The following is a 144,179-nucleotide window of genomic DNA, read 5'->3' as shown; positions in this document are numbered from 1 at the left end:
GTACCCCTGAGGGCAAGACAAAAATCGATCAGTGGGATTTTGTCAAATATGTCTTTGAGTGCCCGATCACATGATAGTTCAATTACTGACACAATATCTAAATCCGGAAGTAATGTCCCTACGTTTATTGTAAATGGATTCCTTATACATGCTTTCTTACTGTGAACGGAGAGAAAATATTTCTTCAGTGATTTGCCTCCAGTCCTAGCAGGTATTCCTGGAAAGCCGCTAAAATCTCATTCGGCAATGAATTCACGTTATACTCTTTTTGTATTTCTGTTAGCTTTGTAAAAGTTTTGCAGCTTCCACCTTTTCTTGTACTTTAAGTACAGTTACATTGCTACCTGTTGTTAAGTGTCATATTACATCATGTCATATTTAAATTGTTCAAGAAGTCAAAAATATCATAACGATAGGCTACCTTGATTAAACAATTCACATAATGAAAACTGTCTTTAAATCAAAACATTGCATCCCTAGCCGTTGTTGTGAGAATATTGAAATTTCTGCTTTCAATTTAATAGGTCTTTTTAAAACATTCGTTTTAATAGCTAACACACTTAGCAGTAAGTGCGTTGGGTATAAAAAAGAGCGCAGTGTAAAGGAAGATGTTGATGTTTCCTTGCCATTTTTTTGCACAAAGCCGAGAGTACTTTTGAGTTTAGTGGGAGAGATTTTATGAAGTTTATAAATTTTACACACTCTTGTAAAAATTCGGTTAAAAGCAGTGGCATTTTTTTGACAGCTAAACACTCTCGTGTTTGCTACAATGCACATAAACACATTTTCGTGCTACAGCTTCAATCCTTAGAAAAAGTCCAGTACGAGCGTCTGCCATTGGCCGTGCTCAATGTCTACTTAGTCCTACACATTTATTCCATTCAATTCCATTGTCAGGAATTCTTCATGAATAGTATTTTCAAAATCGTATCTTACAAAACACGTTACATTAGTATTATCTGATATACCTGTACTTTCATTAACTTGCAAAAAAAAACACTTACAAGTGACCTATAATAGTTTCTTCAATATTATCTGCTATCTCCACAATCCTTCGCTTCACTGTGTTATTTGATAGAGCCAGCGAATTCACTGGCTATACATTTCTCTACTCACAGCATTTTCATTGCTGGAACTATTAATTTCTCGGCAATTATGTGAGGATAACCGGTTTCAGCAATTAATTTTGATATTTCATAAAAAGCCAGTACAAGGTTTTCAGATTAAGCGTTCTAAGAAAAATTCAAAGACTTAGTCTATTTGTTAGCTATTAATTCTTTCTTTTTATTTATAAAAAAATTATTGGCTTCTGTATTCCTGGTGTTTCAATTCCAAGTGCCGCTTCAATTTTGAAGATTTCATGGACTCATTTGAAAGTGCAGCATAACAAATACCAAATAATGGTTTGTCATCAGTACCCTTTATAAAACTGAACTGCAGTCGGGTCCCGGACTACTTCTTCTTTTTTGTGACAGTTGTAGACAGCGCATCGAGTGGCCGTTTGTAATTACCACTTGTACCTGCCCCTGGATAGGCATTACTCGACTGTCTACTATTTTTGTCGCTCTTAGAACTTGTACCCGACTGCAAATTACTCGACGGGCTGTTTGTGCAAGTCTTAAAACTTGTACTTTGTTTTATATTAAATTTATCCATCGTCATATTCAACGTAATCAATACTCATGAAAAATACGGGCGTTCTGGCTTGTAACTAAGCTTAAACTGAATGGAATAAAAGAAGCAGCGGTGCCGAAGACGAAAATTTGTAATTTTGTGGATGTGGTAGTGGGAGGTTAAAATAAAAGCAGTGGCCTTAGTAAGAGCGCGGCTTTAAAAAGCAAGATGTGAAAGGACGAGGCGAGGCGGCCTAGCATTTTGTTTTCGTGGCCCGGTACCGGGTAGCGTTCATTTGGGAAACTCTGGTGTATAAGAATGAACCACGAAACAAATATAATATTTAGAAGATCGACTATCATAAAAGAAATACAAAGTAAACGTCTGAGTTAAATACAAAAACAGTACTCAGAAAAGAATTAAACGGGAAGAGACCGAATGGTAGTCCCAGAAAGAGATGTATTGATGTTATTAACCAGGATTTAAAGGAGCTTGGAATACGAGAATGGGAAAAACAAGCAAAGAAAAGAAAAACACAAAAAAAGGTTAACAATAGTCAAGAAAGCAAAATATACATGACACTGAAATGATCTCTTAAAGAAAACGAACTAGGAAGCAGCGATTTTAGATATAAAAACACATACATACGTAGAATAAGGGAAAAGCATAGAAAAATATCATTCTTAAATGTAAAATATACAATAAATAGCAATAGACAAGAAAGATTTAATGTAGCATTAAAAAAGTTGTTTATCGATTTCCGAGTGACGTACGAAACAATAAACAGAAATACATTTTTAAGACACTAGAATATTTCAAAATTTCCTCCAAGAAACAATAAAATTAACTAGATAGATAAATTAACACAAATCCTTAAGGATTTAACGTACTTTCACCTTTAATTGTGGCTTATTCCCATTTAAATAGTAATTTCCTTAGGACGTATGGCTTGATTGTTTTTAAACATCATAAAAAGTAAAATAATCATTATTTCTCTAAACGAGGTTTGTCATTTAGTTTTGCATATAGCTGCTTAGAGGGCGCAACCAATAAAACCTTCTGACACAAATGTAACCTCAATCTTTTATTGACATAAATCGAGGGTTTCATTGCGATACAGTAAGTCGTGTAGATATAGTGAATTTTGGAAATTAGTAAGTCGGTCGAAAAATTGATCATAGCCGAGAACATTTTGCAATAATTTTTTACAATTTTCAAAGAGAATTATCCTAACACGAATGTCTCGCTGAAATGGTTTCTGTTTGGAAATAAAGCATCACACCAGTCAACTATTTCCCGCTGATATTACGAATTTCAACGTGGTCGCTTAAGTCTCAGCGACGAATCGTCCAGATTCAGTCCAGATCCACCCAAAACAGCAGTCACACAGCAAAATATTAATGCGGTCACTGCTCCTTTTAGGCTCCTGGCAGAAGTTTCTTATATTTTTATTAATATAACGTTCTTCAATCTCTTGGAACTTTTTAGTCATATGTTCCCTTTTCTTCCTCCTACATAATTTTTTTGCATGTCTTCTCTCTGCTTCGTATTTATTTCTATTTTCGTCACTTGGTTTCTCCATATATTTTAGTCTTGCCTCGTTTAATTTGTTAAGGCTTTTCTTGCTATCGGTATTAAACCATTCTTTATTAATTATTACAAAAACAAATTGTTAAAAAAAACAAAGAAAAATCAGCTGTAGGTATGTCATCAAAGATTTGTCATCAGCTATCCCTTATATACCTTTGAGAACCTTCAAAAACCTGCATTTTTTAATTTTTAAGCTATTTTTTTCTTTACTGCTCATACATTGAAACGGGGATAAAACCGATTATATCCCAAAAAATATAAGACAGCAAACCCTGCACATTATTATATTGGGACAGACAAATATAGAACGCTTCTCATAATATACATATCTAAAATTCTTGATAAATAAAAAAATGCAAGAAAAGTAATATACTTCTTCTTAACGTTTGCCGATAATTGTTTCCTGTCATCTAAAAATTCCTATCTACAAATTTGTTAGTTAATTTTTCTATTTGTTACATGAAATAGTTATATATTGGTAATTTTTTATTTGTATTACATTTTTATTAAACATATTAACACTACTCATCGAATAATTTTTTCCAGTGTATTATCTCTGAGTCTCGGATTGGTTTATTTCAATTTTTCAAGATCCAGTTTCCATGTTTGGGAAACTGCTAACGGTTTTTACCAAGAAAGCTCTCAGCAAGGAAAAAACCAATTTATATTATTTATGGAAATTGAGACTTTCTTTAAATATACGGCTCATATATTATACAGCAAAGAGAAAAAAACGGATGAGAGTATTGAGAGATAGGGAATCTATCTTGCATATTTGTGATGCGAGATAAAATACAAAAACAGCACAACTTGTGATGTGAGGATTTTATATTTATAATATAAAATGTAGTTGTATTTACATAAATGAATTCATTAAATATTTATTATTGCCTGCAGGAGTAAATGACACCAATTTATTGACATGTCTTTATTTTAGAAATTTTTCTACTACGGCTATTTCATTGCTAAATATGTGTTTTAAAAACGGGAGACTTTTATTATATGTGTTTTATTTTTTCTTCACAATCTTCATTGCAATAATTCCAAATTTATTTTTATTAATAGAATTGCGAACCAGGAGATTTAAAGGTAAACTAAAAACAAGAAACGAAACATTTGGATGAAAACACAATATACACAACATACATTTCAAGACGTTGAGGTCCCAAACCAATTCTCCACAGGCATTGATGACTTGGTCGAGAAAATAATAAAATTACTAGAATATAAAGCAGCAAATACAACTACTATCAAATGATAATTGGTTGCACATTTTAAATAGGTTTCTAGAAAGTCTTTATTAATGATAATATTCTTACTCACAATTTATTTTATTAACTTAGTACTATCGGTTTTGACCACTACAGTATACTAGTCATCTTTAGGTCTCGCGGTCAAGTTATATTAAAATAATACTGGTACTAAATCGGCTTTTAACTATGTTTAGAAATAAAGGGTACGTTTTCGGAGATAGAGTTAATGCCGTTTCATCACAGTCATCATATCCTATTGCCATTAGTATCATTTTCTGGAGAACACCACACCGCATGATGGGCATTGAAGTCACCTCCCAGTATCGTATCTCCTTTAAGTAGGGAACACCAACTAAAAAGCCATTGTCATTCCCGGGTGTTTACCCTATTATTCAACGAAATTATAAAGGGTGTTTTAAAAGGGTATGTCAATTGTTTATATTTATGTATTTATTGATTTAATTTATGACATACCTTTTTGAAACACTCTGTATTAATTATTAAACTACCAAAAATTAATTTTTACACCACACACTTTTAATGTTCCAACATTTATAAAAGATATATAAGATATAAAATATATATTTATAAAGATATTTTATAATTATTCATCCTTAGGTCTAAAAATATAGCTACATTTCCAAACGTGCGACCTTGAAGATCTGTTAATAATTTGCCCTATAAACAATGTTGTGGTTTATGTAATAATATGTTTCAGATAGAATTGCAATGTCAATAGCATTAGAATATAGAAATTGTTTAAAAGAGTACAACATTTGAAAGCGAAAAACATCGATTTTGTGGACCAACCTGCATATAGCCCTGACTTGACACTGTGTGATTTTTTTGCGTTTCTGAAAATTAAAAACAGACTACGTTTTAACCTTTAAGATGCTAGATGAGACGATCAAAGCACACAAAAATCTCATTCTTGAGATACGTATTTCAGAGTGGTACAAATCCTTCTACGATTGGTTTGTTTGAATATAAAAGCTTATTATTGTTAAAGGCGAAAACAATAAAGCTTATTTTACCAAAAATATGTTTTCCCTTAATTATTTGTGCACAACTTTTTGTGTACGCCTCGTATAAAACACTTTAATTGGAAAAATAAATATAAATGAGTGTTTTTTAAATTAATTCGTGAACCAAAATGATTAGTTTAAAAAAAAGATAAATTAAAAACAAAAAAACTCGTCATTTTATTCGGTCAAGCTTTTTATCATAATTTTATTCTGCGCATACGTTCCACCTTTCATATTTTTTCGTAGAAACATTCACCCTTTGATACAACAATCTGTTCGATGTGTAGCACTCGTTGGAAATACTTGCGGCCATTATTTTAAATTCTCGACGTAATTACGCTCGCGTAAAATGACGGAATTTATGTCGCACCGACCGTTTCGGACAGTTTTCGGTCTCTGATATGTAGTTTTTGCTTGTATACGGCCGCCCGCCGCCCGTCGGCGTTTTTTGCCGCCCTCGTTCCAAGACCCTTTGTTCGCCGACGTGATTGACGCATCATACAATCGGACCGATAACGAAAAGTCGGACTGGCACATAAATCTGGTGACATCTAAACATTTTTCCGTGTTTCAACGATGATATATAAAGGTAATATGCATTGGTGTCGGTGGATTTATGAAGACAGTTATAATTGGACCGGAATTTTGATGTGGAGGTGCACTGTTTGAACTTTTGCATTACAATTACCCGAAAGGGATGTTATTGGTTGACTTCACAGCTCGTACAAAAACGAATTAAACGGGCTGTGTGGTCCACTCTGCGTTATTCTCTTTTGGATCACTAAAACAAAACACAATGGTTGAGACCAATTTAAAATAAAATGTTTGGTTTAGAAAGGACAATCTTGTTATATTGAAAATAAAATATTAAAATATTTTTGAAGATTTTAGTTATTTTTTATATATAGTCAAATATACAGTGATGAGTGTCTTACCACCCGGCTTTTTAACGTAAGAGATAGAAAACACAGTTACCTTGTGAAATAAAAAGAGATGAAACTCGTAGAGGTGAAAAATAATCGATAGAAACCTATAATTTACATTACTATACATTACCACTATCGATAGTCTCACACTTTTAGACGTTAGTTTCGAGCTAAATCACCTCGGTCATAATTATTATGTGTAACGTCGTATGTGTGACGTATTTAAATTTTTTAATTTCGCATAAAGTAAAAACTGATTGACCACAATAAAGCAAAAATGTGTAGTGATTATTTAATCTAAAGTTTTAAATTATTAACCAAGAATAATTTCTACTATGATTTGAGGAGTTTCATACACTCTTGTCACGGAATAATTATAAATCCTTCATGGATTAGTGGTAAGAATTCGACATTCCGACACAGACATCGCAGACGATTAGAGTTCAAAACCCACATGTGGTTTTCTTTTTTTTTTAATAATTTGAAATTATGCAAAGATCGTTTTGCTTTGAATCGCTAAACATTTATGTCAGTCGTTGCTAGTATTAGAAGTGTTTTAAGTTAAAACAAAAATATCTTATTTAAAAAACAGTATCGTCGTACTTTCGAAAATAAAGTAAAAATTCTTCAAAATAAAAGAACGTTTAAAGAATGTTTAAATTAGTAAAAATTCTACAAAAATAAAAAAATATTATAAATAAATGTATTTACAATAAGTTCAAATAAGCCTTCATTAGCAGCAGAACAACAACCCAAACTGTCACTAAAGAATTATAAAAGTTTGATGGATCAGAGTTCAAGGCACGATATTCTCATCGTTATATCTCTCATATAGTTTGGACTTGATATATCCCCACATAAAAAATCACAAGGTGCAAGATCAGGTGATCTTGCAGGCCAAAAAATATCTCCGTGGCCCCTAATCAATCGATTAGGAAAAGTCGCACTGAGATATTCACTGACGATGCGAGAATTACGTGCAGGACAACCATCGTGTTGAAACCATATATGGAATCGAAAGGTATTGGGAAATTACGAAGGGCTGGGACAATTTGATTTTGCAGAAGTTCCAAGTATTTCCGCCCAGTCAACATACCGTCTATAAAAAATGGACCAATGACATGATTCCCTATTATGCCTCCCCAAACATTTACTTTTCGAAGACGCTGGGCGACATAAATCTGACGAGGATTTCCTCGCGACCAATACCGAGCATTCATTGAATTGTGACGGCCATACAATGAAAACGTACATTCATCGGTGAACAAAACGTTCTCTAAAAAATGTTCATCTTGATGTGACATTTCCATTGCAGTTTGACAAACGTCTAAACGTCTATAGTGATCCCCAGGGAATTGTACGTTAAATTTATGAACTTTATAGGGACGGTCTCGATGTCTTTTCAAAATTTCACCTACTCTAAATCTTGAAATTCCATATTGTTCTCCGAGACGAGATGTTGATTGGGTAGGATTTTGCTCAATACTTGCACAAATCAAAGTGTCCCTTAGTTCCAAATCTGGATTTACCTCCCTTCGTCTACGAACTCCTCTTGGAGCGAACACGGATCCATAAGTAAAAAAATTACGTATAATAGACTGAATTGTTGATCGTGCTGGAGCCGGCCTATTTGAGAACATATTTACAAATTGTTGTCTAATCATGTTGTTTGATAATCCATTCACATACCAGACAACAATTTGCACTTTTTCCTCGACCGTTAAAATCCTTTTCACGAATTGTTTTTTCAATAAAAAGTTTCTGTTTACCATGCAAAAACACTTCTCGATGTGTTATTATTTGATAACTTGAAGGCTTGATGAATTGGTTAGCTGTAAAGCAGGCAGATGTTCGCGCGCATCCATTCCAATGTCGTCAATTGTTTTGAAAATCATTACCTGTACAGAGGAATTGATATTAACACTGAGAATTTAGTGATGGATTTGACATTAAACAGTCTTCAATGGATTATTTTGCATTCACAACTGAAGACTGTAAAACTTTAATTGAATTTTGTATTTCTATTTTATAACATTGGAATAAGAATAAATTGTAAATAATGAGTTTTTCGAAAACTTGTTACCTAATATGAATCATATTTTCTATTATTTTTTGATTGAATAAAACAAAAATTTTACCCTTGGTCTGAATTGAACCCCAATCTTCTTGTCAATAGACAACGTCTCTGACTATTACACCAATTCCACATACAATAATTGTTTTCGGACAGAACAAACCTAACTTTAGTTTAGTCAAATATTTCAGTTGAGTTATTTTTATTATTAAATAAACTTAAAGATTTATAATTTAAAATCGCTACTAATTAATGTTTTTTACTATAATATATCTTAATTTATTCAATCATTTATTCTAACATCAGAAATTATTAAAATAAAATATTTTCCAGGTCATCCGTATAATTATGACTGAAGTCAAATAGACACGTCTAAGAACTAGCTTTATCTCGTACTATCTCACAACTTAATCTGTCTTCTATCCTTCCCGCTATTTTGCCGGATGGTAAGACACTCATCACTGTATAGAAATAATAATAAATATAAAACATAAAACTAAGTGTATTAACAAAGTTAATAGACAGGTAACAATCATAACAAATTAAAATTGGAACAGAAACATTCCATAAATGAAAAAGAGGCATTAACTATAAGGTACTTCCTAATTTGTGTTTTGGTTTGATAAAAGTTAAGAGCTTTTATTCTAGATGGCACTATTTTATAAAAACTAATGGTTAAATATCTTACAATATTTCTAAGCTCTTGAATTTTCCAAATCCTGCCCATGCCAGTCTTGCTCTTGTAGTGATTTCCGCATTTTGGTTTTCTTTTTTTTTCTTTCTTTTCTCTGGCAACCTTGGAGGTTTTGATAAAAGTTTATGGTTTCAACAGGATGGTGCGCCTCCGCATTATGCTTTAGATGTTCGAAGTTACCTTAACGAAATTTTTCCGAACAGGTGGATTGGAAGACGTGGACATATTGAATGGCCAGAGAAGTTGCCAGACCTCAATCCTTTTAATTATTTTATGTCGGGTCATTTAAAGAATGTTGATTATAAAACGAAACCTGCAAATATTGGAGACTTAAAAACAAGAATTCGTAAAGAAATAAACAAAAGCATAAACAAGGTTCTACAAGAATTTGTACAACGTTTGGGTTACTGTTAAATACAACAAGGGCTACAATTCAAACATTTAAGATGAAGTCATCTATTAATTACTGGATTACTTTCAAGTTATTTATTATAATTTATTTATAATTTATTAATATTATAAATTAATAAAAATTCATTTTCTAAGCGCATATCTTTCAAATCATATCCGTTAGATCCCCAGTATTATACTTTTTTGGAACCAGCTCATTTTTATCTATCTAAAAATGTTCTAAAATACAGGGTTTTACGTTTAGAAAAAGAGCCGATGACATCATCACTATAATCTGTACCACCTTGTATAACGAAATTTTATTGTAAAATGTAGAACATTAAATTTAAAAATCGACGTGTGTGAAAATGACTATCCGAGATTCTATGAATTATATGAATTTGTGATTTTCTTTTTTTGTCGATTAAGAAACCTACTAGGAAAAGCGAGATCGGCGTTCATAATGATGAAGTCTCTTTTTTACCACTTGCTACCAAAATCTCTCTCATTAGATGCTATGTATTTTCTACGTTATTATACGGAGTAGAGGCCTGGGCACTTTCCGAAGCTTCTTTAAGAAAACTCGAAGCATTCGAGATGTGGTGTTACAGACGTATTTTAAGAATTTCATGGGTAGATCGTGTGACTAATGTTGAGGTCCTACGTAGAATAGGCAAGAAATGCGAGATTATTAACACCATCAAAGAGCGCAAACTAGAATATCTTGGCCATGTTATGAGGAATGAACAGAGATACGGCTTGTTGCAACTCATTCTTCAGGGCAAGGTGTTTGGAAAGAGAGGACCAGGGAGAAGAATATCTTGGCTTCAAAACCTAAGAAAGTGGTTTAATACATCAACAACCGGACTATTCAGAATAGCAGCAAGCAAAGTTAGGATAGCCATGTTGATCGCCAACATCCGGAACGGATAGGCATCGTAAGGAGAAAAAGAAGAAACCTATTCCACCGTATGTACAATCTTCTTTGCCTTTGTAGTTATAGTTAAAGGTCGATATGCAGTATCTTCCCAATATGACTAGTTTATCCTAGATTTGACCAAAGCCTTAGGGCAAACCCTGAAATACATTCCATGTTTGGCCTTTGACCGAAATGTTTTTAGTCAAACCTTCTTCTTCTTAACATGCCATACACCAAAGTACGTAGGCGACTATCTCATTACTAGAATTCTGTTCTTGGCGGCGTGACACAGCTCGCCTGTATTGTGTATTCCTGTCTATTCTTTAATATTCCTTAACCAGGATAATTGTTTGCGGCCGGCTCCTCTCCTACCTTCGATCTTCCCTTGTAGGATTAACTGTGGTATTTCATATTTTGCTCCTCTCAATATGTGCCCAAGGTAACCAATCTTGCGTTTTTTAATTAATTCAAAGGGTTCTCTTTCCACGCCGCCTCTCTTAAGGACGTTATCGTTTCGAACTCTATCCACCCAAGGTATGCGCATCATTCTTCTCAATGACCACATTTCAAATGCTTCAAGTTTGTTGATAGATGTTTTTTCCAAAGTCCACGTTTTCATGCCATAAAGCAAGATGGACCATATGTAGCACTTGACCGTTCTGTAGCGTATTTCGAAATTTAGGTTTTGATTACATAGGAGCGGTCTGAATTTCACAAAAGCTTGTCTTGCCATTTGTATTCGGGTTTTTATCTCTTGTTGTGGATCCGATTGGTCATTGATTGTAGTGCTAAGGTATTTAAAAGTTTTCACGCGTTTTATGCGATCGTCACCTATGCATATTATCGGGTTTTCTGGAGGATTTCTGCTAATGACCATATATTTCGTTTTCAAAATCTCCGTTTTGAAAATTTCGTTTTCGCCTTCAAAATTTCAATCAAATGTCGAACGGAAAATAAGCTGTTTTGGGGTTTGCCTAGACGATCCTAGAAGCGACTGACAGACTCGGTCAAACGTCGATCTGTCGATCTAACAAAGCCCCTGGATCGCCTATAAGAAAAGAAGAAAATTCTTCGACATTGAGAGACTTGAGATTATTTCTTTAAATGTAATTTGTTGCATCTGCCAAATAAGATAGCTCAGGCGCACATACGTGCATAATTTGCAATCATATGTACATGTTGTGAGCGCTGACAGCACACCTGGTGCATACTATGAAGGTTTTTGAAATAAAGTTACACACTGTTGTGCGCTGACAAAAAATATAAAAATAAATAAAGAAAAGGCGATTCAAGATCTTCATGCTCTTGCTAATGTTATGAAACAATTAACTGAACAAAAATTTCCGCCAATTAGGATTGAAAAAACTGTAACCAAACTTATTCCCAACTTTGATAGAACCAAAGGAAATGCTCGAAATATTTTAAGTATCATACAGATAAAACAGTTGACGGTTTTTACAGAGTAGCGTCAACATACAGAACAATAAATACTTTTCTTTCGAGATATCAAATACAAGAATGCAAAGAGCATTTTCTTCTTTTGAAAGAGCGTTTAGTTGTCTCTTAGAGAAATCAGTGCAACAGGTTCTAAATTTGGGAATGAGGTAATATAAAATGCTACTGTAATATAAAAAATGCTCTTCAAAATTATGTAAATGTAAAAGATGTAACGTATTTGTGTAAATTCTAAATGTCATAATGCCTCACCATATCAGAGTAAAGACTAATTTTTTACTTTAATACAATTAATTTAATAACAATATAAAAACAATAAACATTTAAATAAAAATGTGACATTTTATTAAACATCATCATCATAAATGGCTCGACAATCCGTTGTGGATCTTGGCCTGCTCACAAAGAAGTCGCCACTACTGTCAATTCCTGGCAACTTTCCTCCATCTTCTGACCCTTAGGATCTGTAGGTCTTCTTCCACATCATTAATCCATCTCCTTTGTGGTCGTTCTCTACTTCTTGTGCCCTCTATTTTTAAAAATGTAAATCTCTTCGTGTATACGTGATCTAACATCCTAGCAATATATCCAGCCCATAAGTCTCTGCAATCTAAAGAATATCACAATTTCTGGATCGGTGTATAACTGATCAAAAATCTTTCTTATAATTTTTATCTCTAAAATACCAAGAAGTCTTTCATCATTTTAAGGTAAGGTTCACGGTTCAGCCCCATATATTAAAACCGATCTTATTAAGGATATATTAAGCTTTACTGCACGTTTTAAATTTTTATTTTTTAAATGTTTCTGGAGACCGTGAACAGTTCTGTTTGCTGTTGCTATGCGTCTTTTTATTTTGTCGCTTGTCGTCTTTATTGCGTTTACTGGCGATCCAAGATATGTGAATTCTTTGATTTGCTCAAAGGTAAGGTTATTAACTTGAATTCTCTGTTGGATATTTCGAAGGTTTTTAGAAACCAACATATATTTGGTTTTTCCTCGTTTACCACAAGTCTTAATTCACTTCCTGTGTCTACAAGCCTAATAAAATACTGCACCATGTCTGTTATACTTCTGGCCACTATAACTATATCGTCAGCGAATACGAGAATTTGCGTCGATCTATTAAAAATAGTTCCATTCATTCTAATATTTAATTGTCTGATTGCCTTCTCCAATGCAATATTAAAGAGGAGATACGCCAGCGCATCTCCCTGCCTTAGACCAATATTAATGTCAAAGAACGTAGAGTTTTCTCCTTTAATTCTATATACCATGAGCTTGCGTTTTGCATTGTTAGTTGGGTCAACTTAACTAACTTAGGTGGAATCTCAAAGTCTATCATTGCATTATATAATGCAGTTCTTTCCACACTGTCATAGGCTGCTTTGAAGTCGACGAAGAGATGGTGTGTATCTATGTTATATTCTAGTGACTTTTCTCAAATCTGCCTGTGTGCTTAAATTTGATGTGTAGTTGACTTTCCAGCAGTAAATCCTCATTGTTATTGACCAACAATATCCTTTGTAAAATGTTTAAGTCTTTCAAACAATACATTGCCGAAGAGTTTATACGCAGATGCTAACAGTAATGCCTGTATAGTTCTTACACTCTAGTTGATCACCCTTTTTATGCAACGGACATATTATTCCATTTAGCCACTCTTCTGGTACCAATTAATTCTCCCATATAAGTACTATTAATTTATGGATTGCTGTAAAAAGTTGACCACCACCAAAAGTTTTAATAGACTTGTTAAAACGTTCTTTTCGAAATTTTCATTTGTCCCAGTTTTCTGGGTAGTCCTTCAAAGAAGTAAAGTGAAACTATTTCCCTAAGGATAAAACTTGTTTCCCAAGGGAAAAAACCAGCGACCTATGACTGGTGCGCGAAACAAATGCATCAGGACAAGGTGTAAGCACAAACACACCTGCATCTTCGCTCAGTAGTATCTAATTTTAAAAATTAAATAAATGCAATTATAATACAATATGCAAATACTCATTAGAGATATTAGAGCTATGAGAGGAGCAGTATGCGGATCAGATCACCACATGGTCAGGGCAAAAATTGTTTTCCCATATACATTAAAGGACAGTGTCCCATCAAGCCAAGACGAACAACTTTTAGAAAGAATTGATCTTCCTCAATACAATCTGTCCAGTTTAATTCATGAGAGCACCCGCACACTATATAAGACTCGAATGGACTCCAAACTTGACGAAACACTAACAAATACCAAATGCATGTATGAGAACATAATATCAAGTATTCATCAAACAGCACAGGAGGTCTTAGGAATCAAACAAAATAAAATTAGTAACAAGCTTTGGTGGAATGAAGACGTCGAAAATGCGGTAACAGAAAAGAAAAGATTATACCATAAGTGGTTGAATACAAAAGATGACGCAGACAAAGACCGATACAATGAAATGAAGAAAAAAACTAGAAAGATAATTATGACCTCCAAAAATGAGATATGGGATAGAAGGTGCAGAGAGATAGAATCTTATATTGGAGGACGACAATGCACTGAGGCGTGGAAGTTTATAAACTCTGTTAAGAAGCCGACTAACGAGAAAGTGATTCTAAATCCCATAAATCCCGAGGATTGGACACATTATTACAAACATCTATTAAATGAGAACAGAGACGAATTTAAAGAAGATATGAATTCATCAAGAATCAAAATTCTGGGAGAGCATATTACCATAGATATCAACATAGTTCAAAAAGCTATAGCAGGGATGAAGAATGGAAAAGCAAGTGGACCAGAGGGAGTAACTACGGAATTAATAAAGAATGGCTCAGAGAAATTACACAGAATGATCACGGTGATATTTAACGAATATATTAATGGACATCCAACACCAGATGAATGGAAAACAGCATATATGACCCCAATATATAAAAAAGGTGACAGGAGAAATTGTAAAAACTATAGAGGGATATCGGTCACAAGCTCAATGAGTCGACTATACGGTCGAATACTATGGGACCTGATAGAGGAAGATTATCAATCGTCTGACGACGAAGAACAAGGAGGATTTAGAGCAGGTCGTTCATGTACAGATAACATCTTCTGTCTTAAACAAATTATAGAAAAAAAAATTGTGACAAATAGAGAGTTACATATGACTTTTGTAGATCTTGAGAAGGCATATGACACAGTCCCGCTAAATAAACTATGGGAAGTCCTGGGCACATCAAACATTGGTTAGTGCTCTCAAAGATCTATATTATGGTTGAAACTCCCAAATAAAATTCGGAAACCTCTTAGCTGAAAAAGTTGCAGTTACTAAGGGTCTCAGACAAGGATGTTGTATCTCTCCGACTCTATTTAAGATTTATATCTCTGCAGCTCTGAAACAATGGAAAAGGAAAGTCAAAGGAATGGGTATACAATTGAACGATCAGGATTACATATATACTTTACAGTTTGCAGATGATCAGGTGGTGATCTCAAATGACAAAGATGACATGGAATACATGCTTAGAAAACTAATTGAAGAATACCAGAAATGGGGATTAAATATCAATTCAGAAAAGACAAAATACCTCTCAATTGGAGCTGAAGCAGAACAACTCGATATCGATGACAATCAAAAAATAAATCCATGTAACGAATGTAAATACCTGGGCGTCATCTTTGACCGTAGTGGAAAAGACGAACGAGAAATAGAACATCGAATTGTACAAGCACGAAAAGCTATAGCATGTTTGAACGGAGTTCTATGGAGTAAAGAAATATCAAAGAAAAGGAAATGGAACATCTATGAGACAATGGTTAAAACTAGCCTACTTTATGGAGCTGAGACATGGAGAATAGTCGAAAAATATAAGAAAAAGGTCGAAGCCATGGAAATGGATGCCATCAGAAGATCGATGAGAATATCAAGAGCCGACAGAATACGGAATGAAGTGATAAAACAACAAATGGGTATAGAGGGCACTATAGTTGAGGATATTAAGAGAAAACAGCTCATATGGTATGGGCATGTGAGCCGAATGGGGGACGAAATATTGCCTAAAAAACGATGATGTGGCAACCTACAGAGAAGAGGAAACGAGGAAGACCACCACAGAGCTGGAACCTGGGAGTTAGGAAAGCGATTAGCGCTCGAAATCTGGACGAAGACCTAACTCAAGACAGAATACAGTGGCGTTTGGGAGTCGGATAACGATAAAAAACCGAATATATATATATATATATATATATATATATATATATATATATATATATATATATATATATATATATATATATATATATATATATATATATATATAAATAAATGCAATTTTTTTCAAATCTAACACTTTCGCGGTTTGTGTTTCGAAATAAAAATTTCTAGAACGAGTCGCACTTTTTGGTTCCGCAGCGTATATTCAATGATTCTTGTTTTGAGTTCCAATTCTTCTATTTATCCGTAAATCACTTAAAAATCCAATTTCCCCAGAATCTCAAAAAAATCAATGCGAGCGTTTATATTTTCTCAAAATAATTTATCGACGTTTCGGCTCGGCTGTGAGTTGACAAATTCATTTGATATATTGCACATCACGTGTCACGACAAAAAATTGATGTACGAAGTATATATCAAAATGTAAAAGCTAACAGATCTAATAGATTATCTCTAACGTAGCGGAAGAAAATTGACTCACAAAAAATGGGCCAGCGGCCAGCAAGTATAAAAAATAACAATAAAAACTTATCAGATGGTTGCAACAGCGATGTGTTAGATGATTGATAAATGGCTTGTTGAAAAACGGGCCAGATGGAAATTTTATCGGAAAGGGTACGGTTTGGCCTAATGAAATATTGTCCACGGATTTTATATCTCGTTTTTAATATTGCTGACCATAATTGCCTACTACATTGTGATTTTTTATGTACAATTTTTTATTATGTATATAATAATAATAATTATACAATAAAAAACAATATTACAATACGATAGTTTAATACAATAGAACTACCATCTAATTTGGAGTTCAATATTTCCCACAAACAAGCAGTTGTTATCAAATAAACAAAACAAAAGTCACCTGAAGAAAAGAGGTTATATACCAATAGTAATGACATCGTTTATACTATCATCATCATCATCATCATCCAGCCCCGTTTTCACATCCATTGTTGGATATAGGCCTCCTCCAAACGTCTCCAGTTCTCTCTATCTCTAGCTGCTGCAATCCAGTTTGTTTCTATTCTCCTTAGGTCGTCGGTCCATCGGGTGGGTGGTCTGCCTCGACTTCGCTTGTCGGCTCTTGGTCTCCACTCCAATAATCTCTTCGTCCATCTTCCGTCTTCCATTCTAGCAACATGTCCAGCCCACCTCCACTTTTGTTTATTGATTCGCAGTATAATATCGTCAACGCCAGTTCGTCGGCGTATCTCCTCATTTCTCACGCGATCTTTCAAGGTCAGACCCAGCATTGATCTCTCCATTCGCCTTTGTGTTACCCTCAGTTTTTCGGCAGTAGCTTTCGTTAAAGTTAGGTTCTCTGCTCCGTAGGTCAAGACTGGTAGGATGCATTGGTTAAATGCCTTCCTTTTCAGGTGAATTGGAGTATTTGTTTTAAAAATGTCTCTCATCCTTCCATATGCCGCTCATCCCAACGTGATTCGTCTATTTAGCTCGCAGGTTTGGTTGTCTCTGGTTATTCTGATTTCATGACCCAAGTATGTGTATTTATCGATTAATTCTACCTTGTTGTTATTGATCTGTATCTCTTCGCTGGGAACCATATTGGTCATCATTTTGGTTTTCTCGAAATTTATCTCCAGCCCAGTTTCTTGTAGTATGTAATTCAGTTCTTGGAGCATGTCTTTGATCTCTCCCAGATTATCTGACAGAAGCACGATATCGTCCGCAAAACGTAGATGGTTTAATCTTTCTCCATCGATGGATATTCCTTTCTGTTGCCATGTTAGTCTTTTAAATGCATACTCAAGAACGGTAATGAACAGCTTTGGTGACATGGTATCACCTTGCCTGACTCCCCTTTTTATCTTTATCTTATTAGTTGCTGAATGTAGACTTATGGTTGTTGTGGCATTTTCATATATATTTTTAACTATATTACAATATCTGTGGTCGACCCTGCAATCTTGTAGTGCTCTTAAGATGGACGGTAATTCCACTGTATCAAACGCCTTTTTAAAGTCTACAAGTATCAATGCCAAGGGACGGTTATATTCGTTAGTTTTTTCTATCAGGGTTTTTAGGCACTGCAGGTGATCACAAACGATCGTTTATACTATACAAGTACAAATATACTACTAAGAAATTAAGTGCAAAAATTCGAAAAATTTCCAGGCTTTGATCTTCTAACAAGGAAAATTATCAAATACTTATCCAGCAAATAAATTGTGCACTTGACCCAATTATATAATACTGCCTTAAGAACTGTTGCAAAATTTATTCTTAAATCCCAATATTGTCAAAAATCTTGAGAAACTGATACTGTCAAGAATAGAACCACTCCTATTATATCGTGAACTAATCCCTGCTCACCAGTTTTGATTAGAAAGGAGGAAGCGCTATCATAATTAAAGATAAAATCTTGCATCATGAGGAATTAAAATATGCAACTGAGCGCATACAAGCTATAGCAGTATGTGTGAAGATAAAAAAACATACCGTAAATATAAGTTCAATATGTTGTCCTCCTAGACACTCTATTAAAAGTGAATAATATAAAGAGTTTATAAACGCTTTAGGAAAAAGATACATCGTCGGTGGCGACTTTAATGCAAAGAATACCCACTGGGGCTCTAGGCTAACTACAACTAAAGGAAAAGAACTATTGTCAGCTGTTAAAGAACAAAAGGGTTAAGTAATATCTACTGGTGGACCAACATACTAGCCAACCGATAGGAACAAAATTCCAAACCTGATACATTTCTTTATTTACAATAATATCTCAGTTAACTATCTGGATATCAATGACGGCTGGAACATGAACTCTGATCACTCACCCATAATTTTAACTATAAATGATAAAGGAGATACGGAATATAAAAATTTCAATAAATGATTCCTTTTTAACCCTTAAATGCCCAATCGGGGTCACTATGGGACCCCAGACATACATTTTTGGCTATAATATCTTTATTTGAAACATTTGGCAACCGCGCAATCAGGTATTTGTGTGGACGTGTCTCCTACGTTTTCTGTTAGTATACCACGAACATTCGTGAGGTGCAGTGGTCTGTAAGAGAGATTTAGATAAGTGGGGTCTCGCTGTGACCCCGATTGGGCATTTAGAGGCACCAGAATATTTTTATTATTTTTAACATTTTTCGTCAGTTTACATTGAAAAATGGACCGTAAGAGAATGAAAATGACAATAAGCGACCAAGAACATGAAAAAATTATCCGAAATATAGAAGAAGGGATATCAGACTCCGATTTCGACTATGAGATTACCGACGAATCAGATAGCGAAGAGCAAGATGTTTTTGAGGAAAATGTTTCGGAAACTAAGGAAAATTTAGAAGTCAACAGTGACGAGGAATCAGATGCAGAACCTACCGAAGTGGACGATAATATTAGTGAGGTTAGTGGTCCAACATATACATCCAAATCTGGAATGCAGTGGAATAGCCTACCTTTCGTGAGATCCAAGAGGCAACAAAAAAATATTATAAATGTACATCCAGGCTTAACAAACTATAGTAAAAATTCCAACACGTTTTTAGACTATTTCAATTTATTTTTGACCGAAGAGATGAAGAATGTCATATGCCTTCATACTAATGAAGAAGCTGTTAGGCGTTATCAAGAGTGGAACGAAAAACATCCGAATAACAAAAAAGAGTGGACGGTACTTACCAACAATAAACTGGATAGCTTTTTAGGAGCACTTATCAAAGCTGGTGCTTTAAGGTGTGGGAAAGAATCGACACGAGAGATATGGTCTACAGACACCTCAATACGCCGGTCATTTTTTACAGCCGCATTCGCTAGGAACCGATTTGAAGAATTATCGAGTTTTTTGAGGTTTGATGACAAAGTGACCAGGGTGGAGCGGAAGGAACAGGATAAGTTAGCGGCGATACGAGTAATTTGGGACATGTTCGTCTCTAACTGTGACAAAGCCTTTGAACCATATGAACATATAACCGTTGACGAACAGTTAGTGAGTTTTAGAGGAAAGTGTCCTTTTAGACAATATATAAAATCAAAACCTTGCCGCTATGGGATAAAAATTTGGGCTGCCGCGGATGTTAAAACATCTTATTTATCAAAACTTCAGATGTACCTTGGAAAACTACCAGGTAGTAGAATAGAGAAAAATCAGGGATTTCGTGTTGTGAAAGATCTGGTGGAACCATATCATGGCAGTTGGAGAGGAATTACAACTGACAACTTTTTTACCAGTGTTCCTCTTGCTCAATATCTTTTATCTAAAAACCTTACTTTACTTGGGACCGTCCGCAAAAATAAACCTGATACACCACCACAACTAAGTTTGACAAAAAGACCTGCGGAGTCGTCAATATTTGCTTTTACTAAAGAATTAGCTATGGTTTCGTACATACCTAAAATACACAGGATGGTACATCTTTTTTCAAGTCAACACGATAGTGATATAATTTGTCAAGACTCTCAAAACAAACCCTTGATGATTTTAGACTATAATAATACCAAGGGTGGTGTTGATAATGCCGACAAACTGATTAGGGAATATTCCTGTAAAAGAAGAACTGCTCGTTGGCCATTCAGGCTCTTTATGAATATTATAGACATATGTGCACTAAATGCCTATATTTTATACATTGAAAAAAATCCTGATTGGAAGAAAAATAATTTTTCACGAAGACGTATTTTCCTGTTACAATTAGGGGCTGAGCTTGCTCGAAACAACATGGAAAAAAGAGCGAAATATATAAAACATAAAGTTGCAACTCAATCCGTCCATTCAGCTAAGAAACGTGCTCGTTATTACCAGTGTCCGCGAAACTGTGACAGAAAAGTGAATACCGTTTGTTCTTTTTGCAAAAAATTTATATGCCAGGTGCACAGAAAAGAAGAAAAAACTATTGTATGTAAAAATTGCAACTAAAAGTTATATGCTTATATTATTATTTAATTTTAATTTTGTTCGAATTGAAAATAATTTGTTTCTAGAAAAGCCGTTAATTTTGTATGAAAAATAAATAAAAATTATTCAAATATGCTTAAAATTATTTTTAACCGTGTTTTCCTTTTAGTCAGTGCTAAATGACGTTACTAAATTGAAAATTTTAGTGGGGTCCCTAGGAGACCCCACATGGGCATTTATGGTTATTTTCATATCACGGGCATTTAAGGGTTAAGTAATTTAACAGCTGACCAGAACACAGATAATTCGTTATTATGGAAGGCAACAGAAAGAATGAAGAGACTAATTATTCATTCTCCTCCTATCAAGTTGGAAAACGGCAACTGAGCTAGAAGTAATGAACAGAAAGCAGAACTATTTGCAGATCATTTAGAAAGCACGTGCAAACCCAACAATAATGATGGAGAATAACTGAGATGAAAAGAACCATTTCTAACCGAAGACAGAATAACGTTGATGTCATTTAGAGAGATATCAATAGATATTAAAGAGCATATAAATTCTAAGAAAGCTGCAAGACATGATCTCATAACAGAACAACTATTAAAGAATCTACCAAGAAAAGCCGTAGTTAAGCTGACACACCTAATAAATGCTGCTTTTAGATTGAGATACGTTCCCAGACTCTGGAAAGTAGTCGAAGTCATTATGATCGTCAAATCAGGTAAACCTCTTAAAGAAGTGACATCCTATCGATCAATATCACTCCTTCCGGTGATGTCAAAACTATTTGAAAAACTTCTATTGAAAAGATTAAAACCAATAATAGAAAGAAAAAATCTTATACCAAATCATCAATTTGATTTCAGAAATAAACATTCCACTATAATCAAGTTTACAGAATAACGAATATAATAGAAAAACATTAAAATGAAAGAAAATCTGCTTTACAATCTTCTTTTACGTAGCACAGGCGTTTGATAAAGTCTGGCATGAGGGTTTAAACTATAAACTAAGAACGTTCATGCCTAAACAGTATTGAGAAATCTTAGAATCATACATTGCGAATAGATATTTCAGAGTTAAACAAAAAGTGTATACCGATTTAAGGGAGATCAAAGCTGGCGTGCCACAAGGGAGTGTATTAGGTCCGGTCCTGTACCTTTTGTAAACGTGTGACATTCTAAAGCTAGAACAAACCACTATTGCCACTTTCGCGGATGGTACAGCCATACTAGCGATAAGAGACAATATTGAAGAAGCGACTGATAAGTTGCAACTATACATACATACATACCTGGATCAGAAATGAGACTAAATCTGCGCATATTAACTTTACAAATAAAAAATCGAAAGTTTCCCAATTAGAATAAATGATGTTCCTTATGCAACATCAGCAAAATACTTGGGCATCACTTGGACGCGAAGCTGCGCTGGAAAGTGCATTTCTTCTTCTTCTTCAGCCTTGAGTAATCCAACTTTGGACATAGGCCTCCCCCAAATCAATCCAGTGTCTTCTATTTTGCGCCACTTGCTTCCAGTTGTGAAAGTCCATGTCAAAAAGAAAAGAGGAGAGCTTGATATTAGATATAAGAAATTGTATTGGCTGATTGGAAAAATTCGATATTATCCAATCATACTAAATTATCTAGTTAGAAGCAAGTACTGAGACCAGTATAGGTATACAGGTGCCAACTCTGGAGCTGTACCAAAGCTAGTAATCTACATAATATCCAGAGATTTCAAAACAAAGCATTAAGGAACATTGGTATATCTGTAACAGCAACCTACACCATGACCTGGTTATGGTTGTTGGCGTCTTTCATTTTGATGATTTTTTGAACTCCCACTGCGGCTCTTAGACATTTTAAGCCTCTGTTGTTTTCAATGACTCGCTCTATTAAGTTTTCGTTCCATTTTTGTATGTCGCGTTTTAGTTCTTTTCTAATTGTTTTGTTAAGTTCTCTGTATTATGAGTATAGCGTTTGTTTTGCGCTAGTAGTTGTCTTCTTTTCGTCATTAGCTGTTTAGTTTCATTGCTTATTTTGTCTTCTTTAGTCCTTGTTTTCTTTGCGACCTGTAGTCCTGCTGCGAGAAGGTTACAGAACAATTACTTTAGCAATTCACAATATAGATTCAGAAGTGCTCATTCTACTACGAACGCGGTACTTAATGTTGTGAGCGAGGTGATTGAGGGGCTTGAACGCGGCAATTGCATAGAAATTTCTGTATGCGACTTGATGAAGGCTTTTGACTGCGTTTCACACGACATTTTGCTCTACAAATTAAATTACTATGGAATCAGAGGTATCCCTCTTAAGTTTATAACTTCTTATCTATGTGGCAGACACTAGGCGGTATTGTCTAAGGGTTACATCTCTGATTTTCTATCGTTAAAACATGAAGTCCCAGAAGGTTCGGTCTTACGACCTCTTTTATTTATTATTTATGTTAACGATTTGACTAAATTCATATCTCCGTACAAATTTATACAATTCGCAGATGATACGACATACGTTATATCAGGAACAAATAATGATGATTTAAAAATGTCTCATGAGGAAGTTTCTACTAAATCTAGCACATGGTTTGCTGCAAACAAACTAAAACTTAACTTTCTTCTTCTTCAAGTGCCATCTTCGTTCCGAAGGTTGGCGATCATCAGGGCTATACGTATTTTCGAAACTGCTGACCGAAACAATTCGTTGCTGCTACAGCTATACCATTCCCGTAGATTCTTTAGCCAGGAGTTTCGTCTTCTTCCTATGGACCTTTTTCCTGCTATTTTCCCTTGCATAATTATTCGAAGCAGTTCATATCTTTCGCCTCTTGTAATGTGTCCCAAGTATTGCAGTTTTCGTTTTTTGATCGTAAATATGACTTCCTTTTCTTTATTCATTCTTCTCAAGACCTCGACATTTGTGACTCTCTCGGTCCATGATATTCTCAGGATTCTGCGATACACCCACAGTTCAAATGCCTCTAATTTTTTGGTATCAATCTTTTTCAACGTCCATGACTCCATTCCGTAGAACAGCACAGAAAGTACGTAACATCTCATCAGGCGAAGTTTCATTTCAAGGCTTAAATCTCTTCCGCAGAACACTCTCTTCATTTTAGTGAATATGGATCTGGCTTTTTCTATTCTTATTTTTATTTCTGCTGAGCTATCGTTGTCTTCATTTATAAAAGTGCCTAAATATTTGTATTTGCTAACTCGATCGATAATTTCATTGTGTAAATATAAATTTTGGACATTTTGTGTTGATTTCGATATTACCATAAATTTAGTTTTCTTTATGTTCAAAGATAGTCCATATTCTTCGCTGCAGTCTGCTATCTTATTCACCAATGTCTGTAGCTCTTCAAGTGTTTCTGCGATCAGAACGGTGTCGTCGGAAAATCTCAGATTGTTTAATCTAACACCATTTATTTTAATACCTACACCCTTGTCTCACACCTCGCTTTATTTCAATTTCTTCAGTGATATTATTCTCTACTCTCACTACTGCTTTCTGATTGTAGTACATATTTGCTATTAGTCGGATGTCTCGTTTATCTAAATTCTTTTCTGTCAGGAGTGTGATTAGGTGATCATGCCGCACTTTATCAAAGGCCTTGTTGTAATCTATGAAACACATAAATACATCTTGATTTATGTCAAGACATCTTTGAGACATAACGTTCAGTGCAAACAACGCCTCTCTTGTTCCAAGTCCATTTCGGAATCCAAACTGGGTATTATTGATGTCCATTTCCAGTTTTCTGTGTACTCTAGAGTGTATAATTTTCAGAAATATTTTCAGTACGTGGCTCATCAGACTGATTGTACGGTAATCACTGCATTGTTTGGCATTTATCTTTTTTGGTATAGTAACAAAGGTGGATAAAAGCCATTCTTGTGGTATTTTTCCTGATGTATAAATGCTATTGAAAAGTTTAACTAAAATGTGAATCGAGTCTTTTTCTATAAAAAAAAAAACGCAAACTTAACTTTGATGAAACGCAAAATTTGGTTATATCTGCAATTAATTTACATAATGATCCAGATAACAACGAAACTGTTAAACTATTGGGAAGAACCATAGATAATCGAATGAAATGGTTGGCTTATATTTCACAACTTACGAAAAAGCTATCAAGTTCATTATTTGTTATTCGCCAACTGACAAGGGTTGTCAACTTTGAAACATTAAAAATGACATATTTTTCTTTACTCCATTCTCACCTAAACTATAGTGTAATCATATGGGGAAATTCAACAAATGCAATTCAAATTTTTTGAATGCAAAAGAAAGCTATCAGGATTTCAGCAGGGGTTAGTTATCTAGAACACTGCCGACTTTTATGTATTAAATGCAAAATTATACCGCTACCTACTCTGTCGATATTTCAAGTTCTCACTAAAATTTACAGAAAACCTGTCCATTTAATAAAGCAGTCTAATGCCCACGTTCACAATACGCAAAACTATCACTACCTACGAACAAATCGCTGTAGATTACGTCTTTTAGATAAAAATTGCCTTAATTATAACTATTACAATATTTGACGAAAAAGTCTTGAACAGCTAAGCTGTAATAGTTTCAAAAAAGTTATAAAAAAATATCTTTTAAAATATTGTTTTTACTGCTCAGAAGAATATATGACTCATTGCAGAACATCCACTGAACTGCTTGCCGTAACTTTGCCATAAATCTTTTTCTATTTAATATGTATCTTGTTTGTGATACATACTCTCTTCGAAAAGGGGGATGAATCAATATATTAAATACAGCACCAATATTAACAATCAAAGTTATAACAAATAAACTGAATGACATTAAAACATTAGTAAAAGAATACCAAGGTTTTAGGTCGGAAAGATCATGCACCTACGCTATATTTATAATGAGGCAAGTGCAAGAGAAATCATTAGAATACAATAAACCGGCATTTCTGTGTTTCGTTAACCTTAAGATGGCATTTGACCGAGTCAAATTAAAGAAGGTTATCTTCTTTATTGTACACAATAGAGATATCTTAAGGAATAATTAAAACAATCAAAAATATCCACCAAAACAACACAATAAGAATTAAAAAAATATTTTCTACCTACTTTAATTCATTCATCATTATCTTATATACTAAAACGCTAAGCCCTTTTCTTGTCCACCACTTTACTCAAAAAGCATATTAGCTAATTAAAATATTTTTTCGGAATATTATTAGTATTACGTATGAGATTGTCAAAATATACTTTTGGTACAAAAATTCACTTCCGGTTTTGAGATGACCGGAAGTTAAAATTTACTTTAAGTTTTAGACCCCACAATGTATATATGGATCGAAAGGTCTCGTCGAGACGAATCTAAATATGTACTTCCGGTTGCGATCCGACACCGGAAGTGACCCGAAACGCGCATAAAACGTCAAGATAGAGCAAATCTGACACCGGATTCGTGATCAGCATGCAAAATTAACTGCTAAATGATATCCATGTCGACATTTGATGAACTAAAATTATATACTAAAACGCTTTTTAAAAAATAAAAATTTCATTTAAAAAACTCGATGTCGAGTTGGTCCGCTAGTTATATTTATTATTATTTGTTATTAATTTTTAGTTTTCCGATTTAAACGACCCTGTTGCCATATCTAAAATATTCCGTTGCTTTTTGACTTCATTCGTTCTAGATTTTCCATAACGTCGGAAACTACTTAACACAAAACACATTCCATGTGTATGAACAGAGTTTCAAATTGACCAAAACAGTAGAAGCAAAGAGCATGCAACCCCTAAATCAAACCTTTTCATCCCTAATATCTCCAAGTTTCATTTAGTGGGGTAGCGAAATTGCCAACGTTTCCCGGGGATGGAAGTTTTTGGAAAGGTAATTAATATGTAGATACAGTGTAACTATAATCATTTCCAGGAAACAAATAAACGGTAATAGAAACCTGGAGTAAAGTTAGATGTGTCCTGGGGCGAATACTATTTACATGTACAAAGCCATCGCGTAAACAAGCCGAAACAACTACCCTTATAACTGAATAATAATTGGATTGAAATGACACATAAATATAAGATTTTAGATAAATCATTCGGTTGATATTTTTCAAACAATATTATTTATACTTGGAAAATATAGCAACATACAGAGGGTCCAAAAAATTTAGATGCAGGGCTAAAGTCTTTGAAATTTGGTAAAATATCTGTTATATCAGGGTTTTTGTTGATATTTAATTCATTTATTAGTTGAAAAAATATAGATACAATCGTTATAGGTATATTTTATTCCTATCGTATTTTGAATTTTAATTTCATTACTCAGGCCGACAAAATTTGACCAATATTTAGAATCAGAGATAAAAATATATTTTTCAGTTTTTTTGTGCGCTGAATTCGAAGCTGAGCTCCAAATTACCAAATTGGGTCTGGTTTCTGAGATATCCTAATCTAAAAGTGCGAAAGTAGCGAATTTTGGCCATTTTGGAGGTTATGTAGCATCGTATGACATTTTTATTCAAAAATTATTATAACTCTCTTAACCCCTTACTGCATGATTTTTTTATTTTTTATAAAAAATCTATCATTGCAAACTTGACTTCAAGATTACGGTAAAAATATAAAAAAATCCTACTTGGTATCATCTTCATAGCCTGTCTCTGGGGCTAATATAATAGGGGAAATATCATTATCTGATAGCCCTTTCAAAAACAAGAGTTTCACCAAAAAACTTTTTTGGATCTATTATCTAAAATAAAAAAAAAGGTAGGTACATAACATCAATAACTCCATTATAGAATGTCAAAGTCAGAATACATATTATAGTTAGAACTCTTTCAACAATACTCAATATTAATTAATATTAAAGTATTTTTCACAGTTTCATTTAGTACAACTGGTTAAAAACTAAGTAGTGTGTGAACTTCGGCAGTAAAAAGGTAGTAAACTTATTGAAGAAGATCTTTATAGTGCTACCTTCAAGTCAACCGAGTAAACGTTACGTGAGTACCAAAAATCACTTCATAGTATTTATATTAATATTAATATAACCTATAAAGTTCCGAAGAAATAGAAACAAATCCAGTTTTGGGTCAAAATCGTATCGTCAGAAACGTATCCTTCGCTTCCAGAATTGCCAACAATAGAATATGCCTATATCTATCATCTAAAAATGCAGTCGATTCACTACTACACACAAATTCCCACAAATATGTTAATATAAAAGAAACTCAAGTAGAAATAAGAAGACTTATCTCTCCAGCTCAAAGACTAGTCATATCAAATGCTTGTCCTACTGTTCCAAACTCGTTAATTGAACAATAACTACATCAGATGAGTATAAACTCCGTCTTAAAAATGACTTTTCTAAGAGTAGGTATGCCTGAAAGCGAATACAATCATGTCTTGAGTTTTAGAAGGCAAATATTTATTACACCTTTAGACAATATGTCTATTCCTGATTCTTTCATTATCTCTTATGATAATACCAATTATCGTTTATACGTTTCTATAGAAGGATTTAACTGTACAAAATGCAAGACTATTGGTCATCAGGAAGCTGAATGTTCTAACCAAGCAAACCCCACTACTACAAATCCTCTAATAACCAAACAGAACAAATTATAGAAACTGACAATAACTTGACAGGATCCATAAGTAATAGAAGTGAAACATCTTCCTTAAAAACTCCAACATCATTAACCTCAAACAACATCAGAAATTCTACTCCAGTAAAAATAACACCAAATCCAATTAATACAAACGTCCCTAATCAACTAAAAAGGTTCATCTCATCTTCTCCAGACACTAACGAAAATACCCCACAGATCGATTCACAGATATTTACTTCTCCTGTAGTAAGCAAACCAAAAAAAAAGTCAAAAAAGTCAAAAGAAATTCCCGCGAAGAACTTTTACTTTCATTAGAGTCAATTAAAAACAAAATAGAAAACAGATCACCACCGTTTATCCTAAATTATAATGAAATATGTGAAACTAGATTAAAAAAGAAACTAAAGCCCAATAATATCTCTTCCACAGAAGAAACAGATGAACAATTATCTCAGGCAGAATTCTAACATGCTCAATTCCTTTATTTTACACTGGAATCTTAATGGGTTTTATACCCATTTGGAATAGTTAAAACTAATAATAAATGAACTATGCCCAAAGATCTTATGTCTTCAAGAAACTCATTTTAAACAAGTTAATATAAGTCTTCGAAATTATCAATGTTTTCCAAAAAACAGAGTAGCACAACAGGCCAGTGATGGAGTAGCTATCTTCATGCTCTAACCCACTGACTGTGAAACACATCCTGCTTGATTGTGCTTAATTCAAGGAAAAAAGAAGATCCCACGGATTCACAGATGATGATCTCGAGACAGTTCTCACCAAAAAATTTCGACAGTGTTAAGCTATTTAAAAGACATCAAGTTATTCAATTTTATTTAATGTAATATTTCATGTATTTGTTATATCCACTAATAACCCTGCGCGGTTGATGTTGTTTTGTGTTTAAATAAAAAAAACTCCAGTATAGCTGATATATTTAGTTTTGTTCCAGTTGTTCAAGTGTTTGATGCTTTCGTAAAAAAAATGTTTGTGCAGAGAGAAATTTCGAAAAAAAAAAGCAACTATTTTCGATATAGAGAGGTGGTTGTACATTTAAACGCGATGATCAGTTCTGATAAGTTTCTTTTTGACGAATCTAATAATAAAAATGTTTTCTATGTAGTTTCTAAGAAAACTTTCTTTCTATAACTTCAGAGATATAGTGTATATCTGTAGCGTTAAACATTTAATCGTAAAAAATATGAAAGGTAAGTGCTAACCTGTACAGGAAAACGGGCACGTGTTGGCTGAGTCATGAACCACGTGACGATACTGTCACTAGGAAAGAGGAATGATTTATTGATATCCGAAGTAATTACCAAGTTCGCAAAAGCCTACATCTTATTAGAGCAGATTAGATCTCGGATTACTTATATAAATTACGGGGTATCCATCAATATAAAGGTAATTTAGGGGAATCCGAGCGTGAGATGCCCAAAAAACAGATTTAAAAGCGCTCAAATGCTAATCGGAAATTTTACACAAAGAATTATTCAAGTTTTGCTTAATGGTTTGTGTATTTTGGAGATTATATATTACATATAACCAGAAAAGAAGTAGACGAGGTACGGACTTAAATTTTAAATCAGTTTTTGTTACAGGAAACATACAAAGAAATATTTCAAAAAAAAAACAAAATTTTAGAAGAATAACGAAAAAGTACAACATAGACTTTATGGAAGACGAGAGTACTAGAAAAGTACAAAGACAATATAATAAAAAAAATAAATAAATAAAAACGTATTAGAATAAATAAATAAATACGTCTTTTAGCATGTTCTTCGTATCCTCTTCTACCGAAGGTTTACAAAAATCTCAGGGAAATAATGCCTATCTTGTGTAGCTCTGTAACGGTTGTATTTTGCCTGTCACATTGAGTATCATTTATAAGAGGTTGAAAATGGGGACAGCAATTACTGGGCTGGAGATAGAGCAAGCAAACAAACCGAAACAGTTGCGAACGGCCACTCTTGATTTGGTTGGAGAGCTGGGTCGTAAGTAAGCGGATAAAAGAGGGACTAGAAGAGGTAACTACAAAAAAATGAATCAAAAAAATACTTACATAGATTTTCTGGGCAATACACACAAGAAAGTTCTTAAACTATTTGAAAAGGACGCCGTTTAAAAGAATCTTGAATACTTGTAGGAATTAAAATTATTAAAAATAAAAATATTTAAATTTTTCAACGGAGCTGACATGGAGGTTAATCTTCAAACAAAACAATTCAAATTTATGGTTATGTATTAAATGTCCAAAAGAGATAATACTAACTGTCATATGTCAAAATAAAATATAAAAACTTTTTGAAAACAATTTTTTTTTCATTAATTTAAATAAAAAAAATATATAACCGTTAACTTTATTCAAAGAAAACTAATATGACAATTAGCTAATCCATAAAACTTATAATTTATTACAATTTTTTAGTTTGTCATGAAAGAAAATTTTTTTATTAATGAAAAATTGTTTATTTCTAATAAGCTGCAAATTGATCGGAAGTGACCAGGGAACACAAATAGACAATTCTTTGGAAGTTGGACACTGGATTCGGTCTTCGGATTAGCCTGGATAACAAAAAACTGCAATCTTCTAAACTCGGCCTCTAAAACGCTCCTGCTTAAAACCATGTGGACCTCTTAAATTGTGGTAACGCTGCTTTACAAATCTTCCACATAGGCACAACACAACAAATCGGTGATTACCTCAACAAAAACTGCCACATTGCCTTTGAGCTTAATTCGCCTCCCCACAAAAAAATTTGCCGGCTTTTGAAGACTACACACGCCAAAGTCTTTCTTCTTCAAAATCTTAATCCAAACTTGACTTCCACTAAGACTCCACACTGCTACTCTACACATTTTCCCATAGATCATCAACTCCTGGTATGGAACGTTCGACTTCGTTTTAGAGTCTCCAAAAGAAGACCCCTAAGAAAAGTCGTGTCTCTAAATCCATCAAAAATCAATGACTTCCAACAAAACCTAGAAGTAGCTCTTTCTTTAGACCAAGTAGATAATGATCGTGAGATCACTTGAATATATCTCAAAGATAAGTTAATCGAGGCTGCAAAAGACTGTGAGGCAGCGGTTTTCACGGCTGTAAGCCGTATATATCCGATAATAAATGGACTTTGATTTAACGCAGAAAAGAACGTACTAGATACGGAACAAACGATGAATACAGAGCGTTATCGAAAGAAATCAGAAAAGAGTGCAGCAAAGACAAAGCTAATTACATCTCTCAAATAAACAGAGAGATAGAGGAACATGGCTGTCGAAATGATCCGAGAGATTTATTTCAGAGGACCAAACCTCTTACCAGAGAATTTAAATCACAAACGTGGCCTGCAATAGATAAGGAAGATAATCTAAAGACCAATACTGACGAAATATTGGAAACATGGCGAAACTACTATGGTGAGCTATATAAAACTTACCTTAGAGAACCTACTCTCTTACTCGCTGAAGTCAAAGATGCAATTAAATCGCTAGAGAAATAAATCTCCAGGCAATGATTCAATATCAGGTAAAATACTACAGTTACTAGGTAACAAAGGATTACATATCATCCATTCTGTCTATGTCGCTGTTTAGAATTCAGGAAAATGGCCATCTGATTGGTGAACCTCAATTTATATTCCACTACACAAAAAAGGAACTACTACCAGATGTGAAAACCACCGCACACTGTCGCTAATAACACATACTAGTAAAATCTTGTTGAATATTATCAAAAACCGATTAAAAACCTATCTATACTACCAAATATCTCAGGAACAAGTAGGGTTTGTAAAGGGTAAAGGTACACGGGAACAAATCCTGAACCTGAGACAACTTATTGAAAAGTATAGAGAATTTTAAGTACCAATGATTACAGGCTTCGTTGACTACCAAAAGGCATGTGATTGTGTAAGCTGGATAAATCTTTGGTCCATTTTAATAGGAACGAGCACACCAATGCACTTTGTCACATTTATTAAAAATCTGTACCAATACAGTCCAATATAGCAACAGTATGACTAGATCAGAAGTTCTCAAACCAATTCAAGACCAAGAGAGGTGTTAGACCTGACTTAGACGTTGTCACTTGACTTATTCAACATTTATGGCGAACATGTCATGAGGATGGCTTTAGATGGATGGGCCGTTGGAGTAACAGTGGCTGGTAGGAAAATCTCCAATTTAAGATTTGCCAATGACACTACGCTTACAGTAGCAAATGAGCAAGAAATGTTTAATCTCCTGCGAAGAGTTGAGTACGAAAGCAATAAAGTTGGTCTGAAAATCAATGAAGCTAAGATAAAAATAATGGTGGTCGACAGATTCCATACCATTCAACTGACTAACATGTTACAGGAATACTAGATAGTGGATAGTTGTGTTTATCTTGGGTCTGGTATAACTAACGATGGTTACTGTGAAGCAGAAGTTTAAATTTAAATTTTAAATTTAAATTTAAACGTATTGGTATGGCAAAAGTGATGAGTAGCCCAACTAATGTTTGGAAAGACAGATCTATCTCTCAAAATATCAAGATGAGACTAGTTAATGCCCTTGTCTTCTTAATATTTGTATATGGAAAGAATCTTGGACTCTTTGCGGACGCGAAAGCCAAAAAATTGATGCCTTTGAGATGAGATGCTGAGAATAAAAAAAGGTTACCCACAATATGTCTGCAACATATTTTGCAATTTTTCGGTCACGTGATTCGCAGAGTAGACGATGATTTCGAGAGATTAATTGTTTCTGGAAACCTTCCGGGGAGAAGATCAAGAGGACGATCACCAAGTAGATGGTCTGACCAAATTAAGAATTCAGCAGCTGAAAACTCATTCTGCGAAGCTCTCAGAGCAGCTGAAGATAGAGACGAATGGAGAAAAATTGTTAGGAATATTGGAAGAAATCACGATCCTCAGTAATGGGAAAAAGACAAGAGAGAGAAAGAGATCTCCAAAAATCTCAGAATTATTCCTAATAATGTTTTAAAAAATTATCTGCCACTACACAAACTCAGAGGAATAATTCAACACGTACACCCACTCCTACAGTACGTTGCTCAAGCCATAATGGCAACAACCATTCTCTAGCCCAAATGAAAAGTCTCTTATTTCAACCAAATCAAAAAATCACTCCACATTCTAAATCTAATCAATTAAATTTATACAAATCAGCATCATATCAGTTATCACCTATAAGTATATTCACATGGTAAACAGGCTTTATTAGAGCTCAATTTTGAGGAAACTTCTACTTTTAACAGACAGCTAGACTCAGGTTTACCGTAGAAGTACCACTACGAAGATATATACAACGACACATACCAAGATTGCAATTACTACAAACAAAAAAGCCAAGCATTTGAAGAAAAAGATGTAAATTTTCAAGAATTTCAAGAAGAAAAAAAAAGGAAAATGCAATAGAATTGCCTTTCTGTGTTGACAAAAAAAGAGAGCCCATACATTAAAATTTAAAATCTTTCCCTTTAACTTCTAATTGATATAGGAACCACTAAATATTTTCTTAATACCGATATAACAAATGGATTTTACAAAACTAATAGTAAATATGAACAATTTATAGTAACTTCAATATTTCAAAATCACACACAAGATTATTGTATAGAAATTCCAATTTTTCTCGAATTTAACGACGAACTTAAAATTTTGTCTTTTCCCCGAATCTTAATTTTCTCCAAGCTACACTTACAACAAAGCATTATATTCCTCATATCAACTACTATGTAATAAACCAAGTGCAATTATATACATCACCATCATCATCATCATCAATGGCGCTACAACTCTTCTTGAATCTTTGCCGCGTTTACTATTGCCTTCCATGTTTGTCGGTCCTGTCCCAGTAATTTCCATTGTCGCACTCCCATTTTCTCTAGATCTTCTTTGACTGCATCTTTCCACCTTTTTCTAGGGCGCTCTACAGAACTTCTTCCCTCTGGCCTTTCCCAGAACACATTGTTTATATGGCGATTGTCGTTACTGCGTATCACATGCCCTGCCCATCTGAGTCTATTAGCCTTTATATATCTGACTAGATTTTCTTTTCCGAGTAGAGACTCTAGCTCGTTATTGTATCTGCCCCTCCATTCGTTTGTCACGCTGTCTCTGCAAGGGCCATATATCATTCGAAGAATTTTACGTTCCCACACCAGCAATTTATTTATTTCTCTTTTTGTTAGCGTCCATGTTTCGCTGTATAATAACAATTATATACAGTCCAGCTAAAACTCCCAATAATTACATAAGTCAGATTGCCAGTAAAATATAGATAAGGAATAATCATCATCTCAAGACAAGAAAACTAAGGTACCATCCTAAGAGAATGATCCTATCAAAAGCTAACCAATATACCTTTAAGAATATGTACACTTTAGATATTCTCCACAAGAATTTAAGAGATGTTGATCCATTACATAGAACTGATCAACTAAATACAAAAGAAGAATTTCATATAATCTGAAGAAAGTTTGCAGAGATATTTCATCATTCAGACGATGCATTAACATTCACTAACCAAATAAAGCACCACATACGAACCAGAGATTAAGTTCCAGTTTCCATGAAGTCATATTGTTATCCACACATTCAAAAGAAAGAATTACGTAAGCAGATAACTTCAATGTTCAATCAAGGAATCATCAGAGTAAGTTAATCGTTCTGGTCATCTCCAATCAGGGAATAGTTGTTTACTACAAAAAGGTAAATGACAAAACCATTGATAAAGGATATCCTATTCAAAACATAATAGAGATTCTAGACAAACGAGGACACTCTCAATAATTTTTCACCCTCTATCTAGCTAGCTGATTCCATTAAATTTGAAATCGCTAAAGGAGATATCCAGAAGACAGCATTTAATATTGAAAATAGCATCTGTATACCTGAAAAGTCCATTCAGACTCAAAAATGCATCCTCAATTTTTAAAGAGTAATGGATAGAGTAAAAGAGTAAAGCTAGTTATTTTGTACTAAAATTACTAGAAATATGCCAACCTTACATGGACGATATGGTATTCTCAATTTCTCTTTTAGAGCTTGTGGTAAGTCCTCAGAACATATTTGAAAGACTACGAGGAATAAGATTTAAAACACAAGTGGACAAATGTGAATTTTTAAAGAAAAAAGTTCGATTTTTTATGCAATGTTATAATTGTCGTAGGAATCAAAGCAAACCCAAATAAAACTAGAGCCATTATAAGCTTCTTCTTCTTCTTCTTTGAGTGCCTCTCCTATCGGAGATTGGATATCATTAGGGCGGTTCTAATTTTATTTACTGGTGTTTTGAATATTTCGTTAGTGGTACAGCCAAACCACTCTCTTAAATTTCTCATCCAGGACATTCTTCTACGGCCTGGATTTCTGCGTCTTTGGATTTTTCCTTGCATTATATTTTGTAGGAATGTGTACTTTTGTCCTCTCACCAGGTGGCCTAAGTATTCAAGTTTTCTCTTTTTTATATTCAGTATAACTTCTGGATCGTTATTTATTCCGCATAATACCAAAACAGCAAAAAAATTCAAAGATTTTTAAGATTACTTTTGTCAAAAAATCATAAAACCATATATTAATAATCAAAAACCATGTAGAATATATTCTCTGTAGTTTCATTTCATTTTACAATTTGACATCTGCGTTAAATCTGCGGTAACACCGTATTTAAAAATAAAAAAAAGTGTTAAAAATCCTCGTGCGATGTTATAAGGATAAAATGATTTACATTTTACTTGCACGAGAATAAGTGTAGGTTACTAATTTTAAGTGACATATCACGCTTGACATTGCTAAATTGACCAAATTAAATCCTGAAGTATGGGCCACATTAAATGATAAAATCCCAGCTCAAAATAGGGTAAGCCGACTTGAATCGCTGCTTGATGTCCCCATTCATAATATATGGAATTACTGGCTAAATGTCCCGGACGAACAAGGCCAGCCAGCTGATAGTCCGGAGGGGATGTATGTCTCGTTAGGAATAAAATTGAGATAAATCTTTTTGCGAAAAATGTTGTAGTTCCTGAGATTTGAACTTTTTACACAGTGATAAAACCGGATTTGAGGTAAAAAGTTTTGCGGGGATATTATAACAACTTAGTTTTAAATAATAATGCCTACAAGTAAAGGGAAGGTAGACGGAGACACATGCAATCAAGTTAAAGAGAGGAGAATGAAATAAATGAAGAAGTAGATTGTAGAGGATTTTCTGACAGAAATACTTCGATCAAATTTGATCTTCTTCATCTTAGGTTTTTATGAAAGGAGAAGAACTAATTACTAATTCATAAACAAACGAAAAAAATATGGAACTCAGAAAATATGCCTATGGAGTGGGGGAAGAGTCACGTAATGGCAATATACAGATAACGACATTGCTTTGTTGACTATAGGAATTAAGATTTATTGCAATCCCATCTCTAGAGTATATTTATTATAATGCTCTAAAACTATTGTTTTGGTTATTTTTTAGCTTTAATAGCAATACAAAAAAATAAGTAAGTAAATAAGTAATATGTTTTATTATCACTGAAAATTGTATAAATTTTATGGACAAAGCTTATAACAATAAGACAAGTAAGAAGAAAAAAAAATCATAATAAGAATCGTTTGTACTTTTAAATAAAAACAAAAACAATAAAATTCTTCCAAACCCAAACATAAAAAATACTACCTAATTAAGAACATATAAACCTCGTAAAATGTACCTAACAAAAAATAAAAATTAGGAATGCAGATTAATGAACTAAGGGCTCAAATATTCCACCTCCTTGTGCTAAACAGTAACCAAATCTGTCATACAGATTTCTCCTCATATTCTAGAGTAGGGCTGATGTAATGCTTGCAAAGAAATGAAGTATCTTTGCCGTTAATTCGACTAGGTTTGTGGCCTTTTCAAATTGATGCCTATAAATGTTTTCTTTGAGAAAACCCCAAAAAAAGATATCGTTAGGTGCTAAGTTACAGGATCTAGCGGGCCATTTAATTTTACCAAGTGTACTTATCAGTCGATAAGGAAACGTTTGATTAAGGAAATCAATAGTTGCTCTAAAGTTATGAGCCGAACATCCATCCTGTTGGAAATAAACCTCCTAAAAATTAACGGAAAGTCGTCGAACTGCCGGAATGATCTCATTCTGTAAAAGTTGTAAATATTTGAGCCCGTTTAGGTTTCCATCGATAAAAAATGGACCGACAATATGGTCGCCTAACATCCCAGTCCAAACATTTAACTTTTGCCGATGCTGCGATTATTGCTAGGTCCACAGAATCTCAGATCCAAGCATTTCGATCACTAAGGGCATCTGCACTAAGAATGAGATTAAAAATAAACGCACAGAAAACCAAGTATATGTATTGTACTAGATCAGGCAATCAGATACCTAGACTATTAATTGATGATCTGAAACTGGAAGATGTGGACACCTTCGTATACCTGGGCTCACTGCTGACCAAAGACAACAATGTCAGCGAAGAAAATAAAAAAAGAATAGCGCTTGCCAATAAGTGCTATTAGGGCTTGAGGAAACAGATGGCCCCAAAACTACCCAGAAAAATTAAAGTTACCATATATAAAACACTAGTAAGGCCAGTTTTAACATACGGGTCAGAAACGTGGTCACTTACACAGAACGACCAAGAATTGCTTAAACGTTTCGAGAGAAAAATTCTAAGGAAAATATATTGAGGAATCCAAGAACAGGGTTTGTGGCGTAGGCGCTACAACTTTGAGTTATACAGAAGTTTTGGGGCACCTGACGTTGTAAAATATAATAAATTAGCAGGCCTTCGATGGATAGGACATATAATTAGACAAGATGAAGATGCAATGGTCAGAAAAATTTTCGACCGAACAGGACCAGTGGGAAGACGAGCCAGAGGAAGATCAAAACTTAGGTATCAGGATGACATAGAGGATGATTTAAAATTCATCGGATTTAAAGCATGGAGAAGAATTGCCAGAGACAGGGACGAATGGAAGATTGTTCTGAAGAAGGCTTTGGCTCATAACGAGTTGTAATGCCACTAATGATGATGATGATGCTGCGTTCGCACTGCAACACTGAGGTGCTTATTTTTCCGAGAATAATGCTTTGCAACGGATGGATTGTGTTTTTTATGTAATGAAAATGAAGATTCGTCAGAAAATAAAATATTTTTTAAAAAGTGTACATTTTTATTCTGTTTATCTAACATGAATTCACAAAACTCCATTCGCTTAAAGTTATATTCCGGAAACAGTTCTTATTTTGGTTGTATCCTAAAACAGTGATACCCATTCCTTTTGAGAACTCGCTAAACAGTTCGAGCATTTACGTTAACTTCCCTAGCAATTTGTACACTATTGCAGGGTTTACTAGTTTCCACAAAAGCACAAATATCAATATATCCAAATATCAATATATACAAAATTTACAATTTGGTGATCAGTATTTAGAAGAAAAAATACAACCAGCTGCTGTTAGCTATGAAGATTTTCAAAACATTCAAAATGTGGGGAAGTTAACAGAAAAGTTTTTCCATTAAAATGCCAAATGTTAGACAATGGATGGAAAAATTTGTAAAAGAATGTTTAGATTGGTATGGTAGTATGTTAATTAAATATACAGTGAAATCATATTGGAAAACAAACTTTTGTGATACTTATGAAAAAAAAAGGTTGGTCCCAAATGAAATATGCCACAAAAAGACAGATTATTATTAGAAATTAATAAGTTAATTGACAATAACACACTAATAAACCTGATTGTGTTAGGTTTACCAGAAAAAGTCATGAACAGACTTGATAAAGATTCACTGACTTCAACTTATCACCTGAACAAGAATGAACACTTAGCAAATAAAGAAAGTGACAAAGTATTCTTACACTATAAAAGAAATGTTGAAGAAAACCAAATTAGAAACAAAGACTGGACAGAGACCAAAAGCATAAATGTACCATCTGTGAAAAACTTAAAAAAGGAACACGCTACCACCTTGAATCAACTTGTTGGTTTAAACCAAAGGATAATGAAACTAATAAGGATGATCAAATTAAACTTATCAATAATTCAGAATTAGAATGTGCTAATTCAAAAAACTATTAATACTGTCATTAATAAAAATAAAATTAGTGTTGAATAAAAATATTGAGCTTTTTGAAGTATATGACTCAGGTTCAAACGTTTCATTAATAAATTCAAAGTTATTAATAATAAATAACAATAATTCAATTGATACTAACAATACTAATTTAAAAACTATTAATGGCATTAAAAAACTAGTGGTATGGTAAAATTACATGTAAAAATTTTTGATATAGAAAAAGAAACAGAAGTCTTTGTGATTAAAAAAGATAATTTTGATTACGATTTTTTAATTTGTTTAGACTGTATAAAAAAATTCTATTTGTGTCAAAATGAAAACTTGCAAATAAGTCAAAAAGTGCCTATTCAAAATGATGTTAGTACGGAAATTAAAACAATTTCAAAAACTTGTGACATTTATAAGAAAGTAAGAGATAATAATCAACATATAAAATTTGATTCTAAGGAAACAAATGAAATTAATAGTTTAAATGAAATAAAAAATAAATACATATTTAATAAATTTCAATGAACACTTTGATGAGACAAATTTTAAGATTCATGTAGACCATTTAGATTGTTATCAACCATAAATAATAAATGAGTTAATATGTGAAAACAAATCTGTCTTTGCAAAAGACAAATATGATGTAGGGACAGTGAAGGAATATGAAGCGCACATTGATTTATTAGAAGAGAAATATTGCAGCAAAAGGCCATATCGAACCACAGTTGATGATAAAAAGGAGATTGAGAAACAAACTGCATTGCTACTAGACAAGAATCTAATAGAAGAATCTTACAGTCCTTTTGCAGCCCCAGTTACATTAGCTTATAAAAGAGATGAAAATACAAAGTCAAGATTGTGCACTGATTTCAGAGACTTGAATAAAATTGTAGTGCCCCAATCACAACCCTTTTTACTTATAGAGGATTTAATGGTAAATACAAAAAATTGCAAATTTTTCTCAACATTGGACATAAACTCTGCTTTTTGGTTAATCCCTATGCGCATTACAGATAGGCACAAAACTGGATTTGTTACACAAGAAGGACACTTTTAATGGACTTGTTTACATTGTGAGCTACATAGATGACATACTTATTTTTTCAAAATCGTTCCAGGAACATATCAGACATCTAGCACAACTATTTAAAGCAATCAAAAGTGAAGGATTCAGATTAAAATTTGTAAAATGCATGTTTGCAGCTGAATCAGTAAAATACTTGGACTAAAGAATGCCAAAAAACATTTGAAGCTTTAAAAAATGTATTGTTAACTCAACCTGTACTAACTATTTTTGATCCAACTCTACCCATACACATATATACTGATGCTAGCTTACTAGAAATAACAGGGGTGCTAAAACAACCACAGGAAAACAATGAAGAAAAATCAGTGGCCTATTTTTTAAAGAAACTAAATGAAGTACAGAAGAGAAAAAAAGCTATATACCTGGAGTGCCTGGCAATTAAAGAATGTGTTAAATATTGGCAACATAACAATAGGTAATAGGTAAGATATTTACTGTTTTTTCTGACCACAAGCCATTGAGATGAAGAACTAGGTGATTTAACATATTATTTATCGCAATATGATTTTGTAGTGAAATATTGCCTAGGAAAATATAACTTAGAAGCTGACTGCCTTAGCAGAAATCCTGTCTTAGAACCCAATGAAAATATGGAGGAGCAGTTGAAAGTTACAAATTTGGTAACTCTTGAAGATTTATTGAAAGACCAAAAAAGAATAAAGATATAAAACATAATAATAAACTAGTAACTAAAAATAATGTTTATTACAAAAAAGTAAGAGGAATCGAAAAAATCATTCTAACCGAAGATTATAGCATACAATTTTTAAAAGATGTACGTAGAAACTTGTGTCATATAGGAATAAAACAAATGCATATGATGATAGGACCATACTATACGGCTAAAAATTTAAATAAAAATATAAAGGAAATATGTCAAAGCTGTGCAATATGTACTAGAAACAAATCAAGAGGACTAGGAAAATTTGGATTAATGTCACATTTAGGTCCAGCCACAAAACCTTTCGAAATTATTTCCATAGACACAATCGGAGGTTTTGGGGGTTCTCCATCTACTAAAAAATATTTGCATAGTCTAGTAGACCACTTTACACGATATGTATATATCCTAACATCGAAAACTCAATCTGCAAATGATTTTATTAAACTTGTGAAAAGCATATCAGAGACAGATCAGATTGGTATGATTCTAACAGACCAATACCGAGGAATAAATTTAAAAAAAAATTTAAAAATTTTTTAGATGAAAAATTTATACCAATAATCTTCACCGCCACAAATTCACCATTTTCTAACGGCTTAAATGAAAGATTAAATCAGACCCTAATTAATAAAATCAGATGTAAAATTAACGAAAAAGAACAAAAAACTGCTTGGACAACAATAGCACAAGAATGTGTGCGCAAATACAATGAAACAGAACATACTGTCACTAGTTTCGCATCATCATACTTAATGTATGGCAAAAATGTTGCAATGTTGCCAAATGAACTAAAAAAATGAACTTCTGAGAAAGATTGGATTCGTAATAGAAATATTGCTCTAGATAGAACGATCCAATCTCAACACCTGAAGATGAAGAAGACGTAAACGATTACTAAACTTTGAAGGCATGAATAGTTTCTCCTCTGGGAAGGGGGATGTAATGAAATTATAATTTCATCATTCAAATATTGCCGCGATCTACCGAGCACATTATCTGGAATATTAGACACAACCACTTCTGTCATCTTTATATTTAAAAACTTGTCACCTTGTCAGATTTTATTTTGTGGTTAAGAATGTTAAACATCCAGAGTTAGTGACATTAAATGTCGTTTTTTTAATTTCAGGTAAAATTTTGTGTAAATAATGTAAATAGAACATGTCTTAATAAATGTTTAATTTCAGAATCTCAGTACTAATTATCATAAGGAACCTTATATATATATATATATATATATATATATATATATATATATATATATAAGGTTAAATACATTATATATATATATATATAATGTATTTAAAATACTACTGTAACGATAATAACGTAAAAGAGAAGGAAAACTTTATTCGTATGGGCGAAAAATACAAATGACATTCATTCAGCAAAATTCAATTTTCCGTTGCTGAAAGGTCATGTGGGAAGAACATTTTCCACGCCGAGGCAATTTACGCCGATAGAAAAAATGCATATTCCGGAATTGTAAGAAAGAACTAACTTGGCCAAAACCAATAAATATTCAATCAGACGCAACATTTCCGGTTTTATTCACGACGAATATACAAGAAACGAACAACAAGCGTTTCTGAAAGATATCTTTCGAGATTACACAAGTATTTTTGGAATGGTTGTTCAGGAGTGTATTGGAGGAAATTGCGAGTAGGAACCTACCCTCAAAATTTATTTAGTATAAAAGTGTTTCATCAAACAAGCGGAATGATTTTTGGGAAGTTAAAATTGTATCAGAATCGAAGAGAGCAACACTGCCCTAAACCAGCCGATGCATATTTGCTTTGGCAAGTCTTTAATGTTCAGAACTTTCGAAAAAAGTCCTAAAATGCTATGTGTGGTCTATTCTAGTATATGGTTATGGGACATGGACATTAAAAACCACCGTGGTTAACAAATTATAAGTATTCTAATTTTGGTGCTATCAACGGATCCTGTAAATATCATGGGTTTCGCATATTTCCAATGAAGGCGTTCTTACCAGGTTAAGTGCCATGAGAGAACAACACGGATTCTCACATCAAAGTTATATACATGCCGCATAAATAGATCCAATTTACAAGTTTGTATCCGTTCTCAGAGACTCATCAAACTTACGCCTGGTACAAAAGAAAACGTACGCACTGTTGAAACTGAAATTGATTGCCTGAAGTTATTAAAGTAATAACTGCCTCGACAAATATTTTTATTCAAAAGATACGGAGCAATTACCAAAGAAATCAAGATTGTAGACAAACTAATGAAACTAAAATTCGTGCCTGTATTGCGATATCGTTCTTGATTGGTATTCTTAGAAGTTCCAGAAAAACTTTACATGAAATATGGGAAAATTCTCAAGGATCCGGAGTTGAGTCATGCTACCTGGCAATGAGCGAGAAAGGTTTCGATTTCTCATAAGATGTCTACGGTTCGATGGTGTGGAGACAAGAACAGAGCGAAGAGAAATTGATAAACTTGCACCCATTAGAGAACTTCTGGAAATATTTTTGGCGAATTTCCAAAATAACTTCATTCCTACCAGGTATTTTACAGTAGATGAACAACTATTAGCATTTAGAGAACGTTGTGTCTTTAAGCAGTACATCCCAACTAAGCCAGCCAAATATGGCATTAAAACATTTGCTCTGGTAGACGCAAAATCGTTTTACACATTTAATTTGGAAACTTACGTGGGAACTCATTCAGGAGGTCCATACAAATTTGTAAATACCAGTAACGAAATAACTCTTCGGTTGGTAGAGCCCATTGCAGATACCAGTCGTAATATTCCGGCAGACAACTAATTTAGCAGTTTATCATTGGTCAACAGTTTACCGAAGAAAAAACTTACATATTTGGGTACTGTAAGAAAAAATAGGTTCCTCAAGAACTTCTGCCCTAGAAAAATCGAGAAGTTAAGTGGTCCCTTTTTGGTTTCCAAGCTGATTGTACTATGGTGTCATATGAAACAAAGAAAAATAAGTCGGTGGTATTGATATCCTCCATGCACAATGATGATGCTGTAGATGAAGATACTGGAGATAATAGGAAGCCAGTAATAATCATTGATTATAACAACACCAAAATCGGCGTGGATGTGTCAGAATTATAAAGTCGCAAGAAATACACGCCGTTAGCCAATGATTGTGTTTTACAATTTATTGAATATTTCTGGCATAAACGCCCTCTGCGTGTATAAGGCTAATCATATCAAACAGAAAATAAAACGCAGTGACTTTCTTGAAAAGTGTGCTTGGGAATTAAGCCGACCACAAATTGAAGTTAGATCAACAAATCCTCGGTTGCCAAGAGAAATGAGCAAACGAACTCAATCTCTGCTGGGCACAGAAAATAATCCCCCTTAATCCCCTGTGCGACCGCAGAATTATGTCGGGCATTGCCATGTTTGTCCTCGGAATTTGAACAAATCTTCTAGAAAGTCTTGTGTGAAGTGCAGAGCGTTTGCATACAAAAAACACATGAAATAAATCTGCAATGATTGTTTTACTGACTAAAAATGTGATGTGTTCTGTAGTGTCTAAGTCATATAATTTTTTAACAGTACTTTCATTTACGTGATTTTGGGTGATTTTGTTCTAAGTATTGTTAGGTACAACAATTATTCTTTTGTTAAATTTACACTAAAGTTCTTATTAAAGCAAACTAATTTTAATGATTGATAACAATTTTAAAATGTATGGAGTAAAGAAATAAGTAAACCTTTTGTTATAAAAACTGGTCAGTATCATTAACAATAATTCAACAAATATACCTAATGCAGTATTATTATTGAAACTATGAAATTTTTATGTTAAATAATATAAATAAAATGGTCTACGATCGTAGTCTGCGTGACCAACCGTGTCTCAGTTTACCACGTACCTAACGGAGGGTTAATAAGTTTCTCTTCCCTGTATAGAATAAGTTCTAGGTTTATTACATTTTCTTCAAAACGTATGCTATTTTTTAAGAGTTTATTTGATTTTTTACTCACAAAAATTTATTACAATCTTTAAATACTTAATACAAAAACAGCTGTCAAATTTTAATAATTAACCTAATGGACACTTTCATCAAAAATTTGTAGTTCTAAATACTATATTACGTTCCTAGAACAATCCCGAGTGTTATCCCTCGTGTTGTGTCTGCAACCGGCACTGAGAAGTAGTTCAGAAGCGTCCCTCTGATCGGGAATCAATAACCCGCAGTGTCTATAAATCCAAGTTTGAGTCGCAACTGCCGTATATCTGCGAAAGTTTTTTAATAGTGGATGCCAGACTTTCTATCTCCTATTACTGGAAAACTTTTTAATGCAAGAATAAAAATACGGTACGTACCTCGGTGATTTATTCTTACCATTTATCGGTGCTTCGTTGTCGCTCTCAGAGACGTTGCGGAGTTTTTAGAACGATTGGTCATACATGACATTTTTGTACTAAAATTTAAGTGAATACTATGGGTAGCTTCATAGTTATTATTAGAGTTTGGATTTAAAAGCATAAAAGAAATGCTTAAAAAGCATAATGATTTTATTAAAAATAGTGTATTATACAAAAAAAAGAGTTAAAACTAAAATACAATAAACAAATAAATAGATAAGTGAAACCAAATTCCTTTAATTTAATTTTTCTCGACACAATTTAGATAAAGAAAAATATTGTTGTGTTTCATTTTATCAATCAAAGATAGAATAAAAATTTTATTTTGTTATAGAACGCGGACACATAAAGTTTTAAGCAGTAGGCTTATCCATAATGACTTTTACCCTGAAGGACTGAAAAACATTACTAAATACTTAAATGTGAATAGACAATTGTTTCCCGGTATTTGTAGATGTTATATTATAAAAGCCTTTGGTTTTGTTTCGCTGGAAAGGCCAAAGCCACCAGGTAGTTATTGTATTTAGAAAGTATAAAATAAAACCATTATCATTTTCAAAGAAAGTTGTTTAGAAGCGATGCTTGGGTTTTTCTGATGTAAAATAAGAAGAGGGATATAGGAATTTTCTGATTAGTTAGCGAGTTTGGAATGGGGATAAAAGCGAGTGAATATTTTGAAAGTTTGGAGTAGAAAAGATTATTATGTGAAGGTCATCCGAAAGAAGTAGTTGAAGTTTTGTGTAGTTAGTTAAGAAGCAAGTGCCAGTGGTGTTAATAGTTAGAAGTGGGTGGTTGAAAGGTGGAACGAGAGATAGATCAAAGTTGAGAAGTCGAATACCTCCTTGATTCTATAAAGTCCAAGTGAGTAAGTCACAAGAACTATAACTATTAAAAATATTTGCGAAACCAAGTAAAAAAAATACTTGGGTCTCAGGAGATTGTTAGTATATGAAAGAGAGGAGAGAATTTTGGAGTTTGTTGAACGAGTACTGGTAAAAGAGGTCTGCTCGTGTTTTAGAGAAAGAGTTGCTGGTATGCTGATAGGTTGATACTTAGAACGGAGAAGGGGGGGCTTTTTTGGTCGAAAGACATCGTCGTGTGTGAATTAAAAGGTCAGTCAATAATTTTTTGTGATTTCACATTGCAAATATCCTAAAGTTTTTTTAAAGCCAAAGGATAATTATTAATATTGTTTAAGAAATGTAAAAAGTTTCTTTTTATAATATTCAGAATTTTATTTTTTTTGAGTACAAAAACATATCAACAAAGATTCCAATATTTCAAAATTTTCATAGGAAGTGTAATTATTTTACGAATATCCAAATTTCTTGTTTATGTTGTTTTATCAATGTTATAAAAAACAAACCGATAAATATTTGGTAAATTAAAATTATTTTATGTGGTACAATTTTCATTGGGACAGTTAAGCCCATAGAATTTATTGGATAAGTTTTCATATTATTTCTTTTGATAATAAAAGATATTTGTATTTGTTATTTATGTTATTTCTATTTATTTCTTTTTCCTATTTTATCTCGATAAGGAACAACTAGGAGATACTGGAAGCCACGAGAAAAGATAAGTATAACCTAAGCTGATTTATTTTTTTTTGTATAATAAAATGGCACCCTGAGATTGCTTTTTTATGTATGATTTGCGACACTTAGATTATTAATTAAATAATTAATTAAAGTAATTAAATAAATAAAAAGTTAATATAAAAGTAAGAAAAACCAGATCATGGTAATATATTATTTTTCTTTAAAGCGTAAAATAACTAAACAGTTATTTAAATGTCTCCATGTCAAATTACCTCTCACTCAAAATATTTTTATAAATCGAAAAGCTCCTTTCAACGTCCACACTGGTTATTGTTACTTATTTATACTTTGCTACTACTACCGAATCGATATTTATATCTTCAACATGTTCTCAATTTAAAATCACCAGAGAGAAAACAAAAACCTCAGAGAGAAAAATAAAGAAACCAACAGAGGATAGTTCGTAGCTCTAATTAGTCAACAAACACTGTAAATCGCCGCACTGTGTGGGTCTTAAGGGACAAGGACCAACAAAACCACAACAGGACCTTTTATATAGACATCCTACAAAAAAAACTAAGAAAAAACATAAAAAACGGCATAGGCCAACAAAAAAAAATAAAAAAAAAACAAAATACCCAGGCCCAAAAACTTTAGCACCAAGTCTCCTAACCAGATATTTTCTGCTTCTGTTCTTCAGCCTTAAGTAACCCAACTTTGGACATAGGCCTTCCCCAAATCAATCCAGTGTCCTCCGATGTTCTTAATGTCATCAGCCCATCGCATTTGTGGTTTTTCTCTGCTTTTCTTTCCTAACCATGGTCTCGCCCTTTATGTTTTTACTATTTTATCCATATTAGGCTTGGTGAGTGTCCACGTATGTGAACCATACGTGAGTATAGGAAGAATACACTGATCGTAAATTCTGGTTTTCAAATATTGTTCCATTTTAGTGCTTTTCAAGATCCAACTCAGTTTTCCAAATACTGCCCACGCTAACCTTATTCTTCCAGTAATTTCGGCAGTTTGATTTTTTTTGTTAACTTTCATTATCTGTCCCAGGTAGATGTATTCGCTTACTCTTTCTAAATTCATGTCGTTCAACGTTATTTATCTAATGTTCGGTGTATTTGTCATTATTTTTATTTTTTCCAAGTTCAGCTTAAGACCTACTTTTTCTGCAGCTTGAAATACTTGCGTCATGATCGTCTGTAGTTCTTCAAAACTTGTAGCGAATATTACAATGTCATCAGCGAATCTCAAATGACTCAGTTTTCTTCCATTAACATTTATTCCTTTATCTACCCAGTTAATGTCTTTGAACATGTCTTCCAGTCCAAGTGTGAATAGCTTTGGTGAGAAAATATTTTCCTTTCGAACTCCTATGTTGATTGGTATAGCTTTGGTTTTCGCATCTATTTGTATTTTCATTGTAGCTTTCTTGTAAATATTATGTATGAGCATTCTGTATCGGGAGTCTATCCTGCAGTTGTTCATAGCTCTCTCTATTGCCCAAAGTTCTATGAAGTCGAATGCCTTTTCATAATCAACGAAGCCAATATATAAGATCAAGTGATATTCATTGGCTTTCTCTATTAGCGTTCTGACTATAAGAAGATGATCCGCTGGACTGTAATCCTTTCGGAATCCTGCCTGCTTTAATCCTGTTGATAGGTATCGAGCTTCGACGTTAACCTGTTAGTTGTTATTCGCATAAACAGTTTGTACATGTGAGATAGCAGCCACATTGGCCTATAGTTCTTCAGATCGCCTCTGTCTCCTTTTTTGAAGAGAAGTATTGCCAAACTTTCATTCCAATCATCTGGGACTTCTCCTCTGTGAAGACATTCGTTGAAAATTTGCTGGGTTTAATTAAATTGCTTGCTTGCTTTTTCATTTAAAATTAAAAATATTTTCTTTATCGTTTAAATCGTTTTTATGCTTCGGTTTTTGTTAATACATCTTTGAGTTTTGTTAATATTATCTGACCAATTTTTCCAGGAATCCTTTCCATCTTTTTTTCAAAACTGTTAATTTTTTGGATTGACTCACCTAACGGTATTTGCTGTTTTTCCAAATAGTTTATTGTTTCACTCACAAAACAATAATTGCTTTTGATAAAAGCAAGATTGTTTTATAATTCTGTTTCACGTAAAACATCCTGAAAATCTTTGATAGATCTGATAGCAGTATTTTAAAGTTCCAATACGAAGCTTTTAAAATTTTCGATATATTCGGCGCAGTATAAAGCTGCATCTAATGATGTACCATACGGAGATAACATTGGTTTAAGTGGTAATCGAATATTAGGCAATCTTTCTCTAAAAGTGGCACCCTTAAGGGAGCTTTAATGAAAATTTTTTTCCCATTTTTTATCAACTCATTCTTCTTCTGCTAGTGCCTATCCTCTATGGATGTTGGCTACCACAATGGCCCATCGTATTTTATTAGCAGCTGTTCAAAATAGGTCTGTGGTGGTCATACCTGTCCTCTGTCTCAAATTCTTAAGCCAGGATATTCGACGGCGTCCTGGACCTCTATTTCCTTCTATTTTCCGTTCTAATATCAATAGTAGGATTCTGTATTTATTTTCATTTCTCACTATATGTCTGAAGTATGCTAACTTTCTTTCTTTAATGGATTTCAAGACTTCCGGTTCTTTTTGTAAACGTTGCATTACTGCGTCGTTAGTTATATGATGTACATATGATATTCTGAGCATGCGACGATAGCACCACATCTCCAAAGACTGCAACCGTCTGCAAGACGCATCAGTGAGTGTCCATGCCTCTACTCTATACATAAGAACAGAAAACACATAACAATTAAGGATTTTGAGTTGGAGATGTAAGTTCAAGGTTAAATTGAAGAGAACTTTCTTCATCTGTTGGAAGGCACTCCTTGCTTTTTCGATCCTACATTTAATCTCGTATGAGTGATCCCAGCTGTCTATGATGTTGCACCCTAGGTATGTTATTTTTTCTGTTCTATCCAATACTTCATTGTCTGCCATAAACATTGTATCTGTATCTTGGTTTTTGCTTATGATCATAATTTTCGTCTTCTTATTATTAACTTTCATTCCATATTTTCTACCGATGTTAATCAACTCATTAACAAGTGAAAATTGCAGCCATATAGTCTCAGTAAAGCGATTCAGGCCGTGTGATAGACATGTAGAGTTATTTGAGTTTGAATAAAATATTTTAAGATTTGGTGCTGTTTTGGTCATATATGGTATAATATTAATACTATTTTATTGGTGAGTACAGCCTCGGAAAGGTAAAAATTTGTTTAAACTTCATTTATGAATCTTGAACCTGAATTGTTATCTGTTGCTTCCAGTTCTTTTGAGCACACTAAATAGCCCTTGGTTAGTACCAAACCTGATTTTAAAACTTGGCATAAAGCAACAAAAACCATTTTTTCGAAGCTGTAATTATTCATACTTCTTTCAACAAATATCTTTCTTTCATGATCTTTAAAATAATGCCAAACGGTATTTTTAATAATATAAAAACGCATATTTTCTCATTGTTTAACAGTGAGCTTGTTTTTTATTTGATATTCACTTATACTTACACCATAGAGTGTAACATCATCGCTCACGTTGCGGCTGGATCATCAATCTATATCGAATGTCAGCAGGTGCATCGTATCTCTTTTTAATTAGCCACAGGCAAATCAGACATTAACGCCTCATCGTACGTCGTTATAATCCGTCGACAAATTCCCGGAATTTGCCTAATAACGCAACGACTACAAATTCTACTCCGCATTCTCTCAATTGACCACATAATCAAATGCATCATCATTAGAGATCAGACGGGAGAGGTTGGAGTAATATTTCCTTGTGCTACGAGGTGCATGCCAATTGTAGTTTAATATAATATGTTTCCTACAATCATTTTGATATACAGTGGGTGGAAAACGGATATAGTAACCTACCAAAAAGAAAGCTTTTGTTTAAAATGGCAAAATAAAGCCACTACCCACACTAACATAAGCGAATAGTAAGAACTATAATTATAATTATAGATATTAGAATTATAATTATAGATTAAAATATAATTAGACAAAGTATTTAACGATTTTCCCGTGACACTCGTTTTAACAGGTATCTACAATAACTACTGTTTTTAATAAATGTGGTGATAACAATATGTAATTAACAAAATATGGAAAATATTTTTTGAAAACAACATTTTTTTCGTATAAACAATTTAAGATTGCTTTTTAACGTTAAATACTAAAGATAAAGACTAGTAAATTATATGGGTTACATGCCACATGCCACATTTCGAAGACATACACCAAGGTTATTTACAACAGAATTCTCTTGGGACAAGAGAAGCACTTTTTAGTCTACAGGTACTCATCCAGCGCTGCAGAGATATGAACAAAGACGTGTACATATGCTTTACAGACTACGCAAAAGCATTCGATAACGTAAAGCACGAAAAGATAATTGAAGTTCTCCATAAGATCGGAGTCGACTACGGAGACATTCGAACAATAGCGAGTCTCTATTGGGGCCAAACAGCTAAAGTGAAAGTAGGATCTACATTGACCAATAAAATTGAGATCAAGAGAGGGGTACGACAGGGCTGTATCTTGTCTCCTATTGTCTTTAATATATACTCAGAAGAAGTATTTAAGACAGCGCTGGAGGAAAGCACAGAAGGCATAAAGATAAATGGAGAAATAATTAATAACATAAGGTATGCTGATGACACTGTGATTCTAGCAAGTAGCATGGAGGAACTGAGTTGCCTAATGAGTAAGATACAAAAAACAAGTGCACAATACGGACTCAGACTAAATATCACAAAAACCAAATGGATGTTAGTAAGCAAAACCCAACAACCACCACAGCAACTGATATTAGACAATGAAAGAATTGAACACGTGGATTCGTACATCTACTTGGGAACAACAGTTAACTCAAATTGGGATCAAGCGAAGGAAATACGTATAAGAGTAGAAAAGGCAAGAGCATCGTTCACTAGCATGAAGCAAATTTTCACCTCTAAAAGCCTCACCCTACCTCTCAAAATTCGACTTCTGAAATGTTATGTATTCCCGGTTTTGTTATATGGAATGGAGGCGTGGACAATGACCGCAACATTGATGAATAAAGTAGAGGCCTTCGAAATGTGGGCTTACCGACGTATATTACGTATATCCTGGACTGAGCACGTGACCAACGAAGAGGTACTACGCCGGATAGGTAAAGAGAGAGAGGTAGGAATAAGTATAAAGAAAAGAAAGTTGGAATACTTGGGTCACGTTATGAGACATAATAAATATAGAGTACTACAACTGATCGTTCAAGGGAAAATAGACAGCAGAAGGGGTCCAGGGAGGAGAAGACACTCGTGGCTCCAAAACTTGCGGCAATGGTTATGATTGTCATCTGCTGAACTATTCAGATCTGCCGTAAACAAAGTCAGAATAGCCATGTTGATTGCTAACGTTCGGAACGGACAAGGCACATGAAGAAGAAGAAATTATATGGAAACGTGACATTTTACTGAAAAAGCCCAGAAAATAGTTAAAAATGAGAATTTGAAAAGCTATTTTTGTTAATTTGTTGCTTAATTACTTCAAAAATAAGGACAAAATAAGGACAGATTAAAATTTCAAAAAAATACTCCTCAAATAAAAAAAGGCATTCATCATAAGGTATCTCTTAATGTTTGCTTTGATCTAATAAAAGGTTCTTCTTCTTACGGTGCCTATCCGTTACGGATGTTGGACACTAACATGGCTATTCTGACTTTGTTGACTGCTGCCCTGAAAAGTCCAGTAGTGGTTAAGTTAAACCATTTTCGCAGGTTATGCAGCCAGCATATTCTTCTTCGTCCTGGACCTCTTTTCCCATGCACTTTACCTTGAAGTATGGTCCAAAGTAGGTTGTATCGTTGTTCATTGCGTATTATATGGCCCAGGTATTCTAGTTAGCGACGTTTTATGGTTATGACTAGTTCGCGCTCTTTACCCATTTAATGTAGTACTTCTTCGTTGGTAACTCTGTCTATCCAAGAAATCCTCAACATGCGTCTATAGCACCACATCTCAAATGCTTCGAGTCTCTTTAGTGATGCTTCAGTTAAGGTCCATGACTTCACGCCTTTTATTATTTTATCACATAATAAAAGGTAAGAGCTTTTATTCTAGCTAACTTATAGCTATGTTACAAAACTTAATGGCCAAATACCTTGAACGATTTCTGGATCTCCCAAGGCGACCAAATTCTGGTACAAGGTTACTATTGTTTCTAGTGTGATAATTGTGAAAATCTACATGCGCATTGCAGTGACTAAGATTTTGTTTAATTTGCAACAGACACTACATAATATATACACAAGGTAAAGTTAAATTTTTATAAGCTCTAAAGGAGTTTCTACAGTTTGCTCTACAACCATCATCTTGGTGCTACAGCCCTTAGAGGGCCTCGCCCTTCTTAAGTTTTCTACGCCATTCCGTTCTGTTCCTTGCTTGCATTTGCCAGTTGCCGACTCCGATCTTCTCGGCATCTTGTGTTACCCCGTCCATCCACCTCAGCTTTGGTCTACCCCGTCTTCTCATTCCCACGGGTGGCGCTGTTAGAATCTTTTTTATCATGTTCGATTCAGGGGCCCGAACTATATGTCCTGCCCACTGCAGGCGGTTTCGCTTAATTATAGTGGTAATATCTTTACCACCAAACGTATGCTTGTAGATATTCTGCAGTTCAAAGTTAGATCTACGCCTCCATATTCCGTTCTCACAGACCGCTCCAAATATCTTACGTAGCACCTTTCTTTCAAAAATCAATAGAGCTGATTCATCTGTTTTAGTTAGCGTCCATGCCTCTGATCCATATGTGAGAACGGGGACTATCAGTGTTCTATACAGCCTTATACGAGTTTTTTGAGACATACCTTTGTTAGCTAAAATCAACAAAAATATGATACATATGATACTATGTAAAACTCTTGAACTTTTTCGAGGATCTGTCGAAATGTAAAGATCTAGTTAATGGTTGAACGTCCACGCCTGAATCCTGCCTGATATTCTCCTAGAAACGTTTCGGTATAAGGCTTCAATCTCTTGTGCAAAATGTTGGACAATATCTTGTATGCTGTATTTAGGAGAGTTATATATATATATAATTTCGGTTTACAACGTTCTTCGACGTCTTCCGATTTCCAATCTCCATCTCATTCTATCGTTCCATAGATCGTCTTCCAGTTCTCTTTCTCTGATTTCTTTATCAACTCCTTCTCTCCAACTTCTTCTAGGCCTTCCTGGTCTTCGCCTACCTCTTGGTTGCCATTCAAGAATTTGTCTTGGTATTCTATTCTCCGGCATTCTCCTTACGTGTCCGTACCATCTGAGTTGTGTCGTTTTGATGTCATCAACAATATTATGTGTAACCCCCATGATTTCTCGGACTCTCTCGTTTGTTATTCTGTCGCGTCTGGAGATTCCCGCCGAGCGGCGCCAGAAGTCCATTTCTGTTGCTCTAAGCATTTTCTCTGATCTGTCTTTTAGGGGCCACACTTCGCATCCATATGTTGTGATACTTTTTATTATGGTGTTGTATATTCTTCTTTTGTTGTCTTTGGAGATGTTTTTATCCCACAGTACGCTGTTTAGTAAGGCTATGCCTTTCCTTCCCTGTGTATTTCGTTCCTTAATGGCTGCATCTAATTTTCCGTCTTGAGTGATTTTTACTCCTAGGTATTTGTAGTTATCACATATTTTGATCTCTTGATTTTCCTCTACGAGAAGGTTATGTTGATCTCCTCCGATACTCATGTACTCAGTTTTTTCCATATTCACTTCCAAACCCCACTCTGTAAACTCTTCTAATAGTTTTCGCATCATGTAACTAAGGTCTTCAGAGTCCTGTGCGATGATGACCTGGTCATCTGCAAAGCACAGAGTGTACAAAGTTAAGTCTATTAGTGGTATGCCCATATTCGTACATTTTTTCTTCCATTTGTTGAGTGCTGCTTCGAGGTATATTTTGAATAATGTTGGGGATATACAGCATCCTTGTCTTAGTCCTTTAGTCACTTTGAATCCCGGTGTTCTCAGATTTCCTGTTTTAATTCTTGTTGTTTGTTGGTAGTACAACGTTTTTACTGCTTCAATCAATTCTATATTTATATTTGTTTTCCCCAGTGCCTCCCATAATTTATCAAGCGGGATACTGTCATATGCTTTCCTAAGGTCTACGAACGTCAGATGGACTTCTTGGCCACGAGCAACTTTCTTTTCAATTATCTGAGTAATAGAGAAGACATGGTCTATTGTAGATCGACCTGCACGAAAACCAGCCTGTTCTTCGGCTTCCATATCTTGGTATTCTTCTTCTATTCGATTTTTTATTATTTTCCCATATATTCTGCTAATACTACTAGTAACTGCAATTCCTCTATAGTTTTCAGGTTTCGATTTATCTCCCTTTTTATGGATGGTGCTCATATGCGATTCTTTCCATTCCTCAGGTATTTCATGTTTATTTATGCATTCCTGGAAAAGTTGTCGTAGTCGTTGAATTAGTATTTTGGGTCCATGTTTAATTAATAATTAGGAATGTTCTGGTAATTTTTAGGAGAGTTATTCCGTGGTAATTATTGCATTCCAGTTGTTTTTCCTTTTAGTGTAACAGGCAAATTAAGCCTAAGCTCCATTCTTCAGGCATTTGCTCCTCAGACCAAATTTTACAAACAATTTCTCGCATCATCTTGGTGAGCTGCTCTCCACCGTGTTTAAATAACTCTGCTGGGATGCCATCGCTGCCTGGGGATTTGTGGTTCCTTAGTTTTTCTATAGATATTTTCACTTCATCTACCGAGGGGGGTTCCATGAGTTCATTTCGGTACTACAGCTCTATATTGTTAGTAGGTTCCCCTTCCAGCAACTCTCGAAAGTGCTCTACCCATCGTAACAGGATATCCTCTTTGTTGGTAAGTAAGTTACCTTCCTTATCATTACAATAGTTGATTCTCGGTTTGAATTCTTTTCTAATAATATTTCTTTATTTGCTCTATAACCAAGCCCAGAGATAATATACACTTTCTCGGTTATCCAAACACTTTATTAATATGACAAGAGTGATCCCAGGAGAGAACAATATAAGTCAGATGAGAATGAAAGTTGCTATAATAATTTGTTAAAATAGTTTCCCTTGAACTCACTTATTCAATATTCTTAAAAAGAAAAAGTTGTTGGGAAAGCTTCTTCTATAAAATAACTACATGTTGTTCCCAGGTTAATCTTGCGTCCAAGTGTACATTAGTTGCACCATTTTGGTGAAGCAGTGTGTCCAATATCAGTGTTATTTCTTAAAGTAAAATTAGCACTTTGTGATTTAGAGTTGTTTAAAGAGAGAAGTGTAGTTAAAAACCGATTGAGTAGATTTTTTTTAGAAGTTTGATAATCAATAGTGTCAAATTCAGGAGGGTGATAGCTTACATAGAAAGTACTGTCATCACAAAATAAAACAGTGTTAACTGCGTCATCTTGAAAGTATACTAGGTCATAAATACAAATAAGAAATAATATCGGACTCAAAACCAAGCCTCGAGAGACACCATACATCAGCTATTGTTTTTGAGAGTCACACTGGTTGAAATGAGTCATACTGATCATGATTTGAACCATACGAATCAATTAGTTAAATAGCAGAATTATAAAAATTATAATAAAGTAGTTTTCTTTCAATAATTATAATAAAGTAGTTTTCTTAAATTTGTTTATAGCAGCAAGCTCAAAAAAAAATAAAAAAATAGCCATTGTGATTGCCAACCTCCGTAGGGAGACGGCACTCTAAGAAGTTTTCTTAGCAGAATACTGTATATCACAGAATCAAAAGCCTTATTGAGATGTTAAAAACATGCAACAGTGTCAAGATATATTTCAAACCTTTAAAAAAAATTATGTTTATGGCAAATAGTTTATTAAATTTAAAATGTAGATTAATTTGATTTTTTAAAATTCGTTCATGAACTTTTGATAAGATGGGCAACAAAGATATCGGTCGAATCATAGTATTATGGTTGTAATTACTCAGGATCTTTTCTGTTATCATTTTTTATTTCTGAAATAGCTTAATCAACATCACTAAAGTTCATTGGCTGAAAACTGAAACACTGGATATTTTTCTGACTATCTGAAATTTGGTATACATTTCAAATAGTCATTAAGAGTTAGCAGAGAAACCTCAAGTTCATCCATTACTCTCAGAGCAGTCAAGCAGAAGTAGTTATTAAAACCATCTGCCCTAAAGTATAGAATTGTCAGTGAAATTGTTTTTATGTCTGGTTTAAAAATGGCGTGTACAATGTGTAATTTTTATTTGATGGGGTGTGCATGATTTTCGGTGGAAGAGGTACAGCAATTTATGTACAATCACGGCGTGATGAAGCAAAAAACTGTGTGCCGGTGTAGAGCAGAACTTAAAGTGAATATGCGAGGAACCTTTAGGTGCCACAAAACAGCAAGAATAAACAAACGGAGAAAAGATATTCCTTTTCTCTATCGCTAAGAAATGGGACATTTTTCGAAGATACTCGATTACCGATAGAAAAGATATTTCTTTTTGTAGGTATGAATATCAATATGGTTCCTCCTAGTCAAGACATCATTCGGCGTGAGTTTAAAAATTTCATCCAAAAGTTTATCCTGGTCTGTGGTTGACTAGTATTTCTTCTGCCAAGAAGTTTTTCTAGATTTTTTTCTCTTTAGTTTCATATCATATTTACACGTGCCGAACCTATGGAATAACTGCTAGTAAAAGGAAAACCAGAGGAAAGACGTAGTTAATAAAGATTAGCAATCCCATGGACCCACACAATTAAAAATAATTAAACACAAACTTCATCGTTTACAACAACAACAATTTACCATATTTACTATATGCTTTTCAATGTGTAGACATATCATACTCTAAACACTCCATAAAAATAATATTCTAACATAGTTGAAAATATACAAAACGTTGTTTACAAAAAGCCCGTATTTTTCACATCGCCACATCTTTAGCACAAGAACTGCTGCTTGTTTAGAAGTAACTCCAACTATAAAAATACACAAGTTTTTTAAAATTTGAATGCTCGCTATCTCGCAGCGTTTCACGAACAATCCTCCAAGGAAATAAATTTACACCAAGACAATCATTCCATTTTATCGCGAGAATTGTAACTACCTTCTCCATAAAAGCTACAATCCGCAAAGCAGTTTCGAGTTCCTGTGATAAAAATTTTTAGGGCAGTTTCACAAAGACACTGAAATACATTTTTGTGAAAATTATTTGTCATCTGTTCTATGAGAGTTTTACAACCGACAGGGCAGTACAAAAGAGGGAGTTGTAGATATATAAATATGTATTATTGAAGTTATACTTCTATACGCACGGTCGGCGTTGGAAATTTGCACGGGAGTGAATCTGTGAAACCATTACATATGTAAGATAATGAGTAAGAGAGAGACATAAGATATATTTTCTCTCTCTTCCTCTCTCGAGAATAAAAATGTTGCTTTTGTATATATATTTAATATTCTAAATATATTATATATAATATTATATACTTATATAATATAATATATATTAATATTATTATTTATGTGATATGTTTTGTATTATTTATTAAATGTTCATAATTATTTTAGGCTTTTTTATTTCAAAATAATCACTGTATGACAGACAACTGTCAATTTTGAAATGCGTTAGTATCATGTCTAATTGGCAAATCTTTTACGTGTTTGGTTCATACGCTGGTGTACGTCAGTTCGAATCCCAATATGAATTTCCTTTTTTATTTTTGAAATATTTAAAAACCTCACGTTAATGTTATTAAATATATGTAACATACGCAAAAATGCTAAATTTTAAAATAAAATGAAAATTTACAACATAATCCGAGTTGTTGGTTTTTTATTTTTATCTTCGTAAAGCAAGTTATGTATATTGGCAGTTTTAAATACTTATGAATATTGGCTTTTAATTTGTATTGTATTATTATATTGAATTATGTTGCAGTGTATTGTATTGTAATTTTTATATTAATAACAAAATAAACAATGAATTTTACTGCAGAGTATGTGTAAAAAATTTTTTTTGCATTCAACTCCTTTTATACATATATGAAAATAAAAATATATATTTTCATTAAAATATTGATACAATCCTTCATTTACTATACTCCTATTACAGGTCAAATGTTTATATACAGCAAATGATGCACCATATACCTATATACCTAATTCTTTTTCTCTTTCTGCTCTCTTTTACCTATAGCATTAAATATGTAATGATCGTGCAGGTTGACTCCCATATAAATTTGTAACGGCGAACGCGTGTATAGAAGTATAACTTCTACCGGCAGTCCCACTGGACTGCCACACCCGTTTTTTTTATATATTATTATGATATGCTTTGTTTTAATTTTTGTTAATTCTAATTGAATTAAACTAGACCAAATAATATTTAATTTCTCAGAGTTCTTTAGTACACAATAAAATTTTGTTTACTTTCAATTCGTAGCTTCTAGTATTTCCTGGGTCCTGGCTTTCTTTAGAATAGACAAAGGGAATAAATATTAGAACAAAATTTATAAAATAACCTTTTAAAACAATCACCATTTATTTCAATACCATATATAACTAACAACATAAAAATTGTATACACTGAATTATCTTTTCCTCAGAGCAAAAGAAAACTTAATTCTGTTATTTTCCTTTCAAAACCAATTTATTTAGTTTACTGCAAAATTGTTCTCATTAACTTTGTCAAAAACAAACAAATTTTATTATATGCAAATTTTCTGACTTATGAATTAATTCTTTTTAATCAGTTGCTTTATGATATGAGTTTAAATAAAATATATGGTGTACATACAACGCTTATTTCACAAACAAATAAACTGACCTTTTTTTATCTTTTGAATAAAATCCTTTATAAAAAGGTATATAAAAAACCCAGTTGGGCTATGTTGCATTGACAAAACGTTTTCGGAATAAATATTCCATCATCAGTGTCAAGTTAATACATGGATGTAGCCACTAAATATGTGGGTAAAAACCCTTTAAAAATTATTAAATAAGATTTGATCTACATTATGTCTAATTTACAGTTAAGATGTTAAAGTTACCGTTGGATTGGTAACAGGGCGACATATGACTCTACATTAGTTGCGAGTCCTGAGACGGTATGTCTACGAGGACTTTGTCAAAGCAACTGGTTTGCAACTCAGAGTTGCAAACCACAACTTTCAATTGTGGCTTATTCTCATTAAAATTTTATTTAATCACATATGTAAGTTATATTTAAGTTTCTACCTCACTTTGTTTGGTAGTGGGAAGGTCACGTGGACAATAAACGCCGCTGATTAGAAACTTTTTACCAAATTTATATAAGCTCTTTATGAGAATAATTACTAAAATACTGGAACCTAAGCTGGATTTTCACCAACCATTAGAGCAGGCCGGATTTAGGAGTGGCTTTTGGAACGAATGACCACCTACAAGTAATAAACTCCTTAATAGAGAAAGTCACAGAATACAACAAGCCATTGATATTAATATTTGTAGACTTTGAGAAAGCGCTTGACTCAGTCCAGCATAGCTCCATGTTAAGAGCTCTTACAGAGTGTAGTATTGATCATGAAGAAGATCTCAGCTTTATGCTCAGAAAACTAGAAGAAGAATATAAAAACAACGGAATGGAAATAAACTTAGAGAAAACCGAATACCTAACAGAAAACAAGGATATGAGAAACCTAGAGATAGACGAGGGAAGACAAATAAATGGAACAGATAAATTCAAGTATTTAGGAACCATAATATCGAACCAGGGAACAACAGAAGAAGATATAAACAACAGACTGAGACAAACAAGAAACTGTATAAGACAACTAAACTCAGTGTTGTGAGATAAGAACATTACGATAAAGACAAAAAAGAGAATATATAATACCCTGACAAGAAGTATCCTGACATATGGGTCCGAAAACTGGACAATAAACAAGAGAAATAGAGGTAGAATAAGAGCAGTAGAAATGGAGTTCCCGAGGAGAAGCTGTAGACTTACAAAAAGAGACAGAATTGAAAACGCAGAGATTAAGCTGAAAATGGGAGTGCAATCAGACATAATCGACTATATAGAGGAGAAGAGACTATCCTGGTACGGCCACGTCAGAAGAGCGGACAGAGGACGCTGGATAAACAAAATCACAGAATGGAGCCCGATTGGAAGAAGAAAGAGAGGAAGACCCCGAAGGTTATTCAGAGATGAAATCGACGAGGCTATGGAGAAAAGAAGCCTGCGAGATGGAGACTGGAATGACAGGGAAAATTGGAGAAAACGGTTGAGTGAAGGAAGACAGTGAAAACTGTGGAAATCCTTAGTAGTAGTAGTAGTAGTATTGATCATAGATACAAAACTCTTCTTTGAAATATATATTATAATAGCGCAACAGTTGCAGTTAGCATGTATTATGGCACCACAAATACATTTCCCTTCGAGAGGGGTATTAGGCAAGGAGATACCATCTCTCCTAAGCTATTCACAGCTTTGTTGGAGAGTGCTATTAGAAACAATAATTGGTAGAATATTGGAGTCAACATAAATGAAGAATTTCTGAACAGCTTGAGATTTGCAGACGACATAGTTCTTATTGCAGACCGGGTCGATCATGCCTGCCAGCTTCTTCAAGACCTTCAGAGCTTTTGTACACGAGTTGGACTTAAAATTGATTTCTCCAAAACACAATATATGACCAACCTAGTACTGGCGACGCACCCTAGTACAACTAACCGCACGCAAATTGAAGAGTTGTATAGCTATAAATATTATATAAATTAGGAAAATATAATAACAACGGAGCTAAACAGGAGAATAGGACTGGCATGCGTGGCTTACGGAAAACTAAGAGAAGTCTTTAGATCAGATATTCCCATGTGCTTGAAAAGGAAGGTCTTTGATCAATGTGTACTCCCAGTTCTAACGTATGGAGCAGAAACATTGACCCTTACCAGAAAAGTAATCAATAAAATACAAGTGGCACAGAGAGCGATGGAGAGGTCAATGCTGAATATATCCCTCAGAGACAGAGTATCAAATACAATAATTAGGGGAAAAAACTGGTGTTACTGACGCAGTTCAAAGGATTACACCATTGAAATGGAACTGGGCGGGACATGTTGCCAGATTAAAAATGGAAGGTGGACGATGGAATGGAGACCTAGACACGATGCTTATCGTAATCGAAGACGTCCTCCAACAAGGTGGTCAGATGATATCAAGCGCATCAAGCGCAACTGGATTCAGGGTGCTCAAGATAGAATGCATTGGAATTATTTACGGGAAGTCTATGTCCAGCACTGGAATCAAAACGGCTAATGATGATGTATCTGAGAATCATTTTTGCATTTCTTCACACCATTTTCCTTTCAACTGAATGGAGTTTGTCTAGAAATTGTTGGGATTTTCTTTGATTATGGCTTTCAGTTTTGTCAGTATATCGTTATACGAAGCCATGTTAGAGTTGCTTCCTAAGACAGAAAAGATTTATTTTCACGTTCAGAGCGACTGCGAAAGTCGTTCTGATGAGGCCTATTAGGCCGAAATACGTATAAGCGGATGCGCAGGCGTCCTGTACGTGAAATCAAATCTTAGCTGTCTTTTTCTTTTTATATCGTTATAATTTACTTTTATATTCATATTCATTATCCTTAATGCTGCTATGTCCAGGGATCAAAGTTAGTTTGAATGTATTGCCATTTTTGCTGGCTTCCTTCAGTTACAGTTTTTATCAAGATAGTGATATTGTTAGCTGTTTCAATTAAATTGATCAGAAAGAAGTGAAACGAAATAATTAATTTTACAATATACACTTGCTTCACCACCACTACAGATTAAATCAAACAGTGCTTGGAAAAATTGTTTTCAAAATACAATATTTGTTTGTTAAAAACTTGCAGTTCAAGAAAAAATTCAACTCCATTTATCCTGTATCTAATTTACAGAATCACATTGTTACCCTTTTACATAGTACAACATAGTAGTAAAAGAAAAGAAAATATGTCAACAACGCCTCCATTTCCTAAATTGGGTTATGTTAGTTCACACTTTTTTGTGCAAAAAGAAAGAGAAAATATGAAGCTTGTGATATTTTTCTTATTGCTGCTTATTTGAAGCTTTTGTTGTTTGTCTTCGGGATTAAGATAAATCCATATTACGGCTCCAACTTTTATATTATTTTGCTTGGAGTTTAGAGATATAATTTGAATAAGGAAAGTTTTATCCTGGTAAGTTTATAGCACGGCGGAGGCTACATGTTTTGTGATATAAAAACGTGGGAGGTTTATATTTTGAATATACATAGTTTTCTAAAAGTCTTATAATTTGTTAAAACTGTTAGACGGAGGATTAATTTTTTACCTTTAAAATGCTTGTCATTATCAGTAGCCTATACTTTGGAACATAGGCTTCCCTCATTCGTCTCCAGTGCTATTAGTAATGTGTCGTTTAAATCTAGTTTGTTGTACCCCTCTTTATATACGTTGCCAACACCAATGGCGCAGCCAGAATTTGCTTGGGGGGTGGTGAAATTATTTTATGCGACCTCAATTTTGGGTCCCTAAAATTTGGGTTTTAGTTTAATTTAAAGTACTAAAGATAGCAGTGCCAAAGATTCAGGTATCTATTATCCTGCCTACCAACTTAAACCACCCTCTCTTGCTTGTGCGCAGTTGACTGTCGCACATACCGTACTTCGAAAGTGAGGTGACCGCTGTAAGGATGACGACATTTTTGAAACACTCCCTTTCTTATCTAGATCTTATCTATTGTTCTGAAGCTATTTTGTTGTAGCGTTTGGGAATTCTTATGGGAATAAGCGACAGTTGAAGGTTAAAATAAGTTTATTGACGTTTGGCATTATTGTTTGTAAGGTAAGTGAGCCAAATATTGCCACCTTACCATTTGGTTCTAAGTAAATCGTACACTTTTATTAATAAATGAAAACAAATTTAAGTTATAGTAAATAAATGTATTTTCTTTCACAATATATTTTAATTATATCAAAAAAACTAAATAAAGAATACTTTTTTATTGACGTTGAAAATATCAATATTAGGATTATAGATCTCCTATTATTGCCACCCATGTCAATATTAGGCAATAATATAAACGTAAAAAACATTTTGAAAAATATAACTTAAGAACACTGAGGGCAAGTAAACTTTTCTTTGTCATCTAAAGTCGGTCCTACACAGGCCTCGTGAATATAACGATAACACACTATGTATACTGTATCCAGAAATTTAGTGTCTCATTATAAAAGTTATTTTAATAACAGCTGTAAAACTGAATAATCCCTTGTAAATACTCTATTATTGTATAAATATCACAGCTACCAAAGCTGCCAGGACCGGCATAATAGCCAAGCATAGCACAACTGTATATAGGTACATAATAATCAGATCAAATATTATCATTCAAGCATAATGTCAAAAAACTCTTTTTATAAACATACAAATTTCCCATAATTATTGTTATTAATCATTATTTTAAGTCTCAACGAAGAAAATGTTTTGTGTGTGTTTTGTGTTTTATTGACACTGGTTTTCACACTTCTTCTTCTTCTTTCAGTGCCTATTCGTTTCGAATATTGGCAATCATTCTGGCTATAATTATTTTATTGACTGATGCTTTAAATAGATTCGTTGTTGTTGTGGAGAACCATTTCCTCAGGTTCTTCAACCATGATATTCTCCTTCTCCCAATTCCTCGCTTTCCGAATACTTTACCCTGTAGGATTACCTTCAGTAATCTGTATTTAGTGCTGTTTCTCATTATATGTCCGAGATATTCCAACTTTCTCCTTTTAATGGTATACATCACCTCTCTTTCTTTGCCCACTCTTCGGTTTTCACACTGGCCAGCCAATTTTATAATGATTTTTTTAGACTATAACTTATCACTAACTCAGGGGAGTAAGGTGTAGTGTCTGTGTTGAGTAAATGTCTTGTTACTTTAGTAAAATCGACTTCATTGTCTTTACAAAGAGACGCTAATTGTATCTGAACGTCTGAGTTCCCTTCGGTTAGTACCGATTTACTCGTTTTAAAAGGTTCATATTTATTCATGTTGACTTGTTATGTTTAAGTTTTCCGTTTCATGTCTGAAAAAGTTGGCAAAAAATGGGAAATTTCTTTATTAATAATTTCACGAAAAAAAATTATTCTTCATTAAAGGTTATGCATCACATAGAAATCATTAATCGATAATCTTATAAAATATTAAGTGGTAGATAGGGAAAATCAAAATTATTAATTAATACTGAAGAGGAAAGTGATTTTAAATTTAGATATGCAAGAAAATGAAATTTTAAAATGTTTGTAGGTATTAAAAATGATGTCCAAGTTTAGATTTATGGCCTTCTAATAATTAAATAATACATTTAAAGTAAAAAGTAAATAAAAAAATACTTTTGCATTTGTTGTTTTTGTATAGGTATTGAATAAGTTAAGAGTTACTGATACATCATTCAAAGGCCATGAATCTAAATTTAAAAATAATTTTTAATTTCTACAACCAAATTAAAATAACATTTTATGCTGCACCTAAATTTAAAAGCACTTCACTTTTCATAAATCAATATTTTTGATTTTCGGTGTATACCACTTAAAATTTTATAAATTTGATTATTGATTATTGATTTCTATGCAATGCTTACTAACAATTGAAAAACTTCTTCCCTTACATGAAGTATAAAATATAATCATATTAAGCTATATGTATATACCTACATTAATTCATTTTAATTTTCACTTCACCATTTTATTATTTCACTTTCAATTTGTTTAACAAAACAACAATTGTTTTTTACTTTTAAAATTTGGATATATTTAATAAAGAATCGACACAGAAAATATAATAATTAATTAATTCTAATATTCCATCAGTTTATGTATTTTTTCCCCTAATTATCTAGATATTTATTTAAATTAAATATGTAATGAATATGACAAATAAAATATAAAATTCGTTAAGCCGGCCCTTTTTACTATTTACCTAAAGAGGCAAATCCCTTTATGGCTTCGACTTTATCAGCGAGATACTTTTAAATTCTGCATAAGTCAGTTCTTATAATTGTGAATGAAGTTTACAAGCGCATATTTTCTTTACTGCAGATGTTACAAAGAAAACAATACCAATTACTTGATTATTTGTGTCGTACTGTTCGTTGCTTTTTTCACAACTTTGATTGAATTATTCAATTTTGGTATTGGTGATAACAAATCTTTGGTAACTTGATTGGATTTATTGTTTAAAGCTGGCTTTCTCTTTACGGCGGATAATTTCATTTCCGGTGTAATCGGCAGTCCTGTATCTTTAAAAGAACTGTTTAAGCATTTGGAGTAAGAAGTTTTTACTTAATTAGATCCCAGATTACATTTTGTTGTTTCTTTTGTAACCGTATTGCCTCTCTGGTTATATTTTATTTCAATTAGTGAACTGTCATCTTCAGAGCTGCTGCTCCTCTTAGTTCTCTTCATAAGTACATCTTAACTAAAGACATCGTCAAGTGAGTCATCGTAAAGACTTAAATCTGATAATAATTCGCTACTTGAGACAGTAATTAAATTAGTGTTGCCCAAAATCGGTCTTGGTCTTGCAGTCTTGGTCTTGTTCTTGCGTTTTCGCAAGACCAAGTCCAAAACCGCCTAATTTTAGCAAGACCAAGACCAAGACTGACCGTGCAAGATTTACGCAAGAACAAGACTAAGCCTGCGAGACTCTTGCGTCTTGCAGTTAGGACGGAGTGTCGTTTTAGCGAGTATTGTAGTTCGGGTATATGTTTAAATACTCTATGAGACGCAAAAAAATATGTAATAAAAAAATTTAAAAAACTGGACTTATGCGCATTACGAACAATACCATAAACATACATCAAAATCATCAATCAAAATATTCATTAAAAACAACACATTTGACACGTGCTCAGAGATCAAAATTACAATGTAAAAATACAATATTTTGTACATTCTTTTCCAGCATACGACTTTTTCGCTCTGAAAATTATTGTCCAGATTTATAGCCGCCCTCTAATCATAAAATAATCTTGCATTAATACGTCGACAGTAATATCGTATTGAGATTTTTTAAAAATATGTCACCTTAGCTATAAAAAATATAACACTTATTATTACGGACATCCCTTCCCACTTAATAATTCAATTTTTTTCCCATTATAATTTAGTTAGGAGGAATCTAAATAAACAAATCTTATCGGCCTAAGACTATAATTCTGCTGAGTGTGCGATGAGATCATTCGGTTAAACCAAATTTGCTGAAAGAGCGCGATAATATTCAAAAGTTTATTAATAACAGATAATGTAGCTTACCGTGTAAACAAAATACCGAAATATTTAGAATAACGAAGTAACGATATACAATTCTCGGTTTGTTATTAGATACTTAGGGTATTGAATAGTAACGGACATTTATAGTAGTAGGTACTTTTTCGACATCACTAAACTTCATTTGACAAGTTTACAATTTGACATGGGGGACAAAGATGCAATTAGTTTTAAAATAGTCGGAGTAGTGAGCGTTGGAGTTATAGATATAAAAGACCTAAAAGCAAATTTGATGAGTTTTTCGAAATAATTTATGCATCCCAAATTGCTTTGTTTGAATTGTGCCTACATAGAAAGGTTAAAATGAAAATGAAAAACAGAAACACTTCAGGTTTAAGGAAGCATCTAATATCTTTTCACAAAAAAGAATTATAAATATTTCATCCTGAAAAACCAAAATTCTGGTTCCTAAAAAAATATGCCTACTACTTTATTTTGGTAAATTAATGTATTTATTAAGTAGATATCTCCTTAATTTGAAAATAACGTCTTTTGATTATCATTACTTTCTTACCTATTCTTTATTTTGTCAAGTTAGTTTTTTTATATAAAAGTAGAGCTAATATTGTTAATAACATTTATGTTGCTTTAATAAGTGGATTATAGTTTGTTATCTTATCACCTAAATAATATGTGCCCTTGATACCTGTATGTGGATTTTTGCCACTTACCAATCTTTTTTAAGATTTCCATTTTATATATGGTGGAGGTCCATCAATGAAAATATTCTTTAAAATACAGTCAAGTTTATGTCATTAATTTGGTTTTTTTGTGTTTTAATCATGTTTGATTGACTTTCATGGGGCATGGTAGATAGCTGGGTTAGTTAGAGCATAGGCACGGATCGCTTAGATCGTGGCTTCAAACTCCCCTAGTAACGTTTAATAAATAGCAATAGGCTAATGGGTAACTGCAAGACTTGCAAGACTCTTGCTGCAAGACCAAGACCAAGACCAAGACCGGGAGTGCAATACCAAGACCAAGACCAAGACCAGGTGTATTGGCGCAAGACCAAGACCAAGACTGTCTAAGTCTCGTCTTGTTCTTGCATTTGGGCAACACTAAATTAAATGCTTCTTTTTTTTTTGTTAATAGTTTTCTTTGGCACTTGGTTGTGCTAACTAGTTTTTAGCTAAAATAAAGTAAAACATTTCTCCAAACCTCATTTTGGTAATCGCCTTGCCAGGGTTTGTTGTTAAAAATTGTAGAACTTCTTGGTCCCAAAATTTCTTAAAGCTTTTAGACACTGATTTGTCCATAGGTTGCAACTCGTGTGACGTGTTGTTAGGAAAACAAAATAAAGTTTTATCCATGCGCTTATCTGCCTCATCTATGAAAATATCTAGGTGACTTTAAGCTCCATCAAATATTAGTAGGGTAGGACCAGGGTTTCTGAATGAAAAGAAATGGTCAAGCCACAAAACCAATGCTTCGCATGTCGTACTACCTTTATTTGTGACAATAGCTTTTGAGCCAGGGGCCAAGTGATCAGACCATTTAGGTTTAAACCTTTAGCTTTTAAATAGCACAAAGGCGGTACAGGTTGACCAAGCGTATTTCCGCAACCTACAATTGACATGTTTTCTCCGTGCTCGATGTACCCGTTTTGCTCCCCATTAAAAAAAAACAATTTGTTGCTTATGGATTGTCAATCTGAATCCTTTTTTCTTCCGTAATATATATGCTATCAGGTTTGTCAAATCGGTTTAGTTTTTCTATGGTATCTCTCAGTTGATGGAAGAAGTCATCAACGGATATTATATTCATTTTTTGATCTACGTCTTTCCGCCCAGCTGCGTCTGTATGGCTGCACAAAAATTACTTAAGCCATATTCTACCAGCTTTATTTGACTCCTTAGAAAACGGATTTTTTATATGATTTGTAGTAGGGTAAGAAAACACACTTTTCATTAGAATCTTGCTTGTAATAGGCATACCTACTTTAACTAATGTGTAAATTTCTTCGACAAGATCATTTTCTTGTGCTGCAGACAACACCAATGATCTTCCAAGCTTTCTTACGGGATTATGTGTTCTTTGATAAAGACCTAGTGTTAAGCGAGGAATGTTATAATGCTTGGCAGCCCCTTTGATTGACATTCCGTTCGCTATGATTTGCAACGCCGAGCGTAGATCTTCTTCTGATCACTCAGCTCGTTTTCTTGGCATGCTCCAAAAGAGTTTAATATTTAGTCCCTAATATTGTCATTGGTAATATTAGGAATTATTAGTAATGTCAATATTAGAAAGAAATGAAACCTAAATTGAATAACAAAAATCCAAAAAATTTTAATATAGCTTGCGTAGGGTCAACGGGAAAATCAGGTTTATTTAAAACGAGGTCACGAAAAACAAATAGCGAGCTTCTATATCTGATGGATACCATAAACTAAAACCGCAGGATAGAAAACACGCTGCTGATAGACAAAGACACTTTTCACTGTTGCCACCTTAGTTGCAGCGTCGATACTATCTGTAATACGGGGATGGCACTATTAAGAACAGTGGCAATATTTAGCGCACGTACCTTATTTTGAGCACGAATTCCGAAGTGGAGATTCAAACGTCAATAAACTTATTTTAACCTTTAATTGTGGCTTATTCTCATTAAAATAGTAATTAGATTTTATCTCTGTCATTGGTCTTGTTGTTGTTTTTTTTCTTCTTTTTTCTTTTTAATGACTGCTCGTATGTTTCTCTCTACTGTACATCTATTACACTCCAGGATTATGTGAGTAACAATGTCGGAATATTCGCAGTATAGGCATTTATCTAACCGAGATACAGGCCCACCGATTCTAATCTCAGATATTCAGAAGGCTGTCGACCAAGCGAAACGAAGGAAGGCTTCTGGTCCTGACGAAATACTTGTAGAATTGTTAAAACTATTAGATAATGAGAGTGTTGCGATTATCACATCCTTCTTTAATAAGATATACAGCAGCGGCAAATTACCAGACAACTGGTTAGAATCGATATTTATAACTATTCCCAAGAAAAAGAATGCCAGACAGTGTAGCGACTATCGACTTATCAGTTGAATGAGTCACACGCTCAAAATTTTTACGAAAATATTGCATTATCGCATATATAAACTTTGTGAAGGGATAACTGATGATGAGCAGTTTAGTTTCCGAAACGGTATGGGTACTCGAAAAGCTCTTTTTTGCATGCGAATACTCTTACAAAAGAGCATTGAGTTTAGGAAAAATATTTACGTATGTTTTATAGATTTCGAAAAAGCCTTTGATAGAGTACCACATACATTATTATTTCAATGCTTAGACTCAGTTGGTCAGGACACGTATGACATTAGATTGCTTAAAAATCTTTACTACAATCAGACCGCTGGTGTTAAGGTGGACCAAGAGGTTTCAGCTAAAGTTTCTATTAAGCGTGGTGTCAGACAGGGGTGTGTTATGTCACCGATGTTGTTTAATGCCTACACTGAACCAGTTTTTGAAATAGCGTTAAATAATCGCCGCGAAGGTGTTAAGATCGGTGGTGAAATTATTAACAACATCGGATACGTCGATGATACCGCAATAATGGTAGAGAGTCTAGAAGATCTTCAAACCCTGTTGAATGCTGTAAATAACGAATGCACTGAAAAGGGCTTAACAATCAACGCAAAAAAAACAAAATGGATGGTGGTCGGAAAAATTAATATCGAAGACTCAGTACTAAGATTAGATAACAAAATCCTGGAAAGGGTGGAACACTTTGGATATCTGGGTAGCTGGATTGACTACAGGGTTGAAAGTGATGAGGAAATTTCGACCAGAATAGAACTCGCACGGAAAAACTTTATTAACTGGCGTTCTGTATTATGCAGTAGAAGTCTGTCGTTTACCACACGTCTAAGAGTATTAAAGTGCTACGTCTGGTCCACTTTGTTCTATGGATGTGAAATCTGGACAACAAAAATAAAAAATCTCAACAAATTAGAAGCGTTTGAGTTATGGTGTTACCGTCGCATGCTCAGAATCCCGAGGACAGCACACATATCTAACGAACGCGTGCTAGAGACCGTGCACAAAGAGCGAGAATTGATCAACATCATCAAAATGAGAAAGGTCCAATACTTCGGTCATATAATGAGAGGACCTAAATATCGCTTACTATAATGAATCATTCAGGGCAAAATCGAAGGAAAACGTTGGGTCGGAAGAAAACAACTGTCCTGGCTGCGTAACATTAGACAATGGACAGGTCGAACGGTCGAGGAACTGTTTCATCTAGCTGCCGACCGAAAATTATTTCATTAGCTTGTCAATATGACGATAGCCAAAGCTTGAATACAAGCACGGCACACAAAGAAGAAGAAGGCATTTATCTGTATCTGTCTTTCTGAACCTATGAAGATACACCCTAAAACAGACAATCTACCCAGTCCCTTGGTCCATTGGGCAACATCTTCCTTGTTATTCCACTCTTCTTGCCATCTTTCCATTGATCTTTCCGCTTCTTCTTTTTTTATAGCTGTTTTCAAATGCTCTTTTTTCTCATAGGGATGTCTCTTTTCTACTGCTAACACATGCAGAGAAACACAACCCGTGATAGCCCACAAGGCCGCCGCAGACACAATCCTGTCGGCACATGCTACTCGCAACAGACTCGTTCCGTCTACTTTTGTCATGAGCCTAATATTAGGTATCTATATCTTAATATAATAAAAAATATTATTAATTATTATGTATTTATACAACAATTATTGTATTCTACATATTTAAAGTGGTATTTTAATTATTGAATTAGCGTTTCAGCTAGACGAGAGTACAAACATATCACAGCGTTCTCAGTTTATTGTTTATGTTTGGTATATTAAAAACGAAATAATGAAAGACTAACTACTTTTTTCTACAGAGTTGAAGACCACGACAAAAGCTATGCTTTCTTTTACCTGTTTAAAACGTTGCTTTTATTAACGTTGTTTTCCTAAATTTATCTTTTAGCCTTTTATCTTACAACTCTTTAAAAAGTTTTTCATTTCAATTTCTGGATTGCTCAAAAAGATGCTGGTATATATGATTAAATTTAATGTATGGTGTTTATCTAATCTGACAAATGAACACCTTCATTGAAAGAAGAGCGAGAACTGACCGGAACATGTAAAACGACGCCGTTGAAAATTTTAAGCTTGTTACGAAGCTGAAATTTCAGACAAGGCCCTTCTCAGAATTGTTTTCAGAGGGCATTATCGGGCAGAGGTTGAAGTCCCTCTTAAGAGCTACTTCAAAACATCAAACAAAACAATGCGGATCGTAATTTCGTGAAGCCTGAAAGGTGCAAATTCGTTTCCCGACATTTATTCTTGTAAATACACGGAACAGAATTGTGAAACTTTAACCATTTACTCGGAACCCCTGAAAATAATGAAAATGGGATTTTCTCCGAGTTTTCCGAGTAAACAACGACACTATTGTATGAATGGAATGTTTGTATTACGAGGGACCTATATTTGCGACATGTCAAAAGCAAAAACTATGTTCTAATTTGAACGAACGAGGCGTACTGTATGTACATTGCTGATCATTTATAAAATTATACTTACATTTGAGTAAACGTATTGTCTTTTGTTGTGAATTTTCTTTATTTACACATACCCGCATCAACCACTAAAGTTATTAGCGGGGGGACATTAGTAAGATACATTTTATGATTATTATTTTATTATTTTTATTATTATACAATGATAGTTCAGCTCAACAGGCCTCAAAGGCCCAAGGCTTCAACGGTTTTCTTCCATTTCTTTCTATCTTGTGCTGAGTTTTTCCAATCTTGTGCTTTTGCCGACTCCAGCCATTTTCTTCGGGGGCCGCCTCTTTTTCTTTTTTTACCAGCCTCCGTGTTTATTAATTCATTGGGAACTCTTCCTTCCTTCATTCTTGCTATATGTCCGAGCCATCTTAATCTTTGAATTTTAGCGAGTCTTGTTATTTTTGGTTGCCCATATATTTGCATTATTTCTTCATTCGTTCTTCTTCGCCAGATGTTCCCCTCTTTTACACCTCCGTATATCCTTCTAAGAATTTTTCGTTCCCATCTATCTAATTTTACTTCCATATTTTATTTAGTGTCCAGGTCTCGCTAGCATAGAGTACTGTAGGTCGGATAACTGTTGTATATATTCGTTTTTTTGCTGTTCTGGATATTATCTTCGACCTCAGTATCTTAGTCAGGCTCCCAGCACTCTTACTACCTTTGGCCATTCTTTTTATGATTTCTTGGCTCTCTTTGTTCCTATTTGTTAGTGTCACTCCGAAGTAATCGAATTGGCTAAAACTTCAAAGTTATATTTTTTACTTGGGCTTTGTATCTTAAAGGACTATTCTAGATGATTTTCGTTTCCCTTCATCACCATATAATTTGTTTTTTCTTCGTTTATTTCTAAACCATATTCCCTGGCTATTCTCTCTATTCTAGTAAAGATTTCTCTTAATTCTGCAGGTTTTCTTGTTATTAAGGTAACATCATCTGCATATGCTACGCATTGATGCCTGTGATGATATATTGTGCCTCTAGTGTAGATGTTACATTCTCGTAAAATCTTCTCTAAGATCAAATTGAAAAAATCTGTTGATAACGGGTCACCTTGTCGCAGACCTCTATTGGTGATAAAGCTATCCAAAACCCGTCTTTCTAACATGATTTTACTTTTAGTATCATTGAGTATGCATCTAATCAGTCTTACTATTTTTGGTGGAAATTTAAAATATTCTAGTGCTTCATATACTTTATTTCTTTTTAAAGTATCATATGCCTGTCTAAAATCAATAAACAGCATGTGTAATGTTAGGTTGAATTCATATGAGCTAGCTAAAATTTGTTTCATTGTAAAAATTTGGTCTATTACCAATCTGTTTGATCTAAAACCTGCTTGATATTCACCTAGACAATTTTCAACTTTTGTTTTAATTTTATTTCTAATTGATATGGCCAGAATCTTATACACTGTATCTTGTAGAGGTATTCCCCTGTAATTTTTACATTCTGTAACGTCTCCTTTTTTATGCACTGGACATAAGATTGCTTCTTTTCACTGATTGGTTATTTTTTCCTTGATCCACACTTCGCGTATTAACTCAGCGATTATACAATGATATCGAGACTAATTAGAGCTTATGTATCATGTACAAAGCATGTGCTAGATTTAGTGGAAACTTCCTCATAAGACATTCGTCATAAGATAACTAGAGCGCGGAATATAGGCAACATTTTTTTGAATAAATATGCGCATATATATGCATCTTTTTGCATGAAAATATGCACAAATATTGACTTTTGTTACAAAATATGCAATCCAATATGTAATAAAATTAAATGATGTAATAGAACAAAATACAAAATAAGGTGCAAAAAGTAGTATGTTCAACAATTGGTTTTTATTTGGAAAAATGCACATTTACTATTTGAAGTTTTCCAGTAAAAATGATTGTCTTCTATCAGTAAAAATGTATTTAGACATAGAAAAAAAAGGTTCTTTCAACGTCTACTGACGTAATTGGACCATATTGAAGTTTTGGCAGTATACTATAAGGCCATGGGACATGTTCGTCACAAGACTTATTTTCGTAGATATTTTTGACTATTTTTAAAAATTTAATCCCTTTATTCTTTGTTAAAGTCACTTCCATCCATCCATCCAATGGCACTACAGCCCAAATTGGGCCTTGGCCTCCTTCAACAGGCTTCTCCAATCATCTCGATTTACCGCTGTTCTTTTCCATGAACGCGTTCCCAGGCAGTTTCTGGCATTCTCATCGACTTCGTCTTCCCATCTCTTTTTAGGTCTTCCAACAGGTCTTTTTCTCTGCATTCTTGCATTGAGTAATTTTCTGGCGATTCTATTCTCATGCATGCGGACCACGTGCCCTGCCCACCGTAATCTCTGCAGTTTAGTTTATTGTGCTAGAGTTGGTTCGCTATATTGCTCGTATATTTCTCTATTATACCTAATTCGCCAGTTGTTGTTTTCACTTATTGGGCCCAGGATTCTACGTAATATTTTTCTTTTAAACACATCTAATGCATTGGCAGATTTCTGTGTCACCACCCATGTTTCACAACCGTAACTTACTATGGGCCTGATTATTGTTTTATAGACCCGGAGTTTTGTTTTCCGGTGTACGTCTCGCGATTTGAATATGTGGCCCATCGCGAAATAGGCTTTATTTGCCAGCATAAGCCTTCTATTTATTTCCGGTTCTTCTTCATTGCTTGCGACCAGATCCATTCCTAGGAACGTGAATCTATTTACATGTTCTATATCGTCAATAAAGTGTTGTTGCACCGGTCTATTTGATCTGGTTTGTATGAGTAGTTTTTTTTTATTTGTATTTATTGCTAGCCCTACTGCTTCTGCACTCTGTTTCAACTCAACGTAGGCTTCTTCCGCTGCATTCACTGTTCTGCTCATTAAGTTTATATCATCTGCGTATGCTGCTAATTGGGTAAACTTCTTTGTATGTTATTTCCGCTCACCGTCAACCGTCTAATTACATATTCAAGAACAAGATTAAAGAGCGTTGGAGCTAGTCCGTCGTCTTGTTTCAGTCCTTGCGTTATCGTGAACGCATCAGTAATCTGTCCCTGAATACATACGTGTGCTTCTGTTTCTGTCATTGTCATTTACACTAGTCGTATTAATTTTGATGGTATGCCAAATTCTTCCAATATATTAGGTAGAATTGTTGTATCTATTGAATCATAGGCTTGTTTAAAATCTACAAAGAGATTGTAAACGTCCATGTCATATTCCCATGTTTTGGCTAGTATTTGTTTAACTGTAAATAGTTGGTCACTTTAAGTCACTTAAAGTCACTTTCGCTTTGCGCCTCATTTGAACTTCAACTTCACTCAGAATGTTTCCACACTTAGCCATAAAAGTTTCAATAGTACTAATGGACTTAATTATCCACTCTCTAACGATGTGATCATATCTGATATAAAGCCAAAATTACCTTTATTAAAAAGTAAATCTCTAGCTACACTTGAACTTTGTAGCAAGTCCGTACTTTGAACTACACTCTGAGCGTCGTCCTCCATGTTAAAATTAAGTCTTTAACGGCATCAAAATGTTCAGCGTAGAATATAGCCACGTTAATCTACGTTCCCCATCATCAGGTAATTACAGGTTCTGATGGTAAACAAAAGTCTGTTTTAGGCTATAACATAAAATGATATAAGAAAATTGTATACCAAGTTTTGTCATAATGTAAAGCAGAAAACAAAATCTGTAACAAAAAATGTTATAGAAATTAGAACATGTCCTATTTTGATACCAATTATAAGTACACACGCATGCGCAGGCGTTTTTTCTTGATTGTCTGAATTAAAAGAAATGTTGCAATTAAAGCAGCAGATAATAGGAGAATTTTCTTATCCATCATAAATATATATGGCATTGTTAAAGCAAAGGTAAAACGTGGGTAAAACTAACTAGGTATTTACGTGGGTAAAAACTAGGTTAAATGTTGGAGAAAATGAAAAATGTTACAATAACAAAAAGAAGAAATAAAACATTGAGGTTAACAATACATGTACACCAACATAATACTTTTAAAAAAGGACTTTTTTAGCATGTAATGCGCAGAATCACACAACATATTTTGATACCAAAATGTGACAATGTAATACACAAAACTTCTTGTATTATTATTGTACACAATTATTTCATGTAAATTTTCGTTATACCATTTTCTTAGATCATTTTATGTTATAGTCTAAAACAGACTTAACTCCAGACAGTCTCCCCCTATAAATCTGCACTCTTAGAGGGGCTTTGATGAATACTTTTTTAACATTTGAAATTACCTTATTTATTAACGGAAATTCTGTTCTGATGATTTCTGCTACACGGTTTATTTCGTGCAGAAGACATGTAACATGCACCAAATTCGGATAAAATACTTTAAGGTTCTATCCTACTTTTACCATATAGCATAAAGAATCAGATATAAACACCAACAACTTTTCTTCTGGCACTGGGTTTGGAAAAAAGAAGCTTGATAGAGACTGCTGTATGAATCTGGATACCGTCAAATTATTGGTTTTGTCCAACTGCATCGAAGCTATTAAGTATGTGTTTGTAGAATTATTTTCTTGAAGTGCTCCAATCAACAGATGTGCGATATATCTGAAACAAGCATCGGTACTTTCATCCACAACGATGTAGAAGTTTTTCTAGCCAATTCAAGATTTTATTTCCTAAAGAACTGTCTCGTAAACCGAATGAACACTTTTCTTTCTGATGGTAGACTCATCAGGAACGGTTTGGTTGCAATTCCTTTGTAAAATACTTCTAAATTGGGGATACTGACGTTTTCTTAGTGGTATATTAGCTACCATCATAGTCTTCTTGAAAAAGTTCGTTATACGACTTTGCACCTACATTTTGAAATGCGTTTTTAACATTTTGTTGAACAGGCACACATTTCATTTTTGCAACCTTCCCGATGTTAACACACCAAAGCTTTTCGACAAACTGAAAATACTAACCCGAGTCTAGTTATGCCTACCCAATATTTAATGTGCAATCCAACAACCGTATTATAAGATCATAAAAACCATTATCATATTATTTAATTTTGTTATCTGCATTTATGTTTCCAACGGCAGCATCTCTACATCAAACAGAACATCCTCTATAATTAGAAGGATGGTCCCCGTTGCAGTAAGTGTAAGTTGCTGGTGTGTTTTTTGGTTTCTTACAGTAATTTGCGTTCTGTGATCCAGTCCATTTTACGCAATTATATGATTTTGCACAGTACGTTTTAGTGTGACTGTATTCTTGACATCTTATACATTGTGATATACACTAATGTAAAATTGCAAAAGGATGTTGGCATTACCTGTGCATGACAAGTGTGTCAAAGAGTCGACAAGCAATGTATATTGTAACCAGGCATTATTTTTAGAATAAAAACGTTTATAATTCTCAACGTATCCTTTGTAATATTCCATATATATGTTTCCAACCTCGCATTCCTAGATTATATGAATAATATGATTGCACAAAATAAATTCTCGAATTTCTTTAAAACTCTCGCTAATGTTCTTACGTTATTGTATATCCAAATATTTGAAAGCCAAAACCCACTTTGAAAGAAACCCTTGTAGGTAATGACAGTAAATGAATACACAAAGCAAGAGCGTCGTGGCGTTGCCATGGGGAATAGAAGTACCTCTGAAAACAATCTGCATAATGTGGCTCTTCTTGATGCCCCATCTAATGGCGAGCACTAATGAAGTTTGTGTATGAGACGAGCCGACGATAGAAGTGAATTGGTCATAATTTTCATTGCAGTCGACCGAAGACATAATGGAGTGGGTAATTACGACTGTGAATGTGACAAAGATAAACGTATAATGTCATAACTGTAATCATATAATGCAGAAGGTGTTGTTTATAAAGGCAATTCGATACGGAGTGTGATAATAAACTTACTTTAGACTAACAAGAGATAAGGAATTATATATACTCCTATATATATATATATATATATATATATATATATATATATATATATATATATATATATATACTGACCGACAAAAAAAGTGGCCAGCCTACAAATTTCCGAAAATAAAAATTTATTGGAAGTTTCATGATGCACAAACTTGACTAATATTGGGTATTATGCTCTAAAACATCAATAAATTGTTTGCATACGATTTGGAAGGGAAAGAAACAAATTTTAAATAAAAACTTGTAAAATACGTTCATATTAACTTACAACTTTAAAAAACCAAATTTTCCTGCTTTATATCGAGAACTGTATGAAACGGATTGGAATTCTCTAGATACTTCTAATGACGTTAATGAAACTTTAAATAACTTTGATGATAAGATTTTTTCTGTTTTTAATTAGTATATTCCAGTTTATAAAAACTTTAGCCATAAATACCCACCCTGGTTCGATGCTGATATCATTCGCAACATCAAATTAAAAGCAAAGTTTAGAAAAAAGTTTAAACGATTCAAAAATCATTGTGATTTGCTTGAGTTTCAACGGTTAAGACACCTTGTCAAATCAAAAATCAGTTTGGCATACAATGTATATATCGAGAATATCCAAATTGCTTTATCCATCAACCCCAAGAAGTTTTGGTCGTACGTAAATTCGAAAAATAATAGTTCAAGAATTCCTGGTGTGATGAAATATAATGGCATTACTACCTCCGACCCACAAAATATTGTGAATGTGTTTGCAGAATTTTTCAAGAGTGTTTTTCTGTCATCAGATATTAATTTCAAGGCTAACTCTTCCTCAGTTAACGCAGCTTACTTAAATTTTTATCCTATTTTAGAGTCTGAGATAATTTTGGCTAGTAAGAAATTGAAAGACAAAATGACGTGTGGACCTGATAATATTCCATCCTTTTTGGTTAAGGATTGCATAGGTGCCTTAACTGTGCAACTATTAAAAATTTTTAATTTATATATTCTTAACAAGGAATATCCGAGTCTCTGGAAGGAGTCAAAAGTGTGCCCAATATTCAAAACTGGTGAAAAGGGTCAGGTAGAAAAGTACAGACCAACCAGCACTCGTAATCAGCTGTCTCAATATCAACATGGTTTTGTCTCCAATCGGTCCACTGTGACAAACTTATTAATGGTCACACAATATATCTCAGCGGCCCTAGATAATAGAAGTCAAGTTGACGTCATATATACTGACTTTACGAAGGCGTTCGACAGAATTCACCACGGCGTATTACTTTCTAAATTGTGTCTCGTTGGTCTTTCTGAGGATGCCGTGACTTTTATGAGGTCTTACTTGTCAAATAGAACGCAGTTTGTTGCCTATAATGGTTACAAATCGGAAAAGTACTTAGCTTCTTCAAGGGTTCCACAAGGTTCTAATCTAGGTCCATTATTGTTCTTGTTATTTATTAACGATCTGTGTGAATCAATTTTTGCACCATGTTTATGTTATGCCGATGATTTAAAGATTTATTCATTGATAAACGACCTTAATAATTTGGTATACCTTTTTGGTAGAAGGTGGGCAATATCAATGTTAATGGCTAATCCAGATAGGGACCAAGTGATTGCAATCCCCTGCTTACCGACCAACGGCTTCGGGCAGACTCCAAAGGCGAAAGAACCAATAAATTGGTCAATGGCAAAATAATGCAGAAGGCAAGGGGAAACCACTGCATTAAAGGTTTAACAGAATATCTCTATTCATTCATGACAAATACGCAAAAAAGTCAAACCTTTACTAATCATGCAATCCGGAAATCAAGATCCGACAAGTAAGGAAAATATCATGTGAAAGACGAGGCCTTTTAGGTTAATAGCAAGTAAAATCTTCGTTAAGATAATAAAATTCCACGTCTAGGAATACACAAATGTAGACCAATAAGACTTGCAACATGGAATGTAAGAAGCTTGTACCAGCCAGGAAAATTGGACAATTTAATACAAGAAATGACCAGAATGGAAATAAATATACTGGGCATAAGTAACGTACAATGGCCAGACACCGGCAAACTTATAACCAAAAACGGCATCATGTATTATGCTGGAAACAACGATCCGGCCCATCGCTATGGAGTCGCAATCTTCTTAGACACAGAAACTAATAAATCAATAATTATAACCTTCACTCCTTACTCAAAGAGAGAGATGTTGGTCAGAAAATGGTTTAGATACGCACCAACAGTGGATAAGGATGAAGAGGAGAATATTTTTACACGGAGTTAGACACAATTTTAAGATATATTAAAAAAGAAGAGATTACAATAGTAATGGGGGACTTTAATGCTAAAGTCGGTAGAGAAAAAGTTGACGAATATGTTGGGAAATTTGGACTAGGTGACAGAAACGAAAGAGGGTATAGACTTGACTTCTTGATTTTTGTCAAAATAAACATTTTGCAATAATGAACACAATGTTTCAACTACCTGACAGAAGATTATACACTTGGAAATCTCCTGCAGACAAGAAAGACCACATAGTCAGAAATCAAATAGACTATATTAGTCAAAAATAGAGAAAAACTCAATTAAAGCAGTAAAAGCATACCCCGGAGCAGATATCAACTCAGACCATAACCCGCTGATAGCTAGAATGCAGGTGAAACTCAAAAATATTGTAATACCTAAAAACAAACCAACTTTTGATTATACAAAATTAAGAAAAAATAACATACAAAGGATACGAAATCGTGGTCTTTTCTCTTTAACCTGAAATCAGTTACAAGAAGCCCTTTTTGAGAAATGGGAACTTATTCCTTAATAGCGCCTTTCTCATTTGTTTTAAGGCATGCTAAAGATAATTCAGGCAATAATTCGAGCACGTGGAGGAAACATTCATTATTAAAATCAGTCTGTCCGGACACATGATTTAAGTTTTCTTATTTACAATTAAGGCACATCAACCTAAGTGGTTATTAGCGCCGCTTAGTATTACAATTTTTTTAACTTTTTGGATACATAGTATATACAGATTTTGACATACATAGATTTTTACATACATATCATCTGAGTTAAACTAAGTATATTGGTTAATAGAAGATTACACATTTATTTGTACACGCACTGATATTTAAATTTGGTTGTATATTCATATTGTATATATACATATTGATTTTAGAAAACTTAAAACAGACGAATAGACACAGTTTTCTTCTAGACACTCGCGTAGCGTTGCCGGTAGGTTACACTTTTTCCTCTCATTTGAATATGTAGGGCATTTGATTAAGCAATGTTGGACACTTAAACTGTTAAATCACTTACCGCACATTGGATGAACACTTCCAGTAATATGGTATTCATGTGTTAAGTGTGTATGTCCTAATCTCAGTCTGTTTATTATAATTTGGTCTTTTCTGTTGCTACACATATTCTTCCATCTTGTAACTGTTCTTTTTATGTCTTGTAGTTTTTGTTGAGATTGATTCCATTCTTGAACTCACCGTTAATCAAGTCTTTGACTGTTTCTTGAAGTCACTTTTAATGTCGAGTTAATCCAGTGATGATAATCGCATTCTTTTGCTGAAGTTGGTACAAATGGTTCTTTATTAATCGCAACAATGAATGAGTTGGGTAAATGATGCCTAAGCTACTCATGGAACTTAAGGAATCTGTTATTATTAGGCACCTGTATAAGTTGGCGTTCAGAGCATATTCTAATGCTTTGTACATTGCGAATAGTTCTCCTGTATATACTGTGCTGTGCAGGGAAACAAAGAAGAATATAGAAAACTAAATAAAAGAATTTCAGCGGATATTAGAAGAGATATAAGAAGATATAATACTAATGTAATTACTCAAACAGTAGAAAAGAACAAAGATTTAAAGATAATGAAAAGAGAACTCACACAAAGTAAAAAAGAAATATACAAGCTAGAAGATAAAGACGGAAAGGCAACAACAGATAAACAAAACATTCTGAAAATATCTAGAGAGTTTTATAAAGACCTCTATACCAGCCAAAGATCACAAGAAAATTTACCGACACGAGTAAAGACTCTCATAAATCAGGGATCGGAAATACTTTTACCCATTACTGTGTCAGAAGTAAGATCAGCCTTAAAGGAAATGAAGAACCATCGATCGCCTGGTGACGATGGACTCGTTATTGAGGCAATAAAAGCAGGAGGAGAAATTCTATTAAAATCAGTAAGCGAACTGTTTAATAAATGCTTACATGCGGGTACGATTCCTAAAGACTGGAACAATGCAGTGATAGTCTTGTTACACAAAAAAGGTGATATTACTAAATTAGAAAATTATAGACCCATCAGCCTCTTGACACATATGTATAAACTCTTTATGAAATCTTAACAAAGAGACTAACACCTAAACTTGATTTCTATCAGCCCAAAGAACAGGCAGGCTTTAGGAGAGGATATGGCACAAATGACCATTTGCACACCATAAAGATCTTAATTGAAAAATGCATCGAGTACAACATACCACTGGTTCTTGCATTTGTCGATTACGAGAAGGCTTTTGATACTGTAGAGTTTGAAACCGTACTGGAAGCCCTAAATCAAAGCCGAATAGATTACAGGTACACGTCACTAATCAAAAACATCTACGAGAACGCTACATCAAGTATACGACTACACGAAGACACAGAAAAATTCAGCTTAGGTCGAGGAGTAAGACAAGGAGACAATATTTCACCAAAATTGTTCACGGCAGCTCTAGAGTCAATATTTAAGAACACCCAATGGCAAGATATGGGCATCAATATAGATGGAGAAAGATTAAATCATCTGAGGTTTGCAGATGATGTCGTATTAATCGCAGATAACTTACAGGATACGGTTTCTATGCTACATTCGCTTAAAAGTCTGTCTGAAAGAGCAGGATTAAAGATAAACTTTGAGAAAACTAAACTTATGACAAATCTCGTAATGAGTGGAAATATAACTATCGACAATAATACAATACAACAAACAGACACTTACAAATATCTGGGACACGAGATCAAAATAAACAGAGACAATCAAACAAATGAAATACAGAGGCGAATAGGCCTGACATGGGCAGCATTTGGCAAACTAAGCCATATTCTAAAAAGTTCAATTCCCATGTGTCTCAAGCGAAAAGTTTATAACCAATGTGTTTTGCCTGTACAAACTTATGGAGCAGAGACTTTAACACTCACGCAGAAATCTGCGAATAAACTAAGAGTTACACAACGAGCCATGGAACGTGCAATGCTGAATGTGAGCCTCCGAGACCACATAACAAACCGACAAATCAGGCAAAGATCAGGAGTTCAAGACGTCATCGAAAGAACCACGAGACTTAAGTGGAACTGGGCAGGACACTTAGCCAGAACACAAGATGGACGATGGACAAGACGAATTATGGAATGGAGGCCCAGAAATTATAAAAGAAGCCGAGGACGACCACCGACTAGATGGACCGACGACATAAAAAGAGTAGCGGGAAACTGGCTACAAGCGGCCCAGTGTAGAGAACACTGGAAAGAACTGAGGGAGGCCTATGTCCAGCAGTGGACGGGATTGGCTGTTTGATGATGATATACTGTGCTAAAATTTGAGATTTTTTATGAAGCAGTGTAGTCGTTTTGTATGAGGACACATCCCACTTCTTTTTCTGATTTGGAAGCATCAGTCAGTATAAATATGTTGGTAATTCTCTGGTACTCATCAATCTTACTGTAAAATTGTTAGTACCATAGAGGAAGCAATAAGTTGATTACTAATCTTTGTTAAACACAAGTCTAGGAAGGGTTTTCTGACCATCCAAGGAGGAGCGGTTAAAAGGGTGGTTTGGTATATTTTAGGGAAGACAATATTATTGCTGATCATCTATCTATTCTTTTATAAGTCTTTTATTAAAAGAGGGTTAAGATCTTTTTTTGTTAAGATATGTTGTGTGGAAACGAGAAGCAAAGACATTGATTCTGACGGGACTTTCACTATTTGCTGAAACGTTTGCAGCATATGCTAGGCTAAGATATTATCTTCTTAATTCCAGAGTATTTCTCCTACTAAACATAGTAATCTATCTGTAGGTGTGGTGCAGAAAGCTCCTAAGACTATTCTTACAGCAGCATTTTGGATAGTTTGCAACTCTTTTAAAAGTGATTGACTGGTAGATCCATACACTATTGAACCGTAATCGACTTTAGATCTAATAAGGCTTTTATATACTGTCAAGATATCTTGATCACATCCCCAATTTTTAGTAAATAGGACTTTCATTATGTTCAAATATTGTTGACAAGATGTTTTAAGATGATAAATATGTTGCTTAAAATTTAAATGTTTGTCAAAATTAATTCCAAGGAATTTGATACAATCAACATATTCTATTTTTGTATTAAAGATTGTAAGTTCTGGACTACTAACATTGCGTTTTCTGGTGAAATGGATACATTTACTTTTGTTGGAGCAAAATTTCATTCCCGATTTCATTGACCATTTTTCTAATGCCGAAAGAGTATCTTGTAAGGTTTGTTTTATTAGTTCTATATTTCTTCCTTTACAATAAATTATGACATCATCTGCGTATAGCCTACTCTTTACTGGTGGAACATAATTTAAGTGAAATTCAATTGAAACAGTTCTATGTTCAAAAGTTAAATTTTTATTTAAAATTACTTAAAACAGTATGTTTCATTTGTGTTTACGTTATTATAATAATAAAAATTTAAAGAGACCTAAAATTTTAAGTTTATGTTTTAAAAATGCAAGTTATCACTTTTTCGTACTGGTGAGTGTAGATATAGAATAGACCAAAATTAATTATTGTTCGTTTATGACTAGATCGTAATTGTAACCTAACAAAAAACTGTTAATTTAAGTATTGATATTCGTTTGTTTAATGTTTAATAGAATATTAATAAAAATGAATTGTCATTGAATATATGCCAATAGTTTTGTATATTTTTCCCAGGACCTATAATCCCACATATTTTTTTACAACATATGTAGGTCATCGTGTACTAACGCCCTCCCTGGTGCCCGGTTTCCTCGCATCTTCTCCAGCGCTTTCCACAGAGAAACCCTCGGAAACGTCTCAGTGGATGTTGAGCATTAGCATAATAGTGATATATTTACTTTTGAATGCGGACCAGCCAGTTGTTGTACGAGGAGAAAACGAAAATGGATATAAAAAATCAGAAATTTTATAACAAACTGGCGTATAATTTCAAAATAAAAAAAATATATGGCCGAGAAGGAGTGGCGGTGTCGAGGTCGATGGGAAGTTGTTTTTGTTTATGGGGAACGAACAACAAATTTGGGAAAATCTGGTAATGGTTTGTCCTTTTTAGGATCTGTTTGTGGATATATAAATTTTCTTTTGAGTGTGTAAACTATCTCCTGGTATTTTAAAACATTGAGGAATATAGAAACAGTGATTTATGTTTTTGTACTATAATATAACAAATTAAAAACATATATTACAATTACAATGTTTATATGTAGCTTCTATGATATATATTAATATACAGAGTGGCCCAAAAGTCTGGAAACGACCAATTAGCTGGTAAATTACTAGACACAATTTTACAAAATTTGAGGTACACCTATTTTGGGATACGTAGATTCCATATTTGATATTTGCAATGTTGCCAGATTTGCCGTTTCTCTTATATTATTAGTAACTTTGGTTTTTCATATTTATCACCCTATATATTTAGTCATTATTGGAATCTCCTATTCAATACGAGTTCAACCGTATGTAACACTTATGATTTTATGTAGTCTGGAAGATCTTAAATACATAAAACAGTGCAAAATATGAAGATTTATACCTAAATTTAAATATTTAAATCTAGAATGCTGTGATTTTGACATTTGTTCACCATTTACATTATTAAAACTGACAGTAGTTGTGTTTTGAAAAGTTCTACAAGATAAATTGCTTCTCTAAAATGGCTCTTAATGAAAAAGAACGAACTACTATTCCAATGATAAGAGGGTACGGTGACAGAAAAAGATCTTATTGTGAAGTAGCCAACTTGTTGAATGATAATTTTCCAAACCGTTCTCCTATACCTAAGGCGACGGTACAAAAAACTGTAAAGTGATTTAAGGAATCTGGAAAAGTAAAAGATAGATACCGATCAGGTAGCGCGAAAAGAGTTATGAATGAACAAAACTTTAGAAATAATGCAAAGTTTCGTTGAAGATCCACATACATCCTCACGCAGTGTTGCACAAGTACATGATTCGTAGGTCGTTCTTCAGTCTTACGTGTATTACGTAAGAATAAATTTAAACCATACAAAATTAACTCATGGCAAGAATTAAGTGAATATGACTTCGATCGTAGATTAGAGTGTACTGAGGTAATGATGGATAAAATTGAAAATGATGAAAATTTCGTTAACAGAATATGTTTTTCCGATGAAGCAACCTTTACATTGTGTGGAAGTTTAAATCGACACAATTTAAGGTACTGGAGTGACGTAAATTCACACTGGATGCGTGAAAACCATACTCAAAGACCACAAAAATAAAAATTAAACCTCCTTTGTAGTATTTCGAGGTTATTTAAATGAGAAGCATATGTTATACCCCATGCTAAAATGGCATATCTAAGACGTGACTCTATCAAAGAATAGTATATTATCTTAAAACGTAAAACAAATTAAGGATATTGCTGAGATATCTAAATCTGTAATTACTATTTAAATGGGAATAAGCCACAATTAAAGGTTAAATTAATTTTTTTGACGTTCCAATTTCCACTTCGGAAATCGTTCTCAAAATACAAACATTAGTTTGTGTTTGTGTAGACATAAATGTAGTATCAGGAGAAGAGGATATTTTAATATTTTTGACAAGCGTACACCCCACATTAGAAAAATAATCATTACCAATATTGATAATATTCTGACTATCAGGGATTACCCAATTATCTTGATTTAAAATGGAATTAATTTTACTTTTTGTGCTATTATTGTCCAATTTTTTAATAGTATTCCACAGATCTTTTGAACTGTTTTTATATTTTGGAATTTCCGTGTGAAAAGAAAATTTTTTACCTAAATAATTAGCTCATCTATTTTTGTAAATTGTGTATTCTTTTTTTAATGTTAGGTCATCTGGGTTGTTTATAAATTTTCTGTGAAGTTCATTTTTTTTATTAACTGATTTTAATAAGCCATCGGTAATCCAGATATTTCGCTTAACCTCAGATCTTTTTTCTTTATTTCTTTGATATTTTTATTGATTAATGAAATTAGGGTATCAGTAAAATTATTTAAGAAATCATTAGGGCTATTCATATTAGAACAATAATCCCAATTTTGAAAACTAAGATCGCTTTTTAAATCATCGTAATTAATTATTTTATTAAATATAGTTTCGCATTTTCGCATAGCAAAGAACTGAATCAACCATGGTTTGCCCTATTATTTTTTTGTTCCTTTTGGAAATAAAGTGATATAAGGTTGAATGCTCGAATAAATGAACTTTAATTAACCTTTAACTACGGGCGCCCCTCCATTAGTCATAACTACGTGCGCGGTGTATTCTGTACACCACCGACTAAAAACGCAAATAAAAGCAACAACTAGGTATTTTTAGTACATATATTGTATATAATAAATGTAGGCATATATTTAAGAGAATGTCTTAACATAAAAAATAATACATAACGAAAATATAAAGATTAGCAACAAATATAAGAACAAAAACTCAACCACTTCTTTTTCTCTAAAAATAACCTTCTTGAGATTCTTGTATATTAGCTTAACATTAAAAATATTATAAAACTAGTATATAAATCTAAAAACTAGGAGTAAATAATCAATCACAAATGAACATATTTGAGAATATGTGTGCTATTCACTTTCGTTTTCTTCCTCGTTTGCGTCTACTAAATTACAATTTGCACAAATTGTAACAGAGTGCTCTTTACAAACCATTCTATTACATTTGTTGCAAGATATTGTTGTAACTCTATTTTTGCTCCTTCCACAACAATGGAACCTCCCCCGTTTTTTTGCTGGTGGTTCTTCATCGTGGTCGTCTTGTACGTTTTTGTATTTCTTCAAGAATATTTTTAAATCCAGAGGTAAACTCTGTATTTCCGCCCTCTCAGAAAGATGAGGTCTTATCAATGCCAATGATAATTCTTTTAGAAAAACTCTTCTATATTTTTGAGGATTGTCGATGTTGACAGCATTGTACAGGATCTGGCTGTTAATTCCGTCAATATTCAGGAGTTGAAAAAACAATGCCATTGGCCATCTTTGTGTTCTTCGGGATACCGAATAGGTACTGCACATTTTGTCTACAGTGTCTACGCCTCCTTTATGTGAATTATAGTCTAAAATTATCATTGGTTTTCCTGTTTCGGGATCTACTGTAGAATTACTGTGCATGGTAGATAGGAGAATGACAGCTTTAATTTTTTTTTTGGTGTGTAGGATACAATGGTAACTTCTTTTTGAAAACCAAAAGTGGATGATCCAATTGGTGTGTTTTTTCTTGGTAAAAACTCTGGAGGTAGTTCCCTTTTATTTCGTTTAAGTGTGCCAACCATCGTTATCTTTTCCTTCAAAAGATCAATTGCCAACGGATAACTCGTATACCAATTGTCGCATGTTAAATTACGGTTTTTACCCTTCCAAGGTTGAAGCAGGCGATGGGTAATATCCGTTGGTGTGTTAGATTTTTTGTAGGGCCCTTCCGGTTGTTGACCACAATACACCTCAAAATTGGTGACATAAAAGGTCTGCGCGTCACATAACACAAACACTTTTAAGCCATACTTTGCAGGTTTACTTGGAATGTATTGCACAAAGTTGCATCTACCTCTAAAAGGTATCAACATTTCATCGATAGTCATTTCTTCTCCCAAGGAATAGTTGCTGCTACAGTTTTTCATAAACGTATCAAGAGTAAAGCGAATGGCAGCAAGTTTGTCAATTGATTTTCGGTCCTTTCGAGTATCTTTGTAGTCAAACCTAAGAGCAGCAAGCAAAAATAAAAATCGATCTGCGCTCATTCAGGCTCGAAAGATTTCTGAGCCGGTACCATCTTTTGTCCACAATTCGAGGAAGTGTGTATGATTTTGTTTTTTAGTCCCTGCAAGAAACAATAATCCTAATAATGCCATGATTTCCTGTTTAGTCGTATCTTTAGCCCGTCTTGGCCGTTCATAATTTAATCGCATTTTTGCAATCTGCAAATTTGTACATTCAACTATATTTTCTATGATTACATTTGTAAAGAGTTTTTCAAAAGCACTTAGTTCCGTAGTAACATCTCTCGCACAAACTGTTGGCCCAGGAAATATCTTGACAATATTTTTTGAAGGAGTTTTAGTAAATTTTCTAAGAAGAGATTTCTTATACCATTTAGTTTTTCTGTCTTTTGCTATAAAATAATCATTGTCTTCATCAAGATCTGAACTATTTTCAATGTTACTGTTTGTGTCCGAGTCAATCGTATATTGATTTTCGTCATTCAGATCAACTTCTGATTCAGTGTCGTGCTCCGTTTTTTCTATTAGCTCGTCGTCTGAAGTATCTGGGTCTCCACCAACATCTTCATCAGATTCTTCCTCAAATACAGCTTGAGCCATAGCTCTAAGTTCATCTTCTGAGAGTTTTTGGGGATTTCTTACTGGTACACGATCCCTGCAAAGTAAATATTTTGTAGTACCTCTCGATTTATAAACGTTACGAGAAATATATAGAGGCAACGTTTGTAATTTTTATTATTTATTTCTAATTAATATTTCAAAAAGACATGACCGTGTTGCTATGGAAGAAAGAACATGAAAAAACAAGACCACAAAAACAACTAGAAGGTCGTTAAATAGTCCAATAATAGGTACTCACAAATATCCAAATAGATAACGGTATATTAAGTTATGAGAAAATGCTAAAATAAAATATTTGATCAAATGTATTATCATAAAACTAGTTTTATTATAATAAAATGAAAGTTTTATTAAAATTTTAATAACAAATTACAAATTCTTTTATTCAAAACGTTGCAAAATGTCTAGCTTTTGTTACATATAAGTCGCTATACATTAATAATGCTATTTTTTAGTAGATAAACGTAATATAAATCTCACAAAATTTACTTACATAACTAGGTGCTTGGCGTACTACATACACCACTGGTAGACTTCTCCTGAATTTTTCCAACCGTCAGTCTATCTCTGCAGCAATCAATTTTACAACTGTTGAGGTTTATAGCTGACATATCAGAGATAGGTTAGGTAGAGGGACACGTGCGCAACCAGTGCTTATCAGAAATAGCGGCCAATTTAGTGCGACTGGTGTACTGAGTACACCGTAGCCCGTAGTTAAAGGTTAAATGAACACAGATATCGATCAGGAGAGAGAATGATGATGTCAACCAATATGTAGCTTCCTCATTTTAAAAAAAAAATTAAACTGTTTGTATTTGTTTCGTGTTGTGTTAATGTATAATTTCTAATGTTTACTTGGGCAAGATTTAATTAATAAACTGTGCTCGATATCTGCCTTCATTTAATTAAAGTTCCTTTTGGAAATGTTGGGATCCCACCACAAGGAGTTCAGACATCGTACAATTTTACGTCCCTGATTAATTCGGTGTTTAATTTCGGTTTCTCCCAAGCCGTTCTTATTAATGAGTGCACCTAAATATTTAAATTTTTCCACTTGTTTGATTTCCACGTCCTCGTCTATCAACACTTCAAACCTTGCATCTGTATTGATAACTAAATAGTCTGTTTTCTTAATGCTGACAAGTAACCACCATTTTACATATTCTCTGTATAGATGCTTTATCATAAATTCTAGATCATAAGAATCTTGAGGTAGGTCATCCGCAAAGTTCAGGGAGAACAGTACGTCATTTCATTCCCTGGCAGTGGTTTTTCCAATTTTGAAGGGCTGCCTCAATGTATCAATTAAACAGTAAGGGTGACATACTGCACTCTTGTCTTAGTCCTTTAGTTACTTTTATTGGCTCTGATAGTCTATTTCCGATTTTTAGGTAAGTATTGTTATCCCTGTATACCTCTGTGATTATTCCTAAAAGGTATGGACTAATGCCAAGTTGTTGTAAAGCTTGCCACAATTTAAGTCTTTGAACTGTATCATATGACTTTTCTAGGTCGATGACGGCTAGATGTACTTTGGTACTAAGCCCTATTATTTATCCTATTAATTGTTGGAGTACAAACAAGTTATCAGTGCCAGATCTACCAGGTGTAAATTCACTTTGGTCTTCGCTAATTAGATGTCCTACATCATCTTGTATTTTTCCATTTATTATCTTTCCAAACAATCTCCCGAAAGTAAATAGGACACTTAGTCCTCTGTAGCAGTTAGGATCTTTTCGATTACCCTTTTTAAAGATGGATACTTGGTGAGCGGTTTTCCATTCAGATGGTACTTTAAATTGTTGGCAGCATTGATTCATTAGAAAGTGATTTGTTGATGATATAAAACTTACTTTTTACAAAAATGTGGTCTATACCAATATACTTAATATATATATATATATATATATATATATATATATATATATATATATATATATATATATATATATATATATATATATATATATATATATATTTAAGTATATCTGTCACATTCTTTCAGACATCTGTCAACGGTGAATAAATCTTCTTCTTTTTGTTACTAAACAAAAAAGAATGTTTAAACGAAATTTTACTTTTGGCAATATAATTGTCAAAAATAAAAATTTTATGTTGGCATTTATGACATTGAGGCTATTTGTTTTTGGTTGCTATTTGAACTTATTTATAAATTCAATTATTTTTATATTAAAAAAATGTTTTCAAAATTAAAAAAATTTTCGGAGAAACATTTATTAGATTAAAACATTTTTTTATTAAATATTTTGAAGACGTAAGCAGGGATTTTTACTTACCAAACTAATTTTTATTTGGTAAGTTAACAAAAATTGTTTTTTCTTTTTAGTTCAACCTTGTAAGTATTTTGTCTTTTTTAGCTCTTGATAATAATTGTAAACACAATTGAAAGCTCGAGAATAAAAAAATAGTTAACCAATAGCCCTATTATTGACTCCAACCCATCCAAAACAGTTATATATATATATATATATATATATATATATATATATATATATATATATATATATATATATATATATATTGTGACGATTGGGGTTTATAGAAAATAATTTATAAGTTATATACTACATAATTTTAGATATAAAAAAGTATTTGATTATTTTAAATAAGTTATATACTAGAGAATTTAATAAAAATATATTTATGTGAGGGCATTTTTAATAAATTAGCATATAATAATTGTAAAAAGTTGTATTTTAATATTGTAAATATATATAAGTGAGCCATGTGCATAGGCAACCAAAAATACTCTCGGAGTAATTTGACAGATAGAAATTAATCATAAGGGAATATAAAGTGGGGTTATATAATATATTGTTTGAAATGTGTATTTTATTAAATTAGAGTGTTAGTTACTAATTTAATTATATATTCTGATCTGAAAAGCCTAAATGTAAACAAAATTATTAATAGAAAAGAATGGAATTCTCTGGATCTCCGGAGATGGCCATGTTTGCGAAATGGTTTGTTCCAGAAAATTCAGACATGTATTAAATAGAACTGAATAGAACATGATATCTTACGAGATGGTTCTAGAAATCCAAAAACATATAAATACCCGTGATTTGGATTCAAGATGGCAGTTTTTAAGTTTTTAGTCAGAAGTCAAGCAGTTTATTATGAAAGTTATTTAGAGTCAGTGAATCAAGTACAAATAGTCCAATAGTTTAATATAGTGAGTTAAATGAAGATTAAAAATTATGCATATAATTTAATGCACATTTATAATTATACACAAATAATTATTGAAGATAAAAAAAGGTATATTGGAAGAAATTAAATTATATTATGGTTGGAGATTAGTATAAATCAACTTATAATAATTGGATATTGGTATATTGAAAAGAAGAATAAATATAAATGCTGTTTGCTGGTTTGGTTGGTGGTGTATAAATGCTGGTGAAGAAAACTATATCTTAAATTGGTAGAAGCTGATAATTGGAAAAAGTAATTTCACAAAAAACAAGGATAACTGAAGTACGAAGACATTCAGTGGTGATTAGAATCTATATACTTAGTGGAAAACAGTTCATTTAGGCATTCAGTGAAAGAAAGGTACAAAATTTTGTTAATATAATTTAGTTAGTGTCATAACAATTTCAATTTTGAAGATAGTTTGTTTAAATTTTAGATTGTCTATAGAATTTAATTAGTTTTATAAGAATATCAGTTTAAAGATAGTTTATTTTAAATTTACATTGACTAGGTTAGATATATATGTGTGTTTCATAATAGTTATAATAAAGATAATTTAAAAAAGTACTTACAAGCTAATTCTTTGAGAACCGCGATAAAAACCCTATATTATTAAAAATACTCATTGCTCATCATTCAAACAAAAAACACATCATAACAATATATATATATACATATATACATATATACATATGTACATATATACATATGTACATATATATGTCTTTATATATAAAAATCTCTTATCACTATGCTTGTCCAAGATAATATTCAAAATCCACTGAACCGATTGCAATAAAATTAAGCAAAGTGTGATGAAAACTGAAACACAAAAAGAAAAATCCTAATCCCTGAAAAGAAAAAAAAGTTAGTTAAAATTATATATTTTCCTTAAGTTATTTTTATATTAATCACGTAATGCTATATTTTGGCGTTGTCCTTTTCACTCGCCCTGTATAGATACGTCTTGCGCACTCCCACTAATTGGTCTGTCAATTTATAACAGACTGATAATTGTCTTCCAGCTTAATTTTAGATTTAGATATCCTCGAGGCACTAAAAAATCTTCGTCGGAAACGTCCCAATCCTTTATCCAGTCTATATTTCTTTCCCGGATTATCTATATTTTCCCCACACATCTTTCGCAGCACAGCAAAGCTTTACCAATCATATAACAAATTCCCTGTAATAGAGAAAAAGACATTGTGTTCAGACTTAATCCAATTGTAGTTGGGGCTAGTTTTCTTTATTGCCTTAGCTGCCATGATTGAAAAGGATGTTCGTTTGGGATGTTCCAGCTAGGCCAGTCGGCGAACTGAAAGAAAATGCGCTGTGTGTACTTTTTCTCTTTATTTTCTTTTAATGAAGTGAGTGCTTTGATGCAGAAGATGAATAAATAGACTTCACTAGACTTCGTCGTTCTCGAATATTGTTCTAAGCGATTTTGTTTGTTTTATCGAATTTACTTTCTTATATTTGGCAATTATTCAGTTTTTACGTCAGAATCTTACAATCAGGATGACCAATCTTTGCTATTTTCAAATATCAAATTAAATCGTTTCGTCACCCATTTTAGGCAATCAGTGAAGGGCTATTGGCTTCAGTGCAGCTTCCGATGACGTCCGTGAGAGGTATACTTGGGTTAATTGTCAGCAAGATATGCAAGAATGGTGCAAACGATGTAACCTTCTCTTTTTCGTCTTCCTCTTTATAAGCATTTCTGCTTGTTAATTGGCGGATTAATACCTCTATGAAAGGTTGTCACTCCATCTTTTGCGCCGTCTTCTGATACTTCTTCTGCCAATTGGTGACTTATCTCTTGCGATTTTGACAACACCGGTATCCTCCATTCTGCTTATGAGGCTATTCCATTCGTTTTTTCTATTTTGTGTCCATTCATTTATACAATATACGTTGCATTTTCTTCTAACGTCTTCACTTCTCTTTCAAACTCCCAGTGTACTTCCTATTCTTCTCAGTACTCTTATTTCCGCCGTTTCCAGCAGCCTTTGCGTTGTTGCTGTGTCGGGTCTTCATTCTGAGGCATATGTCATTATTGATCTTACACTTCTTCTTCTTCTTTTGGCATCATAACCCTGGATGGGTCTTTGCCTGTCTGGCTATGTCCTTCCATTCAGATCTCTTTTGTGCCCTTCTTCTCCATTGTCTTATGTTCATTGTTTTCAGGTCGTCTTCCGCGTCATCCAACCATCTCGTTCTGGGCCTTCCTTTTTTTCGCCTTCCTATGGGCTTCCATTGTAACATTTTCTTTGTTGTTTTTGCATCGTTTTGTCTCTGCACATGTCCCAGCCATGACAGTCTTTGACTTTTCACAAATCTTACAATGTCATAACCTTCATTTAACTCATTAACCTCGTCGTTTCTCCTGATTCTCCATGTGCCATCTACCTCTTGTACCGGGCCATATACTTTCCTCAGTATTTTTCTCTCGAATGTCCTGAGTTGGGCTTCATCTTTTTTCGTCATTACCCAAGTTTCACATCCATAGGTTACTACGGGTCTAATCAGTGTTCTGTAGATAGTCATTTTGGTTCTTTTGTCTAATAATTTCAATGTCATCAATCTTTTATTAGCATAGTATGTACGATTCCCGCTGGAAATACGTGCATTAATTTCGCTACTTACGGAGTTATTCTGATTGATTTCTGTGCCGAGATATGTAAAGGCATCCACTCGTTTGATAGTATAGTTGTCTATTGTGATATTATTTTCATTGTCAGTTATTCTTTTGACTGTCATATACTTCGTTTTTGCTTCGTTTATTTTGAGACCTCTTTTTCTTGCTTCAGGATCAATTTGTTTGAACACTTCCATTAGTCGTGGCTTATTCCTACTAATGATGGCTACATCGTCTGCATATGCAGTAATTTGTACTAATTTGGTGTTTATATGGCCGGTTATATTGGTTTTTCTGATGACTGCCTCAAGAACTAGGTTGAATAGCATGGTTGATAGGGCATGTCCCTGTCTTACTCCCATGTTGATGTTAAACAAGGGAGTCAGTTAACTTAGTAAGTACTTAACTAGTAGTTAAGCCATAACTACTCTGCAATGTCATTTTAATGAGGCTGATGTATTTCTTAGGTATACCTAGATTACAAAGGTCTTCCAGCATTTTGTCTCTTTTCACACTATCAAAAGCTTGTTTAAAGTCTATATACATATTATATAGGTCTATGTCGTATTCATAAGCTTTTTCTTGTATCGTTCTTAGTATGAATATGTTATCTGTAGTGGCTCTATTGATCTTACACTAGCGTTATAAATTCCTTAAAAATCTCAGTGTTAATGTGCCATGTCCGTTTTGCCATATAGTGTTATTAAGGCATCCTGCCAGTCTATTTGCTTTTTGTACTTGATCTCTCACTTCTTTGCTCAGGTCTCCATAGCTAGACAGTGTAATTCCCAGGTATTTTATTTCCATTACTTGTTGAATATTGATGCCATCAATTTCTATTTTATATCTGTTTAGTTCTTTGCTGACTACTATTGTTTTAGTTTTCTGAGATGAGATTGTCATATTAAATTCTTTTGCTCTTATGTTAAATCTGTAGACCAGTCTTTGCAAACTATCTTTATCTTGGGCTATTAATATTGCGGCGTCTGCGTAACAGAGTATTTTTATTTCTTTGTTTCCCATTCTGTATCCTTTTCCTTTGTTAACGATTTTGATGATTTCATCCATAATCAAATTGAAGAGCATGGGGCTCAATGAATCCCCATGTCTTATTCCGTTGCTTATTTCTATAGGTTCTGTAAATTTTCCATCTATTCTGACTTCCATTTTGTTTGGCAGATGTTTTATATAGTTTTTATAATATTTAGGCGAACTTCTCTATTATACAGAAGATGGATTACATCTTTGAGTCTTACTCTGTCAAACGTTTTCTTTAGGTCAATAAGGTACAAGAAATGCTGGTCTATTATACTCTAGTGATTTCTCAGTAATTTGCTTTATAACGAATATTGCCTCTGCACACGATCTTTCAGTACGAAAACCCTGCTGTTCATCTACTAAACTTATTCTCTGATTTATTAGCACTTGTAAAATTTTAGTTGTAAGTTTAAGAGTAATATTTAACAAGTTTATACCTCTGTAGTTTTCTGGCTGTTTTTTTATCTCCTTTTATGGATAGTAGAATTAGTTCGCTCGTTCTCCATTCTTTCGGTATTTTGTTGTGTTTTATAATTTTATTAATTAATATTGTTAATTGTTCTGTCATTGCTGCTCCACAATATTTTAGTAATTCGTTTGGTATCCCGTCTTTACCTGCTGCTTGTCTGTTCTTCAGGGTTTCAAAAATTTTCCGAACATCCTATAAATTTATATTAAGTTCTTCATTTGTGGTAATTTCTGGTGTTTCCGGTTCTAGCGTCGTTTGTTCTTCCTCTGTATGGAGCTTTTTAAGTTAGTCAATCCACGTATTCTTTTTAATGTGTTTTGGTTCTATTAATTCCTTTACCTCCGTTCTTTGACCACTGATATTTTTTTTAAAGGGGATGTGTTTTGTTTCTAATTGTCTTGTAATTATAGTATGCCTTTTGTGTTTTGGTTGAAATGTATTTCAGCTAAGCTTTTGTCTTTTTTTTTACATTTTTCCTTTATTTCTGTACAAAACCATGTATTTCTTCGCCTTGGGAACGAATAATTTTTTTATGTTTTTTTTTACCAACAACTTCCTTGGCCGAGGCTAACACTTTCTGTGATATATGCGTTTCTGCTTTTTTTGGTTATTCTTTTTTGACATTGGTATCTTGTGGAATCATCCTGTAAGCATTCAACTTTTATCTTCGTGGTGTATTCTGGAGTTTTGTTATCACATATATATGTTTTTATTCGGATTGATGGTTGCTACGGACTATTTTTCCGAATAGCCACAATGTCATTTAGCGACATGGGGTTCTACTTCTGCTTCAATTTAAGCAGGGGCGCAACTTGAATCAAAAGTTTGAAAGACCATGATGTCTTTGCTGGGAATTAAGAAGATCCGACGGAGCCTCAGTCCGACGGCGTGGCAGAAAGACATGACCGGACTATCAACAACGACCTTTATACATGAAAACCAGAGAGCCTGTGATAAACTGGTGTCTCTATTTCTGCCAGTCTACCTAAGTTCCCAACATAAAGTAACTGGTTACACTTCAGTAATGCTATTGATCCTCATCTCCTATCGATCTCGGTAAAGCTTCGTATACGATTGAGGCCAAGTGGACAGACTCGAACGTAGTTATGAGGTCCGAATTTTTTTATAATGCCCCTTTGTCCGCTTCTTGTCGAACGAAGATGATAAATATAATAAAAAGTTGAAGTTGTGGAGAAAAATGTTGATTTTATTGACAGCTACTACAAATTACACTATATATGATGATGTTAAGGTAACTCTCTATAATAGACTGTGCTCACATGACCTCAAATCCCCAATTTATAATCTTACAAATAATTGATATCTCAGAGGTTATTGCTTCTATCATACTAACCAACTTTGAGCTATTAGCTTACATTACAATTTAATCTAGGACATCATTTCAACACTAAGGAAGTTCAATTAGAAAAAATAATATATTATTCGACAATTTATTAACAGGTGAATGGACTTTAATTATTAAAATATTACTCGATATCATTTTCATAATGTTTGAATTATACACGGTGAAACTATAACATGTTAAGAAGTTAAGAATAATGTGAGATTACAAATTAATGGATTAATTTGAGATTAAACACAAAGGAAGATTCTACTTCATTTTTTATATTTTCTCATACAAGAATTACGACACCTCTACTACTAAGTGAAACGTAATTACCTCTATAAAATTTACGTTTATACACCAACAAACTTTTTGACTGTTTGTTTTTTTCTGTTATGTTAGTTTGTTGTATAAATTTTAAATATCTATTTCTGTATATGTTACATTGTCAAAAGGAAAATAAAGAAACTTACGCAAACTATAGGTATTTTTTTTAACATTCCTTCTAATACGTATTATCCCCTTTAGCCTAATGCCTCGACTGTTAGATAACCTTAATTCCACTACGTCATTAAGTCTCCTTTTGACTGCAGATATAGTGGAAATTGGTCGAACAGTTTCGCTCTTCCATTGAAATAGTTCATGGAAAGTTGGATGGTGTTATCGAGGAAAGTTTGAATGCACCGCAATTAGTACATTATTACGAGGGACAAAAACCGTTTCGACATAATCGAATTCGGATTGGGGAGTGTTGACGAGCAGCGGCGTTCATGGAATCAATTATTCTATTTAAATAAGAATTAGGTGCAATATTCTCATAATTATTTCTAAAGCGAAGCTTCTATATTGGCGTTGTATTTTACTTTTATATACATATACTGTATGATGAGGCGAGCGTCATGGATTTAGCGTCACAAGATGGCGTTGTCTCGAGTAGCGACATGGAATTGCGATTCGATTCACTACTCTCGATCAATTTGTTTCTAGTCATCATATATTTACTCCAAGTAAGTTTAAATTGAAAACTACATAAAAAATAACTAACAGAATACAGGCATTAAATAAAAATTAAGAAAGTAAAAGTATATGTCGAGCAAAAAAATTTAAAAACTCACCATTGGCATCCGTTTTTTGGTCAAGTTTCCTGTTAAGAATATTATTTTAAAGTGTCAAGCCAGCCTACTATTTTTTACAGATTTAGATTAAAAGATCAAATGACAGAATACTTCTTAATATTTTATTAGTATAAATGATATTTGAAAACAGAAAAAATGTGTAAACTAAATAATATGTTCTTAGTTATTAAACAAAAAACAATAAAGTTTCAGAAAAATAAATTATTTTTTATGAATGCTATTAAAGCGAGAGATGGGATAAATCGAGGGAAGCAATCCAAACAACATGCGCGACTCTATTAAAGCATGACAGACAGAAGAAGAAAGAATGGATGTCTGATGAGATAATGGATATGATGGATGAAAGACGTAAATTCAAGAACAAAAATGCAAAAAAATACCAGCAGATCCACAAAATCATAAGAACGAAAATTCGAGAAGCCAAAGAAAAATGGTTTTCCAACGAATGCAGGGAAATAGAACAATACGAACGGAAATACGACAGTTACAATATGCACAAAAAAAAATAAAATCAATGACAAACAAGAGGAAATTCAATAAGTCACCCAACAGCATAAGAGATAGCGATGGAAATCTTATCTCGGAGCCATCAACGATCTTAGAAACATGGAAATCTACATAGAAAAATTATTTGCATCTGACAGGACTGATGATCAATTATATGAAGAAGGAGAAACAGGTCCTTCAATCCTTAAATCGGAGATAGAAGATGCCATTGCAGCACTAAAAAACAGTCAACAGGTTCGGACAATGTACCCTGCGAAATATTAAAGATCCTATGTAAATCAGACAAACAGTTCCTTGATAATCTAGTTGTATTTTTAACAACATATATAATAGCGGTAAAATCCCGGAGAACTGGCTACAGTCAACATTTATTACAATTTTAAAGAAATCAAATGCCCAGATCTGTGATTACTACCGGCTTATAAGCTTGATCAATCATGTCACTAAAGCGTTCACTAAGATCATTCATAGAAGAATATATGATAAATGTGAGTCAAATATCGATATATCGCAGTTTGGTTTTCGGAAAGCACTTGGAACTAGAGAAGCAGTTTTCTCTCCCCAGGTGCTTATACAGTAGTGTAAAGACGTTGATAAGGACATATATTTGTGCTTTGTGGATTTTAGAAAAGCATTTGAAAATGTCAATCATGAACAATTGATGGATATTCTGCGAAAGACAGGTATTGACGACAAGGACATTCGAATTCTGGCAAACCTATACTGGGGTCAAACAGCAAGAGCAAAAATTGGCAACGAACTCAATGGAAGGGTGCAGATCAAAGGAGCTGTCCGTCAGGGGTGTATCTTATCCCCACTCCTATTCAATATTTATTCCGAGGAAATATTTAACAAATGTATGGAAAATGCAAATGAGGGCATAAAAATAAACGGCGAGTCAACGAACAATATAAGATATGCCGACGACACGGTGATCCTTGCCAGTACCATAGACGAATTACAACAGGTAATGAAAAGAGTTTATTCAGTTAATGAGGAATACGGCCTGAGCCTCAACTTCAAGAAGACAAAGTGGATGGTGATAAGCAAAAAGCAACAATCTGCTCGACAATTACGGATAAGTAACATACTAATCAATCATGTAGAATCTTATGTGTACCTTGGAACCAACGTAAATGCAAAATGGGAACAAGCCACAGAAATTAAGGCGCGAATAGAACGAGCTAGAGCAGCATTTAACAATATGAAAAAGCTCCTCATAAGCAAGGGTTTGTATCTTCCCCTAAAACTACGTCTAGTTAAATGCTACATTTTTCCGATCCTACTATATGGTATGAAGGCCTGGACGCTGACAGAGACGCTCACGAGAAAACTAGAAGCAATCGAAATGTGGGTGTACCGACGCATTCTTCGTATATCCTGGACCGAACATGTCACCAACATAGAGGTACTCCAAAGAATCGGAAAGGAGAAAGAAATCGTGAGCACAATCAAACAAAGAAAGCTTGAATATCTAGGCCACATATTGAGATACGATAAGTACCGTCTACTGCAATTGATTGACCAGGGGAAAATAGACAGTAAGCGGGGGCCAGGCAGGAGAAGACACTCGTGGCTCCAAAATCTGCGAAAGTGGTTCGGGCTCACATCGGTCAAACTATTCAGAAGCGCCGCAAACAAGATCAGAATTGCCATGTTGATAGCCTACGTTCGCAACGGACAGGGCACTTGAAGAAGAAGATTAAAGCAAGATAAATACATCCCTGGTTGTCTACGACATTCATTGCAATAACTTATTACTTTTGTGACCATATTACTTGCTTGTTTGCTTGAATGTGTTTCTCTTAATTTATGATAGCATCCATGGCATTATCTTCTTCTTTTCTTTCCAGGTCCTGACGGTTTAACAAAAGTATGCAGAACTCTTTTGGAAGTAGTGATATCTTCGTGTGCAACTGAAGTAACAAGTAACTTCCGTCCCGATTTTCTTCTTAATTTCATTATAAATAATTTTGTAGAACAACTAATCTTGTTATAAACAATCCAGGCATTTACAATAGCTGTTCCAAGCAAAAATTTAAAGGCTAGTTTAGGGTAGCATTTTAAACATTTTTTTTTTAAACGGAATGATAAAAACTCATCTGATCACTAAAGTTTTCTCCTTTTTTTGCTTGATTGTAATCAATAATTGCCTTTGATGTCAATACAAGCTCACGTTGCAAGTTTCGCTTTCCTGTTGGTTCTATGGTAGTTGTATGAGTTGGACCAGTACTTAACATCAGATCCATTTTATAATACGTAAGGAGTTGTTCTGACTAGGGGAGTGGTAGGAACACTACGACGCAAAACTTTTAATGACAATAACTTTTTTATTAAATGGTACTTTAAACTTATAGTGTACCTTTATATTTGGTATATAAACAAGAACTGAAAAATCATGTCTTTTTTGATAAAAACTAAAGTTAACACATCAAAAATATTAAAACTGAAAATTACTAAATGTCTCACTGTTCCTTTCAGTGTGGAAACACTGAGACGTAACAATTGTTGGTTGTACAGTGGACTGCAAAATCATTTTAATGTATCTTTTTAAATCATGTGAAACATCTGGGAAAACTAGAAAAAAAACCTTTTTTCCACATTTAGCGCTTTTTCTTAAAAACGATATTTCAAAATCATTTTCTTTTATTTGAGACGAGACTTTGCCTACATAGTATGTCTTTTGCTCACAGTTAAATTCAACAAGCACATAATTCCCATTATTCGGACAGCGATCAAAATCTTCACCAATAAAATCCTCCTTTCCGCTGAAATCTTGTAATTCCATCTCATTTTCAACTTGCTAAGTAGAATCACCATCTAATACGCGCCTAGTTACTTTTTTCTGTTTTGGTGTTTTTTCTTTAGATTTAATCAGTTCCATTTTTTACGGCATATCCGTAGCTATCACCATCTTTCGTTTTTTGGTGCCCTTCCCAGATTTTCTTGTCGGAGCTTTAGGATAACGCTTAAAAACTGTTGGGCTAACAAAGGTTTTCGTGGTATCAGTATAGATGGACCTAGATTTTCTACATCTAGAGATTCATTTATATTTTCAGCAGCAGCTTCAGTTGCAACAAGTGGCCTGTCTGCCACAAAACTTGACAAAAAATCTTCTTCAGTGAAGACATGCCGATCAAATGGAAATATTCCGGTTTTTCAAAAAGCGCTTGTGATGTTAACTGACGTCATTGCTCGTGGATATGCTGTTTACAGGCTGCTACGTTATAACTTGTAAATGTCTGACCGGGATGGTTCATCATTAATGCATCTACTGCAGCATTACAGTTTGAAATGGTTTTAATAAGCCTACGTCCAATGGCTGTAATCTGTTGTTGTTAGTATATCCGTCCGCAGTACATAACTTATATAATTTAATTCCATACGGGTGTGTTTTATTTAGGAAATATTGCTTTATTTACAGTCTTCCTTGATACGGTACTGCACTTTCATTCACTATCAAAATCCGTCCTGGAGTTAATGAAGCTTGAAAAGATTTGTTCAGTACTTTTAAAACTTCACCTAACTGATAGAGACAATCATCTTTATTACACTGCTCATTATTATAAAAATGAACGCAACGCATCAGTAAAAGGAACAAGTCTTGTCTCATGGTATTCCTAATAAACTTATTCTTGAACATGGGATATTTCGTTATATTTTTTATTTTCAACTGAAGTATTCAAAATATTCAAAAATAAACGAACGAATATCTCTGCAAGAGGAACAGCAAGGATTTCGGACAGGAAGATCATGTACGGATGCAGTTTTTGTAATAAGACAAATAAAAGAAAAGTCGCTGGAATACAACAAACCAGCATATATGTGTCTGATAGATTTAAAGAAAGCGTTTGATAGAGTGAGAATTCGGGACGCGATACATTTATTATATGAAAAGGGAATATCACTGAATTTAGTAAAAACCATTGAGAATATAAATATATAAAGATGACATAGCTATGGTAAGATGTAAAGGAAAACTATCACAGCCTATCAAATATGAAACTGGCATTAGACAAGGAGATTCGCTGAGCCCATTAATATTTAATCTGATAATGAATGAAATCATAAAGAAAGTTAAAAAAAGAAGAGGATATAGAATGGGAGAAAAGGCAATAAGGATAATATGCTACGCCGACGATGCCATAAAAACAGCCGAAAATGAAGATGACCTACAAAGATTAATTAAAGAATTCGAAGATGCGGCGCTCATATATAACATGGAGATCTCAACAGAGAAAACTAAAGCGATAGTGATATCAGCGGAACCGAGACGATGTAAACTAGTCGTAAACAACAAAATAATAGAACAAGTGATGGAAACTGAATACTTGGGAATAAAACTGTCAAGCTACGGAAAAGTGGAAGAAGAAGTACAAAAACAAGTGAACATGGCAAACAGAGCAGCAGGATATCTCAACAACACAATCTGGAGAAACAAATACCTCACAACGGAAACGAAAACCAGGATATATAAATCGACAATAAGACCGATAATGACGTACACAGCAGAAACACGAGCAGATACGGGGAAAACACAAAGACTACTGGAAACAACAGAAATGAAAGTCTTACGAAAAATAACAAACCAAACTCTAAGAGACAGAGTAAGAAGTGAGGAAATACGAGCGAGATGTGGTATAGAGGAAATAAACGCGTGGATCAAAAGAAGAAAAGTGGAATGGAATCAACAAATCGAAAGAATGACAGAAAATAGAATAGTACGAATAGCAAGAGACAAATCGCCAAATGGAAGAAGATCATTGGGACGACCGAGGAAAAGATGGTCAGACAACGTCAATTGAGGATAAAAACCGAAGTAAAACAGACATTTTGCCTATTTATAAAGTAGGAAGAAGAAGAAGAACTGAAGTACTATAAATATGCGCCGGTCCTGTTGGATCGTTGGATCGTGTATGAATCGTTCTTTTTTCTCTTCATCTCAGATTTCCATATTATTCAAGGGTTAACTGCGTTAACCCTCTGAAGTCTTTAATTTGCTTTATTTTTTGCTGATTTAAAAATCTGCACTCTTCATCGACTAAGTCATCATTTCTTCTAGTCTTATTAGATTCCAAAACACTTAAATTTTGATGTCTAATGCTTTTTTATATTTAGCCTAATGTCCTCTCTGCATATGGTTTTCGGGTAGTTATGCCTGACTGTTTTGCACTTTAGAGCATCAGTGTTTTGTGCTTTTTATACCATAGCTTTTTTAGAGCTGGATATACTGTTTTTGTCCTACTAAGTTTTAAACCTTTTTCCTCAGGAGCTTACCTTTACTGTTCCAGTTTTCGTTCTAAATCCCTTTCAATATTTGCTATAACACAACCTCATCTGCAAACATTAGTATATATTAATGTAGCATGAATTAAATATTTTTTTAAATATAATAAAATCTATCTTGTACATATCATATAAATGGGAAATTATTTATGTAGACGCCACTGATAACGAGTAAAACTCAAACGAGAGATGTGCCATTAGAAATTCAAAGAAAACGGGAATAAAAAAACAAGACTAATGGAAGATGGAAATGTATTTTTTAAATGGAAGAAATATTGGAAATATTTAAGATTCATCGTTAATCATCCAACAGGTTTTTTTTATTATAAAAGCTGATTGGAGATGAATTGTTTTTGGTTGTTATAACAATTTATAGTGTTGGAAAAACATTTTCCTGGGTAAAAATATTTATTTATTTATCTCAATACCTAGAGGTAAAGGTGAAATTTCAATTTTAAATTATAAAACAATCTAATCTACAAGGCGAGTGGTCCAATAAGTACTTTAAACCGTTTAAAAAACACGTTTTCTTGAGGTCTGCAAAGTAGACCCCGTGGCGGAGGTGACTTCTCCATTCGACTCAAATGGCCGATTAGTTGCCTGGCAAGTAACTTTTTTTGACATAGGCCCAATTTTGGAGAATACGGTGGATGAGGCAGCAGTTCGTAGTCTTTTTTTCTACGAGCGATTTTTGCTATGCAAATGGGTCCGTTTTTCTGCAATTCGGCGTGGAGTCGGCCCAATAATTCGGCAGAGTAGAGCCCTGTGACTGTTTTATCCAGATAGTCGATATAGATCACACATTTTAAATCTCAGAAAACGATGGCTGTTTGCAAAACACTTCTTCTATGTAGAAATCTTATTTAATAATATAATAATCTTCTTTAGATTATACAATATATGCAGTAGAGAGAACAACATTACAGCGATATCAAGGGAGAAGAGGACTTATGGACATAGGTGAGCAACGGGATATACAGATTGCTAATTTAAGAACTTATTTTCAGGTGTAGGCTGAGACATCTACCTTACATCGAGAAATTTGCGCACTAGATGATACAACGCCGCTTAAACTGAGAAAACAAGAAATGCGCATAAACCAGCTGACTAAGCAAGAAGCATGAGTGACATCTCAATGAGATCAGCCAAGAATATGTCGACAATACAGCGTCGAACTATTGGTTGACATCAGGAAAGATGTTTTCCGAGACTGAGGGCTTTCTACTTGCCATTCAGGATCAGGTTATTTTAACTAAACTGAAATATCTATATTGTTAAAGATCCTCAAGTCCAAAATGACAAATGCCGATATGGATGCCAAGCACAAGAAACCATCCAACATCTTACAGGAGGCTGCCAGGCGTTTGTCGGTACTATAAAGAACGCCATGACTTAGTAGAAAAAATTATCCACCAAGAACTACCTCCTGACAAACTCGGACTTCTCCAAACCGACCACCTTCCTTATTATCAATACGACCCTGACAGAATGCTTGAAAATGACAACTACAAGCTATACTGGGACCGCACTGTGCTCACAGACCAACTAGTGGCACATAATAGACCGGATCTCATACTAGTTAATGATCCTACTCGGCAAACAGCACTTTTATTGATCTGGCAATACCTAACACCAATAATTTGCATGTTAAATACAACGGAAAAGATCGTTAAGTACAGAGATCTAGAAATACAAATCAGGAGACAATGGAGAATGAAAAGTAACCAGACAGTACCTATTATTCTATCTACTACTGATGTTATTCCCAAAAACCTCATCGGGAACATAAAACAGCTGGGTCTTAATGAACATTTTTATAAGGCCATGTAGAAAGCTGTTATCCTCGCGACCCCCAGAAAATTTTTGGGAGATACTCCAGCATATCAAGTCACATAGGGTTCGATAACACGGAAAGAGTCCCACCAGAGCTTAGATACCGTAGGTATCTGGAATGAGTGAATTTTGCCCTTAGAGGGAGTATGAGTCGTGTGGCTAAATCTGGATCTTTATAATAATCTCCTGTTAATAAAAAACTGATAATTCACACAAATAAAATCCCTTATTTTATAACTTAAAGTATGTTTATAGTTGTTATAAAGTATATAATGTTTCTGTGTGAATGACAATAGTAGGAATGATTAAAAATAGTTTACACAAAGAACTCTTATCGGCTATCGGTGGCAAATTAACAAATAGATTCGTGGAAAGGCCGATAAAGCACAATGCATACTGTTGTTCAATATTTAAAAGTAAAACGATTATAAAAGTAGCAATTTGGCATTATATCGTGTGGACAGACGGTCACATAAATATTGAATCTAAATATATACAATTTGCATAAACAATAAACAGTGGATATCACCTTTCTGGTCGATAGGAAAATCTTTGCCTTCTTTGGAGTATGTTAGCCAGGTAGAATCCACTGTTTCCACTGTTCTTTGGTGTGTACCAGTAAATCTATGTTTTTAAAATTTCATGCAGGATATGACATGTTCAGTTGTCTACCAATACGAATTCGTAGAATTTTTGTAACGTTATCCTCAGTGGTAGTTATTTTAATGACACCTAAGCGTAGCTCATCAAAAACCGACGTGGAACTACGTTGAAACTCGTTAAATGAATTTTTGTCAGTCGCTATCGAAGGAGAAGAGTCATCGTACATAGCATCTAAGCGTTCTTTGATTTCGCTGTGCGATTTCCCTTCCAAAAACAAGAATCGCATCACCAACCGATATTGCTCTTTTTCTATTTTTCTAAAATCTCACACTTTTTCTCAATTTCACACGCGGTTAAAACAAAACTAAGAGTCCGATTCGGCTGAAATTTTGACATTAAGTGTCTACAAGAATATACTACACGATAGCGGTGCCATCGGGCGATGAAACTAAGTACTTATAAGACCAGCCGTAAAATGTCAAATTATAAAATTACAAGCGGTTAAGAATTCGAACGAGAATTCTTATCCACTTGTAATTGTCTAATTTGACACAGAAACGAGACTACGAAATGAATTCGATTGATGCAAAAAAAATTTCATTGTCGTAGCACATTTTTCGGATTCTATAAAGGACGACAGGTTCAAATAAAACAATAAGTTTGTCAAAAATGTTAGCTTCTCCTTGCCGATTCCTCCCACTAATAAAAATATTTTAAATTTTGGACGAGGCATTTTATTCAACTAATATTGCTGTTATATGTCGTTTTTAATATGTTTCTCTTATTTACTACTACAATGCCAAGGATTAAGGTGGATATACACTTACAACTACCGTTGTAAGTGCATATCCACCTTAATCCTTGGCATTCTAGATAATATGGAAATTTTTTTTATATCTATTTCTTGCCCATGAAAAACAGAATTAGAGATATCGAGATATTTTTATATTTACGTCTTAACCTATAGAGCCAAAACTTCGTTTTAAATTCATTTTCCCCTCTATTATATTACTTTCTTCTGGTAAATTTTAAAAAATTATATCTTCGATAATTTTTCTCGTTAACAGGGATCTAAAAACGAATTTTCGATGAGTAGTAGGGCCAAAGAAAAGGATCGGTCGAGGAATAATAAGAACGTTTGTATATATAATGAATAATCGATAGAAGAGGAGCGATCTAGCCAGGGCTGTATTCGAAATCATGTGGAAACGTCTTGATATGAGTAAAAGAAAAAACAAACGCACTAAATATAAAAATATAATAAAGGTTATCAGTATCATAAAGGTTAAAAGTACATCAATAATGCTAGAAGTTTGTAGGATACCTTTATAAATTTTGTATCAAATTTTTTTTTAAATGGCATTAACTTTAGCCAGACCATTTGTGGTCTGTTAGTTTATTTTTTACTGCATATAATAAATTTACTGGCACATTAAATTGTAATAATTAATTGTGATAACATTTTTCTCATTATTCTAAATATTACCAATTTTGAGTTTTTTGTTTAAGTATGCCTTTTTTAGATTTTTTATCTATTTGTATGTGATTTTTTGATATATATCTTTTTTTAATGATTTTTTTTATATATTTTTATGCGATTTTAATCTTTTTTGTTTTGATAGGTATATATTTTTTTGATATATTTTGTTTGTTCTTCATTATTTTTCTTTTTTGTTGTTTGTCTCTTTTGTTATTCTTTTTTATATTATTTTTTTTGTAAAGGATAATCATTTTTTAATAAAACTGATGTTAACAAATGTTTTTCCTTTAAGAAAGAATTTCCGTTAGAACAAGTAATTTTGGCTCTATCGTATAAGGAGTTAATAATTCCCTTTTTATTATTGATATTGTGATTTGATTTGTAATTTAGATATCTGTTGGTGCGTGTTGGTTTTCTATACCGTGTGAGTTTACTGTACTATGTGAGTCTCATATCTAGTATCTTTCTTAGAGATTAAAACTAGGAAAGGTAGTGTGTTATTATATTCCTTTTCAATGGTAAATAATATTGTCTCTTCTTTATCGTTTATATCGATCAGGAATATGTCCAACAACTCTGATCCATAAGCCCATATTAATTATACATCAACTTTAACTTGAGAATATCCGTCAGAAAATTTATTATTGTTATTTGTATTTTAAGAACGATTTACGAAGTGTAAACTGAAACGTTAATAAACTTATTGTATACTTGTGTCTTGCTAAAGACGTGGTTATCAGCAACTCTAATGGTCTACTGACTGCCAGATAAAACAGTTGTACCTGAAAACATTTTATCGAAGATACATTTATTAATGGCAATACTATAAAGATTCCACGTCAGAAATACAGCTGAAGCTATCAAAATTAATATAGAATACCATTTCATTAACATACTTATCTATTATAAACGTGAATAAGACGAAGAATTTATACCACAGAAAACAAGAAACATTTCAACGTCATACAGAGAAAATTGTTGGAGAAAATTAAGGAGAAAAAAGGACGCTTGGGGGAAACTAAAATGACAATAAAAAAAACTGCTGTCACTGCCAAACACGAGAAAAGAAAAAATTGTACAGAAAATGTAAAAATCCAGAAAAGAATGCATCAAAGATAAAAAGGTAAAGGTAAAAAGAAATCAGGCGCCTTTTTGTATTTAATTAATTGCTTTGGATGACATGATCAATTCAGCTACGAAAATGTATTTGACCACTTGAATTTGTTAACAAAATAGTACTTCGCCTAGAGGTAAATTTATAATATATTGCAAACATCAGTATCACAAGAATCAGTAGATTGACAAGAAACCATACTTTCATTCATTACATTCAGTGGTCTAACCAACTTAAAATGAATATTTAGTACCAACAAGGGATTACATAATATAGGGATACTTTTCACGCCAAGGTGCTTTTCATATCGACCTTATTACAACACAAGACAGGCAACGGCTAGGAAGTAAATATATAACATAAGGATAGACAAAGGGGACAAAGCTAGATTTATAAATTCACATTACACATTCCATCCTAAATTTTTTTTAGTCCTTTTAAATACCCTAAAAAAATTTGGTTAAGCCTAATATTATGACGAGAGATATATTAAATAGAAGATTGACTGTGAAGAAGGGGCACATGTTCTTTTATCAAATTTTCCAATAGATACTTAATAGCAGCATCATTATATATTTTTCTTCATGTACCATGTTTTTTTAGAACGTTGGTTACCATCATAGCTATCTTAATTTTATTCACTACAACCCTAAATAGCATGCTTGTATCAACACCATACTAATCTCGCATGTTCTTTAATCATGAGATTATTCTTCGTCCTGGACTGCGTTTGCCTCCTATTTTTCCTTGCATAATATTTTGTAGCAACCTATATTTGGGACCTCTCATTACATGTCCGAAATACTCCAGCTTTCTCTGCTGGATGCTTTTTATGATCTCAGTAGTCTTGCTGAGACGTTCTAGTATTGTGGAGTTTGGAATCTTCTCCACCCGGGAAACTTTTAAAATTCTTCTATAGCATCACATTTAGAAAGCCTCAAAGCGATTTAGATCGATTTTATTCACAGTCCAGCACTCGATACCATAAAGTAAGACCGAGAACACTTAGCAGCGGAGTAGGCGGATCCTCAATGCCAATTTTAGGTCTCTGTTAGATAACACCTTGGACATTCTTCTAAAAGCCGCTCTAGCCTGCTCTATTCTAGATCTAATTTCGCCCATTATATATGCACCCTAATATCCAATGATTGATATCGTCAGTGTTACCATTAAAATCACAGAGTTCTGTTTCACATTAAATCTATGAAGATAGGCTTTCACAGTAACATAATTAACAAGGCATCTAACAAACATTGAATATACTCTTCTATTGGGATGACTTCTTGCAGCAAAATTCACAGGGAGTAAAAAAGGGTGATTTTTTTTATAAAGGTTGTTATTTCTGTTACAAAAAGCAATCCATTTAATTTCCCAGTTTTTTTTTATTACTTGTTTACGTAGTGAGACTAAATCACTTCTATTCAGTCAACTAATTTCTAATCCTTTTTAAGCCGCTACTTTAGCAAAATAATCTGCTTTGATGTTACCCGAGATACCAGCATGTCCGTTTACCCAAATGAAAGAGACTGAATTATTTCTTTTAAGTAGCTTTAGTTGATTTTCTAAAATTTTGACGATAATACTGTTTTTGTATATATGCTTATGCGAATTATCTAAAGCAGACAACGCAGATTTTGAATCCGACAAGATTCTATTTGTTGATCAGACATTTTTTTCTCAATAGTCCATTCCAGAGCTTGCTATATTGCAAACAGTTCTGCGGATTTAATGGAACATTGTTGGTTTAATTTAAACATAATGTGTTCTTGATTGTTTTGGATATATACTGCACAACCAACTCCTAAAATGGATTTTGACCCACCGGTGAAAATCCTATATGGCTTCTTAAATTTGGCAAGTTGTTTTTGTTGAATGGCGTTGTTATTATCAAAAGTAGAGAAATAAACTTTGGTTTGGGAATAAAGAATATTAAAATTAGATTGGAAGAAATTAGTTCCAGAGAAAAAGAGAAAACAGAGAGAAACATTAGGAAATGCTATAGCTAAAGTTAAAAAATTCTTGTTATGCCACCATTTGTCAACCAAGTTAGACACAGATATGTCGGATATTTTACGCAACAGGTAGGTTTGGTTATTAGCTTGACATTTAAGGATAAACTTTTCAGCTAAAAAAAGACGTTTTAAATGTAATGGAGGTTCCATACATTCGGCTAATAGATTTTCAGTATGTGTAGATTTAAGTGCACCTAAAACCAAACGCAGAGCTTTGTACTTGATTCGGTCTAATTTTTTAAGTCTAGTATTTGTAGCAGACCCATATAAAAAGAAACCATAGTCAAGAATTGACCTGGAATAAAGCTTATAAAACATTGGATTAACCTTAGGATCAGCGCCTCATTGGTGACGGTTAACTACCTATAAAACATTTGGGCTTTTTTCGCATTTAATTAAACAGTTATTAATATGTTCTTTCCATGGTCCAATTTGGTATCAAGTGTGACGCCGAGATAAGTATCGTGGTTTTGGACAATTTTATAGTGTACTTAGATTATAAATTCTAATAATGGATAAATTCTGTTAGCGAAAACGAGTAAATAACAGCACAGCAGATTTATTCGAAGTAAGTTCCAACCCTTGGTTAAGAAAGTATTACACTACAAAATCCGTTTTATGTAGTAGCTTTCTTTTACTGGATTGACATTTCTATTCCTATACGATGTCAGGTGATAAAGAATCGTGATAAAGAACAGAAATTGATAAATCATGATCTATGTACACTTTGTTTGGATTTTTTTGCCAACTATAATGACTTATATGTTTTGGGATGGACTTAATATCCGTTTTTACGTTTTCACCATCACAGTCATAAATTTTATTTGCTGTATTTTGGTGTTTGCCACGGTTATCTACTTTTGGAGTAAACTCCTTCATAAAGGAAGGTAGCACCTTCCTTCATTTGTGCGCATACAAGTTGTTTTTTTTTGAATCCATGAACTGCAAAAAACTCTTGCATATTTTTAGATCTATACCCTTAATTTTTACAAAGACTGTATTGAAACATTTCACGTCAATACATGTCTTTTGGTTTTTTTTTTGTGGTAGATTTTTTTTGGGACAGATTTGATTTGGGAAAAAACATAAATATTTTGTTTATCATAGTGAGCCAAGTTCCAAAATGCATTGAAGATCTGTGGCTTCATTTCTTTGCATAGCACCTCAATATTTTTTGTTGTACTTACACGGAGGTCTGATTTCTCTGTTAGGTACTTTTTTTCCGTTTACTTACATAGATATGTCCCAAATTTCGTTTGATTTTTCTCTTATGCCTATTCTGTCTCTCTAGGTTTGCCTGACGCCATCTTAAAAAAGGAGCTTTCTCCAGCGTAGAAAGAGAACATAGTCTGTCAAGCAAATCGTTTTTTGCTGCAATTTGTTCAATTTAATGCAAATTCATTTGTCTGCAAACGATAATAGTGTTCTAATAATAAGGGAATAAGCCACAACTCGACGTAAAATTGACATTATAGAAAAGAGATCAGGCAGCTTAAACAGTCGCTGTTCCGACTTTCATTCATAGAGGCCAAAATTAAAACACCAACTAAGGTAAAGAAATTAAAAGGCAGTCGTACTAAAAGACCAAACATTATCTAAAATTACATATTATAGTAATAATACATCCGTAAACCTCCTGCAGTAAAAATCTAAAAATGAAAAGAATGACTTTTTTATTGTTGTCATTTATTATGTACTTTAGTTTTCGTAGACGCTGTATATAATTTATATACAATTGTGTGCTTATAAATTTCGGTATTCGATAAATATTTCCGGCGAATCCAATTCTGGATTAAGCAGGCAAGCTGTAAGCCGTAAGACCGGGCACAGAGTTACTCCAGATATCGACTGCGCCAGTGATTGGAGTCCCTGGCACCTGAACTAGTCCAGGATTAGGAACAAGTTCACACCTAATCCGTTCGGTCATTACCGTTAGCCACTTTAAGTACCGTCTCTTGCTGCTTTTTGGCGCACGTGGAAGAACATTTTCTTTTGTGTGCCGATCATTTCGCTTACTTTGGGAAAGATGTTTATTTTTACAACTAGGGAGAAAATGGGAAAGGTTTTATTTCGGAATGGAAAGAAAATATGTTATGCATTTGCTACGCATGTGGTTTCGTTGGTTTGTGTCTGTCATTTACTGAAAATCTAATGTATAGTCACAATAGTTTCCTTAGATAGATAGAATAGAAAATAATAGAATAGAAAAATAGTTAATACTACATTTAGATTTCAATTGCAATTTTTGTATACGCTAAATAATAATCTTTTTTTAGTTCTTAGTCAGTAAGTTATATTTATTTACACAAAGTTCACTTAATTCTTATATTAGTGCAATTTTAATAGTCCAGTCAAAGTTTCGTAAGCTAGATATCATCATTCACACATTAACATATTATAGTAGAACCTCTAAGTGAGACACCAAAAAATTCGAATCATAGAGTTTTCGACTTATGGAAGATTTCGACTTCGTTGAGAGGTTAAACAATTAAAAATTTGAGTTATAAAGGTAACAATAGCTATTTGTGAAACAAGTGAGCAAAGTGCTAGTTTTTCTCCCGGGAATTACTGTACTAGTAATCATGCATTAATCATTCAAGAGAGGAAAAGGCACCTTACTATCATGTTAAGCATAATGATTTTTCCACCTCCCTCAAATAATAAGTAATTTTATCATTTTTAAAATAATTTACTTATACAACTAACAAAATTTATTGGAGAACCGAAACCAACAAGTGAAAGTGCAGTTTTTTTATGGCTTTGGATTACTGATCCATTCAGCCACGACATATAATAAATACTGTTTGCTACAATATTAAATATACGGATACTATATACATATGCGCACATATACACACGTATGCCCGCACATACATATATAGGTATTGTTAAATAAAAATAAAAAAAATACAAAAAGGAAGTGCAAACATTAAATTGACCTCTATTTGTACTCGTCATTCAGTGCCCTAACCAACTTAAATAAGAAATATACAAATAACACTAAATGCTAATACTAAATACTAATACTAAATACTAATAAATACTAATTTTTTTTTCACAGCGCTAAGACACCCGGAGGTTTTTAGGCCTTCTTTGTGAATGTTTTTTTTCTTTTTTAAATTTTTTTTAGTTGTTTTTATATTTTGTTTATATATATTTTTTAATTTTATTTATACATATATTTTTTTTATTTTTTCCTTTTTTTTCTTTTTTCTCTCTTTTCCTTTTTTTTCGTTTTTTTTTTAATTATTTTTTTCTTTGTATATACATATTTTTTTCTTTTTATTTTTTAAATAACAATTTTCATATTTTACAAGGAGGTACTTAATATAACATAAGAATAAACATGAAAAACAATAATTGCTAAACACATTCAAGCCGACTCATTCATACAAGTTAGATTTTTCTCTTAGTCCTTTTTAAAAATTCCCAAATAATTTGTTGTATTTTATAGTTTCTTCGAGACAAGTATAAGAGAGAAGCTTGATTTTGTGGTAAAGGTATTTGTTCTTGAGCCAGAGTGTGCATCAAATACTTAATTGCATCATCATTATGCTTGCATCCAAACAGCCAATGATTAATATCATTAGCATAACCATTGCAATCACAAAGTTCTGATTCGGATAGATTTAGTCTATAGAGGTATGTCTTGACAGTGGCATGGTTAAAGAGACATCTAACAAACATGGAATAAATATTTTTATTGGGGTAACTTCTTACGGCAAACGGCTCAGTAGGTAAAACTGGATGAATTTTTGTATAAAGATTATTGCTTTGATTACAGAAAGCATACCATTGAATTTCCCAATTTTGTTTTAGACTTTTCTTGCAAGTGGCTGTTAGATCGCTTTTATCTAGCCAAGTTACTACTGATCCTTTTAAGATTGCCTCTTTAGCATAAAAAGCTGCTTTGAGGTTACCGGAAAAACCAAAGTGTCCCTTTACCCAGACGAAATTTACAGTATGTACTGTTATGTTTCTTCTTTCCCAACCAAAGAAAAATAAATAAAAAAATCCATCGAAATAAAATTTTAAGATATCATTATAAACAAAAATGTATATAGTAATTTAAGATAAGATTTAGTGTAGATAAGAATAGAAATTTGTTTGGCAAACGACCTTTTTCCGTTTCAAACAAAATTATCAAAAAAAAACCTTTGTTTAGAATTAGAAGACATTTTACCTGTCTTAGTTAATCTTTTCATTGTTTGTATAGTCGAGTATTAAATGACCATATTCTAATCTTTTGAAATATGTATAAATTGTGTATTGACAAAACCAATTTTAAAGTAAGCTATTTAGTTTTTCTCTGAAACCGAAATTAGGCTTTTCCAAAATCATGGTAAACACAATTTGAGCTTTTGATTGGACGGTCGTTTTTAAATGGGAATTTGTGAGCCGATCAAGGGACCGGAGGAGTTAGTTATAATTTGGTCATCGAAAGAAACAGTCGTTTGTCTCAAGATAGGGTGTGGTTCGTGAGTTTGGATACCGGCGTAACGAAAAGAAGTGAATAGTTTGCAGAAGGAGATAACAAGTAGATTAAAAGAGGTCCTTGTATCTACCGTGGGCATTTTATAAAGTATATGTGAAAGTATTCTTACGGCATCAAGTTGACAAAAGGAGGTCCTGGTGTCATAAATAAGTAGCTGAGTTTGGAGAAGTGAATCAGGTGTTTTTTGTGTAGTCTGCAGGAGGTTTGCAGAGACGTTAAGAAGGAGCCGAGGTGCCAAAGAGGAGAGATCACATCGTTGAGGAGACTGGACTTTTCTGGGTATGTTCCAACATACAACTCAAGAAGAAAATAAGCTGTAAGTGTTTGTACAATTGAATTTTATATCTGTGAAGGATCGTTTCGACATCATGGTCATTAGCATTTAAATTTAAGAACTGAGGTTTTGTTAGGCTAATCAAAAGTTTAAAGTTTTGTTGTTTCTTGTTTCAAGTAAAGAAAATTTTAAGTAAAATTAGTTTTTCACGTAATATAAATGTATGTAGCTTTATAATCTTATTATTATAAAAATTTGATTTATTTTCTTGTATGCTGATTGATAAGATAACGACAGAATTGAATAATTGTTTTATTCGTTCATATAAAATAAAGAAACGTAAATCTTTGTAATATAATATATGTGTATTCTTATCCTTTCTTCTCCTCCCGATAAAAGACAACTAGAAAATCTTTTGAATCCACCGAACACAGGTAATATAAGGATTATTTTACTTTTGATAACAAATAAGTTATAATTCTTTTTTATTGGCTCAATAAACTAAGATTAAAGTCAAAATAAACAATCATAACAGTACTTCCAGCAGCTTTAGTTGGTTTTCTAAAATTTTAACGACAACACTATTTTTATAGAAATGTTTACATGAGTTTTCTAAAGCTAATAACGCAAACATTGAATCTGACATAATTACAACTTGGTGGTTAGAATTTTTTTTGTTGACAGCCCATTCTAGAGCTTTATAAATTGCGAACATTTCTGCAGAGTATATAGAGCATTGTTTATCTAACTTGAACATTATGGATTCTTTGTGTTCCGGAATATATATAGCACAACCGACTCCCAATCTTGATTTAGAACCATCCGTGAACATTCGGCATTGGGAAACCAAACATTGACTTTGGCATAAGAAACATTGAAATTTGATTGAAAGAAAGTTAAGTCACACGGAGTGTTTAGACGTTGAGAAACTTTAGGATATGCCACTGCCAGAAAAAAATGCAGTTGTATGTGTATTTTCATAATTGCATCCTAAATATGCTGAATTTGTGGTTGGAAAAATATTTATAATGTTAAATGTGCAATTTTGAGCAGTGGTTATTTGAATAGCACTAGAAGTGAGAGTCGAAGTTAACGTAGTTTTTGTGATATTTTCACTAACACTTTTATTATACACTTAATATCTCCCGAAAGTACTGTTTTGCTGATTACAATCTACTTCTTTAACTTCATTGACTCCCATAATTTGGTCCAAAATTTTTCGCTTTCTTGCAAGAGATAGTTCTACATCTACATACCCTTTATCCATATTCGTAGACTTCCAACCTCCGCGTTGCTTTAAAGCAAGAATATCTGCTCCAGAATTTGCAAATAACCTTGCCGAGGTTCTTCTGAAACTATGCCCAGTATAATTTATGGCATTAGACAGTTTTAAAAATTCTGCAATTTTTGTAGGAATTTTAGCGATAAAATTTTTTCCAATCAGTTGTTTGATACATTTTCCTGCTCTGTAGCAGACAAATAAACGTGACTGATCCATTTTAGGACCTAACGATATATATTTCCTATAAATGTCAATATAACTAGGGCCATTCCCCGGTGAAGCATTTATTACAAAAGATCTGTGCATATTTGTTTTAGTATTTTGTATATTTACTATTTAAATTGAACCTTTATTTTTAACATCTGTAGTGACCATTTTAACAAGCTCGTCACACCTGCATGCTCCTGAAATTACGAAAATAAGGAGAGTCGATAAAACAAAGAGATGTCTTTTTCAGGACAAATTGTAACTGATTTGATTTTTTTTTCGTGATGTTTTATTCATTTTTTATTATTATTTTTTATTATTGACAGAATCCTCATCGGAAGGCCAAATTCTTTAGGAAGGTCTTTATTCCTTTATTTAAATTTAACGGATATCAACCAGTAGAACAAGCCGGATATAGAAAAGGGTACAGCACCTGTGACCATCTATATACTTTAAAAATACTAACAGAAAAGACTAACGAATACAATCTCCCATTATGTCTGGCTTTTATAGATTATGAAAAAGCTTTTGATATCGTAGAACTGTGGGCAATAGAAGAAGCATTAGTCAACAACCAGATCGACTCCAGGTACAGAATAATAAGTAATACATAATATATAATATTTACGAACAAGCTGAAATGATAGTGCAGTAAAGCCCAGTAAAAATCAACCGAGGAGTAAGACAAGGAGACACAATATCTCCAAAATTATTTACAGCTGCCCTAGAAGATATCTTTAAGTCAATAGACTGGGAAAATAAGGAAATCCCTATTAACGGACGATACTTGAACCATCTTAGATACGCAGATAATGTAGTACTAATAGCCGACACGTGGAATGCACTGAATACGATGATTGAGGATCTACACATAGAATCCCTAAAAAAAGGACCGAAAATGAATTTCAGCAAAACTAAACTAATGTCAAACAAAGATGACAAACCTATGATAAACATCGAAGGGACAGAGATAGAACACGTAGATGAATATACATATCTGGGTCAAAATGTCAAGGTAAGCAAAGAAAATCAGACTACCGAAATAAGCAGACGTGTAAAAATGGAATGGGCAGCATTAGGACGACTCTTATATGTACTTAAATGAAAATATACCTCAAACACTGCGAACCAAAGTATTTAATTCCTGTATCCTACCTGTACTTACATATGGAGCTCAAACCTCGATATTCACTAAAATAAACAAGGAGAAGATCAGAAAAACTCAGAGAGCTATGGAACGACAGATGCTGGGTATCTCACTCAAAGACCATAAAACCAATGAAAACATTCGTAATAGAACAAAAGTAAAAGATGCTGTCGAACTGGCAGCTAAACTGAAATGGAAATTTGCTGGACATAACGAGCGTCTTAGGGATGGCCGATGGAATAAAGAAATCGGGAATTGGCGGCGATATGAAGCCAAAAGACCACGACCAAGACCACCGCAAATGCGATGGAGCGACGATAATAAAAGAACTGCAGTGTTAATGTGGAAACTGCAGTGTCTTACAAACAACAGAGATGAATGACGAGAATTAGGAGAGGCCTATATTCAGCAATCCGAATAGAGAAAATGGCTTAAAAAAAAACGATTTGAACAAATAAGCTCTGGTGAAATATTTTTGGATATTTAAAAGCAATAAATATAAAAGCACACAAAGTTTCTATAAATTTTCACCTTCATTTACCGTATATTTTCTCGAGCCAACAAACAGAAGTTTTTCAACTCCTATTTACCTGATCAGAACTTTTACATTGTAAACACTTTATGCAAAGTACAGGAATTTCAGCTAAATCCTGCAGGAGAGATGACACACATACTGATGTAAGAGTTTTTATGAAAGTTTTCCCATTACGATTTATCGTGTTCTGAAAATAGACATTATTAATTCATGAAACCGCAACACGAAACAAGCCAAGAGCAAAGTTAGGACGTGGATGTGAAGGGACGACAACAGAACTACGCTGTAAAAATAAAATCGAAACTTTTTGAGTCAACTTTTTTTCTACCGTGTGGTTCTGAAGATATTTTCTTGCGGAATTTTAGATTTTAAGTATCATATTTGTGAGAAGTATCTATAATATAGAATAGAATAGAATAGAAATATGCTTTATTGTCACTGAAAATTATTGAACCATTTTATGGACAAAGCTAAAAAAAATCAGTCAAAAAGTACAAAAAGTATAAAACAAAAACAAATATAATAAAAAAACAGAACAATACAATTTTAAATTAGTAAAATTATTGTATCACTTACATAATTTGTACAGACAACAACAAATTGTAGCCACTGCTTGAGACACCCAAATGTAATTATAAACAATACTAATTTTGTTTCTTTGTGATACATTAAGAAACTCGTCAACTGAATAATATGGTCTTTTAGAGAGATAGATTTTTGTCATCTTACAAAACTTAATGAAAGATGTTGCGGATTTAATTTCTCTTGGAAGGTGATTATAAAGTTTTTTTGCACTATGTATATAGAATAGAATTCTTTACTAGCTGAGTGGACGGGATCGGTAAATAAACGTTACAATCCGAATTTCTAATGGAGTAGCCATGATCAGGTCTATCGGGAAAAATGTTTAGATGCTTGCGAATCAAACAAACCGTTTCCAAAATAAATAAAGAGGGAAGCGTCAATTTTTGAAGTAGGTCTTGCAATGAGTTGTTTGTTTGAGACCAAATAGATAACGAATTGCTCTTTTTTGCAACTTAAAAATAGAATCAAATTGGGCCGCTGTAATAGAACCCCAAAATGGAAGCTCATATCGAAGTTGGGACTCGAACAATGTGAAATATGCCATTTTGACAGAAGATAAATTTAGTTCCTTCGAAACAGATCTTATTGCAAAGCAAGCTGAGGCTAGTTTCTTTCTTAAGGAGTCAGTATGCAAGGACCATTTAAGATCGCGGTCGACAAGAATACCTAGAAATTTCACGGAATTAACGATACTGATTTGGCTCTCATTCAAAAGCAAGGGTTGAATGACTTTTTTATAAGATAATGCTACTGTCTTATCCACGTTAAAGCTAAGTAAATTGGAGTCTGACCAAGCCTTGATTATAAGCAAATCAGCGGTTATAATTGAATGAAGCGTTGAAATATTAGAGCTGCTCCAAGTAATACTGGTCATCAGCAAATAGAAAAATTTTCCCTTTAATTTTCAAGTAAGTGATGTCATTAATGAAAAGTAAAAAAATAATGGGACCTAATACTGAACCTTGTGGTACTCCACACTCAATGTCTTTACAACTAGAGTCGGTGTCTTTTATTCTAACCAATTGTTTCCTACCTACCAAGTAAGTTTTGGACCAATTCAAAGACACACCCCGAATTCTATAGAAAGTCAATTTTTTTAATAGAATGTCGTGATTTACGCAGTCAAAGGCTTTGAAATAGTCGCAGAAAACGGTGGCGGAGGAGAGGTTACTATTTAGTGATAGATATACCTCATGTAACACAGAAAACATGGCATCAATAATTGCAATAACAAATATGTCTGGAATTATACAGCGTCGAAAGGTTTTGTCTTTTAATATTTTCGTAATACACTGAGTATTTATTGCAACTCATTCTTCCAGGCAAGGCATGAGGACCAGGGAGAAAAAGAATATCTAGGCTTCAAAACCTAAGGAAGTGGTTCATTACGTCTACAACAGGACTATTCCGAATAGCTGCAAGTAAAATTAGGATAGCTATGCTGATCGCCAATATCCAGAACGGTGTAAATTTTTTACAGTGTTCGTATAAATAATGCATTATTGTCTCAGAGCTAAATTTGAAGTCCTATTTATGCCAATTTTAATGATGTTAAAATTATTCATACCCTCTTCAAAATTGTTCAATGTGAGGATAATTTCAGTAGATATTAAAGAAAATAGAGGAACTATCTTCTATCTAAGAGATCTCAAAATTTAAAATCACACTAAGCACTCCATCTATTCTATTATATAGGCGGTACTACAATGTGTCTATTTGATCCACCCATTATACCGTATTAATATTTTAATTAGTCACCTACAACGAAGGAGGTTTTCTTTTACTAGAACTATCTATAAATCTGATTGGTCACTGTTATCAGTACAGTTGAAAACAATTTATTTCACACCAATAATCGTTTTATGAGTAATTTGTAGGCAAGATACATTAAGTAGACAGTTTTTTTACTACACCAATAAAACGACAACACTGAAAGTGTTTTTATACAAATACCTCGAATTTAGTAAATAATAAATGTATAGTTTCATTTAAAAATTACTCACTCATTTTAAAATTAAATCTACATGCTATTGTTTTTGATTTCAGTCCGCAAATGGTTTTTAAAAACATTTTATTAAATTTAAAAATTAATGTAACTCATAGTACTCGTGTTCAGATAGAGCAGCAATAAAAAGGGTAAATAATTAAATATTTAGGTTTGTGTGTGTGTGTGTGGGTGTGTGTAGATAGTGGATGGCATTAGAACATGTCTATTTTTTATTATTATTAAGGATAGGATAAGGATAAAAAACGTGGCCACTCGTGGTCAAGGGACCCATCAAGACATTTTTTTTAAGACAAACTAGACTAGGTCACGGGCAGGAGGTGTTAACAAATGAGGTAAAACAGATATTTGGATTCTAATTACATAATGTTTGTAAATACATATATATTTAACCGTATATGAGCTAAATATCTATTTTTACTTCTAAAAAAACTTGATTAATATGTTGTATATTTTTTTATCTTGTTGTGCTAATAAAGTAGGGATGTTAGTTGGTAGACTTACAAACTTTTTCAGTTCTTGGTACAGCATATCTGTATGTGCAGTATATTTTTGACACTCTAAGAAAATGTGATTTATATCGGCTAAAGCTTTTTCTGGACAGAAAGGTCAACACGGAGAATCTAAGATACCAATCCTAAACAAATGTGCTGGAAAGCGACCATGATTAAGTTTTAAACGTGATATAATTGATGACTTATATCTATTATAATCCCACGAATTGATGTGAGAAATTTTCATCGGTAAAACCGGTTAAAGTTTAAAATAGAGGTTCTCTGAGGTAGTTGAAAATTTACTGTACCGAGCTTCCAATCTAACCCTAACATCAGCCTTATATAAATTAATAAGATCTGATGGGTTGCACATGTTTACTTTCAATTCTGAGTCAAGTGCTTTTTTAGCTGCGAGATCAACTGCTTCATTCCCAGTTATCCCTGAATGACCTCTAACCCAAAATAATGTAACTCGTACACCATACTCCTGCAGTTTATATTTACTATTTTTTCCAAATAGAAGAATATTGTTGTTATAATGCTTAAAACGAAGGCTTTTAATGGCGTGCAAAACTGAGAGAGAGTCTGTTACACTTACCACAGATAAAGGTAAATTCATCTCGTACTAATCTAAAGCTTTTCTCATAGCTATAGCTTCTGCACTAAAAATCGATAAATAATGTAGGACTTGATATTGCTCAACATGGTTAATATTAGAAATTAAAAATTCACAGCCTGTTTAAATCTTTTTTTTTGATCCATCCGTATAGATGATGATTTTATTCTCTCCTAAATTACAGAGTCTAGATTTGAAAATTAATTTTGATAGAAATATATTATCTGGATAGTTTGGATTTATAATGGTTGGTTTAAATATTAAGGCTAGAAAATTAATTTCGTAAACAGGAAATTTTGTTTGACTATGTATTAGTTCTTTACTAGCGGACCAACTCGACATCGAGTTTTTTAAATGAAATTTTTATTTTCAAACCAAACCGGAAGTCGACCTCAAAACCGGAATGCAATTTTTAGTTCATCAAATGTCGACATGGATATCATTTAGCAGTTAATTTTGAATGCTGATCACGAATCCGGTGTCAGATTTGCTCTATCTTGACGTTTTATGCGCGTTTCGGGTCAGTTCCGGTGTCGGATCGCAACCAGAAGTACATATTTAGATTCGTCTCGACGAGACCTTTCGATCCATATATACATTGTGGGGTCTAAAACTTAAAGTAAATTTTAACTTCCGGTCATCTCAAAACCGGAAGTGAATTTTTGTACCAAAAGTATATCTTGACAATCTCAGTGTCAATAAAAGCATGAGCAAGCGGGGGAGACGTTTTAATTCTCTAATATTTGTTTGCAAGATTCTGGACCGCTATATTTGATATTTTTTTGACCATAAATGTAATAAACGTCCTATACCTGATTAGCTGTTTATTAGCTAAATACTCTCTTCGAAGGCACAAAGGCGGTTTTTGTGCTTCAGCGAGAACTGCACAATTAGGTCACGACATTATAATTCCTAGACTTATTTTATTTGCCCTATATTGAATTTTGTCTAAGATTAATATGTTTGATTTGCTAGTTGAGGCATAAATAATACATCCATAATCCATTATTGAGCGGATGTATGACTTATAAAAAGTAAGGAATATTTTTTCGAAACTACACGCAGAATGTTGAGCCCTTTCTCACATTTTGGCTTTACGTGTTTTATGTGGCTGGTCCATAGGAGTTTATTATCAATATAGATGCCAAGATATTTATATTCTTTCACTATGGGTATAGTAAAATCACCTATGGTAATCAAATCAGATGTTTTAAGTCTGTGCCTAGTAAGACACATAACCGCTGTCTTTTGCTGTGAAAAACTAAAACCCATAGTATGTAACCAATCACGCATGCTGAAAAAATATACTCTAAATCTGTATTACATCGTTAATATGAACTATGGATAGTATAGAAACAAATATCATCCGAGTACTGATTAACTTTTATAGTGTCATCCATCAAACTATGCAGCTCTGCTGTGTATACATTAAATAAAAGTGGTTTATATTATATTTAGGTTTATTTTCAATATCCAATAAAAATACATTGTTAGTTTTGATTTTAGTTTAACAAATTCAATAAGTTAGAATAGGTATCTGTGGCCACATAGAAAAGTTACGTATTTATCAGTACTTTAATACAATTAGCTAGTATCACACCCTTTTTAAGGATAGCTAACCTTAAAATAAAAGTAATGTAGTAAGTATGTATGTAATGGTCACTTATATGTGATAAAAAAATCATCAACGATTAATTTCTTTATTATTTTTTTTTTGCAGAAAAACAGGAGGACTTAAAGATATTAATAAAGGAAATTTAGAACTACAAACTTGACATCCTTCAGCTATTCCAACTTGTCCATTAGCTTTACGCCAATCCACAGGACCTGGTCTACAACAAACCTGTTGTGAGTACACATACCTTACTAATCGACATACCTTGGCACGATTGTAGAAGTACCCTAAATCGGTTTCAATCCCAGATAAAGCATCCCCTATAAGTCAAGTTCTTATTTTGCATTACAAAAATAAAACAATTTGTTGTAAATAAAGAAGTTATTAATATTAGTTGATTTTTAGTTTTCACAACTGGCTTGAATCTTATGTGACAGACTATACTTGCCTACACAATATTTGTCTCATAAGTGCCTTATAAGGGCCTTGGGTTGTAACCACTGACGCCGGCCTGTCGACTCTTTTAGATTAAAATTGGTTTAAGAAAAAAGAATTGCAAATGAGTGTGTGTTCTCAAGCTGCTAGCCGAATCTGGGTACTCTATATTTTTTTCTAAGTACAATCCGATAAAACCAAATACAAAAGATTACATCACCGTGAAGTCTGCTTACTTATATCGACGGAATATTTTTAATACTTCAATGGTCCTAAAATATTTGGTACTGTACCCTCTGAGAAAAGTAATTTTATAAGCTTTCTTCCAACAATTAATGGAGATTACGGCAAAGTTCCATCAGAACTGAATAAAAAAATCACTTAAAAATTTAAAATTTACATTTTACAATTAAATTAAATATTACCAATTGTCATCGCCGACCGATGATGGACCTGTAGGAGCTTGAGATGCCGTCATCACCACCGACCTCCCCCTGTAAGTAGTGCAGTGTTGTGTGAATTATTTTGAACATTTTTACTTGTATTTTTATGCATATTTTCTGGTGTATTTTCACATGCATTTTTATTGTATTTTTATTCAATAAATATTTTTCCCAGCCGCAGAGTCTCTAGAGGAGGGGGGGATGTCATCGAATGCGATAGTCTGTGGACTAGTACGCATTTCGATGCGCATCGCCCCGCCTCGAATTTTCCCATTGGCTCTTGACCTGGAAATCCCTATTTATCGCTCGAACAGCGCATATAAATATTGGCGATTTTCAGGTCAGCCAGGTCAGTTCCTCACGAGCACTCAAGTCCATAACCCGAAAATGGACTAAAGTAGAGGAGCTCTCGACAGTATATTAGAAGCCCTCTACAGAGCACCCGGGGATATCAGAAGGTGGTTAGACCCTTAATTGTTCCCCCGAGGTGACACAATAAGCTTCACAGTGAAAAAAATTAAGCAAAATTAATAACATACAATCCAATATCAGATAGATTGTACTCAATTAGATTGACAGAAAACAGCATAACATACGCATACTACATCCAAAGAAGATGAGGTTAGGTTTTATTAGAAACTACTAATAGCATAATATAATAAATTAGCAAAATACAATATAAAAATAGTGATAAACGATTCAGACGGAATGATCTCAAAATAAGATATATACGAAAAAAACTGTAAAGTGATAAAGTGTGAGTGTGTAGCTAGTCAACATCTACCAGTGATAGTGGATATGGAGATAAAGGTGGAGCAGAAAGAAAAGCAATTAGGACACCAAAAAGTAAAGTGGTGGAATTTAAAGGATAAAGATTTGGCTATAGTCTTTAAGAGTAAAGTGCTGAAATAGCTTGAAGAAAAAGATATGGTAAATGACTGGTGGGAAGCCAACAGTAAAGTTGTGGTGCGAGTGGCAGAGTAAATGCTACGACAAACATCTGGTAAAGGATCTCATAGAGACAAAGAAACTTGGTGGTGGAGCGATGAGGAGCAACAGAAGGTTAGAGAGAAGAGAGAGGCTAGAAAGAGGTGTGACGGGTCTAAAAGAGAGGAAGATAAAGATATACAAGATGGCAAAGAGGAAAGCAAAACGTACTGTAGTTACTGATAAGGAAATATTGTCTGCACAGCTGTATAAAGAGTTGGAAACACCTGAGAGGATGAATAGGTTATACAGCATTGCTAAAGCAAGAGACAAGACATCAAATAACTTGACCCACGTGCAGCAGATTAATAGTACGGATAGAAAAGAGTTAAAAACCGATGTTGAAATAAAGCAAAGATGGTATAAGTACTTTAGTTAGTTGCTAAATGAAGAACACCAGAAGCGAAACCGAGGACACGGGACCTCAAATGAGAATGTAATACCAGCGATAGTAAGAGATGGAGTTTTCAAGGCGTTAAATTGGATAAAGAATGGTAAGGGAGTCACGCGGGAGTAGTAAAAATTAGTACATTTTGTTGTGTTAAGTAGCGGTGGGGGCAATTCGCTCCATCTGTAAATCCCAGTCCACACTAGATTTATTTTTAGTTCGTGGGTCGTTAACGACCCTTTGGGAACTATTAGGTTAAAACCATTTTTTTGTAACTTATTATTATCAATATTTTTGTCAGAAATATTCTTAGTAGAAGAAAAATATTCCTTATAAAAATAAATTCAAATTTCGTCTGATAAAATAAAGATAATTTCATAGATGTACCTATAACAAGTTAATAAACCATCTCCTTCAGCAGATATCTCTTCAACGAAATAACGAAAGAAAAAACGTTAAAAGAATAAGTCATTTTGCATTAAATTGCCTTTACTACCATCGCTATTGCAAGCCTAATCTCATTTTCATAAAGATGAAACATTTTTCCGCGTTTTATAAGACTCGTGGGAGTGTATTTGAAAAAGTTCAAAATTGCCATTACGGTAGCCTCATTTAGAAGTTTTATTAGTAAGACAGTCGCATCGGGTTCGGGCAAAGACCATGAAATTAGGGTCACTGCGTTTTAAAATGCTGTTTTCTATCTTTTCTGAGTACGAGCAGGTACGTTGCGCGGGGGAAGTTTAGGGATATCCGTCCATAAATGCGAATATACGGAATATATTTCTAATTTATAACATATTCTAGAATAGTCTATAAAATTTACAACGCAATCTTCTATTTAAAAGTATTATCTAAGGATGGAAAATCACCAAAAAAGATTAAAAATGTATACAGCAGTAATAAAAGGCATAGATTTAAGCAGAAATTACCAACTAATCCAATGTGTACATTAAACTTAATACGAAGTCATAGTTTAAACAAAATGTACAATTATACATACTATTTATTAATTTTAAAAAGGTCTGTGAATTTGTGTCATCGAACAATTTTTTCTTCTTCTTTCTCTTTATAGGCAATTCTACTTGTTCATTGGCGGATTAATACCTCTATGGAAGGTTGTCACTCCATCTTTTTCGCGGTCATCTGATACTTCATCTCTCGATTGGTGACTTATTTCATGCAATTTTTACGACACGAGTCTCCTACGTTCTGCCTATGTGATCATTTCATTCTTATTTTCTATTTTGTGTCCATTCATTTATACACTGTCCCTTACATTTTCTTCTAATGTTTTCACTTCTCTTTCAATCTCTCAGCGTATTTCCTGTAATTCTTCTCAGTACTCTGATCTCTGCCGTTTCTAGTAGATTTTGCGTTGTGGCCGTGTCGGATCTTATTTCTGAGGCATCTGTCATTATTGGTCTGTCACTGACCTTCTAAATTTTTGACTTCATCTCAGTGTTAATGTGTCTGTTTCGCCTTATAGTGTTATTAAGACATCCTGCTAGTCTATTTGCTTTTTGTACTTGATCTCTCACTTCTTTGTCCATGTCTCCATAGCTAGACAGTGTAATTTCCAGGTATTATATTTCCATTATTTGTTCACTACTAATGCCATCAATTTTTATTTTAAATTAGGTTGGTTCTTTGCTGTGGACCAGTCTTTGCAGACTATCTTCATCTTGGGCTATCAATATTGCGTCGTCTGCGCAACAGAGTATTTTTATTTCTTTGTTTCCCATTCTGTATCCTCTTCTTTTGTTCCTTTTGTCTTATTTCGCTGCCTATTTCTATAAGTTCTGTAAGGTTTCCATCTATTTTGACTTCCATTTTGTTGTTTTGGTAGATGTTTTCGATAATATTTAGGGGAACTTCTCTATTATACATAAGATGGAGTACATCTTTGAGTCTTACTCTGTCACACGCTTTCTTTAGGTCAATCAGACACAGAAATGCTGGTCTGATATACTCTAGTGATTTCTTAGTAATTTACTTTCTAACAAATATTGTATCTGTACCCGATCTTCCACTACGAAAACCCTGTTGTTCATCTGCTAAACTTATCCTCTGATTTATTAGCACTTGTAAAATTTTAGTTGAAAGTTTAAGCGTAGTATTTAAAAAGTTTATACCTCTGTAGAGTTTTCTGGCTGTTTTTTATCTCCTTTTTTGAATAGTAGAATTAGTTCGCTCGTTCTCCATTGTTTCAGTATGTTATTGTGTTTTAATTAATGTTGGTAATTGTTCTATCGTTGCCGCTCCATAATATTTCAGTAATTCGTTTGGTACCCCGTCTTTACCTGCTGCTTTTTTGTTCTTCAGGTTTTCAAGTATTTTCCGAACTTCTTGTAGATTTACATTAAGTTCCTCATTTGTGGTAATGTCTGGTGTTTTCAGTTCTGGCGTCCTCTGTTCTTCCTCTGCATAGAACTATTTTAGATAGTCAATCCACGTATCCTTTTCTATGTGCTTTCGTTCTATTATTTCCTTACTTTCCAATATATATATATAATCAAGCAACAACATCCATCAAAATAGTTGAACAAACGGAGCCCATTAAGATACGGCGAGGAGTCAGACAGGGTGACACTATATCACCCAAACTATTCAATCAAGCTTTGGAAGACATTATGAGGAAATTACAATGGGAAAAACGGGGTATTAACATAAATGACCAATACTTAAATCATTTGAGATATGCAAACAACATTATATTAATAACAGATAAAAGGGAATAATTACAGAATATGATGGATGAATTAAATAGCGAATCAACAAAAATAGGTCTACAAATGAATTATAATAAAACGAAAATTATGACCAACCAACCAGAAGAATTAATAATTACAATTGCACAAACAACTATAGAACAAGTAAAAGAATATGTATATTTGAGACAACTAGTTAAATTAAATAAAGAAAATCAGACCGGAGAAATAAAAAGAAGGATATGGTTGGCTTGGGTATCCTTCGAAAAACTTTCCTATATACTAAAAAATAGAAAATACCCCCAATATTTAAGAACAAGAGTCTTCAACCAATATATACTTCCTGTTCTCACCTACGGTTCTCAAGCTTGGACGTTTACAAAGGAAAACATGGAAAAAATAGCAAAGACCCAAAGAGCCATGGAAAGGCAAATGCTGAACATCAGGTTATCAGACAAGAAAAGAAATACTTGGATCCGCAAGAAAACAAAAGTGACCTATGTATTAACGCAGATAGCAAAACTTAAGTGGAAGTTCGCTGGACATACCATAAGGCAGAAAGACGACAGATGGAATAAGATGATTATACACTGGAGACCATATAGTTACAAATGAAAAAGAGAAAGGCCACAAATGAGATGGTCAGATGATTTGAAGAAACACGCAGGCCCGAAGTGGATACAAACTGCCTACAATAGAGAGACGTGAAAGAAGGAAGAGGAGGCCTATGTCCAAAATTGGACAGCAAGGGCTGTATAGATAGATAGATAGAATTTGTTTTTATTTTTTTTTATTATATTGTATTTGTACTTTTTTAGTACTCTCGTCTTTATTCTTGTTCCATTTCTTTCAAAAAGCGTTCCCAGTAATCATTTTTTATTATCCTTACAAGTGCATGTGTTTCGTTTTTTTTTTTTTTTTTTGTTTTTAATTATGGTATACCTCTTGTGTTTTGGTTGACATGTATTTCAGGTAAGCTTTTTTCTTTTATTTACATTTTTCCTTCATTTCTGCGCAAAACCATGGAGTTCTTCGCCTTGGGACCGATTTATTTTTATTTATATTTCTTTCACCAAGAACTTCCTTCTTCTTCTCATGGCGCCGTCTCCTTTAGTAGTTTGGCAATCCAAATGGCAATTGTAGTTTTGGAAACTGCTGCGCGAAAGATTTCTGCGGATGAGCGGTCGAACCATCTCCTTAGGTCTTTCAGACACGAGTTCTGGCGTCTTCCTACTGATCTTTCTTGGCCGAGGCTAAAATCTTAGACGACTAAATTTTTGCCCAGCTTTTTTCGACTCCATCACTTTCTGTGATATTTGTGTTTCTGCTTTTTTAAACTTTGTATGATGCAATGTAATTATATAGAATGACGATGGCAACTGTGCGATGAAACAAAAAAGAGAAAATAAAGTTTCTTTGTACCCATGAAGTCCTTCGTCAAACAGCAAAAGAAAAACTATAAGTTTAAGAACAGAATAGGTCAAGTAAATCACTAACGTAGTATGTATCAACATAAAAAAAATTTACAGTGAGCACAGTGTCTGTCAAAAATTAAGTGATTGATATTATTACAAACAGGTCCGCCCACATCGATCAATTAAGTAGTTATTAAAGATTAGAAGTTAGTAAGAGAGCTAAAAATATATAAAATAAAAATTGCGGCAATGCTTGAAGTGATACAAGAAGAAATAGAAGAAATTACAAAAAAGACTTTTGTAAAGTTAAAAGTGGGTTATTACCAAAGCTCGGATTTATAGGCAACAAAAATTGATGAAAAAGGCGCCTATGTAGGCAAAGATTTTTATTAAAAAAGGCAGGAATATTAACATTTAGGCAAAATATAAGCAATAAAGGAATATAACTTACTCTTTATTGTACAACGTGAATTAACGTAATATTAACTTAAGGCAGGTACATTTACACATCATAATCATAACATTAGTATAAATAAACTAGTAACTAAATAACTGTAAATTAATAATTAAACATTGTAACCACTTAAAATTTTATCATTAATAGAAACGGTATTATATTAAATATATATATATAAATATTAAACGAAATTTTCGGTCTTAAAACTATGTCTTCGATCACTTAAAATTAATTTGTACATTGAAAACGAACGTTCGACATCGACAGATGTAATTGGAGCATATTTCAGAGCGGATAATAAATCTGGCATAATTTGAAATTCCTCGGAAAATATCCCATTCAAAACTTTAGCAACACTAGATAAAAACGAAAAACCTTCATTCTTGTCGAAAACATATTTCATTTTTTTTTAAATTAATTGACCGTTACTTCCAGATGCCGATTTAATTTTCGTCTTTAAATTATTTATTAATTTTACTGACTCACATAAATTTATCTCTTGTTTTTCTAATAAGGTAATTGTGGTAACTATTAATTTATAATTGTCATTGATATAAGCGAGTTCCTGTTTCAATTTGGGATTTTTTAATATTTTTTTTTCTTCTCGAATGGCTTCGGAAAATCATCATCAAATTCTGACATAACTAATTCTATTTCATTGCAGTGTTCAAAGTAAAAAAAAACTGCTTCGAGCCAGGTTCCCCACCTTGTAATTACTGGTTTAGGTGGCAAAGGGACACCGGGAAGTCTTTCTTTATATATTTGCACCCTCAACGGAGCCTTTACAAAAACTTTTTTCATAAAATTTATAAAATTATTTACCAACGGAAACAGATTTCTTATTTCTTCAGCAATTCTATTTACCCCGTGGGCTACACAAGTGCAATGAATTAAATTAGGATAAAAAATCTTTAAATTAATAGCAACTTTTAACATATATGCCGCAGCATCTGAAAGCATTAAAACTATTTTATTCACTGGTATAGCGTTGGGTAAAAAGAGGTTTGTTAAACTATCTTGTATAAATCGACTTATTGTTAAATTGTTTGTTTTTTCCAATTCTTTAACGGCAACTAAATAAGGTTTTCTCGCAAAGTTTTCGTTCAAAATTCTAATCATTAAATTAGATATATACCTGCCGCATACATCTGTCGTTTCATCCACGATAATATACAAAAAATTGCCCTCTAACTCCCGCTTAATTTTTGAACTACATTCCACATAACATTTTTCCACAGTATGTTTTCTCAATGTACTCTCGTCCGGTAAGGATTTATTAAGATATTTTTCGAAAAAGCATTTAAAACTAGGGTTATTAACTTACTATAGAGGAATGTTAGATGCAATCATCATCTGGCATAAATGAAATTTAAATGCGTCTTCCTCCTTTTTTTTTGAACTGCTTAAACTATCCCACAGAGATATTTGGGCCAACTTAGAGGAATTTAATTTTTCCAAATTACGTTTATGAAGTGGGGTTCCACCATGCTGGTCAATAAAGTACTTTTTTCTACTTGAAATCTGAGAATTAAAAAAAAAATAATTAGAATTCTAAAACCGCTTTAGAATTTAGTTATGTTGGGGGACGAGAAAAAAAGAGAAAAAATAAAACTTACCGATTTGCCGCATGGTTTACAAAATACTCCATCTCCTTCTAGAGAAAGTTCCGAATAAGGTGCGATCCATAGCCTTAATTTAGATGTCATCTTTTCACACAAATGTCTAAAACGTTTTAAAACGTGTTCTTTGCTTTTCGGTATACGCAAAAAAACTAAACTCGGATATAGCAATTTGTGACTAAACTCTGATACAGTAACCGACTGTACAACTGTTAATAAACTAATAAAGCTTAGGGATTTCCAAATAGTTAACCCTCAAGTCTCGATCAGGTACATTTTCCTAGAAATCTGTTATATAAACAAACCATTGATATTTTATTATTGACCCAAAATTTTATTATAGAATGGTTTAGTAATAGAATAATATCATGGGTAGTACCATGACATTTTAAAAAAGGTACAAATAGGCGAAATTTAAGAAAAAAGGCAAAAAGTGCAAAAAACAATTATAATAGGCAAAAAGGCAAAAAAGGCATTTTTCCTATAATCCGAGCTTTAGTTATTACATAAATTAAAAATTTACAGACTGCATAATAAAATTCAAGCCAATAGATGGAAGGATCGCAACATTGAGTCTAAAAATGGAAAACGCTCAAAATGAAATATTTAAAAAAATCCACTTATTTTCTATGTTAAATTATTTATGAAGTTACCAAACTACCCATTAAAAAAAATTACTTATTCACAGTGTGAATACCCTAACTATCTCGCTACCACTGCCTCCTAGCGCCTAGCCATCCACTTTCGGTGCAGAGAACGCACAATAAGTTTCTTGTATTTCAACAACTGCCAACTAGTACGGTCATTTAAACTTTGAATGTGCTTCTTCGGAAAAAGCTCGAAAAGTTTATTCGAGAGTTCTGCATCGTTACGAAATTATAGATTAGGAAGTTCTTTGCTGGCAAAACCGAGCGGGCAAGTCTTTTCACTACTGTATTCGCTCAATAGGTCGAAACTTATTCCCGTGGTCATCCATAATTCATGGCTTTGGCTTAGTACAAAACGAAAAGGATTTGAGAACAAAAATTAGGAGGAATGCCAAGTATTAGAGCGATGTTTGATATAGATATTTCTCTAGGTAATTTAAGAATGGCTTTCACATTATTTAAAATGAGTATATATAATTAATTGTTTTTATTTTGAATAATAACTAGCAACTTTGACACATTTACGATAAGTCAGTACAATATTTATATATATATATATATATATATATATATATATATATATATATATATATATCATCATCATCATCATGTGCAGCTTTATCAACCGTCTCCAATTACGGTGCAGCCTCCCTTATTTCAATGTTATTCTATGTTCTTATTATTATTCGACGATGTCTTAGTTATTCGTTGTTCTTATAATTTGCGCTCATTTGCGCCCATATTTTTCTATCTTGTTCTATTCGAGACCACGTTGTTCCTGTTAATTTTCTTATATCATAATCCCATCTGAGATTCGGGCGCCTCTTTGGTCTTTTAGCGTTCCTGGGGTACCATATAGTTGTTCTAGTGGTCCATCTGTTGTCTGTTCTTCTTGCTATATGTCCTGCCCATTGCCATTGCAGGGATTTTATTCTTTGGATTACATCAGTCACCTGGGTTTGCCTCCGTATCCATTCCATTCTTTTACGATCCCTCTTTGTTATCCCTAGCATACATCTTTCTATTGCTCTTTGAGTTACTTGGAGTTTCGACGTTATTTCTCTCTTTAATATCCAAGCTTCACATCCATATGTCAAGACGGGTAATATGCATTGATCAAATACTCTCTTCTTGAAATATAGTGGCATTTGCGATTTGAAGACTATGGAATTTCGTCCGAATGCTGACCACGCTTGTTTTATTCGTCTGTTGATTTCCGGAAGTAGTGATCCCGATTCATGTATGAGCTGTCCCAGGTATATGTATTCGTCTACTACTTCTAGCGAGGTTTTATTAATTTTTATTTCCACGTTGGCGATCAGATCATTGCACATTATTTTAGTCTTTGCTAGGTTCATTTTTAGGACTACCTCATTGCTGGCTGTATTAAGGTAATTAATTTGTAGTTGTAATTCTTCAGGACTTCTAGAAATTAGAATGATGTCATCAGCGAATCTAAGATGGTTTAGGTATTCTCCATCTATACATAGACCTTGGTTGTTCAAGTCTAATTTCCGGAAGATATTTTCTAAGGTTGCAGTGAAGAGCTTAGGGTGTCTCCTTGTCGGGATATATATATATATATATATATATATATATATATATATATATATAAATAATAATGACATAAATACATTGTATACATAGAAAAGTCTGTCAAATGGATCTCTGCAGCAGTTAACAAATGAGAACGGTTTCGGACAGCTATTATATCGGCTGCCAGTTGGTATGGATGCATTCACTTGAAAATGTAGACTTTAAACATTCTAGTAGGAAGGCTTGAAGCCTGTTGAGAAAAAGTTATGGTGAATTGGCACTATCAAACAACGTGTCTAGCTCAGTTACTCCTGATTAAATAGCTGCAAGAATTGTTAACCTATCTCGAACACCATCATATAAAGCACATAGAGCTACGGTTGAACAAGAACGTAGATATTTTAAAAAGAAAAGTCAAGAACTTCAGTTTTTTTCAGGATTTTAGAACAAAAGAAATTTAAGCGGCAATCTAAGTTTTGAAACCAGATACAGAACCGTAGATTTAATTGACTATTTTGAAATTAAATATGAAATGTATGAAATTTTTGATTAAAATAGAAAGGGAGTGGATACGCAAGCTGTTTGACAATATTCTAGGCTGGATATCCCCTACCATCAGAAATTACAAAAGATTTGTTGGAGCCGTAATAAGCACGGCCAAAAATAATATACCAAGAGGCTACCAAAAAAATACATTCCTGGTTGGCCCCATAATAGCCAAGAACTGTTACAAAATTTCCTTGAAAGCGGCGATTAAGAATTAGTCGATGAACTGCTCCATAGCCTAGATGCAGTGAGATAACAAAAATGAACGGAAACTGTAGAAAGTCTTAATTTTCAAACATCAAGTAGCAAAGCATGAACATTATTAAGAAAATTGGGAAGCGGAACTCTCGTAACAAGGAACAAAACAACAAACACTATTGCCTCACATCTGGTATCGACATCTAGGGCGTCGAAAGACAAGCCACATACCATCAAGGTGAAACGAGAGCCCAAAACTTTAACATTACAATCTACAGAACCCGAATACTCCCACCCTTTCACTTACGAAGAAGTCACTATAGCTCTCAAGGATGTAAAGCCAGGTAAAGCCCCAGGTTTTAACAATATTTATCCCGAATTAATAATTAACACCGCAAATATGCTAGAGAATGGATGGCCCACTTTTTCACGGACATTATGAAGACACAGGAATTCAAACGCTCAAAGATTAGTGCCATATAACCAGGGAAACCAAATGATAACAACCTAAGAACTACAGACCAATAGCCATTCGAAAGTACTAGGGAGGGTCAACAACGATATAGAATTGCTAAAGATTGCTAAACACCAAAAATGTCTTATCTGGGACATATAGTGAGAAAAAATCGATATAGAATACTACAAATGATCCTTAAAGGCAAAATAGAAGGTCGTATAGGTGTAGGTGTAGAAAACAGGTTTCTTGGTAAAAAAACATTTGTGAATGGACTCAGATATACAATACAGGAAGATGATTTCATGTGACATAAGATAGAGAAACCTTTGGAATGCCAAGGTTCGATAATTCTGATATGGCACTTGAAGAAGAAAACTGGAGATCTTAATCACTTAGCCAATCACTTACTTATTTATTCAATTCAGCAGAGCTTATAGAACTTGTAAGACTTTTCCCAATATTTTTCGTTTACAATGTGCGACTTTCTTCTATCGTTCTACTATCTTTTTAAAATCATATTCTTCATTAAAATTTCATCTTTTCTGTGGTTTATATTCTTCGTTTTCTATCTGATCTAATTGATTACTTTTCCGATAAAGGTCAAGGTTTCTGCTCCGTACGTTAGAACTGAAAGTACACATTGGTCAAAGACCTAACTTTTCAAGCACATGGAAATATCTGATCTAAACAGTTCTCTTAGTTTTTCGTAAGCTGCCCATGTTAGTCGTATTCTCCTGTTTAACTTTGTTGTTTGATTGTCTCTCCCAGGTTTCTCGAAAACCGTGCCCAAATTAGGCATGGGGAAATTAGGGCCAATTCCTCCTTTTCCCTCAATCTTTCCGTTGAGCATTAACTGCAGTATCCAATATCTTCTATCTCTCATTGTATACCCCAGATATTCAAGTTTTCTCTTTTTATCATCTTCGCCAAGTCACATTTGCCTTAACAGATTCTGTTTAAGACTATATTTGAGATGCGTTTGAGATTAATTCACTTATCTGTAATAAAATTAAGAATCCATCGACAGTTTTCTTTACATTAGTTTGTTGTTTTTCTGCATAGTTGCATCTACGCCTCGTAGAAGTAGTTCTCCCGCTGATTTGAAAATGTTTCTTAGTTCTTTAAATTTAAAATATGCATGGCAACTGGTAAATATTAGCAAAATGTTAAGAAGTCCCGAACAAACAAAAGACCATTGATTTAGTAACACAAATTTGTTGTCTTAACAGTGAAAACAACTATGGCGTGGATAACAGTAATAAATAAAGGATCAAAAGCAAATATTCACTTTAGTTTTAGCTGTGAACACAGAACGTTAAAAAATGCATAGTCTACTAGTAATTTTAACACTAATAAAGACTTAAAAGTATCTACTCACCACTCAGTATATTATTGGACAACCTGCACGAATTCCTTTTCTGCAAACAATAAAAGAACATTAGATATTATTGCTAATTAAGATTAAATTAATGAGTTAATTAAGAATAAATTAATTATAGTTAAAGAAAATAAATTCTAAAATATTTGTTAGAAAGCCCATCACAATTAATAATAGGAGCTCGCTCCTCTGCCCTTATTTGTAATATAATAATAATAATAATAATAATTATTGGCGTTTAGGCTACAGTTAAAAGAAAGAAATAATAGGTCTATACCAATCACTTGTGGTTTTGCAATATAAGTATTGAAGTTCAGGGAAAGTGTTTACCCTTATCCCCACACATGAACAAAATAATCAACAAAACGCCGCCATCCCAGCTATTTGTCTTTCTTGTAGCTTTTGCCGCTAATACGAAATTAAATGAGACCAGCTGGCGCATCATGGCAATCTTATAGCGGTGTCGGTGGTTGGAGACGGGGCTCGGAATCAAACTACGTGCTTTTTCCATGTGACGTGAAACCCAAAAAGATTACGTGCACGTCTGATGCCGATGTGTTGGCCATTGATAATCGGCGCCATCGTGATTCCATAAAGAGGTTACTGAGAAATATTATCTATCTACTTGCTGCGGTAGCAGATATTGAAGTTTGCAGACGTTGACGAAGGAAATCATTAATAAAGTAATCGGAAACTTTTCACTGTCTGGCTTTAAATATGTGTAAATGAGAAACTGCTTGATTTTTGCTATTGTTCTCACTTATTTTTTGACATAGTCTTCTTTTGGTTCAATATTCTTGGTACTGACTTTTTTATCACTTCTGAAAAGTAGTTCAGCTCGAGATATCAAAAATAGTGTAAAGTGGATGCTATTACATAATCTTTATTAGTGAAACGTTGTTCTTCGGGCAATATTTTTAATTTGGGAATACTAAATAGTCACAATAAGCTAAATCTGGTAAAAACTGTGGCGTATCGATCAATTCGTATTCCAATAGGTGTAATTTTGCATTTGTAATGATCGCCTTGTAAGCTCGTAACATTTAGATTTTTTACGAGAGAAATCAGGGTCTTTTTCTGCCAATCAGCATCAAAATAATCCAGTAATGCTACAAAATACATGCCAGTCAGTGCTGTGTCCTTTGCTTAGTAATAAATGTTATTAATATTTTATATTATTGAACATTGCAAGCTAAACCTAACTACAGATTGGTAATCTTTACTGGGAAATTACAAATACTCAAGAGCATCAAACTACGAGGCTGAAAGGATCAAAATTACCGCAAACACAGTAATTCAACGATAAAAGAGCTGAAATAGCAAATAAATCAATTATGGCTACATGGAATTGTAGAAGATTCAGATCAAAAAAACAAGAAATAAAATACGAACTACAAGCCAAACGTAGCAATCATAACTGAAACAAAAAACAAACTGCAGGAAGCTAAAAATTTGTATGATTACATAATATTATACAGTGGATTTTAAAGTAGATGACTTTACGACGGAAACAATATTCAAACTAAATCAGAATTAAGGAACGCAAGGAAAGAAGAAGTGTATTACTTTGACAGTTCGGCGTTCTATGAAAATTTGCGGCTGTTCTGACGTCGAGACAACACCACTGGATTCTGAAAGCGTTTCGAAGAGTGAGGCATAACTATATAATGGAGACAATTAGGCTTGGATTAGTTAAAGGGATTTATTAAGAGGCATTCAACACTATCATGATACAAACCAGAAAACACAAGTCTTTCAAGAGGCTGAGAGAGAAATGAAAACATCAATTGCAATAAAACTGATATTTTAGAATTTTATGAAAACTATGGTCGAGCTCTTCAGAAATACCCTTTTGCTGCAAATAGGTTTTCAATCTCGAGGGAATTAGTATATTGACGGTTGTTCAAGCTCCGGACATAATCTCAAAAAAGGAATAAAGCAAGTGGGAAAAACTGTTTCTGGCAAACGTGCACACATTACAATGGTAGAGAAAGTGTTAGCTCATCACCGTACTACCAGTTTAAATATTCCCTCGGGCAAGGTTCCATGATACTTTTATGGTTGGCTGTCAATCTGGTAGTTTAGTCTTGATAAATAGCCAAACACTGTTTCTAAAACGCTCTAACATTTGGTGATTTACACTAAATGCACTGGGACTGATCTAATTTTATTTCTCTTTTACAACGACGAAAGCCATCTAAAAGTCATTTGAAATTATTTATGCATAAGCCAATTGTAGTGTAATAGTTACCTTTTCTTCGCATTGTAAACATAGGTTACAACTATTTTATGTATCTATTATCGGGCCATTTAAAGCAAAATATTGCAGGCCAGGTTTTTGAAAACTCTTTTACAATTAAAAATATAGTAAGGGACTCCAAAAAACTAGGATATATTTATTTAAATAAATGAGTTCTCGGATGAAGACTTTGATGCAGCAAACGTCACAGACAGGCCTATTTTAGAACAAACCGTAGAAGCCTGAGACACACCTATTGAACCGCAACCATCAACTAGTTCTTGCACTTTAGAATTTCTCAACCTACAACTGTTATTGACGCTTCCGCTTCTCCATTATTTTATGTTGAGGATGTTCGACCACTTCCGAAGGCAAATGAAAAATCGCGAGGTAAAAAGCGAGGCAGGTCTGAAATTCTTGCTGAAACACCAGAAAAAGGGGCCTTACTTAGAGCAACATAAAATAGATAAGAAAAAGAAAATTAGAGTTACAAAGGTTTTATAAGAAATTGAAACATCTAGTGAAAGTGATTCATTTTCTGTCCATGATTCTTTTCTGATGATGTCTTGTCTGTAGCTGATTACATTATTGTTAAATTTTGTACTTAAAACTGTTGTTCGCTACGTTGCACAAATTATCGAAAAAGCGCATAGTGATTTACATGTACCATTTATGAGAAAGAAAGGAACAATATTCTATTTTCCTAAAATCAGGGATATTTCTACAATTCAACTAGACGATGTAGTTCGAAAACTGCTGTCAGAAGTGGGTTATTTAAATGAATTCTGTAAAAAATGGCTACGAGACTTTTAGTAATTTAAAAATAAGAGATTTATGACGGGAATTGGAAGATAGAGCATTAAATTCTGCTGGAAAAAAGGCTGAATTATCAGAATGACTGAAGGACGTCCTGGAACAAAACTGTTTTGATCCAGAAACGTATATATTTGAGCACAAGCAAGCTGCTCTATTTTCGTTGATTTGGAAAGTTTTTAATGATATTATATTGCCGGAAAGCAAAGTTGTTTCTTGTGATATTTTAAAAGTTTCTGCTGATATTTTCTAAGTTTCTGCTGATGTTTTAAAAGTTTCTATGAACATTATTACTTAGAAATAAAGTTTTTAACGAAATTTCTTCACTGGAAAGTAAAGTCTCTGCTAACATCTCTTTTAAAATCACTAAGATCACTTCTGGGATGATGATATAGATATATAGATAGATGATATATCAACGAAGTCGCTGCTAATATTTTGTACTTTGAAGAAATGATAAAATAGATTGAAAAGAAGATGGACGAAAGAAAAACAGCAGACAGAACAATTCGATCAATTACAGTAAGATAAAAGACGTTAAGACGAAATGTAAGTTAGTGCTATGGCCGACATTAAGGCCTCAAATTAGGATGGAAAATCGTCATGGAATAACTACACGAAACAGTTCGAATCAGCTGCAAGAGTAAGGATGCAACAGAAAGGCTGTAAAATACTGTAAACTTGAATATGTATCTTTGAGCAGATGTCTTAGATGTGCTTAAGACCATAGCCGTAGAGGAGACAGATAATCTCAAAAAGATACTAAACATGCAGCATGGTCACGAACACTTGGAGCATATTTACCAGTCAGAGTTCAAAAATAGAAGACAAAAGTAAGATAAGGCTCTTCAAGAATATGAGATAGATATTGCCAGAGTAGGACGATATGCGTATTCAACAGCTCCTGAAGACATGATAAAAAAGTTGGCATTTCAAATAGTTATTGATGGTCTTCGTAATTATACAATACAGAAAATACAGTAATTAGATTGTTATAAGATTCTTATCGATGTCTCTCGTGGGTAAAGTTAAGTTAGGACTGTTAAAGACAACGAAGACTTTAAATAAATTAAAATAAACAATCCATTACGTTAAAGGTGCTTCAATATCCCTTACTGTCATTCCTAAAACTTCTTTGAAACCGTATTAATACAGTA

This window comes from Diabrotica undecimpunctata, chromosome 9 (assembly GCF_040954645.1).
Source record: "Diabrotica undecimpunctata isolate CICGRU chromosome 9, icDiaUnde3, whole genome shotgun sequence".
In the NCBI taxonomy this organism is placed as follows: Eukaryota; Metazoa; Arthropoda; class Insecta; order Coleoptera; family Chrysomelidae; genus Diabrotica; species Diabrotica undecimpunctata.
The sequence above is the reverse complement of the archived record's forward strand: the minus strand, read 5'-3'. Positions refer to the sequence as shown.